Below are 107,849 nucleotides of genomic sequence, written 5' to 3' on the forward strand. Positions count from 1 at the left end.
AGTATATATAGATAAACAAATTTTGTAAAAAATTGTGGGCCCCCAAAAATGGTGGGTCTGGCTCTGTAGCACCATGTGAGCCACCTTATGGCCGGCCCTAAGTTTGCTGTATAGTTGAGTGAATATGAGTGGATTTGAATTATGTTGATAATCATTTGAAAGTAAAATGAGAGCAAATGTTGAAATTCTACAAATGTTGAATGTTTTGCATGTAAGCTTGTGGGCATGCATATATATAGAGGAAAAGAATGCATAAATAAGAAAAGGGGTATTTCATAGGTATGCAATAAAAAACTACAAATATAGTTAGTCCAAAATTCATGAGTAAACTTTCAACATTTCACTTCATCACATGCAAGTGTGGCATACATTCAATAAATTACAGGACACATATTAAAACTGGTTACTAAGACACTGACTTTGGTAGAATTGAAAGAAGACCAGTGTCCTGAACACTGGCTTTGCCTGGAAAAAAAGGAAGACCTGTGTCTTAGACATCGACTTTACCTTCCTACTGTGCCATGTCGATGAAAATCGGTGTTGTAGTGGCCGACTTTGCGGACTTCCTATGTTTACAAAAAAAAAAAAATCCTAAAGTTCCTAGAAACACCAAAGGACCCTAAAATAGTTCTATCCGTACAAATTTTTCTAGTTTGTTGGTATAATTTTCAAGTTGTAATTGGATAGAGGTCTGGTGTAATTTCTTTTAATTCTTGGTCCTGTACTATAGTTGCCAATCGTACTTGTACGTTTTCTTTAAATGATAGTGACAGTCTAATTATAAACTGAGGTTGAAAAACATTTATTGGTTCTAAAATCAAACAATTATTTTTCATTAATAATACCTAAACTATTTTCTATATTGTAATGTTTTTAAGATAATTTTGCTACTCTTTCACACCGCTTACAATTGGTTATAAAAAGCTTTCATTTACGCTCTTGGTTACAAACTATCTTAATTTCCATCATTTAAAATCTTTCAAAAGATCACAAGTACTTTATTAGACAACGTGACAACTCGATCACAACCCTCCCAATTTTACAGTTTGTTTTTAGATTAATTTAATATTGTTATTAACTACTAAAACTTGTTCAAGTGAACAATCGTAGACTTACTAGTAGCATACTATACGGGACAGGATACACTGTTTGTGTGTAATATAATTATTAGTATATCCTTGATTTATAAATTAAAAGCTTAGGTGATTTTAACAAGCAAAACAATCAAACAACGTCCATACATTTTTCTATGCACTGAATTACACATCACATATATATTACATACCATATTACATAATGTTGTTATTGTATTATTGTTTTCTACACACAATGTATATAATACGGGGGTTGTTAGAGACACCCCTCATTCATTCAAATTACACTAACTAATGGTTTACTGTCACCATTTAACTTCACTTTTCATTTTATTGGAAGTGTGTCATTTTTCCTTTTTGAGATCTGATTTGTCATATAAAAGTGACTACTTTTGTCATTATTCTTTTTATTAGACATTCTCCTATCACATACATAAGGGTCAATTTTCTTAATTTTACTTCTGTAAAGCCTTAACCTCTAGAATTTTCATTCACCGCCAACAACCTCAAACACTACCTCTAATCACATATCCAATCTTCAAAACAAATACTAAAATGACATGAGCACACATCCACATATCTATAAACACACATCTCCATAAGTCTGGGCTTATGGTATTTTTATTGATGTTGAAATCTTGATATATTTCATTAGATTGACAATGATTTCTTTTAAAGAAAATAAAAAGAACAAGTGGAAGACGAAGAATGGTGGTGAAAATGAATAAATGATGTGAATGGGGGGTGGTAAGTGTTTTTGATATTTATCTTTCGCTATTGTATAAAAACTATGTAACGTTGTACATTAAGAAACGAATGCTTTACATAAAAAAATAGGGATCTAATGGCAAAAGGTAAATTATTGTTGGGTTTTTTTAAAAACTTTTGAACTTGGTCAAAGTAAATGTGTGGAACCCACAAACATGGTGGCATAATACAGTTAACTCAAACAATTGAATGAGGACCATAGTTCTTATAACCAAGGGAGGGGTGTATAGAGCATAAGCCATATAATATCAATATAAAAGGTGTCACTGCTTGTCATGTAATAAACAGGATAAAAATAACGAAATGCGGAACATAACGTGACACTACTGTAACATAATGAGACGCCTTAAGTCACAACAATAATACAAGTTGTCTTTAACTCATAAGTCAAGACAAAAAAGTAAGAGTTCCGGCATAATTCGTTTATTTTCGGCCATAGTCAGGCCAATTCAAGTTACACACCATTTTTTTTATGGCTAACCCTAGTGATGTGACCAATTTATACCTATCGCCCACATCATTATTGGCCATTTTATTAAGTGTTTTAAGTCGCTTTAATTTGTGTGCATTTGGCGTGTTTATGGTGTTTGTTAGTGTTTTCAGGCTCTAAATAGGTTACGTATCCATTTGATTCAATTTCGGATTATTTTGAGGCCCAAAAGTTGATTCAAGAGATCGAGAGTTGTTCAAGTAGAAAAGATAGAAAAAATTCAGCAAGTTTTCAAGATTGAAGAAGTGTGCTGAACCAGAGGTTTTTGACTGCGCTGCAGTGGGGGTGACCAAGACCCACTGCGCCGCAGTCATACATGGTAGCAACGTGCCCAAGTCAGAGGATATCCACTACACCGCAGTGGGGAACATCACAGCCCACTGTGCCGCAGTGGGATGACGGGACTGAAGGGTTTTGGCAGCTTTTTGCATCAGTTTTCAAGAGGGTATAAATAGAAGGAAAAAAAAACCCTATTTTCCAGAATGATCAAGTTTTCTTTCTAGGAACTGCTATACAAGGAATTCATTCAAGGATCTAAGCAAGATTTCTTTGTTCGATTCATTGAAGATTCACGAACATCCATTTAGATCGTATCTAAGTTATTATCTTGCAATTTTACTTTTCAAGAACGATTGGTATATCTTGTTCTTCCTTTATTTTGATTGTTATTTTAAATTAATCATGTGTGGCTAAACATTCAATCATCCACCTTGATGAAACTAGACGAATGAAGAGTTATTTTCAATTATCGTTGTGCCAAGATCTTGGGGATTTAATTCCTTTTTTATATATTATTATGATATTGGTGGCATGTTTGTTTTTCGTTAGTGGTACTAGTTGGATGCATATGTGATTTTCAAATGGTTGTTTGTCTATGAGCAATTATCACTAGTTCATGGTTGTTTGATCAAATAATCGCACTATGACTCAACCGGAGGTGTGAGTTGGGTTATGAGTGTTGATCGGCGATAACCTTACGGTCAGAGGGTCGGAGGACCACTTTACGCCAGATGGTTTTAAGTCTAAGCTGATTTGTTCGACTTAGGGTTTATTTAGGGTTTTGTATGTTGTTCGTCTCATGAATGAGTATGCCGTGAGGCTCCTCTATTTATATAGAGGGTCAATTTCTTGGAGAGGAGGGTAAGAGAATTAGGGTAAATCTCTTCCATCTTTGTGAATATCTTGTTTCCTTCTTGAGGAGATTTGTGGTAATCTTGTTACCTAATTATGTCCGAGTATATTGGAGCTTTGATACACGTTTAATTATATCCGATCTTTAGTATATTCCCCCTCGGAGCTAGGTGATTGTTACCTTTAGAGCTCTGGGGTAAATTTGTTGAACAGATGTTAAGTTCTGTTATGGGTTTACCTGTACGAAGGTGGCTTCATATTCTGTTTCTGCTTCGGGTACGGAGCTAGAGCTCCGTATGGGTATATCATCAAGCCCCCCAGTCTAATGGGAGGTTTTATCTGTAAAATATTGCGTTAGACTCAAAAACCAAAAAATAAAATCATCATACTACCTTCGATTGGATTTATAACTCCAATCTGGCGCTTTGATGAACTCTTCTGAGTCTGCTGGCGATGCTGTTTATTCTTCCGGAGCCATCTTATAAGGGCAAATATGTCTTTTTACGCTGTCGCGAATCTGTCCCACGGATGACGCCAATTTGTTTGATCAAATAATCTCACTATGACTCAACCAGAGGTGTGAGTTGGGTTATGGGTGTTGATCGACGATTCCCTTACGGTCAGAGGGTCGGAGGACCGCTTTACGCCGGATGGTTTTAAGTCTAAGCCGATTTGTTCGACTTAGGGTTTATTTAGGGTTTTGTATGTTGTTCGTCTCATGGATGAGTATGCCGTGAGGCTCCTCCTCTACTTATATAGTGGGTCGATTTCTTGGAGAGGAGGGTAAGAGAATTAGGGTAAATCTCTTCCTCCTTTGTGAATATCTTGTTTCCTTCTTGAGGAGATTTGTGGTAATCTTGTTACCTAATTATGTCCGAGTATATCGGAGCTTTGATACACGTTTAATTATATCAGATCTTTAGTATATTCCCCATCGGAGCTAGGTGATTGTTGCCTTTAGAGCTCCGGGGTAATTTTGTTGAACAGAGGTTAAGTTCTGTTATGGGTTTACCTATACGAAGTTGGCTTCGTATTCTGCTTCTGCTTCGGGTACGGAGCTAGAGCTCCGTATGGGTATATCATCAATGGTATGATAGTGAATATCATTTTAATAAAAGGAGTCATTTTGTCAACGTGTTTTATAACGGTTGGTGGTAACATGTTAATTTCACATAGGTACAATTGTCAATTCGATAGTCAAACAAACTAATTGTTGGTAAGGTTGTCTAGGCATTGGTGGTACCGGCTTGGGTAATTTAACTAGCAACTTAGGTGATCGGGTAATTTGCTCACGGTTGGTGGTACCACGTGAGCACCTTAATCCTTTTACGATTATCTTTTCAACTCAAATGAATTTGGTCTTAATTGAATGCAATCATGTTTGAAGTCTAGTGAATTTAAGGTGGATGATCTTTATTAATATTGTCTGAAACTTTTCTTTACTTTTATATGTTCTGTCTTTTAAAATTACTTTAATTTAATTGTATAAGTGAGATTTTAAGCAACACCCTGTTTTCCAAACCATTTTACTAAACAACTAGTTCAAACCAATCCCCGAGAACGAACACAGACTTATCTCTTAACAATATTGCATACGAACGGGTCCACTGCCCGATAGTGTGTAGTAGTGATTTTTTGGATATTTCTAGTTTATAAATTTTGAACTCGATTTAGCACATCACCTAGTTACTGCTATTATTGACGATGTTTTAATTATTTATTGAGAGTGTTGTTATGGTCTAGTTGCTCTCACTCGAAGGAAACAATTTTTATCCGTTCATGGGTAGAGGTTGCTCATTTAGGGGATGTGGAAATGAACTAGTGTTAAGTAACGAGGGCAAAGAAATCTATTGTATTGTTAAAGGTGATTGATTTTTTACTATTCATGAAGGCAAAGATCCATTTTTGATTGATCAAGGTATGGTCCATAAATTAGGAGAAAATCTAACAACATACTTAAAAGTTGGAGGTTGTAGGGTTACGTATAAACAACGAAACCATTTAGGGCATTTGCCATGTCACGAGTAAGTTTATAGCTCAAATAAAGCTTAAGCTATTTGAACATTAGATGATTATATCATTTTGGGTCTTTCCTTTTCTTAACCGATCTAACTACCATACTACAAAATAACCTTGTAGTTTGAAAAAAGGGATGCATCTGAATCACTAACAAAATCCAGCAGACGAGCAAATTTGAAAAATGTTCAACATTTACGTCCCTCTACACAAATTGAACCAAGGATAACACATAGTTACCTCATTTGAGCTACGGTCAATGTCATTAGTTTCCATTCGAAACAATAAACACGGCTACATATATGGGGTGATAGCCACTAAGTATAGATTTAGGGTGTATGTCAAAAATGATCGAAGTCGGGAGCTGGCCACTGGGTATGGGGTTGGACTAGGCTAGAGGCTTAATTCTCTATCATAATATCATATTTAAATAAGATAATATTTTTATTATTATATAGAATTGTATATATATATATATATTAAAGATTTTGGTGGCAAAGACTTCATATATGGTGGCAAATGTTCGTCATGTTCACGTGTATTAGTATTTGAAATTTGAAATGACTTTAATGCCAAAGACTTTTCATTGAATTTAGTCTACATTTTTTTACTTCTTTTGCAGGTTTTGGAATCTTCAACATTATTCATAAGTTCCAAACAACTCATCTTATTTCTTTGTAATATTAAAAGATTTAAATATTTAAGATTTTATTAGAATAATCTATTTTTATATAGAAGTATTTTAAGTTAATAAAATAAAATTGATGTAAAACAAATTTCTAGTCTAATGCCCCCGCGAAGAAAATGTGTGTGACTCTGATACCAATTTTAGATAGACCAGCTAAAAAATATGTACGATTTAAAAATTATAAAAATCAAATAAGTGATTATCCATAAAATTTCAGATTATATCTATATCTAATAACTTATTTTTTATAAACCACATAATTTTACCAAATTTATCATACCAGTTTTATAATTCCTATGTCCCTGATAACGCTTAAATTATACATATTTAATTTAGCGTTATTGTGCAATTTAACGTATAATTATAACTCATTTGAATGTAAATTAATGTCTTTTAGTTACTTATTGTGTGTATGAGTGATTTAACAAGATGCAATGGATTTTGGTGAAAAAGTGCTTGAAAAGTTACAAATTGACGTTGATGCACTGTTTTGGTCATAACTTCTTCATCCGATATCCGTTTTTGACGAATAAGCTGGCCACGCGAAGATAAAGCCACGAAATGAAGAAATACACAGCATACATTTAATGGCAATTGACATTCAAAAGCAAAAGCAAAAAGTCAAATTTGCATCACACCATATTTTCAACACCTGACATTTGCTTGACTGTTTGGAGCAAATTCCTTCTATTCACAACTGTAGCATGGCTTGATCATGTCTCCTCAGTAATGAAGGAAGTTGGAGAATTTGACTATAAAAGGAAGCTTGCAGAGAACGTCCAAGTTGTGCCTGAGAAGTCTTCCATAGTCTCCAAACCATTTCCAGTCACAACCAAATTCTAAATCATTAGCTCAATTGTTTGCAATCTTAGTTTGTAATGGATTAGTCTAGTGTTCAAGTTACCCGAAGTTCTTACAAAACTTTTCGTTCAGTCATACGATCAGATTTCCAATCACCAAACATTTAAATCTAGTGTGTACTTGTGATATTGCCATAAATTATTATTTCTAAGTTTCAACAAGTTGTTATCTCGTGTATTTCACATTTCATTTAAAATCTTGTTCATAACATTTTCGAAAACTTCGATCTCAACTTGCGTAAAATTCATACGTTCAAATTTCGTTCAAAAAGTTGTTATAAGCTCGTTTAGCATCCATTAAGTAGTGTGTTAAGTTTCGTGCTAGTTTGCATGTTCGCGTAAAAATTAGTTACGAGTATTTTTCGTGATTTTCGATGTAGTTTACGGATTAATCGTAAAGGGTTCAAGTCCGTTCGAGTGACATTATAGTTAGACGAAGGTGTAGTCTAACCGTTTTAAGTAGTAGAATCGTTACCGGTTACCGCAGTAGTTAATTTGAGGGCGACGAAGTTTCTCCGTTGGTGCAAAATTTAGCTTTGGTTTTACTTGAGTTCAAGAAGTCGTAATTTTCAATTGAAGTGCATGTGGACTTCTTCCATGTAATTTTCAGCCACAAGTTGTAGTAAAAGCTAAGTCTAAGGACATGTCATTTTCAAGTATGAGTGTTACATCTTGATGTCTTTCGTTCTAATTTTTACTTTTGTTCTATAATGGCAAACTAATCGTTTAAATTACCGGTTAGTCATTTCACTTATTAGTTTACTAATCAGATAGTGACAGTCCGATTATAAATTGGGGGTTGAAAACATTTTCTAGTTCTAAAATCAAACAAACTCTTTTCGTTAAAAATAGTTAAAAAACTATTTTTAGGATGTAATGACCTTAAGATTTATCTTTCACTCCTCTTACGCCAAAATTTCCTTTTTAGTCATTTAAAAGCTTTCAAAAGACCACTCGTAGTTTGTTAAGCAACGTGACAACTCGGTCACAACCCCCCAACTTTACACTTTCTTTTTAGATTAAACTTAATAGTTTAATTTACTACTAATACTAATTCCCTTTGGACGATCCTGGACTTACTACTAGCTATACTATACGCGGCAGGGTACACTGCCCGTGTGTAATATAACTATAATATATCCTTGTTTTATAAATTTAAAACTTGGGTGATTTTTACGAGCAAACGATTCAACAAATTATACACTCAAATTACACATCATGTTTTTGGCGCCGTTGCCGGGAAAATAAGTTTATTTAGTAGTTTTTAATGTATTAAGTTTAATCGATCCTTTTTAGAAATTTATTTCTAAAAAGTTACTTGTTCTGTTGATTATTTATTCCTTATTGTTTGTTTTAAAAAAAAAAAAAGTTAAAAATCTGGAAAAAAAATCATTAAAAGTAGTTATATTAATCCATCTCAAGTAGTATATTTTCATTTGTTTTTATATATATATGTAAAATATAATAATTAATAATAGTATTCTTCCGTTGCACTTTTAATAAAGATTGCTTGGGTGATTGTGGTAAGGAAAACGAGACATGACCAGTGTGGTTACCTCGAATCCTGTTAACCTCGACTAGGATTGTGGTTAACCTCACTTGTGTTATTCCGATTCTTGACCTATGAGCCTCGAGTAGATATTTAACATTGGATTCCTGAACTGTTGAACTGTTGGACTGAGGACTGAGGACTGTTGGACTAATAATTATATATATAGTATAACACCAACTCAGACAATAATTCAAAACTCCACATAAATGATTTTATGTTTCGTTGTTTTACTTCTATTTATTTTATTTTTAGCTGTTTATTTTTATATGTTTTATTTTATAGAATAGGTGCTTTTCACAGTTTTCTTGTTTTTCTTTTGCAGCAATATAAGGAGTGGATGAACACAAGGACCAGCAACCAACCACTCGCTAGTCCGTTATCCAATCCCGAAAAATCATTTTCAAAAAGGAAAAAGAAATCTTTGAAAAATTCTAAAAGCATTTTAGAGAGTAGTAGTTTTGTTAACACAGGAGCGTCAAATCTTTTTGAAGAAGAAAAAATTGTTTTAGAAAAATCAAATCAACCACCATCGATTAACATGGTAGGCCCAATAGATAGACTTAATCAACCCATGTGGAGCAGGCAAAGAAATGTGGCAACGATCCTTGGATCCGCCATAGTGAAGCCTAAATTAGCAGATAATTTCATTGTTAAAGGAAACCACATGAAAATGATTCAAGAAAACCAATTTGATGGTAAATTTCTTTCTGATCCATATAAACATATCGCGGATTTCGAGGAAATTTGTGAAATGTTTAAATATAGTAGAGACATGGTAGAACCGGTTAAGCTACGGTTTTTCCCATTATCTTTGACAGGGAAAGCTAAACTTTGGTTCAATGGATTAGAAGAAGGTTCAATTGATTCTTGGGATGAAATGAAAAAAGTTTTTGCAAATAGATATTTTCCACCCGGTTTGCAACAAAAATTGTTTAATGACATAAAAACTTTTAAGCAATACGAAAAAGAAAACTATATCAATTCTTGGATAAGATTGAAAAAATTGCTTAAAAAATCTTATGGTCATGGTCTCGATAAAGAACAAATTGTAAACATATTTTACAATGGTCTAGACGAGAATTCCCAAATTCTACTTGATGCGGCTGGTGGAGGAATATTTTTATACAAAAGTGCAAATGATGCTTATCAAGTCATGGAGGAAAAAGTAATGATGAGAATGTCAAAGACCAAGGTTGAGGAAGGGAAATCAAAGGCAGTATCGTTCGTGGAAGCAAAGGAAGAAAGTTCAAGGATGGAGGCAAAGTTTGATACTATGATGAATTTGTTCACTAACAAATTCAACAGCCTAGAAAAAGAGATGAATAATCTGAAATATGGTTACTCACATGGTGGGGCAAGCCATAACTCTGAAGATTACGATGCAATTAGGGTTCATGAAGAGGCGAATTATTTGCAAAACAATTACCAAGGAAATAACCAACATGGTTGGGGTCAAAACCGCAACCAAGGGAATTTTACCAATGGTTTTAATTCTCACTCAAACATTTTCCCTACAAGATACCCTAGAAACAACCAAGATATCCAAAACTAAACCAACCAGAATTTCCCAAATCACCAACAAAAACCACATAATGAAGTACCCATACAACCAACCCAAAAGTCAAACGAGGAAACCACTTTAACATCACTTGAAGCAACAATAAAAAACTTCACGAATTTTCAAAAAACAACCAACCAGGAACTTTTCAGGAGACTTGATATCCTCAGAGCCAATCACGAACAAGGCCTTCATAATCACCAAGCGTCTATAACTGATTTGGAAAAGAAGTTGGATCGCATAAGTGAAACATCAACAGACAGACCAACTGGCTCACTACCCAGCAATACACAACCAAATCTGAGACCCTCAAGCTCAAATTCAAACTCAAACCAAACATATAAGCCCCCTCCCACTAGAACCGAGCATGTAAATGCTATTTCTACAAGGGCTGGTAACATTTACCAAACTAACATTGAAAGTGAAGCTCCTACCGATTCACTGAAACTTGTATCCGAACCTGTAGAAGATGACTTCACCGACGATGAAAGTGTGGCAGAAGAGATTGAAATGGAGCCAAAACCAACAGAAAAGAGGCCAACTCTTTCCACTAAACCAGTTAAACCACTGCTAGAGGCGTACAAACCAAAGATTCCATACCCACAACGATTGAGAAAGGAGAATATGGTGGCAAGATATGGCAAATTTCTTGAGATGATCAAAGCAATTCGCATCAATGTGCCATTAGTTGATGTACTTGCAGGGATGCTAAACTATGCTAAGTTCATCAAAGAATTGTTGAACAACAAGGACAAGTTGGAGGAAGTGTCTGCAACATTTTTTAATGAAGAATGCACAACCATTTTGCAGAATCAGATTCCACCAAAGCTTGATGATCCAGGGAGTTTCATAATTACTTGTTCTTTTGGAAACATATTAACTTGTGATGCGTTAGCGGATTTAGGGGCTAGCATAAACTTGATGCCTTATTCTTTATATGCTAAATTGTCCTTAGGAGCATTAAAACCCACGAGAATCAGCATTAGATTAGCTGACCGCTCATTTCAATATCCCGTTAGGCATAGCTGAAAATGTGTTGATAGAAGTTGGACGTTTCATATTTCAAGTTGATTTTGTTATACTTGAAATGGACGAGGATAGTAAAGTACCATTAATCTTAGGGAGACCTTTTCTATACACCGCTGATGCAATAATTCGTGTAAAAGATAAGGAATTAACCTTAGGTGTTGGAGATGATAGAATGGCCTTTACTAATTGATAAAGCAATGAAACACTCATATTCTACTGATGATACATGCTTTCGCGTTGATGTAATTGACGAACATGTGAATGACTACACGCAGGAATTACTAGAGTTCGTTGATAGCATCTGGGGAGAATTTGAAGATGAAGAAGATGGAGATGTGAAACCTGAGGAAGCTAAAAAAATAATGAAGCTGAGCACAGACGAAAGTTCACTAGAGGACGAGGAATTTGAGGAAATAAGGAAGGAAGAACGATTGAGGATCAAAACATCTCTAGAAGAGCCACCCACAGACTTAGAACTCAAACCACTTCCAAGTAACTTGGAATATGCGTTTCTTTAAGGGGAGTCTCTTTTACCTGTTGTTATTTCATCTTTATTATCTAAAAATGAGAAAACCAAACTTTTAGATGTCTTGAAAGCCCATAAAGGTGCTTTTGCTTGGCGTATATCTGACATACCTGGAATTATCCCGTCATTTTGCAAACACAAAATTAATTTGGTTGAAGATGTAAAACCTGTTGTTCAAAGACAAAGACGGCTAAATCCGAATATGAAAGATGTAGTCAAAAAGGAGATAATTAAGTTAGTTGATGCTGGAATTATTTACCCTCTCTCCGATAGCCCTTGGGTAAGCCCTGTCCATTGTGTACCAAAAAAGGGTGGGATGACTGTGATTACGAATGAACGCAATGAACTAGTGCCCACACGAACTATCACTGGTTGGCAAGTTTGTATTGACTATAAGAAATTGAATGACGCCACAAGAAAAGACCATTTCCCGCTACCCTTTTATTGACCAAATGCTTGAAATACTAGCAGGAAATTAGTACTTTTGTTTCATCGATGGATTTTCGGGATACTTTCAGATCCCTATAGATCCAAACAACCAAGAAAAGACCACTTTTACCTGTCCCTTTGGAACTTATGCTTATAGAAGGATGCCTTTTGGATTCTGTAATGCACCTGGTACCTTCCAGAGATGCATGATTTCCATTTTCCAAGACATGATAAAAACTTCAATGGAGGTTTTTATGGATGACTTTTCTGTCTTCGGAGATTCATTCGATTCATGTCTGGCTAACCTGGATAACATGCTTGATAAATGTGAAAAAGCTCATTTAGTTTTGAATTGGGAGAAGTGTCATTTCATGGTACGTGAAGGAATTGTATTAGGACATAAAGTGTCTAGTGTAGGACTTGAGGTTGATAGAGCAAAAATTGACGTTATTGCTAAATTACCATCGCCTACCAATGTCAAAGCTGTTAGAAGTTTTATAGGACATGCAGGATTTTATCGTTTATTCCAAAAAAGATTTTTCAAAAATTGCACGTCCTATGACTAAACTTCTAGAAAAAGACCGACCATTTGAATTTGATTTGGATTGTCTCAAAGCCTTTGAGAGTTTGAAAGATAGACTCACAAATGCACCAATCATGGTAGCACCTAACTGGTCATTACCATTTGAGTTAATGTGCGACGCGAGTGATTTTGCTTTAGGAGCCGTTTTAGGACAACGAGAGGATAAACGCTTTCGACCAATCTATTACGCAAGTAGAACACTCAATGGAGCTCAACAAAATTATACCACGACTGAAAAAGAACTCCTGGCTATTGTTTTTGCTTTCGATAAATTTTGACCATACCTCATTTTGTCTAAAACAGTACTCTTTACCGATCATTCAGCCCTAAAGTACTTGTTTGCCAAACAAGATGCTAAACCTCGTCTCATTCGTTGGATCCTACTTCTTCAAGAATTCGACATTGAAATCAAGGATAAAAAAGGAGCTAAAAACCTCGTTGTTGATCACTTAAGTCGTCTTGAAAACCCATACCGGGAGGAACTGAAGGATGAGGAAATTAACGATGCATTCCCTGACGAATACCTCATGAAAGTGAGCGATGAAAAAGATGATGAAGCACCGTGGTATGCAGATTTCGCCAACTACTTGGTTGGTGGAATTATCCCAAAGAGTTTAACACATCAGCAAAAGAAGAAATTCTTTTCTAATTTGAAGAACTACTTTTGGGAATACCCTTACTTGTTTAAAGTATGTGCAGACGGAATCAAAAGAAGATGCACGTACGGAGCTGAAACTCGTGAGATTCTCGATGGTTGTCACTATGGACCAGCTAGAGGACATTACGGACCTACAACCACGACGAAGAAGGTGTTTGATGTTGGCTTTTACTGGCCAACAATTTTCAAATAAGCATTCACACTTGTGAGAACATGTAATGCATGCCAACGAACGGGAAACATCTCTAGGAGAGATGAGATGCCACAACAAGGAATTCAAGTCTGTGAAATATTTGATATTTGGGGGATAGATTTCATGGGGCCGTTCCCATCATCCCATAAATTCAAATATATTCTCGTAGCAATAGACTATGTTTCAAAGTGGGTTGAAGCTAAGGCTTTACCAACAAACAACGCTAGAGAAGTCATAGATTTTCTTAAGCACTTATTTAGTCGTTTTGGGTTCCCTAAAGCACTAATAAGTGACCGTAGAAGCCATTTTGCTAATGCTCAACTCGAGAAAGTTCTAAAGAGATATGGAGTTAATCACCATTTCTCTACGTCTTACCACCCTCAAACTAGTGGTCAAGTCGAGAACACACATCGAGCTTTGAAAGGTATTCTGGAAAAGACAATGAATAGTAATCCAAAGGATTGGGCCAAGAAGTTAGATGATGCATTATGGGCATTTCGTACAGCTTATAAGACGCTAATTGGTACTACACCATATCGGCTATTATATGGCAAAACGTGTCATCTACCAATCGAAGTTGAGCATAAGGCATATTGGGCGCTGAAAAATTGCAACACTGATTTTTTATTCAAGTAGGAGAAAAGCGTTTTCTCCAATTACACGAGTTGGATGAAATGAGATGGTATGCATACAAGAATTCCCGATTGTACAAGGAAAGAACAAAGGCATGGCATGATCGAAAGCTTCGACTTAAGGAATTCAAAGAAGGTGACAAAGTACTTTTTTTCAATCAAAGTACAAGTTCAAGCAACCAAAGCTCAAATCACGATGGTCCGGTCCATACGTGGTTAAAAGCGCATATTTGTCTGGATATGTTGAGCTTGAAGGGAGAGAGGGAAATACCTTCATCGTTAACGGTCAACGGTTAAAGATTTATCATGAATAGGAAGTAGAAAATGCATGGGAAGTCACCTATGACTTCCACACCATCAGCGAATAAACCTTTGGTCCAAGAGTCTAGCTAACGACTCGCTCAATAAATTTAGCGCTTACGGGAGGCAACCCGATTTCTTTCTTTTCTTTTTTCAGTTTCTTTTCCTTTGTTGGTCTTTTCTACTAACAGACCCTAAAGAACTAGTTTTCTCACCTCCTTCTGAATCATTTAAGGTTTTTCTTCCCTACCTCTAGCGACTCATACAAATAATTGAGCACTCATGGACGACAATGAATTCTGGCGAAAACTGTTGACTACTGACAATAATCCAAGCAGTTCGACAAACATTCTAACTCAGATGGCAGTATAAGACTTCACACCTCAATACTCCAAACAAACACCGGTGGAACCAATTGGTAAAAAAAATACCGAAATTCAATCCATCATCCCTGAATCTGGGTGAAGCTTCAACTTCACAAACATGGCTTCCAACTGGAGAACAAACAGTGTTCGAAGCTGGATTTAAAGAACATGTAGAAGCCTCGTGGAAATGGATATGTGACCTCGATGAGAGAATTGAAAAGGGAAGAAGCAAACGTTAGAATCAGCCAATTTCAAATCAACAGACCCAGAAGACAAACCATTCAAAGTTCCGCACACTAAAAGGCAGAAAATTTATTTTGAGCGTAACAATTGTAGTACAACTGTAATGCTATGTGGGCGCGAATGGAACATATCTGAAATTCCAACACCAGTCTGTTCATGCACGAGAATACCCAGGAAATGTTATAGATGGCAAGAAATAGGATGGCAATCAACTTGCTGTACATCGAATATTTCACAATACTCGCTACCTCTATTGCCTGGGAGAGGCCAAGTACGATTGCAGGCTAGAAGAATGGGTAGTTCCACTTTCAGATGTCTCTTGGAAGAGTTGGTAACAAAAGAGTACGTATTTCGAAAGCCAATTGACTTGAAGGAACATTGGCTTTGTTCAAAAAGGAGGAATAAATAGATGAGATGCTTAGGAGACTTGGTCTTTTCTACTAGCAGACCATAAAGAGCTAGTCCTCTTCCCCCCATTCTTCGTTTTTCACTTTACTATTTTTCAAAATGCGAGAAAAGTTTGAGTATAATCATTTTCTAGTAATGTACGCGTTGATTTGTAAATACAATAAAAATCTTTTGCCAAGCGAATTAGTTTTAATAATTAAAAATAAATGTGATGAAGTAAGAAAGGAATGTCGGCAAGAAAGTAATAGAAGGCGTTTTGGCGTTGGTATTTCAAGATCAGCTGCTAAAAGAAGAGCACAAAAACTTGGACGATGTTACAAATGCGGGAAATTTGCCCATGAAGGGGCATGCTCGAACAACCAAACGTATTCTAATTATGAGTTCCAACGACTATGTAGAGACGGTCCCGTTAATCAACGGTTGAACAGACGAGGCTACGCTTTTGGAAGAATGTGCGAGGAACTCAACCGACTTATTCTAGAGGCGAGAAAACATGGGTTGTAAGTAAATTTCATCACTTTTGCAAAATATGTAGTTTTTAATATAAAAAAAAAATCAAAAAACCAACAAAAGCACAAAAAAAAAAATCAAAAAAAAAAAAAAAAAAAAAATTTTGCTCCTAAACTTTGTTTCATCTATCAAGAATACCCCTTCGGTTCATCCAACCCGTCCTTACAAATCACCTTAATCTACTTTCTTCCGAAACGTTGATGGTCCGATGTTATATATATGGAATTCGATTAAGTCGATTAACCTACAATATGCGAGTCAAAGATGATGATGTTCCATGTATATATATATATAAAAATAATAATAAAATAAAATAAAATAAATATATATATGTGTGTTTTTCAGTTCCGATTAGTTCTACAACTCCATTATCTAAAAGATCTAGGAACGGTATCTTTTATTCCAACTTTTGATTTTTATCAAACAGTCCTAAATAATCATTTTTGAATTTGTGTTCGGTATGATTAAGTCCCTGCGACTGAATTACTATTACCGGTGGAAAAGGGCACAAATTGAAATTGTTCATTTAAGGCTATTTGATAGGATTCAAAGTATTCATCTTGGGGATCTGACGATAAACGACCCAACATTTGTGTATGTTTTCTATGTGTGTGTATTAAAGGCTATATATATAAAAAAAATAAAAGAGATAATGTACGAGACTGGAATTAATGGAAAATGATTGATAAAACATGAAAAGTTTCGCTACATTATTCAAATGGAAATACAACAACAAAAATACATCAACACCCAAATATATCGACCCAGGTGGCCACGAGTAACAAAGGGGCGACGATGAGAATGAACCCAACGAACCACGGATAGGTCTCATCCAAAGGAAGTTGAACCGCAACAAAGAACCAAGGACTAATCATTAAATAAGCGAGAGTCAAGCCAAGGTTCACCATTTTTGTAAGAAGATAGCTCTGGATCGGCTGACGGTTAGTGGGGTAAGAATGTATTGTGTTGAAAGTTGTTGTGTGAAAATAATGAAGTGTGCGTTGAAGAGGTAAGTATTTATAGGAGTATAAACATAAAAAAAAAAGAGAAGGAAAAAGTCGTTGAAGCCAACGGTTAAAAGGAAAAGAAAGAAAGAGAAAGTTCAAATTTTGTATTTTTGTAATTTTAAAATGGTAATTTGTGATTTGAGTGGGTAATATTAGGTATCTAGTACTAATGTACCTTCACCCGGACGAACACGTGTTAAATTATACATTTTAAGATTATTTAAAAATATAAAAACATCGTCTCGGAATCTGACGTTAAAAGACCGAATTTTATCTTTTCTATTGTGTGTTTAAGCTATTGCAGGGAAGTGTGCAACAGAAGCAGATCACAAGTGTACTTCATAAGCAACATGATGAATAACAATTAATCTCGCTAAGTTTCTCTATCCTTTTTTTACACTCATTTCGTCATGACTAATACATTGGGGACAATGTATATCTTAAGTGTGGGGGGATAATTAATTGTTACTTTGTAATATATTGTAAATAAGTGTGTGTTTAAATTTTTCAAAATTTTAGGTAGGTTTTAAACAATTTTAATAAATATGCATTAATTTTAAAGTTTGTCCTCATAGGAAACTAGTCACTTTTGGCACCTAAATGATCAAATATTAAAAAGTGACAAATTTTCCTTTAACTAAAATGTTTTAATTGGGAGATGTATCATGATCAAAAAGATAGAATTGCATGACTCACTTTTAATGCTTCGATATTGTCTTTGCTTTGAGTGTGTCAGTGTTGCAATAAATGTTAGAACTTGTTCTAGTTGATACATTTCGAGACCGCAATGAGATCACTTTTGTGATTGCATGATTGGTTAAAGAGGTAATATTAGGATAAAACCTGATTTCAAAAATTTAGCCCGAATTTCAAAAATTGTTTATATTAGCTAACTACAATGGTTAGTTAATCACCCTGTGAAAACCCTTGTAGCACCCATCTTTAGTGCTAAATGCTTAGAAACCATGTTAAGCCTAGCCTTTGTTTATTTGTTTAAACCACTATAAATATATACACCTATCTTGGCCATACCGATAGTCAAAATCCATGGTGGGTTGTTAGTTGCCTTGGTTTGATTGAAAGATTTGGGATTTTTGCCAGTGTTATGTAATTTTAAAAATTCTCACTCTTGAAAATTATTCACTTGTCATAATGTTTGTTCTTCTCTAAACTGTTTAATCAAATCAACGTTGAAGAATAGAAGTGATTATGTCATTGTTTTGTCAAGACGAATACCGATTTGTTGCAGGGTAAAAGTAAGTTAAAAAAAATTAAAAAATAAAATAAAAAAAAAGAATTAAAAGAATTATAAATTTGTGTTTTATAAGTTCCTTTCATTATTAAAAAAAAAATAATGCATATGTAGAAATACTTGTATGCACAGGGTAAAAGTAAGTTAAAAAAAAATTAAAAAATAAAATAAAAAAAAAGAATTAAAAGAATTATAAATTTGTGTTTTATAAGTTCCTTTCATTATTAAAAAAAAAATAATGCATATGTAGAAATACTTGTATGCACATATGTACGTGGTTTGGTGATCAATCAGAAAGTTTCCATCAAAGGTCACTAACTTTGTAAGAATGTTGGCAATCCATTTTTCAACCAATATCCTATAACTCACACAAAACCAACATCTTCACCCCTCATCATCTTTACCATTTTCATAACTCACTCTATTATTATGTGGTTACCCGATTTCTCAACCATATTTACTCCACTATACACCTTATAAATAAATCACCAAAAAGTAGAAAAAAGAAAAAAAGAACTAGGACTGTCTATCGGTATTCTCTTAGGACAAATGTAACACCCCACCGTTGGCGGAAACATAAGGTGTCATGAAAAGTACAGCACGACATGGAATTACATAGGTACTGCTAAATGAAATAGAATATAATAAATATATTCCCAAAAACATAAGTTCAAAGTGATAACAGTGCTAAACATGCTTATTACAACCAAGTCCATAAGGAAATAAACCAAGGCATGTAGCCTTAAAGTCTGACAATAATTACGGGGTACTAATCTCCGATAAAATGTGTCAACACAAAGGTTGGTGAGTTCGTAGGTTTTATGTCAAAAGTCTAGTAAAAGTAATAAGTCTTTTGTAGATTCTTTTAAGTCTAAACAGTAATAGTTCAATATATAACGAGCAGAGTTACGCCATAATAAGTCCAAATGCCTCAATGTCTCAAAGTCCGGCCTTACGGTACCTGCCTTAGTCCAAAGTCTCAAGTCTCAAGTCTCAACTCATATAATCAGTACGTCCAAAGCACAACAAACAAACACATAATCACACACATACAAACAAGGTCAAGCACGTCAAATGGCACAAGTAACTCTATACGCACAGGCTCAATATTGAACACAAAACAAAAATCGACAAAACTGTTTAAAAATAAATAAGTATACTTTCCACCCCAAAACTTGTAAAAAGAGGGGCTACGAAACTCACCTGAAAGCAGCACAAGCACAATTATCCTAGATGAACGAACAAGGATACGAGTAGTCAAATACACCTCAAGCACGTACACTAACTGTCCGAAAGTCCTACATTGTCCACAAGTCACCCAGTAAGAACATGGATTTAATTGTACTCGTGTATGACCTATCCTAGTGTCTTAGGAAATGCCATTATGTCTCGTCAATGTCTTAATATATATAATAGTCTTGTTGTCCTTATAAATTGTCCAATAATAACGTCACGTCTTATGTTTATATCTCGTCAAGTATTCGTATGGAATGTCATCATAAAATATGTTAAGTCCGATGAGTCATTGATTTATTATTATACAAATGTATAATTTATATAGTCCTTACAAAATCTTTTTAATATATATATATATTTAATCATATGTCCATATTAGATTTTTAATCCTTATATATATATATATATATACACATATGTCCATGTCAATATAATTCTTAATTTAGTCTTTTAATACATTTATATATATATATATATATTTATATATATATATATATCCATATTAATTTCATTATTATAAAGATGTGAGATTTAATCTTAATTATAGATCAATTAATTGAAATACAATTTGACTTGTTCAAACACTTTAAATTTTGACTAAATGCCCAAAACAATGCCAAACCCTAATCTTTATCATTAAGCCGTCGTTGACTAAGTTTGACCAACAGTTTGACCGATGGTTGACCGGTAGTTGACCGCCCGTTTGACTGAACGGAAATCAATTCCAAGAACAAAAATATCACTAATACCATTCGGATCAAACCGAAAACAACCAAAACAACACATATTTTCGGATTATAACAATATTTCGGATATATATCTTTTCGGATCTAAGGAGATTTCGGATCAAGAACCCGGATTCAAAGAATTTCGGGTATATACAACAGAAAGATATATAGTTTTAGTCAAAAATTCGAGTCTATATCTATATGTATAGCCACCATCGATTATATATGTACACAAATAAAAATTTCGGACCTATATATATATATATACATAACGATCTTTGAAAGAAGGAAGAAGAAGAAAGCCGATTTATATATAGATATATGTGATATTTTCGGATCTAAATGTTTATATAAAACATAGCCGGAATTATATATATATATATATATGTGTGTAAAGAAGTTCGAGATTTGAAGACAAATAAACAAGATCCAACATAACTTACTCATATCTAAAAGAAAAGAAGGAAGGGATGAAGATTTGATGATGGTTGATGGTGGTTCGTGGTGTGGTTCGTGTGGTGGTTCGTGGGTCGTGGCTGCAAAAGAGAGAGGGAGAAGAGGGGAAGACGGCTAGGGAGAGAAAAGAGAAAGGGAGAGGAGTGTGGGAAAATGAAATTAGGTTTAGGAGGAACTAGGTTTTTGTTAGTTCTTCCCTAGCTTTGACCGAAAATTAACCCACCTTTGACTCTACCGACAACTCGTTTGACTCGACCAATTAAGAAAAATCAAGATCCGTTAAATCATTTCGTCGACATAATTAAATGTAACTTTTCAATAGCTTTTAAACGAATATAAACATGCCTATATTTGTTTATTTAATCTTTAGTTGATTAAATTTAAGGTATTTTATCTAATTTGGCATTTCCACAAGACAACTAGTATTCTATCTATTCCCGAGTCCACGTACAATTTTTCTAAAGTCTAAAGGCTCATAAAGCACAAATAAAACAAAAACCCACTTATTCCATGATATGTCTTGAAGTCTAACGACGAACATAAACGAATCAACTAAAAATGACCGGAAAGGTAATTCAGGGAAAACGCTCAGATGACAGTTGTCACAACAAATCACTTCTTGTGCACAAAACTTACATTTTAACAGCAAAGGATTGAAAGGTTTTATGTCAGTTCGAATATTGTACACCACAATGGTCAATCCGTATTGATCTATTGTATATATATTTTTTATTTGGGCAGTCATTTTAAGAGGTTTGCGGTTTGTGGCAACTAATAACACGGGTTGTGTTTGATTAGACTATAATTTTTATTTAAAACCATTTCAAAATACACCACATACCATTCCATACCCATTAAACCCTAAGCCTTCAGAAACATTACAACCGATTGAATTGCCTCTTTGGACGATCATGCTAGGTGCTTACGCCATGTCGGTGGAGAAATGATTCTATTACAAGCTTAAGCTATTTCAACATTAGATGACTATATCAATTTGGGCCTTTCCTTTTCTTAACCGATCTAACTACCATACTACAAAATAGCCTTGTAGTTTGAAAAAAGGGATGCATCTGAATAACTATCAAAATCCAGCAGAGGAGCAAATTTAAAAATGTTCACCATTTACGTCCCTCTACACAAATTGAACCAAGGATATCACATAGTTACCTCATTTGAGCTACGGTCAATGTCATTAGTTTCCATTCGAAACAATAAACACGGCTACATATATGGGGTGTTGGCCGCTAAGTATAGATTTAGGGTGTATGTCAAAAATGATCGAAGTCGGGTGCTGGCCACTGGGTATGGGGTTGGACTAGGCTAGAGGCTTAATTCTCTATCATAATATCATATTTAAATAAGATAATATTTTTATTATTATATAGAATTGTATATATACATATTAAAGATTTTGGTGGCAAAGACTTCATATATGGTGGCAAATGTTCGTCATGTTCACGTGTATTAGTATTTGAAATTTGAAATGACTTTAATGCCAAAGACTTTTCATTGAATTTAGTCTACATTTTTTTACTTCTTTTGCAGGTTTTGGAATCTTCAACATTATTCATAAGTTCCAAACAACTCATCTTATTTCTTTGTAATATTAAAAGATTTAGATTTTAAGATTTTGTTAGAATAATCTATTTTTATATAGAAGTATTTTAAGTTAATAAAATAAAATTGATGTAAAACAAATTTCTAGTCTAATGCCCCCGCGAAGAAAATGTGTGTGACTCTGATACCAATTTTAGATAGACCAACTAAAAAATATGTACGATTTAAAAATTATCAATTCAAATAAGTGATTATCTACAAAATTTCAAGAATTATATCTATATCTAATAACTTATTTTTTATAAACCACATAACTTTACCAAATTTATCATACCAGTTTTATAATTCCTATGTCCCTGGTAACGCTTAAATTATACATATTTAATTTAGCGTTATTGTGCAATTTAACGTATAATTATAACTCATTAGAATGTAAATTAATGTATTTTAGTTACTTATTGTGTGTATGAGTGATTTTACAGGATGCAATAAATTTTGGTGAAAAAGTGCTTGAAAAGTTACAAATTGATATTGATGCATTGTTTTGGTCATAACTTCTTTATCCGATATCCGTTTTTGACGAATAAGCTGGCCACGCGAAGTTGAAAGAAAAATCTACAACTTCTCATTTTTACTTTTATCAACGGAAGATGTTATCAAACCAGTAAAGCCACGAAATGAAGAAATACACAGCATACATTTAATGGCAATTGACATTCAAAAGCAAAAGCAAAAAGTCAAATTTGCATCACACCATATTTTCAACACCTGACATTTGCTTCACTGTTTGGAGCAAATTCCTTCTATTCACAACTGTAGCATGGCTTGATCATGTCTCATCAATAATGAAGGAAGTTGGAGAATTTGACTATAAAAGGAAGCTTGCAGAGAACGTCCAAGGTGTGCCTGGGAAGTCTTCCATGGTCTCCAAACCATTGCAGTCACAACCAAATTCTAAACCATTAGCTCAATTGTTTGCAATCTTAGTTTGTAATAGATTAGTCTAGTGTTCAAGTTACCCGAAGTTCTTACGAAACTTTTCGTTCAGTCATACGATCAGATTTCCAATCACCAAACATTTAAATCTAGTGTGTACTTGTGATATTGCCATAAATTATTATTTCTAAGTTTCAACAAGTTGTTATCTCGTGTAGTTCACATTTCATTTAAAATCTTGTTCATAACGTTTTCGAAAACTTCGATCTCAACTTGCGTAAAATCCGTACGTTCAAAAAGTTGTTATAAGCTCGTTTAGCATCCATTAAGTAGTGTGTTAAGTTTGGTGAAGTTTCGTGGTAGTTTGCATGTTCGCGTAAAAATTAGTTACGAGTATTTTTCGTGATTTTCGATGTAGTTTATGGATTAATCGTAAAGGGTTCAAGTCCGTTCGAGTGACATTATAGTTAGACTAAGGTGTAGTCTAACCATGTTAAGTAGTAGAATCGTTACCGGTTACCGCAGTAGTTAATTTGAGGGCGACGAAGTTGCTCCGTTGGTGCAAAATTTAGCTTTGGTTTTACTTGAGTTCAAGAAGTTGTAATTTTCAATTGAAGTGCATGTGGACTTCTTCCACGTAATTTTCAGCCACAAGTTGTAGTAAAAGCTAAGTCTAAGGACATGTCATTTTCAAGTATCAGTGTTACATCTTGATGCCTTTCGTTCTAATTCTTACTTTTGTTCTATAATCGCAAATTAATCGTTTAAATTACCGGTTAGTCATTTCAGTTATTAGTTTACTAATCAGATAGTGACAGTCCGATTAAAAACTGGGGGTTGAAAACATTTTCTAGTTCTAAAATCAAACAAACTCTTTTCGTTAAAAATAAACCTTAAGATTTATCATTCGCTCCTCTTACGCCAAAATTTCCTTTTTAGTCATTTAAAAGCTTTCAAAAGATCACTTGTAGTTTGTTAAGCAATGTGACAACTCGGTCACAACCCCCCAATTTTACACTTTCTTTTTAGATTAAATTTAATAGTTTAATTTACTACTAATACTAATTCCCTTTGGACGATCCTGGACATACTACTAGCTATACTATACGCGGCAGGGTACACTGCCCGTGTGTAATATAACGATAGTATATCCTTGTTTTATAAATTTGAAACTTGGGTGATTTTTACGAGCAAACGATTCAACAAATTATACACTCAAATTACACATGAGTCCCGTGTAATATGTCTTGGTTTATAAAACACAAAGTTTAAGTAAGATGTAATAATTACTTTCTTTCGTTATGAAATGACTAGATTACCCTTGACATATCTAAAATATCAAATATGTTAAAAATGTAAACAAATTTATGTTGATCGCACTTTACATGTACATGCAACATTTATTTCAAGGGATAATGATTGAGTTCACTTTTGTAGCCGCTAATTCTTCATTTCAAGTCCTTCATGGATATGTGGTCGACGTATCTTCAAGTAACACAAACTTTAGGTCATTAATGCTTAAACAATGAATCTAACCAAAATTTGTTTAAAGAGTAGTGTGAGTCTAGGGACAACACTAGTTACTTTGGTAAGGTAAATCTAATGAGAATCTGAGCCGTGATTAAGTTTTCTAACAGTCTAGCAAATCGTTAGGATAATGTTTGGTCGTACCATGAGGTCGGAGATGCCAAACAAGTTTTTTAATTTTCTTATTGTCTTGCATTAATTTACTTTCATAATCTTTTTGTTGTTTCTTCTGAAACAGTCTGCCCCGGTAATACCGGATTCTTGTCTTTTATTTTTATTAGTTTAAATCGTGACAAACCCCCAAAATCTTAGAATTATACCTGACTACTGTCTTAGACATAGTCCCTGCGAACGATCCTGGTTTTACCTATTTAATATACTACAAAGGAATGGGTCCCCTCCCCATGAGTCAGTGTAATAGAGAATTTAACCTTGAAATTATAAATTTAAAACTTGTTAGGAAATTAAGTTAACATTCTCGCTCATTAAGGGGTCAATTTTCTCAATTTTAATTCTGTAAAGCCTTAACCTCTAGAATTCTCATTCACCACCGATAACCTCAAACACTACCTCTATTCACATATCAAATCTTCAAAACAAATACTAAAATGACATTAGCACACATCCACATATCTATAAACACACATCCCCATAAGTCTGGGCTTATTGTATTTTTCTTGATGTTGAAATCTTGATATATTTCATTAGATTGACAATGATTTCTTTTAAAGAAATTAAAAACAAGAGGAAGATGAAGAATGGTGGTGAAAATGAATAAATAATGGGAATGGAAGGTGGTAAGTGTTTTTGATATTCATCTTTCGCTATTGTATAAAAACTTCGTAACGTTGTACATTAAGAAACGAATGTTGTACATAAAAAAAATAGGGATCTAATGGCAAAAGGTAAATTATTGCTGGGCTCTTTTGAAAATTATTGAACCTAGTCAAAGCAAATATGTGGGACCCACAAACATGGTGACACAATACAGTTAACTGAAACAATTGAATGAGGACCATAATATTTTTCAACCAAGGGAGGGGTGTATAGAGCATAAGCCATATAATATCATATAAAAGGTGTCACTATACAGGATAAAAATAACAAAATGCGGAAGATAATGTGACACTACTATAACATCAGGAGACGTCTCAAGTCACAACAACAATACGAGTTTTCTTTAACTCATAAGTCAAGACAAAAAAAAAGAGTTCCAGCATAATTCATTTATTTTCGGCCATAGTGAGGCCAATTCAAGTTACACACCATTTTTTTATGGCTAACCCTAGCTACTACTATTATTGAGGATGTTTTGATTATTTATTGAGAGTGTTGTTGTAACAACCATCTTAGAAATGTTCTAAATAAGTTCTTTGAATCGTACTTTCGCCATTAGAACGGCTAGACAGTTCAATTTATTTAAGTTCTTGAAGTGCTTTAGACCAAATTATGTGCTTATATGAAGGTCAATTTGATCTTAAATATTGGTTTATATGATGAGTTTATGATTAAGTACGATGAAATATTAAAGTTCGGTTCGTAAACGTTAGTGTTCATAAAAGTTCTAGTTCAAAATGTTCGCAAATAGTCCTTGCACTTATTAAGTTCATTTAATATTGGAAAACTATAAATAGAGAGTTAGAGAGAGAAACCCCATTCTCTTCATCTTCTCCATCTCACCACTCTCTCACTAAACACACACTCAACCACCATAAAACACACACAAGAGCATCTCTTGATTTTGAATTGTTAAATCGAAATCGTTTGTACTTTTAGCATCCTTGTGATAATCAAAACATACTTCTTGAATCATTTCTCAGGTAACGACAACATTTGATGGGTTTTTGATCAAATTAAAAATGTACTTTTTCAAGTTCATGTTCTTGATGATTTGGTCCAATTTTTGAATGAAAATCGTGTTAATAGTTAATGGGTTTGTGTCTAAATGTATTTAACAACATTTGTGTGAACAAATTTGGGTCATAACATGCTTTAATCTACAAAACCCATTTTTGAATATGAAGGTACAACTTGTTCTTGAAGTCACAACTTGTTCATGATATGTTTTGATCTTAAAACCAGTAAAAGTGTTAGTAGATAATGTTACTAGTGCTTTGTCCAAACAAGTCCTGAAATCGATCTAGACCTTCATTTTAGTACTCGTACTTGTTCAACTCGTCTTGTGCCCAGAACGGTCCTGCTAGGACGATCTTGAAGCCTAGATCGTCCTAGGGCAGCCCATCTTGTACCTTGTGCATGCTCGTTTGATCGTGTGTTGTGTTTGTGATGTTGTTTCGTTGTTGTGGTTGGGAACCATGTACTTATTGGGTAACTAATCTTCTAGATTGGTTTCGCTCAAACAATCGTTCTTGAACTAGAAATGACCACATATACTTGTTCTTGATCTTGAACCTTGAAATGATCTTGTCTTCAATGTGCCTAGGACGATCTTGTCTTCTTATACCCTAGAACAATCCTGATCAAATTTGTACTCTTAAACGATCTTGAACCAAGTCCATTGGGACGATCTTGAACCAAGTCTATAGAACGATCCTGAACCAATGTTCATAAGGCGATCTTGGTTCTAGAAACCCTAGGACGACCTTGACACTCATGAAACACTAAGACGACTTTGAAACTAAGAAGATCTTGAACTCTAAAACGACCTTGTTCCATAACTTGTCATACTTTAACATAAATCGACCAGATCTTGTACATAACTACTAAACCAGTTCCTAGCTTCAATACATTACGATCATATACACAAAAGGTTGTACAAACACGTCAAGACTAGTCCAAACTCGAATCCTAGCTGAGTCCACCACTTAATCATTGATCAAGTACATTAAAGTCGTGATTCATCGTAATCATTAACGTGCAAGTTCTATGAACAATCAGAATAAGTTCTTAAGACTAAAGTCCATTATTAAAGACACGTTCAACTAATTAACATTATAATTAGATGTGTGTGAGTTCAAAGACGTTCAGAACAAGTCCAGTTCAAGTACTTAAGTCATTCAAACTCTTTTGAGGCAAAACATTCAAAGATCATCAAAGGTCAAATCATCAGTTCATCAAGGACATTTCAGTGAATAATTAATCACATGAACTAATATACGTACTTATTTATGATCAATGACATGTACTTAGGCTTCCATCAAGATGTGCTTGAATTTTGATAGATATAACCTATCTATCTCTGTGCTTGTTCTCTGTGCTTATAAACTGTGCTTGTACCAGATCACTGTGAGTTCACTAATCCCCTTTTCGTACATTTTGTTCAAAGTTCTTTTATCGGGGACTGAAAAGCATGAAAACTATTTTGTACTTGAACATATGTACTTGAACTATTTTACGTACTAATATATGAACTTATGAGATACTTATGATATGATTCTTAATTATTTAAAAAGGGTATTTAAGTCTTGAATGGGCAAGATCCTTAAATACATTCATACTACTGTACTTGCTCTTTATCATGTGCTAGTTCGTACTTATTCTTGTTCAGTTCTTATTTACTTCTTATTCACTGCTATCAATTCATATCCCACAGTTTAGGGAATGAACCGTAGGTAATCATGGACAGCATTGTTTAGGATAGGCCCACCCTCATTCTCCGCAGTTCTGGAGGATGCATATTACTTATTCTTGTTCTGATCTAGATCTTACTTGACGTACTTGAATAATATGAGCATATCTTTACACTAGAGTTCAGTTCTGGCCAATCGGGTTAGCAGTGACAATACACTCATAGTTCATTATTTGTTCTTGTACTATTCTTACTATTACAAAGTACTTTTGCTAAACGTACAGATCTTATGACCTTGTCTTACTCTACATATCATTAATATGTATATTAAATTGTACTTTGAGTGAATCTCACCAACTACTTTCGTAGTTGACCTTTTTGAACTTACATGCTTTTCAGGCTAGACTAAGTAGATCTTTAGCATAGGAGTCTTCCTCTTTTAAGCTCATTCATTTGGCGATTGTTCGAGCGTTCAAGATCAGAAGCTGTGGAGACTTTTCCTTTGCTTGTTGAGTTCAGACTTGGTACTTAAAGACAATTGTTTTGTCTTCTGATTATTGACTATTTTGGGTATATCCCATGTTCTGTAATAACTATCGTACTGTTTCTTTCTTTTAATGTTATTGGCTGTGTTGGAACTTGTACTATGTGCAATTGTGTTAATCTGTGCATCCCGTATATTCCGCTTTAGCGGGGTGTTACAGTTGTTATGGTGCTCTCAACTCGAAGAAAACAATTTTTATTAGTTCATGGGTAGAGGTTGCTCATTTAGGGTATATGGAAATGAACTGGTGTTAAGTAATGAGGGCAAAGAAATCTAATGTATTGTTAAAGGTGATTGATTTCTTACTATTCATGAAGGCAAAGATCCATTTTTGGATAATCAAGGTATGTTTCAATAAAATAGAAGAAAATCAAACAATATACTTAGAAGTTGCAGGTTGTAGGGTTACATATAAACAATGAAACCATTTAGGGCATTTTCCATGTCACGAGTAAGCTTGTAGCTCAAGTAAAGCGGAAGCTATTTCAACATTAGATGCTTATATCATTTCGGGCCTTTCCTTTTCTTAACCGATCTAACTACCATACTACAAAATAACCTTGTAGTTTGAGAAAAGGGATGCATCTGAATAATTATCAAAATCCAGCAAACGAGAAAATTTGAAAAATGTTAAACATTCACGTCCCTCTACACAAATTGAATCAAGGAGAACACATAGGTATCTCATTTGAGCTACGGTTAATGTCATTAGTTTCCATCCGAAACAATACACACGACTACATATATGGGGTGTTGGCCAGTAAGTATAGATTTAAGGTGTATGTCAAAAATTATCGAAGTCGGGTGCTGTCGGGGTTGGACTAGGCTAGAGGCTTAATTTTCTATATATGACACTTTTGTCTTAAAAACTTTTAATATTTTGAAAAAGTTTTTAAGGGTAGAATTTTTTTTTCCTCAATATCATAATATCATATTTAAATAAGATTAATTTTTGCTATTATATAGAATTGGATATATATATATATATATATATAGGGGTTAGATATTGTAAAACAAGTATTAAAATAAAACAAATAGGACAAGATCTTGACCCTCAGATCATGATTAAATTGATGCACGAATATTCACGAAACAATTGATACACGTTGATTTTCATTATGCACAGTGATCTTCGGTGAAGAGAAACATATTGTTTTATTTGTTTACATTAATACTTGTTTTATTTTACCTAAAACATATATATATATATATATATATATATATATATATATATATATATATATATATATTAAAGACTTTGGTGGCAAAGACTTTATATATGGTGGTAAAGGTTCTTCATGTTCACATGTATTAGTCTTGAAATTTGAAATGACTTTAATGCCAAAAACTTTTCATTGAACTTAGTCTACATTTTTTACTTCTTTTGCAGCTTTTGGAATCTTCAACATTATTCATAAGTTCCATACAACTCATCTTATTTCTTTGTAATATTAAAAAATTTAAATATTTAAGATTTTATTAGAATAATCTATTGTTATATAGAAGTATTTTAAGTTAATAAAATAAAATTAATGTAAAACAAATTCCTAGACTAATGCCCCCATGAAGAAAATGTGTATGACTCTGATACCAATTTCAAATAGATCAGTTGAAAAATATGCACGATTTAAAATTATCAATTGAAATAAGTGATTATCCATAAAATTTAAGATTATATCTATATCTAAATACTTTCACTGAAACTCACCGAGTAGAGTCGAGTACTCTCCAAGTAATCGGCCGACTCGGTGATATGTTTAACGTTGTTCACATTTATGAAAACTAATTTTACATGTCAAAACCATCAAATACATTAGTATCTTGTACCCAGTGAAGACGAGCCATTACGAACATGCAAATCCAAATTTTTTATCACAAAGGTCATGTTTTATAGCCGATGTTGCACGACCAAAATTTGATACATCGGGTAATGAAAATTTTTTCAGGAAAGATTGGTATATCTTTCTTTTCACAAAATTAGAACCCGCAAAACGTTCAAACAAGAATCGTGTCGAGGGAACCTTGGAGATGGACTAAGCCTATATTATCGGTGAGTAAAGAAGTAACGAGGTCATGGTTAATTGATAAAGTACTACCAGCATTGATGAAGTTGTTTCGTGTTTAAATCAGTAAGAAGTGAAAGTACGAAATTGTTGAAACAACAAATTTTTGTTATGAGTGCATGCATGTTAATTAAATATTTAAGAAACATGATCTTTTGTCTGTTTATGTCTAAGTACTCAGATTATAAACTTCCCAAGTAAAAAAACGTGTGTATTATTAGATTAGCTTAAAAATCATCCTAAAAATATTAGATGTGACACATATTAAAGTAAAAAGAAGTATTAAAGTAAAAACAAATAAAATAAGTTTTTTTTCCACTTAAAATCATCGTGCATCATGAAAATCCTCGTGAATCAATATATATACCTATGTCGTGAATCTTTGTGTCTCAATTTTATCATTATCTAAGGATCAAGATCTTGTGTTATTTGTATTACTTTAATATCTGTTTTCTATGAACTAACTTTTATATACAACTAGCTCATCAACCCGGGTTTAACCCGGACTTTTTAATTAAAACTTTGAAACCAAAAGATAAAATCTTTTAGAATTGACAAAATGATAGATCATGAAAGATATATTACGCGTTATAGTATATATATGATGAACTAACTGATAGATCATCAAAAATATATTAAATTAAATATACCATATCTTAAGCTAGTAAACATGCCAAATCTTGACTAATCCAATGGTTAAAATTGATCCAACTTCATACTACATAACTCAAGTGGATAAAAAAAAGAGTACATGTAAAGGACCTATAAACTAAAAGGGAAACTATAGACTATTGGCATAAAACACTTATAAATTGAAATTTACACAAAAACAGATAATGGAAAACTCATATTTGAATAATGGTATAGTCATAACCAAAATACTTACAGCAGGATCCAAAGATGAAATTTCATCATAATCAAAAATAGATAACAACAGAGTAATTACCTTTAATTATTTTTTGAATATTAAATTTGGATTGTTACTTACATTGGCTACATGATAGCTTTAAAACAATCCTAGTTAACTGAACATAACGTAAACTATCTGAGGACACGACAAACTATCTGAGGTAATAAGTGAAACAAAGAGTTCGTTACCCAAAATTCAGCACTTGCTCATTTGTTTGCCTCGACTATACATTCAATATACTCCTTGTCATTATCAAGTAGTCCAAGAGTATAGGATGCTTCCTTACACCCAAAACAGAAATCAACAAAAGTTAGCTATAATGGCTTTTGTAGGATCTAAAAATTCAATGGTTCCACTATCTTGAAAGCAGTCACCTTACTTACATTTTATTCTAATGGGGTTAGAAATAAATATAATTCTTGTTGCAACTGCTTGCGTGATAACAATCCCAAAAGGCTCGGGTTCTATTTTTGAAGCAATGATTTAATTAGTCTACTAAAATGGGTGTTTTACCTACAAATCTTTGTCAGCCTTCCCATCCAAGAGATTGTAGTTTTTGGTTGTAAAATTTTAATTAAAAGGCCCAAAACCTTGTTGGGAGTGCTCTTGTGATGACTGTCCCAAAACCATTATATAAACCTAAAACGCCTTCTAATTTAACAATCCACGGATAACAGCATATGCACGACACTTTTTAAGGTAGAGTCTTTTATAGTAACCTATCCGGGTCTTTATGACGATTATTGGGTAGAGTCCATAAGACCATAAGTAAGGCCAATGTATATGCATATGCTATATTTATATGAGCCAAATATAAATCATGATATAACTTGTTTGGATTGAAGCTAATATACTCATATAGTATCATAAAAAAATGAAAAAAATTGAACCTAATAATAAAAGGCCCTGATGAAAATATAAGAATATATGTAAAAAAAAACAAAAACCTTAAAATACACTGCAATTAAAAACTAAAAAAATCTTAAATATGCATATCAATATGAAGCTTCGAACTTCTCGACAAGGAATTAGGATGTCGATACTTACTTGATACATCTATTGGTTTTGGAATAAAGATGTTTGGGAGATTGAATATTTGAGATATAGTTTGGGAAATCGAATAAAAGATCTCAAGGTAAATATTATTTTATTTTGATTTTGATTCATTTTAACTCTTAAAAAACGTGTGTATTATTAGATTAGCTTAAAAATCATCCTAAAAATATTAGATGTGACACGTATTAAAGTAAAAACAAATAAAATAAGTTTTTTTTCCACTTAAAATCATCGTGCATCATGAAAATCCTCGTGAATCAATATATATACTTGTGTCGTGAATCTTCGTGTCTCAATTTTATCATTATCTAAGGATCAAGATCTTGTATTATTTGTATTACTTTAATATCTATTTCCATGAACTAACTTTTATATACAATAGCCAACAGCTATTTTTTGCTCAAACACACACAAACCGACATAACTTTGCATGTGTTCTCCTTCATTTTCAATTTTGTGAGCTGCGGATTCCGAAACCTTCAACCACACCGCCGAACCATAAAATCAATACCGGCGGCGGTAGGTATGAGACATAAAATCGTCGAGCGGGGTGTTATGCCATGAGGATTTACCATTTCGATTACTAAAAAGTAAAAACATACATAGAATCAGCCCTAAAAATTGAAACATTGGGTTGTTGACTTAAATGATTGAACCTCCCGGGTCATCGAAACCCGCTTTCTTTTTTAGTCTAAACCAAACCAATTTTATTAATTCCTTCAAATACAACAAACTGAAAAAAAAAATATCGAAATCCACTCAAATCAAATAAATCAAGATGACCCTGAAAACCTGCTGCTTTTTTTACTTGGTCTTCATCATCTTAATATCATCAACTATCGCCCAAGATTCTTCATCATCAGTAATTTCAAGATTTCAAGAATATCTTAAAATAAACACAGCCCATCCATCACCAGACTACCAAAAAGCTGCAGACTTCATTCTTTCAATTGCTAAATCACTTTCTCTTGAATCCCAGACCATTTTCTTTGTAAAAAACAAACCTTTAGTCCTTTTAAAATGGCCCGGAAAAAACCCGAAACTCCCTTCTATTCTACTGAATTCCCATACTGATGTCGTCCCAGTCGAACCCCAGAAATGGTCTCATTCTCCATTTGAAGCTAAACTTGATGATCAAAATGGTAATATATATGCTAGAGGGTCACAAGACATGAAATGTGTAGGTCTGCAGTACTTAGAAGCTATTAGAAACTTAAAAAAAGATTCGGGTTTTGTACCACTTAGGACGATATACATTTCGTTTGTTCCTGATGAGGAAATAGGTGGACATGACGGGGCGGAAAAGTTTGCGAATTCTGAAATTTTCGATGAGATGAATGTAGGCATTGTTTTAGACGAAGGGTTGGCGTCTCCTGAGGATTATTATAGGTTGTTTTATTCTGAGAGGTGTCCTATGTGGTTAGTGATTAAGGCGACTGGGGCTCCTGGACATGGGGCGAAACTTTATGATAATACGGCGATGGAGAATTTGTTGAAGAGTATTGAGAGTGTTAGGAGGTTTAGGGCGTCGCAGTTTGACTTGGTTAAGGCTGGGCTTAAAGCTGAAGGCGAGGTTGTTTCGGTTAATATGGTGTTTCTCAAAGCTGGAACACCTTCTCCCACTGTATGTATCCATCGGATTCGTTACATACATATTTCATAATTTATATGTATATGTTATATGCTTTATGTATAAGTCTGTGTATGAGGTGTTAACAATCTGGAACAAGCTTACCCCCCTATATTATTGAAATTTAGTGACATAGCGAACAGTGATACTGTACATAATCCCGTGCTGTAGTAATCCGTGGGAAGAGGGGGGGGGGGGGGGGGGGTAGGGGTGTGTGTTTGTAAGAAAATGAATGAGTGAAAATATAGAGTACATGTCAAAAAAGAACATAAGGATATAAGTTTATAAGATCATTCAAGTATATATGAAGTTATGAACATATAATCAAGTAATAATTATAGACCAAAAAGAGGGAATCAAGAGATAGGTATATGAATTATAGTATGTGCGCAACTGAAAACATCATAAAACCCAAGCCCCTGTGTTGTGTTAGTAGGACTAGTGTTATATAAAGGATTACATGTTGACTGTAAGATATTGATCAACGCAAGAATGTTTACAAAAGAGGGAGCAATTGAACACTCTTTAGCCTTGAAGCTGACTAAGAATATACAACAATGCCTTTAGATAACTAATGTGTTTGATATTCCACAAAATCTGAATTCTTCAAAACTCGCAGGGGCATGAACAGATCTTTTCCCTGCCGTTCACATCACATTCACGGTTTAAAAAATCTAATCGAATGCCATACGACCAATTGTTGCTATAATCTATAATCTTATCTTGCATTTTGATGGTTTCCACCAAAGGCTTTCACCCACTTCTGCCACCCAGATTTTCCTTCTTCAAGTGTACCCAAAAGCTCACCAGTATCATATGCAGCTAACAGGCTTTCTGCAACCACAGGAAGACCGTCTGCTGAGATTTCTCTACCTCCAGTCCTTCAGAACTGCCAAAGCCACACTCTCTTAGTTATAAATATGTCGCACGATAATCTAGCCTGATCCTACTTCAAGTTAGACTTTTTTCCAAATATTGAATATTGGTAACATGAAAAAACTATTTAGCAAATCACATATTTCTTACATATGATAGTTGTCGTCAGCAAATAGTGATAACTCAGAAAAATGTATTGCACTTGGAGAAATAGGTGGCCGGAATATCATATCAGTGATCAAATATAGACAGAATAGTAATATGAGTCCTAGTAATATGACCCCAGTTACTAATAATGAGATTGTTTGTTCCAATTAATGTTCTATGTCGGAATCCGGTACTTTATACTGAATAAAGATTGCATGTATAGCTTCCAAGTATTTATTATGATTATCAATATTTTTTAGTTTGTTACAAATAGTGATATTGACGATGTCAGTAACAGGTTGGTGGAAATTCTAGATAGAGTTGCACACTATGAAGCTCAAAAAATGATATTTTTTCAGTATGCTATAAGAACAACCTCCTGCTTCTTTTTATCCATTTTTATTGAACCTAATTACCATTAAGGAATGATTCTGATCCAGAAGAAACTCAGTGAAAATTAAAGAATGTTTTTAAGGATGTCTATAACAATTGCAGAGGTATGATTCTATGTAAATGTAAGAAATATAATGAAGTTGCTTTGTTGTCCATTAGGGTTTTGTGATGAATCTGCAGCCGTCTGAAGCACAGGCTGGTTTCGATATTCGAGTCCCACCAATTGCAGATCAAGCTTCCCTGGAGAGGCGTATTGCTGAAGAATGGGCTCCAGCTTCGCGTAACATGACATTTGAGGTAAACTAGTTTAGATGAATTAGGGAGACAGTTGCTTAATTGACAGTTGGATATGTTTTTTATGTATAATGAGTAACTTTATATTGGGATTTTGTTTTAACTGTAATTAGCATGGGCAGTTTAAGCAGAAGATGTCTGTGCTTGATGAGAATGGAAAGCCGATTTTGACAGCCCATGACAGCTCAAATCCTTGGTGGTCACTTTTAGAGGGAGCCATACATCAAGCTGATGGAAAATTTGGGAAACCAGAGATCTTTCCTGCTTCAACTGATGCTCGCTACTTCCGATTGAAGGGTGTACCAGCAATTGGCTTCTCTCCAATGGCAAACACTCCTATTCTTCTTCATGACCATAATGAGGTACCTTCCTTCTACTATATTGAACGAAACTAAGTACTAATTTTGGTTCTTGTCATGTCGTATACTACTTTTAGCTGTTTAACCCCGTTAATCTGGTTGGCTACTGGTTCAATCCCCAATCCTTGCTCGCACAAAAACTTGAAACCTTAGAAAGCGATAAAATTGAACTTTGGCTATAAATATGCTTCATCACGGTTATATAGTTTAGGCTAGTGGTAGCTATGTCATACCATTATCTGTACAGTTTACATGGCCACATCGGTAGATATGGGTTATGTAATTATCTCTAATTAACCTAAAAGTAAATGGGTCAAATGGATCTAACAGGTAGTCACCCTGGGTGTATGAAATCTTGAAAGTAAGCTTATACTAAAATGTAATTGTTAAAATCATAGAGTAAATAATTATTTGATGATATTTTGGGACATTAATTAATTAGATAACCTTTACTTTAGATAATTAAGTTTTTCAAATGAACCACTTTTGACTCATAATATATAACTAATTGCATTTTTGGTCCCTGTGGTATCATACTTTTCGCAAGAATGATCCAAACTTTTGAAAAGTCGCATTTTTGGTGCCAAAAGTGTGATTTTTTCGCATCCATGGTCCAAAAGCGAATTTCCATCCATTTTTGGCCGTTAATGTGGTCATGTGAGGGGTAAATATGTCAATTACTTCGTGTTCTTCACCGTCCTTTGTATCTTCTTGGTTACATCCCATTTCACCCAATTCCTAATTCCAGAATAACGTTTTTAAAACCTTCAAATCCAAACAAATTTAAAATACAAATAAATGCATCTGAAATCAAACATAGATCTAGTAATTCACTCTTATTCACCTTCATTTTTCTTTACAACCTAGATCTTTAAACACATATCAAAATCTTCAAATGCATAACACATAGATAAATACATACCTTACAAAGATAAATAAGAAAAAGAAAACAAATATATTATGTTGTTGTTGTTCCTTTATCTCCACACTACAATAAATGAAATTAAAGAACATGGCTCACGAGGAGATTTAAAGCATATCGATGCTGACAAAGAAAGTGAAGAGAATAACTGGGGTTTGGAGCCGAAATTTTTGTCTTTTTTTTTTTTTTTTATACCAAATTCAATAATTTAAAAAACCCATTCACCATTTCACCAAATTCAATAACCATAGATCGCATATTCTACAATTGATGATTGAAGGCATATTCTACATCTGCTTCGAATACATTTTCTTCTGAGAGGTGCACGTTGAGGTAAGAGTTATGTTTTGTGGAGGTGTTCAATTTTCAAAGTATTTTCAGATCCGAAATGGATTTTGGTGGGACTTATGTTTTGCGGGGGTGTTTGGTTTTGTGGTGATGGTGGTTTCCGGCGGGTTCGAGTGGGCTGTAGCGGCGGTAGTAATGGTGGTGTGGGGTTTCAGATGGATTGTATTTACCGTATTCGGGTTAGGGTTTGTAGATTTTGGGACTAATATTAATATGTTATAAGTATTTGTATTAATTAATTAAGTAAGTAATTAATAATATATTAGGTGGACGATATTGCCCATCATGTGAGAAGCACATGATGCACTTAACGGTGTAATTTTAATGGAATCGTCAGTTTGGACCGTTCTTGCGAAAATATCACACTTTTGGCACCAAAAATGCGACTTTATAAAAGTTTGGACCATTCTTGCGAAAAGTATGATACCACAGGGACCAAAAATGCAATTAATTCTAATATATAACATGTTTCTGAACCAAACCAGATTTGACCCATTACCCATCCCAATCCAACCCACCCCATTTGTCACCCCTAGTTTAGGCGTAGGAACCATGTTTTATTATATGGCAGTTCTAAAGTAACATACTAATCGCCCTTTCTTAGTTAGTGCATGATTTATAGCATCATTCATCATATTTGGTTGCAAACAATGCTGATAGAAATGTGCTTGGTTGTAGTTTTTGAACGCGGAAGAGTACCTGAAAGGGATTAAGGTGTATGAGTCAATTCTCAAAGCTTTTGCATCTTTTGATGAGCCAAAAAAAGAGGAAATTGCCAAAGATGAGTTGTAAAAAGATCTGAGACTTGTATTTGTTGGACATTCATAATTCAGGCATAGGACATAAATGTGTTTCATGCTTAAAGAGCCTGAAAATAATTGTACTTATCAGCAAGTATGAGCATTTGGAAGCTGTAAGTGTAAGAAACCTGGATATCATGAACACTCGTGTAACCTTTCCACCTTTTATAGGCATATTTGAAACCAAATCATACAGGATATTTCTCAGATAAAGAGGTGCTTTCGGGGGGACAACCGGAGTAGGATATGGTATAGATTAGATCTAGGGATGTGCAAATGATCCTTAAATCCGTGAACCGCCCTAAAACGACCCGCCCGAAGCCCTAACGGGCCAGGTCTTGGGTCAAGTTTTGTTGCATTCCGGGTCACGGGTTGGTCGGGCCGGGCGATGCCAAAAACCGAGAAATTGTGAAGAAAACCCGTGACTTGAACCGAACCACGGGCCGGGTCACGGTTCCGTTTTTCATGCACTCGTGGGTTACGGCCCGGTTCGGTCTGGTTTTCAACCTGGGTCATGGGTCAACCCGGTTCGGGCCGGGTTGAGCTCAAGTTTCTAACGGCTTGGCTCGACTAGTTATCAAACATTTCAGGGTATGCTATTGAGTTTTTCGATATTTTAAAGCGTATGGTGTTGCTAAGCATTTGAGATATTTGAACTCTAGTTATCATTGTCTACGATTTGAGGTTAACAAAATACCGTTTTATCTATTTAATATTTATATTTAATTTCCATACATTTTTATTTATAAACTAGGTCTTTTACTCGCACGATGTGCAGATTTTTTTTAAAGCAGTATAATGATAAACTATATTATGAAACATGAAAAATATAGTGACCGCTAATCCTTAGATGATAGATTATGTAATGTGAACTCCTTGCATAATGTTTTAACATACAAATAGACCTAAATTCAGGTTGAAATTTGGCATTGAGGACTTTGGCTATACTTTAAAGAATTGTTATAGTTGGTCGAATACCCGCAACATACAATTAGGTCAACAAAACAAAACAATGCCTACATGTAAAGTTGAAACACGCGAATTCAATTTATTGGAGTGCCCAGAGTATATGATTAAGAATTAGGTGAAGATGTCTGGACTCTGAACCAACCTATATTAATACATCTATTATCGTCTATTAGTTCATATAGAGTATATTATTCCACATCATGATGATTGAATCTTTTGACTACATAGAGCTTGATGAATGTTTAACTATTTGTTAAATAGCAATTATGTACATACACAAAATAAAGCTTAAAAAAAACCCTTTTTATAGAATTACTAATGTGATTAGATTATATTACCATTCATCCTAAATACATACAAATGGAATCAATAACAAATGAATTTGTAATCATACATACAATTCTAACAAATATAAGGATTTAGTAATCTAGAATTTGTAATCGTATGTACAAAGTGACGATTTTATTAAAAAATAAAAATAAATAAATAAATAATAATAATAATAAAGGGTATGTAAGAATTTGTGGATTTGTAATATTCTTGCCAAATTAATGTTGATCAATCCCATAAATATATTGTTTTTCATATACGATATATCCAATTTTATAGTTTCTATATTCCAATTTATACTATATTTTCAATAAAGAAGATTGATAATTTAAAAAAAAAACATGGAGATGCCACATAGGATAAATCTTATGGGGCAACATTTAAGTATAGCTTTGATTTAGGAAGTGAAACGACACAACTCGATTTAATAGAAAAATAAGGATTTTTTTTTTTTTTTGATATACCCACTGCGCCGCAGTGGGTGGATGCAATCCCCACTGCGCCGCAGTGGGCACCAGTTCAGCAACACCAAAAATCGTTAGATGCTTAATCAAACTTACAGACTACCAAAATCAAAACCAAACTTCATAATACAACATTTCTAAGTTCAAATAAGTTTTCGACTCAGAAATAAGCAAGGTAAAAGTATCCGTTGACCGAACATTCATTTTACCACCAAATGGGTCAATTACCCGAGTTGACATCTTACAAATGACGACGTACAAAATTAGAAATTTCGGCATGACCCATTCGTAAAATCATCATCCAAACCTGTTACGGATTATGAGTTTCTCCAAAACACATTTAAACAAAATCAATACATTACAACTACAAAACGACCCATTTAAAATACCCAAAAACTCGAGTCCAACACTAGACATCATAATAATTCTCCAAAAAGACATAACAAGTGTACAAAGAGCCGATAGTTCAAAGGGATCACTATGGGTCCTATTACCAATACCATTATCCGCATTTAACCAAAGCAACCCATATCCATTAAGCATCTTTAACTTCAATCTTTACAATACTTACTTTCTTCCGCATCCGGGACAACCTATAAAAGGGTAAACAACTAAAAAGTAAGCAAAGCTTAGTGAATAATCTTGCATACGTTTATACCTACGAAGGAAGGCAAAGTGCAAGGACTTTCACATGTAACCTATGACACCGTCATGCCACATTTACATGCTCACTTTGCATACTATCAACACATATATGGATCCATATAAGCTAAACAATCATATCTATCGGGATTCTTAGGCCCCGGAGGTTCTTAGGCCTCATATCACATCAACTATCGGGATTCTTAGGCCCCGGAGGTTCTTAGGCCTCATAAACAATGCCCCACATGGGCTTCACGCCAAATCAATTACCATGCTTGGAACATTCACATCTCATGGTAATTGACCCAACGTAAACATAAAGGTATGCAAGAGTACTCACCTCCTCCGCGACAACCAAAAACGTAAATCAAGAAGACCGCATGAACACAAAACATGTATGCTTCAACCTAGCAACAAATCATAACGCATAAAGGATCATCAATCACATACTAGGTCATCTAGCCATAATCACTAGCATTTCAACACCCAACCCATCATTTACAATCTTATATTAATCTTGGGTTGGTTCACATAACATGTATCTCTTATATCATTTTCAATTGGCCAGGAGTTACTTTCATATCAAAATCGTCATCAAGATATTTGACCTAGCAGACTTCAAACAAGCATAACTCAAGTTCTACTTACTCTTTTAACATGATTCCAGTGGCCAAATTTTCATGACACATACACCTACCTTTTATCTTTAGTGACCAATATGTGAATTGTCCTTCAAAGGTGACTTCTGGTCGTTTTAAAAATCAAAACTGCTGCTGTTAAACAGCTTTGACCCTACTGCCTTCAAATGACCATAACTTGAGTTCTACACCATATATTGACCTCATTCCAGTGGCCACTTTTTCTTAACACATTTAGGTACATTTTATATTCAGTGACCAAGATATGAATTAACTTGCAAGAATGTGTTTTACCCGTTTTAACAACATACATCAGAATCATTTTTGCTGAAAGATCAGCATTGCGCCACTGGATTCAAAAATTCATATCTAGAGTTCTACTTCGTATTTTTAACTCATTCAAGTGGGAAAATTTACTTAACACAATAACCTACATTTTCTTTTTAGGACTCAACAAGTGAAAATGCTGTCATGAAGGTGTTTAACTCGTTTCAAACTCAGGGACAGAATCTATCTAACTTTGTTCTTACTAACATTCAACAAAATCTATCATGCAACCCAACTAAAAACTCCTAAATTGGTTAAATTAAAGAACCCTAATTTGTATTATATAAATTAACTCAATATAAAGAAAACCCCCAATTTCCCCAATTCAATTTAATAATAAGAACCCTAATTTCTACAATAATTAAAACTATGATTAATAAGAAAATTACCTAAATGTTTCAAGAACAAAAATCATGAATTCAAGCCCTAATTTCTCCTCCTTCTTCCTCAAAATTTCAGCCACCACCACTAGGCATAAACCCCAATCCTTTAAATTTCTTAGATGTTATAAAATTATTGTTATTATTAATCTTTGATGGAAACTTGAATTGTTTGGAAGATTAGCTTGGAATTAGATTGAAGAATAAGAAAATTGAGGAGAATCAAGATAGTGGAGAGATGATTCAACAAGAATGAAATGGCTGGACATCCTTTCTACATGCCACGTCCCATAATATTTTTGGTGGGTAAAATACCCGCTATCCGCTAAAGTTCCAACTAAAACAATCCCATATTCAAAAATAAAATATTAGGAAACTATTTTAATGTCAATATATAATAGAGGTTAATTTTCATTGGCTTAATAATTTAGGATGTTACAGGAAGGATGGCTTAAAATGCTAGGATTCATACTGTTTTAATATTTATATAGATATCCTAACAATAATAACAAACTTACCATTTTTCATGTAAATGTATTTTAAATAATTTAAAAAGCAATAGATGAAATCGACTATACACTTTTGACACACGGATTATGTGAAATTTATGAGTTTTAAATACAATACAATTTTTATTTTTTTCAAAAAAAAAAAAAAAGAAAAAAAAAGAATACAATACAATTTAAATTTTTAAAAATCTGAACAACAACAACAAGACCTTGATTCGAAATATGAGGAATATGTAACGTATACAGTTTTACTTAGAGAAGTGATATTCGTACCATTATATTTGATGGATCTAGCGCATCGTATATGTTGTACAGCTAGCTAACTGTATAAGTCAGTATTGTACGATTGTGGTAGATGTTACAAAATAAGTGGTACGAATATCACTTCTCTTTTACTTATATTAGAGATAAAGAAACCTCGTGCCAAATGTTTTTAAAAATACGGTAGAACCTTTATAAAATAATATTTGATAAATTAATAACCTCGATAAAATTAATAATTTGTCCGGTCCCAACTTAAGTACAGTACAAAATTGGACCTCAATCAATAAAATAATAAAATAATGACTTTTTTGAAATCCTGATGTAAATATATTGGTCCCAGCAAAATTATAAACTAATAATTTCTAAAATATTTTAAAATTATCTAGTAAAAATAAATCTATAGTCATTTGTTTTTTTTTTAACTTTAAATCTATAACGAGTTTTTTTTAATCTCCCTAGTCCTGCACTTAATAGTTGAGGCAATATGTTTTCGTATTACAACAAAAAGTTGTAAAGTGTTGTTACCACTTGCAATGCTTGTTTTCAAGTGAGTGGTTCAAAGCTACCGAATTACCTGCAAGCTCCTTATGCATGAAACTCTCTAAATTAATAATTTATTAATTTATCGATATAATAATATTTCAGTTAAAATTGATAAAATATCCTAAAGCGTCAAGCATTATTGGGACATTTCTAATATCTAGCTGTTGACCTTGTGGCAAATCTATCATCTCCACAAACAGACAGACCGGCTGTATCGAGTGATTCTCAACTGAGCGGTTGATAAATCTTTGTTTTGTTTCTGATGGGCCATGGAGGTCTATCCATATCTCTTCTTCTTTCTTCTTAGCAGCATCAAGCTTGCCTCATAAATAGGTTTATTCGATCTTTGCTTTCTTTCTTAGATAATAAACACTGATTATTAATTGATGGCTTTATATTTAGTTATTCATTGGTGTTAATTATTATCATTAGAAAATTACCTTTATCCACAAACAAAACTTTACCACATGGGATTGGGATTAACTAGCGAAAGATTATCATTATTACTATTATGGAGCAACTGCTGGAAGAATCCATTAATAATAGGTACTCGTGTTGGGTTAGAGAAGCTCTTGATGAACTGCCTCAGAGTTTCGCTATAACCGATCCCGAAATTCCAGGTCACCCCATTGTTTTCGCTTCAACTCAGTTGTTGAAAATGTTTGGTTATTCAAGACATGAAGTTATTGGTAGGAACATTAGTTTGTTTCAAGGGGTTGCTACTAACAGGACATCACTTTTGGATATCAGACACGCCGTTAGAGACGAGACCAATATTCTAATTCCTAGTTTGTTAAACTATCATAAGAATGGGACACCCTTTTGGATTTTATTTCGTATGTTTCCTGTTTTCGGTGTGCAAGACGGAAAACTCGTCCACTTTGTTGCTCTTCAAGTCCCAATTTTCCCTCCTCGCTCAACTACCCTTCTTGGTTTTTGTAGGAGGGAGGTAATTTGTTCTGATACCGTCCCAACCCGCATTTCCAATTTATCACCCGACGACGGCAATAATACAGGTGCTGCAATACTCTATTTCAACTAAAAACTTTATTCCTAATCATCGTTTTAAAGAAGGATTAGTATATTAGAATGTAAACAACTTTACACGAATTGTCATAGTGTGTATCGAATTTCATTCTTGTGCATTGTATGTAATGAGCTTTCAAATCTTGTGCATTGTATGTATTCGAGTATATGTGACAACCATATATCTGTGACTTGTAAGTTTTTGATTGGTCAAATGCATACAATGCACATGATTTGAAAGTACTTTACATACAATTAACAAGATTGAAATTCGATACACACTATGACAATTCATGTAAAGTTGTTTACCTTCGGAGTTACTAATCCCTTCTAAAAGAGGGGCCTTAGTCATTAGTTATTATTGAGAGAGATCAAAATCATATATATATATAAATTTATATATATATATATGTCTAAGTTACTGTCAGAATAATTAGTTGCTATTTTTCTTTTCGTGATGCTCTGATACTTGCTTTTTGTTAATATGGTTATTTTTTTTGTTTATATAAATATCCAGAATTGACTGACACTACATGCAAGGCAAGTGAGTTGGAAAAATGTGGAGCCGACAGTGCTATGACCAGTATCCTTTCTCTGTTGACACACTACAGCCAATTAACGGGTAGATTGGTTTCTGGTCAAAGATGCTGCTCAAGTTACATGAACCGTGTTGGTGTATCTTTGAATATATCTCTTGGTAGAATTAAACAAAGCTTTGTCTTGTGAGTGGTTTCCATTTCCTTTAATTTTGTAATTTTGCATATCTCACACATACAAATGTTTCTGATGATTGTGTATGCATTCCACTCATGTTTTCTTGTAGGGTGGATCCACATAAAACTGATAACCCGATTGTGTATGCCAGTGACGCGTTCCTAGATTTGACAGGTACTTAATATCAACCAGGCTACTATCCACCCTTGTAAAATTTCTTTAACTATTGTCCTGATCGTATTTAATGTGCAATGACATTGATCATTGATTGCAATTTGAGGTTACAATAATTTATTTTGTCTGTTTTGGTAAAAATGCTCATGATTTGTTTTTTTTTTATTGTTTTTTATTAATTAAGGATGGAATAGTCAGAATAAGATTAACAGTTACTGTAGTAAATTGATTCAAGTGATACATGTCATGTTTGATTATCCACATTTGCCTAGTTTTTGTCAGATAACCATTTGATTCTTCAAGTTGCAATACTCACTTTCCAAATACATTAAGCACCGCCTTATTTGTTTTGCAAACTGTTAGTAGTTTCGTAAGACTGTCAAACCATTTGAAGTGACAAAAACACTGGTAACTTCACTTGACTAAGGTCTACATGTTCATCTTTCTTGATATTCTTGATCTGTTTAAAAGTTTGAAATGATCTTTGTGTGATCCTAGTAGGATGTTTTTGCTTATTCGGTGTTTCTATTCTGCCACTCTCTGTAGATTTTTCTTTCTGACATACAATTGGTACTAGGATACACTAGACATGAAGTATTGGGGAGAAATTGTAGATTTTTAAGCGGGCAGGAAACTGATGTCTCAATTCAATCACAGGTTTGAATTTCAAAACTACCTTGTAAAGTTTGCAGTGAAATCCATGAAAATAAATTAAACAAATTTTGTTCATAATTAATAAGATGATTAATTTATATTAAATTGTAGATCACAAATAGTATTCAAACTGGAAAAAGCTGCACCGCGTGCATCCTAAGTTACAGGTTGATATCTATCACACGCATTGTTCTGTTTATAAATTGCAGGGTTAGTTAATATATTTTGATCTCCTGCCTTTTCAGAAAAGATGGGAGTTCATTTTGGAATGCTTTGCACATGTCACCTGTCCGGAATGCTTCTGGCAATGTAAGAGTTCTTGTTGATCATCTATATTGATTTCACAAAAAAGTTTGAGTGGATAGTCACTTGTGTTATAGAGTTCATATTTTACATGGTGTACATAGCCAAATAATTTTAAGCATAACATCAAGCGAGGGTTTATAGTTGGATATGTAATAATTAGTTAAATACATCGTAATTATATGGGCTAGAGCTGGCAAAATGGATGGGTTGGGTAACAAGACAAAATTGTTGGATTTGGTGACCAACCAACAACTCCTTGTCCATATTTGTCAAAGTTCTGCTGTTTGTGACAGATAGCATACATTGTTGAGGTTCATATGGAAGTGACGCATGACATTCAGAATCTAAGTGTGGAGATCATGCAACTCAGTGTGGTGGGTGCTGTAAAAATTGCAGTAAGGAGTTCGGGTATGATTGCCAGCACTTCTGATTAATGTGTCCGGTTTATGTCCTTCGTGCATTAACTAGGTATGCTGCTAAATTTGTGATGATCGTGTGCTTGACCATGAGTTGGTATGCTTGGTAGAGGTGGGTCTAGGCTGTGGTGGCAAGGGAAGTTAGTGGGAGGTAGATGCAACGAATGAGTGAACGATTTCTGATAATATTTTATTTGTGGGCAAAAGTATCATTTAGATTGTCTACTCTTTATACAACGAAAGTATAGTAAAGTTTTTTAGCCTTGGCTTGATTGTGTATTTTAAATTATTAAGGACAATTGTGTAGATCATGTATATTTTGGTTGTTTTCATCTTAAAGTTCAGCAAAATTAGGGAAGCCTCCCCCACAGTCCTCGAACTTTGCCAGTGATGTGTGCCTCATTGGCTGCAAAATAACTTATATTTCATTTATATAGTCGCTTAAACATTAATGAGGCAATTAAAGTGATGTTTCCAATAAGATGAACTATCGAGATTTGAGTGTTTGTACGACACGCATATAATACTCCGTATTAAGTTACAACAATCATATATGTTTTAGATTTTACAGATATCACAGTATAAAACACGCGTTTGAATGAATCAAGACGAGTTACAATCCGGACACAAATCACAAGTGTATTATAACAAGGTTAGAAAATGAGATGGCCCTTCCACAAGAAGGTTACACATTATTAATTTAATAATGAAAAAGAAAGATCCATGACTTTAAAAAGTGCTCCACTCTCTGTTTTCTTATATCTGCACATCACCTTCTTGAGTTTAACCGCAAAGAATAGCGAGTCTACCAATTTGGAAGTTGATCTCTTCTAATTCTTGAAAAGGCGAGGTTTTTGTTTTTTTCTTTTTTTACTAAATGTAATAGACTGAAACAGCTAGTATTAAGTTCGTTATCACATTTTGCACATAATTCTTTCTTTGCGAATGGAATGATCTTACACATACTCTCATCCCAAATACATGATTGATTTAGTGAACCAGACTTAAAACTCATATGTAACCAAACATGCGTGGTAAAAAAACACTCGAAAAATAGATAGTTGTGAGTGCCCGATCGTAACCCGCATAAAAAAAAAAAAAAAAAAAAAACATTTGTGATGTTGTTGCAATGTTGCCTGCGCATGCGCATAGACAATTTGACATCCCAGTGTACTAGATTATCTTGAGTCTTCAACTTTTTCATCATCCTTTGAACGTGTCTTAATTTTAAAAAAATTTTTTTTTGATGTATATCATTTTTTTTTATCTTACTAGCAAATTTACCAAGGTTCAACCCAGACGTTTTAATTAAAATTATAAAACAAAAAAATATACACGTAAATAATCTTTTTTACGTTTTAATTAAAATTATAAAACTAAAAAATATGCACGTAAATAATTTTTTTTTTGAATGACATTTTATTATAATCCTACTCTTAAATTACACGTATGTCTGGAAACCAGGACACTAATCCACCCTCACAAATGTGAGAAATAAGACTCGAACCCAGGTGAATTCTCACAAGGTCAAAGACCTTACCAATTGGCCACCAACCCCATTGGAGGATAACACAATAATTTAATTTATAAATTAAAGTATCTATTGCATTAACAAAACATAAAATGATATTATACTATATAAAAAAATTTTCTTTGTTTGTAATAATAGATTAAGAACTTAAAATAAGCATTTAAAAAAGGATAATTGGATGGGACCCCCCTGATTCCATGTACCATTTGGTACCCACTAATCTTCCAGTCAGGCTAGTGTCTAGGTGATTCTCAACCACTTAATAATCCCCTTATTATTTCAAGTTTGTCTTTGACAAGACTCGAAACTAGGACCTCTCCTGTAAAGTGGCGGCTGGTGCCACTGGGCTATTACCCAGTGGTTCTTTAAATAAGCATTGAGTTACTTCTAATTAAAAATATTGTAAACTATTTATAACATCATAATTAAAATAAAGACCTTTTTAAAAAAAAATATAGACTTGCCACATCACATTTTTTTTTAAAATACTTTTGGAAGACTTGTCTTTTATTTATTATATTATAGAGGTTATTTAATATTTTATATAAATCAATATAAGTTTATTTATTTTAAATTATTTTAGCAATAATATCTAACATATTTTTAGCCACATGTGATAATCATATACATTCCTTTTATATATATATATATATATATATATATATATATATATATATATATATATATATATATATATATTAGCATAGTTGGATCAGTGGTAAACACCCCTGCCTCTGGAGAAAGAGATCATGGGTTCGATCCTTATCCCATGCAAAGGTTAGAGGGTCTTTTCTACTAGGTAGAAACTAGAAGCAGCTTCTCTACTTAGGTAGAGGTAAGGTCTGCCTATATCTTAACCTCCCTCATACACCGTCGAGGTATTGGGGCTCAAAACCCGCGGAAGGCGCCATTGAGCAGTTACTTACTTTTATATATATATATAAAAAAAAATAAAATGAAAACTAAAAAAATGTCAAGAACTATGAGAACTTTTATATAAAAGGGTATATTTGTATTTTAATAAATTATCATTTAATTAATAAACATGTGAAACTAAATAATCCTTGAAAGTCTCACACGGTTACACAACAAAAAGATCGGACCTATGAAAATTTTAGTTACCTGTTTTTTTTTTTTTTTTTTTAATCCTTATCACCATGATCATTTATTTATTAAACATTTTATCTAATCTATTTATCAAGCATTCTATCACCATGAAAGTCTCATCATTTATTTATTATAAGCATTTTAGCTATATAAAACTACAACCATTAATATACAACATCATGATAATTAAGCTTTGTCATACGAACTATTTTATCTAATTTATTCTTTTATTTTCTGAATTAGTATATATAATATGATAAAAGAAGAAAAAGAAATTTAATACCAGAGATAGTACTAGTATTTGTTAATTGTCTCTATAAAAACTGGGTAAAGCTTAAGATACGTACATATATGTTTGTGTATAAACTTTGTTATAGGAAAAATACATATAAAAATGTGAATATAAGGTCATTCACATACATGTGTATCACTTAAAAAAGTTTATAGCTTTTAAAACTTTTATTTTTTTTACTGTTTATATATTTACAAGTTAAATGTAATCACATAACCTTATATTTATTGAATATAAGTGTTCTCACCAGAGTGTTACCCTATATATATATATATATATAATATATATATGTCGTGCCTTATTTTCCATGCTACCATTTTTTTGCAAACAAAGTCCCTACTATTAATACTATTGAAATAATGGTCCAAATTCTAACAACCGTTAAGTAATCTTTGGGTTTTTAATGAAAGTTACAAAAATGGCTCATCATGTCATTTTTTCTAACAAGGAGTCAGGTCATTTTTTAACTCATTTTTTCTAACTTGTGTTAACAATCATTATATGTTATTTGAGTGTCTAACCAGAGTTACAAAAGTTGTTGCAAATCAGGTCTATTTTTTTCTAACAAACGTGTAATGATAGCGGCGGTGGTAGAGGCGGTGGCGGCGATTAGTGGTGTTAGTGGTAGCAGCGGTGGTAGTGGTGGTTTATTTATTTAATGTGGTTTAAATATATTGTACATCATGCATTAACATGTGTACTTTTTTTGCTTCACATATAATAGTCTAATATTAGTGCTTTAAATTCTTTTTTTCATTTGCTTTTTGTTTTTTTTAATTAATCATATATAGTTGCTACATAATTAACATTCACTTTTTTTTTTATTAATTCAACTATTCATACAATTGATCATGTAAATCATTGTTATCTTATGTTTGTACATAATAATACATTTTCAGACGCACAATAAAATAAGAACCAAATAAATATATCTCTGAGTTGTATAAGGTTTTTGAAAATGACGTTATGTCTCCCGGGATAATGCCCAGGTAATATAACTATTTATTATAATAAACATAATTTTATTATTATAATAGATATAATATGAGAAAAATTAATATAAATTTGTCTCATATTTAAGTTTGGTTATGGAACTCTTCACATACAAATTTTTTTAATTATTGTATAATAAATAAATAACATGATGCTCATTAATTTAATGTCTTTTGAAATTGGTATGTGGGGAGTTGAATACCTAAACTAAGGTATAAGACAATCTTATATTCACTTCCTTATATAAAATTATAAGATAATATATAAAAATAATATGTCATCTTGCAAATTAGTTTGACTGATCATTTTAAATATAAAGATACTCGCGCAATGCGATGACAGTGGTGGCGATAGGCGGTGGTGGTGGCGGTGGTAACGGTAACGATATGATTATTAATGTAAAATTAGCTGATATAAAAATGGTAGTGTATATATTTTAAGGGATAACTAGGTATGAGATATAAGTTGTAAATAATTTTATTAAAAATATTAAAGGTATATTAAGTAAAAATATTTATATTAGTATAGAAAACTAGTTTGGATAGATAGGACTAGAAAATACATGAAGATATTTTGTATAAATGTAGTATGTCGGTTGCGTTAAAGTTAAGGGCATTTTGACTTTTTTTAAAAACAAAAATTCTTTATAAAAAGAAATATTTTGTTTTATGAAGAAATAAAGATAATTATTAGGGTTATTTACTGAAATGGTACCTGGACTATCCACTATATTACTGATTTCATACCTATAACTTTAAAATTACTCTCATCATACCCCAACTTATCAATTCTCAACTCTGACGATACCTGACCTGATGGGCGTCAGTTTGGCCGTTAAGTTGGGGTATAACTACCGTAAATTTTAAAGTTTTAGGTATGAAACCAGTAATATAGTCAATAGTCCAGGTATCATTTATGTCATTAACCATTATTGTTATTGTTGTTGTTATTATTATTATTATTATTATAAACATCATTTTATTAGAAATTCATAGAAATTATAAGAAATTAGTGGGAAGCCGAAATACTATATGGGCCCCCACTCCTCTAATTATAGCAAAACAACCCTACTAAATATATGAGCAGTTGCACGTGCTCGGAGAACTTTCGGATCCGCTTTAGTATGGTCACGACACCCTTTTCAAGTTCCCCAAAAGAAGAGAATGAGAAGGGGAGAAATCCATATCCAATATCCGCACACTTAGTCTTATATTTGACGCGTTTACGTTGTGCAGCATCAATCACCGCGCTATAATTTGATATATTAATAATTTTTAATAAAAAATTAAATATTTACAATAAAGTTTTTATAAAAATAAAGTATTCTTATATAAAATAAAAGTAAATATTTACAAAAAATTATCAATGTACTTTTTAAAATTGTTTATTCCTAAATAATACTTTGTGTAATTAAAAAAAAAACAACAACCATAATAATAATAATAATAATAATAATAATAATATATTATTATTATTATTATTATTATTATTATTATTATTATAGTAAAAACATCACTTTCATTAGAAATTAATAAGATTTACAAAAAAAAATAAAAATAAAAATAATAATAATAATAATAATAATAATAATAATAATAATAATAATAATAATAATAATAATAATAATGGCTAATTACATAAATGATACCTGGACTATCCACTATATTACTGGTTTCATACTTAAAACTTTAAAATTTATGGTAGTTATACCCCAACTTAACGGCCAAACTGACGCCCGTCAGGTCAGGTATCGCCCGAATGGAGAATTGATAAGTTGGGGTATGATGAGAGTAATTTTAAAGTTATAGGTATGAAATCAGTAATATGGTGGATAGTCCAGGTACCATTTCAATAAATAATCCTAATTATTAATACCATTGTATAAATTTTATAACATGTTAATAGCTAATGCCTAACTAGGGTAAATTTATAGAGTATATTGTGGGAAAATAAAAGGACACACTCAATAAACCTAAACTTAGTTAATTTTACTTACTTAAAAACTGGACCGTGTTGTATAGGGTTTGTCTGTTCTAGGCATGTGCACGGGTCAAAACCTGGTCCGAACCGACATGCCCCGTGACCCAAGATTGCATGAAAAACGAAACCGAGACCCGTCTCGTCAACCTCCCAGACAGGTCGATTCGGGCCCGGTTTCAACTGGTCGGGTTCGGTTTAACCGGGTTTATCCGAAATGTTTTTATTTTTTCAAACGTTGGGTTGAAATTGTGCTTCTAGGGGCCTTTATTTTCAAATGTTAGACAACATATTGATAGATATATGTGTTTAGATAAAAGTTTCAACTTTCATTTTGTGTTTTGGAGTGTAAAAATGGATGAGTGTTTTACAGTACATAGAGTTTGCTAGAATCTTCATTTTCATTATGAAAAAAGTTATCGGAAATCTTTATTCTCTTTTTGAATGGAATCAAAAGAAACAAAAATATTCTTGAATTTTTGTTTTATGTAATTGATGTTAAATTGTACATTATATAATGTTTGTTTGCTTTCAGAAACTTAAGAAATAGAGTGTGTAAAAATACTTAAAAGGATATCTGTTTTTAAAATAATTAGTTTATCACAAGGGTTGCTTTTGGTATTTTAATTGAAAGATAAAAATGAGATGTGTGATGAGAGTGACAACTCATACCCATCTTCCCATATTTTTATGTTTAGAAATACAATAAAATATTAATAAGTTAGGTTCTTTTTTAACCACTCATTCACACTTTTCTTTATTGTCACATTTTTCGTTATCTCCGAACTATCTCTTTCACACACAAACTCAAAAAATTCATCAATATAAAAGCAAAAATTAATACGAGAGTAACGAAGATGATGTTGTGCATTTAGATGGTGAAAGACTTTTTATGTATTTTGTGGTTATCTTTCATTTACACTCTACAAACATCTCTTTAGTATCTTCTATCTTTTTCTTTTTAAATTATCTTCTTTTTCTATTATATATATATATATATGTATGTATATGGGCCGGGTATGGTAAAACAAGTATTAAAGTAAAACAAATAAAAGAAAATCTTGACCTTTAGATCATGGTTAAACTGATGCACGAAAATTAATGAAGCAATTGATGTACGATGATTTTCATGATGCACGGTGATTATCACCGAAAAAATACCTATTGTTTTATTTGTATTACTTTAATGCTTGTTTTATTTTATAAGTGTTTTATTTTACCTAAAACATATATAATATAAATATATTATATATATATAAATGAAAAACCAAAAAATCCTTTTACTTTCGGGTTTATTCGGGTTTGCTCGGTTTTGAACCGACCCGACCCAAGATCCGAAAATCCAATAAAAGTTGAACCGAGGCCCGACTCGTTAAGTTTTTGGGTGGGTCGGATTCGAGCGGTTCAGACTCAGATTGCGGGTTTTTAGGTCATATGTTCATCCCTAGTCTGCTGTATGTATTTCTCTCTCAACATTACATCTCCCACCACATAACCAATTACCCATTTTTAATCTTTCATCTTTTTTGCCTCTCACAGTCACACTCACTATAAAAATGATGTTGAATGTGTATGTCCTTTTTTCCGATCTCCGATATTTTAGTTTTTTTGAAACGCTATTCTATTATTTTATTTTTTTTATTTTTAATTTTACTATTTTATTTTACTGGCTGATTGGTTGTACACAGATTAGGCGACCTATCTATATTTATATACTCCTTTATAATAATTATTTGACCTCCTTGTTTTAAAAAAAATGTTAGATACAAAAATCCTAAATTACCTTTAATAAGTACCTTTAATAAAAATTATTAAATTTGTCCTTAATGAATAAATTTACACTTTATAATCTTAACTATCTTGCTAATTTACTTTTATACCAGTAGTTTCTTATTTTTAAAATATTTTCACTATAAGCGTTATGTCATCACCACCCGCACCACTAAACTGCCGTCATCTTTCAAAATGACATTTATAAATTCCATTTCATTTTCATTTTTTATATTTTCACTCACTTCACTTACTCTCCCGCCAAAATCCAAAATCCACCATGAAGCTCACAGGATTTCTGATTTTTATGTTCTTCATTGTCACCGCCATTACTAGTATTTTGCTGACAGTACTGGTAATCCTCAACAACTTTTTTTGCTATTTAATTCATTTTGTACATGTTATTTTTTTAGGATTTTAGTCCGAGTTTTCGGCATAAATTAGGCGTTTTTGTTGTAGTGCTGAATTATTAATGAAATTCAGTGTAAATATATAGCTTATTTGATTATGATTATGTGTAGGTTGTAGGCTGAAATAGTTCGGTTTGTGATATGTGAATGTTTAAGATCAAAATTACACAAAGTTAGTTCGTTTCTTTGTTTGTTTTTTTCATTAAAATCGTTCGCCATTATTTTGGTGTTTATGTTATAGTTTTGAATTAAAAATGAAATTTAGTTTTAATTGACCGGAATATGAGGTACTAGTTTATTTGATATCGATAGGTATCATATTACGCTTCAGTTTGTTAATTTGTGTTAGGTTTTAGGTTAATGTAGCTCGTAGCGGTTCGGTGATGTGCAAACTGATTTGGAAAGCTCAGGACTAAATTTCACAAAATATGTTTGTTTCGTTGTATGGTTGATCAACTGAATTTGAGTTTTTGATATGTGTTAGTGTTGTTATACTTATGTTTGTGCATGTATGTTAGGTTTCAGGTTGAAGTAGTTATTAGTGGTTTTGTAATATGAGAAATGATTAGGAAAAGTCACATCATGCTAGAAAATATTTAGGTTTTGACACCTGCTTTGTGCTGACAGCCTGACAAGTATATAAATAGCTAAAACAAACATAAGCCACTTGTGCTTGGCTTCACGTCCTTGTGTCTGAAATGTGCCCGGCTCGATCATGTGCCATATGCCAAGACACTTTTGGCACTGTCATACGTTTGGTGTTGACATTGCTGATATGTGTTTGTTGCTGATATCGTAAACATATATGTAAACACAAGTAGTGAACACATGCTAATGTGAAGCATATAGAGGCCACCCCTGTGTGACTCCAACCTTGACACGTGTGTGGTGCTGACTCGTGTCTGGCTTCCAAAATCCTTTTTAGTGTAAAATAAGTTTATTCTCAAACTAAACTTCTTGTTTATTTTGCATCCTAAGTTGATATATGTTCTATTCTTTATAAATGCTTATTTTAAGACTTGCCTTTGCAACTTTTTATATGGTAAATGCTCCACATTTTTATATAATAATGTGTATCCATTGTTAAGGAAAAAATATCTAGCTTATTTGATTAATGTTGTTATTAGTTTTGATATTAAAGGTATATGTAGATATAATTTAGGCATTTCCTATGTAGTTATAGACTCTAGTACTTCAGATGATCTGTTGGTTTCTATTTGTGCACTCTAGGTGTCATATTTCGTTTGTTAATAGAATAGTAGTTTAGTTGCCTGTCTTGATCATACGTTTACACCTTTGCTTTAATTGGTGTCAGTTGTATATCTATGTTTATTGATTTTGTGTATGTTTATCTTGGCTAATTCAATTTTGCATCTTACCAGGCAAGATGCTGCTATATATTCGTTCTATATGTTCAGTCCCTTCCATGTTCTGTCCAGAGGTCGATTTTGATGGCATCGACACAATTAATGATTGGTGAGAATCCTAATCAGAGTTTTCTTTGTTATACATACATACATACTCCCTCCACGGTGACTGTTATATGTATTTGTATATTCACTTGCACAACATCGACATTATTTGCTTATATAGGTTTTTGCTTAGGAGTTATTATTACTCCAGATGATAGGTCCATTATGCACTATAAGGGGTCATGCATTTTGTTTGTCAATCGTGTAGTTGCTACTCTTCTATATATTGTATTAGGTCATGGTTTTGTTTTAAATGAAGTGTATATGCATGTATTCTGCGATTCCACAAATAGGGCAGATGTACACTATCTTAGTGGTGTCCTTGGACGCCCTTTAGAATCTAGTTTTTTTTTTTTTTTAATTTACTTATAGAGGGCAATAGAGCATATGTAACTTTTTATGTGGACACCCGCAAATATTGTATCTGGGCACACTTAAGAATGTATGAAGATATGCACTCAAATGTGCAGAACGTTGGTTTTTAGATATAGGAGTAAATGCTACTTTGTATGTCAGTCAATGGCAGAAGGCAGGTAAAGGTTACGAAGCACATGATCTTTCCAAGTTATGTGGAATGATGGTCTATTAGTGTTCGGGTTTTGGCTTTATGGTGGGCATCCTTTTTGCTGAACGCCAGGCAAAAGCATTTCCTGTTTATAGCTTAATGTTAATCGAGTTATTTGTGGGGCCTTCATATCTTTATTCTTTCAACCATGGTTTTAGTATTATACTATTTGGGAAAGCTAATCATTACCCTTTTTTTCTTTTTCTGATTATTTTAGTGATAGATTTGCATATAAATTATATATGTGAAACATGTTTTATGGTGTCGTAAATTTGACAACCCAGGTTTTAGTATTATAGTATCCGGAAAAACTAATCACTAAAGTGAAGTCAAATAAGTAGAATTGAGGGTATTTTTTTTACTTTTTGTGTATCTTTTTCTCTTGCTCTTTAGTTTTGAAGTATAGATTATCTTTCCCTTATTTTTAGGGATACTATTGAGCTATTTTTGCAACTTTTTATATGTTTAGTGCTTCACTTTTTTTTAAAAGAAATGTGTATGATCAGTGTATCCATTGACAAGGAAAAAATATCTAGCTTATTTGATCGATATTGTTATTAGTCTTGATTTCAAAGGTACATCCATATGTAGATATAATTTAGGCATTTTCTATGTAGTTGCAGACTCGAGTACTTTAAATGATCTATTGGTTTCTATCCGTGCACTTTAGGTGTCATATTTTGTTTGTTTTTAGTTTAGTTGCCAGTCTTGATCATATATTTATGATTTGCCTTTGCTAAAATTGGAGTCAACTATATATCTATGTTTGAATTAATTGATTTTGTGTATGGTATGTTTTGTTAATTTGTTTATTTTGGCTGTATCTATTTTGCATTTTATCGGGCAAGATGATGGTATTGGTCCTGAATATTCAGTCCCTGCTATGTCTCATGTAGAGGTCGATTTTTTTTTTAAATCGGCACAGCTGATAATTGGTGAGAATCCTACATAGTTTTTTCATTATACATACAAGCTACCCCCTTGAAGACTGGTTGTTATTTGTATTTGTAAATTCACTTGCACAATATTAACAATATTTGCTTAATAGGTTTTGTATAGTAGTTACTATTACTCCAGATGGTATGTCCATTATGCATTATAAGGGATTATATATTTTGTTTGTTAATTTTCTAGTTGCTACTCTTCCTAAATTGTATGTTTAGGTCTTCCTTTTTTTCACATTATGTGCTTAAATTTTCTGTTGATTTTGATTTTATTATTTTATTTATATGTAGAATCAAGTATAAGTTTTTTTCTTAGTAGCTACGGTTACTCTAGATGATGTTCATTAAGGAGTTATATTCTTTTTGTTAATCGTATAGTTCCTGCTCTGTGAATTGTATGCTTATGTTTGATTGCTGCTCTAAATGAAGTCTACAGATATGCACCCCTTAGAATCCAACTTTTTATAAATTGCATCTATAACTTTTTACTTGCTAAAATTGCTAACTAAGCATACACTTGTATGTGAAGTTCATATTATTGATTCCGTGTTTATCTGTGTTTCGTATCAGGCCAAAAAAGAAAACCACTATTGCAGAGTTATCATTGGCTGGATTTGATCATGATATTGAAAGAAACGGAAAAGTTGTGGAATGGTGAGAATACCTGTTGGATTTGTTAATCTTAAATTGTTGAATATCTTTTTCGTATAATTTTTTACTTCGCTTATCAATTTTGAAGTATTGAACATTTTTCCATTTTTTTATTGGTCTCTATACTTGTTGCTAGATTTCTCTTGGTGGGCGTTCAATTCTTAGGCCACTTTAGACATTTTAGAAGAATTAATGAGCAATGCCCATTGCTCTTCCTCATTGCTTCTCCCTACGCGTATTGTTTAATTGGCTCTCTTATGATCACTTCTACTCATGACGATATTGCTGCTATGATAACTCTCCTTGAAGGTTTCAAGGCCGTCCTTCCTGCTGTTATGATCACGTTCTATTATCTTATCCATGGGTATTATGATAATCTCAACGAAGGCAGAAACATAACTGATTTACTGTCTCACCAGAGAGGACATGTTTCTTGTTGGGTTAGATACATTCTGGTAAGTAGCTACTCTTGCTTGTTGAATATATATAACTTAATTTTACTAATCATTAACTGTTATAAATAATGTTTATTTGCAGTGTGGACGAGGGTACCTCTGGTAAGTAGCTACTCTGCATGATGAATATATATAACTTAATTTTAGTAATCATTAACCGTTAGAAATAATGTTTATTTGCAACGTGGATGAGGGTACCTTATACCCATAAACATATGTCGGATGAGAACGTATTTATGAGTATGACCCTTGTTAACCTTGGTAGCGGTATATCCAAGGTTAATATATCCTTAGACTTTTGCGATGGAGGTTACCAATTTCATTGTTATACTTAATCTAAGGACCCTGGCACATAATCTTCTAGAGGCTTTTATGGGATCCGTCTTCGACAATTTGGCAGCTTATGGGTTTATTACTATATCTCAATAGTCATCTATCTATTTTATTTTTTTATGATGTTGAAAGTTATTTTATTCCATTTCTTATTATTCTAGCTCATATGTATTTTAATTTTGTAGGGGGCTTCCTCGCCATGTGCAGGCTATTTGAATTGATTGACAAGCAAGTATTGGTGAATGTTGAGTACTCTATGATGATTGTGACATCGATGGTAATGGTCATTCGTCAACTTTTTCTTTTCAAAGTGACTCCTTATTAGATTACACCCCACATTAGTGAGGAAGATATTGAGCTATATGAGATCGAGTCCAGGACTCAAAAGGATGGTGTAGTTTCCCATACCCATGACAAGAAAGCTACATGATTGATTTGGATCCGGCTTTAGGATGCATGGCTTGAATCATTCCTTCTAAACTTTGATTCATGGTTAAATATGAACCTTGAGTCATCAAAGCCTTTCTGACTCGGCCTAGCCCAGTTGCCCTGGGGTTCGGATGAAAACGGATCTCGCTAATCCAGTCTATTCTATTTTTCATAGACTGATGTTGTTGTTGCATCCTAAAGCCTGATCCAAATCAACCCTGTAGCTTTCTTGTTATGAGTATGGGAAACTGCACCATCCTTTTGAGTCACGGACTGGAGCTCATATAGCTCAGTATCTTTATCACTAATGTGGGCTGTAATCTGATAAGGAATCACTTTGAACAGAAAAAGTTGACGAATGGCCATTACCATCGATGCCACAATCATCATAGAGTACTCAACATTCACCAATACTTGCTTGTCAACCAATTCAAATAGCCTAAAGATGGTGAGGAAGTCCCCTTACAAAATTAAAAAACATATGAGCTAGAATAATAACGAATGAAATAAAATAACTTCCAACATAAAATAAAATAGATTGAATGCCAGATAGTAAAACACATAGATGACTACTAAGATATAGTAATAAAGGGGAGCGTTAGCTGCCAAATTGTCAAACACAGCTCCTATAAAAGCCTTATGTAGGATTATGAGCCAGGGTCTTTAGATAAAGCATAACAAAGGAATTGGTAACCTCCATCGCAAAACTGTAAGGATGTATCAACGTTGGATGTATCACTACCAAGGTTAACAAGGGATATACCCATAGATACGTTCTAATCCCACATACGTTTGTCGGTACAAGGTACCGTCGTCCGTCCACGTTGCAGATAAACATTATTTATAATGGTTAATGATTACTAAAATTAAGTTATAGATATTCAACGAGAAGAGTAGCTCCTTACCAAAATGTATCTAACCCAGCAAGAAACATGCCCTCTCTAGTGAAACAGTAAATCAATCTAACACGATCATACAAAGAAATAATATCTATATATTCTAAAGGTATAATTTTTTTTGAAAAGAATAATATATATCCAAAGGAATAAAATCCTTTTAAATGAATAAAATCATTACAAACGATTACCTATTTATCTAAAAAGAATAATATATTTTTATTAGAATATAATCTTCTATCAAAATTTTTCCAAAATTTTTTGAACATTCATTATGAATAGTGGCAGATGAAATGGAAAGGGAGAACATTCCTAGAGAAAATGTAAGGATTATCATCCCTCAGCCATTATAAAAACAATCACTATCATCATTGAATTGGATGATGTAAAATCGTAGAAGTAGGAAATCACCATCCAAAAAATCCTAATTTTCCTTGCACCTTCGCATGTTAAGTAGCATGAGATCCATATAAACCTTTCTAACTGTATAATGATGTTAGAGTACATACTCTGTAACCGTATATGTTAATTGACATATCAATAAGCCAATAAGTAACCATTGTGAAGCTCTACAACCAGCTCACCAGATAAAATAAAGAGATCAGAGAAAATGAGAATGAGTCATTACAAATGTCATTCAGTTGTAGCTTATAAAAAGATTTATCGTTTTCCTTTAATGTAGACTAGTAAATACAAACATATAAAATCAGTTTTATCAATTACATGGGCTTTAGAATTCCATTTTGCTGATCTAGCCAACATTTTGTTTGTGGTGTAAGTCGACTAGTCAATATTATTGCTGTTAGAAGATGAGATCAAATCATTTCCTTAATAGAAGATCACGACTTGGGCAACACATCAAAAATAAGCCGATTTATAACTATGATTTTATTTCCATATTTAGCTCTTTGATTTCTTGTATAAATAGATGCTACGATAGGTTGTAATAATCATCATAACAATAAATAACAATGTAGTCTTCTGATAATGTACGTGATTACATACATGTTATTAAGGACTAGAGACATAACAAGAACCGCTTTGACTCATCATATATATTGGTTTGAAGAAATGGGTAATAACTATTGTGGGATGGACACCCATTTATTTATATTGTGTACATATCATAATAACCAAGTGATATACATTTTAAAAAGGGTTATGCACTCTATTCATTTTCACATAGTCATAAGGATCCTCTCACTTCACATGACAACAACAATAGAGAATTACTTTCAATATATTTCTTTCTAATATTATACATATAAAGGTGAATTCCTATCACCTACCAACACAACGAAGTGTGTTTTATTACTAAAAGAATCTCATCAGAAACATGAATGAAACATGAATGTAACCTACATTCACTTTCACTTCATATACAAGTAAATGATATACATTACATTTCAAGCATACATACACAACAAGTGAGCAAGGATCACTCAATCTTCATCCTTCTAGAGCTCGTGAGAAACCTATCTATCTCACTTTAGGACAACCATTGTCACCTTAGGCTCGTTAAGAGCTTGTTAGGTTTGCACTTAAGAGCTTGTTAGGTTTGCACTGTATATTCAGGAGATGCGATGGTTGTCGCGGTCAAATCCGTATCGTCACTGAGCCTATCGATTTAGGTTCAAACATTGGCGCCATCCGTGGGACCCGTAAATTGAACGGATTCCATTGTCAAAATCAAAATTATCATTTTTTCTTGGTTTCGCTGTTGGGTGGAGAAACATCGGAAGAAAAAACCACCAGTCTTCTGTCGTGGAGGCTACTGTGTGAACATCGAGAAGTACTTTGCTCCCTACATGTTCACTTGACATCAAGGTAAGTCAACAGTTCTATTATGTCTTCACTTTCCAGCCTTCTAATCATGCTTGCGTATATATAAAAATACATGGTGTCTTGCTCGAGACAGCTTTATAAGCACGTACTGTTCTATGCATGTAAATCAGATGAATACAAGAAAGATTTATATAATCTAATACGGATTAGTAATTAGTGTGTCAAGATGGTCACTTTCTTGGATTGTATATATCCGGCTTGGTTTTAAAGGCCATGAAGATGGGGATATTATGCGAATACGTATTTTCGTCTTTTGTCAAATATTTGCCTTAGTGCAACGTGTCAAAAAGGTATAGGCCCGCATTTAATCGCAACATTTTATTGTTGAAAGTAATTGTGTATCCCTAATATTTATCATGTACAACTGATATTAGTGGTGTATAAGTTTACATGGGACACACCTTTTTTATGTATATACCGGTACATAGATACAAATGCTTGTCCCATATGTGTTTCGCCAACTTTGGTAACACTTAGGCCATAAGATGACTATTTTGCAATTTGCATACTATGTAGTATGTTGTATATACATATACATGTCATGCCCATTATATTTTGTGTTGTATGCATAGTTTGTGTGACTATTAACATGATATTTACTTCAATGAGGCTGTGTGCTATCTCAATATTGTCATGAACATTATTGGATTTGAATTAGGCTTGAAATATTTAAAGCAGAAATTGCAAACATTACTTTCTAGCAAGAGCTAGCAAGATAAGTAGGTGACTACGCCATACTCTGAAGTGACAAGACTACACAGTCACTTTCTCTCAATCCACTAAATACAAAACTCATGGGTATATGCGTTGATGGTTTCCATATGTTGGCTTCTACCTTTATCCATGTATGCATGGATCGATATGGCTAAATACAACTATTATATTTGTATGGTTATATGAAAGCAAAATATATACTTGATCTTAGCCAAAAGGCCGCGGAGAATGGTATAAAGCAAAATATATACGATGAGCTTAAAAGAGAATATTTAGAAATAAAAATGCAAATCTTGAATTCCTTTTGGCCAAGTCTTTTGAGTCTCCAAACTATACACAGTGATGCTTTTTCCTTTAGATACATGCATAGTAGAAACTTTATTCATGCTAGGATTCTTGCCTAATATTGTAAAAGGATGAATAGTAGGCCTAATAATCAAAGTTCCAAAGAGGTAGGCTGAATTATTATATGAGCCTATTAAAAATTTTTCGAACAAAGAAAAGAAGCTATAAAAGCTTTTGGATCGAGGTTGTAAAAAGGAAAAGCTTGAGACATGAGAAAATGAAATGACAGAACAAGTCATGCATTTTATACGTATTTTTCAGTGATATAGGCCTTAGCCGGCCAAGTGTAAGGAACACGTGATATATGTAGGCATATACTCCGTATATATTAATAATATAGCTCACCCCTTTTTCCATGCATAATGAAGAAATGTGGGTTAAAAAAAAAAAGAGTTAGCCACAACCCAATACATACGAATACTCATCAACAGCAAAAAGATGCACATATTACTTACATTGGGAGGCAGTAAAAATTTACACTCTTGTCAAATTTCATCATTCACGTGCTTATCATGCTTGCTCACTAACTAGTCATATCACTATATTTCCTACTTTATGTGTTCACATACCAAATTTGGAGAAAACGTGCGCGTACAAAAGTACGTATATTTGGGTGGAAGTATTTTACATACATAAACCATGCACCATGGTCTATATGTAATAATAGTTATGATTTGGGAGTCCCAATCGGCGGGAACATGAAACGACCAGAGTCTTGGCTTCCGGTTATTGAAAAATTCAAAAAGAAACTCTCTAAGTGGAAGGCTAATATGCTTTCTGTTGGTGGACGATCCATTTTGTTATCCTCGGTCCTTGGTACTGTGGGATCCTATTACATGTCTTTGTTTCGGCTTCCAACAAATGTCAAGAAAACTCTTGAATCTTTGCGTGTGAAATTTTTCTGGGGATGTAATGAAGATCGTAAGAAGATGCATTGGGTTAAGTGGGTAAATGTAATTACTAGTAAGGCGCATGGTGGGCTCGGTTTTGGTTCTTTAGACGCCCTTAACAGAGGGTTACTTATGAAATGGCGATGGAGGTACGTTTCTCATCCTAATACTATTTGGGTCTCAAGTTGTAAACAATATTTATCGACCCGACTCATTTTCTGATTGGGTTAAGCCGGGCTTCACCAAGGCTGGTGTTTGGCACAACATCAATAAGGTGGCTCGCGATCTTGATTCGGCTAGTATCATTCCCATTCAGTCTATCTCTAAAAAAATTGGAAACGGAAACAGTACCCTTTTTTGGCTCGATGTTTGGAATGGAAACGCCACTTTAGCTTCGAAATTCCCGAGATTATTCAGCCTAGAGCTCTCTAAATATGCTCTCATTTCCGATCGATGAAAGGATAATGCTTTAGTTCCTAACTGGAGAAGACAAGTTCGAGGCGGGGTAGAAGCTAGCGAGTTGGTTCAGCTTATATATTTGGTATCTACTACTGTTCTTAATGATGATGTAGATAAATGGGTATTTTCTAACGAAAGCATGAAAGAGTTTACTGTGAAAGGCATTCGTGATGCGATTGATGAGACTTTAGTGACTAATATTCACGGAGTGACGAGATGGAGTAAGTTGGTACGTCGCAAGGTCAATGTTCTTGTATGGAAAATCCTCATAAATAGAATTCCCACCCGTATTAATTTGGTTAATAAAGGGGTGGATATTCCATCTTCTCTTTGTCCATTATGTGGAAACTCTATAGAAACTTGCAATCATATTTTTGGACAATGTGCAGTTGCTTCAAGATTATGGAGTTTAGTTACTAAATGGCTCCAAATTGCGCCTATTCCTTTGCAAGGGCCTACTGATATCATCATTTATATCGATAACATGCATGTATCCAAGGATAAGAAAGATATTATTGAGGCTATAATATATTGTGTATGGTGGTCGATATAGAAATATAGAAACGAAGAGGTTTTCAACAACGGGAAGAATCGCAAGGAGTTCCTGTTTGGTCTCATTGTTACCCAGTCTTATATGTGGTATTCGTGTAGATGCAAAAAGAAACGAATTTCTTGGGTTGAATGGGTTAATTGCCCTCTTCTTGTTCCGTAGTTTTGTCGTGTTCTTTGAGGCTTATATTTGTAATTTATTTGTACTCTTGTATTTTTGGGCTCTCTAGTATTTGCTGGTGACCTTTTATTTTAATATATTGCCGTTCTAAAAAAAATAAATAATAATAATAGTTATGATTTACTTCATATGATAAGAAGTGCATACAATATGTACTCGTTTCTCTAACACATAAATGTGTACTAGTTTTGCCCTAGTATATCATTATATCATTATTGCAAGCATGTGGATAAACCTATATACAAATGTATACATGTATATATACACGTAGACCTTGATACATGATTTCGAGGTTGGATATTCCCGGACAAATTTTCAGGACGAATAAAGGCTATAAATATTCCTGGATGTATTCTTCGGATGAGTGAAGATCATCAAAATTCCCAGACGTATTTTCCGGATGAGGAAAATGTAAAAACACACTTGGACGCTTTGGCACGAGCAGCTACATTATATAAGCGTGGAAGTTCAAGCAACTTCTTGAAAATAAATCAAATTGAAAGGATAATCTGAATGATATTACGGAAGTCAAATGCTAAAGTAAGAAGAAAAAACTCTTCATTTTAAGCAACTCCAATCTAGATTATAAAAACCCAAGTATCTAAAGGACAAGACATGTCATGCATGTGTAAAACTTCTCGATAAATTTAAGCCAATATAAGTAAATAAGCTTGGCTAACACTTAAAGAACATCTTACTCATCAATTGAATGAGAATACATACACTTCTCATTAGAAAGAAAGATAGAAAATTCCATCAAAGTTAAGTCCCAAGGTGGAGCAAGCCAAAGTAAGAATATAAACTTGGCTAAATGCTTAGAAACTTTTCATCCTTCTCATCTATTCGATGGGATGATGAGCACTTCTCATGGGGAAATGATATCGTATTTAAAAAATAATAAATAAATAAATAATTCATCCTTACATCCATTAGATGGGAGGATATGCACTTCTCATTGGGGAGTAATATTGTCGAAAATGATAAAAAGGTAATTACCTCAATACTCAAATTTTCATTCATCCTTCGCATTCATTGGATGGAAGGGTAAGCGCTTCTCATCGGGAAGCGGCGCGCAAAAAGTAAAATATAAAATGTTTATCCATCTTTTTATTCATCGGATAAAAAGGTAAGCATTTCTCATCGGGAAGTGACAATCCTCGCGAGTTATAAAATTTGTAAGACCCAGACGTGGGCAATAAATAAATAAATTCAAATGCAAAGATACTAACAATAAGTCCTTCACAATTGAATTTGGGGGACTTGATATTGACAAAGTTATTACTTGATAGCTAAAACATTGACAAGAAATAATGCGGGAATGGATTATGTTCCTCTGTAATGAAGGCGGGCAAGGATATGTTCCTCTATAATAATGAAGGCGAGTATGGATTGTGTTCCTTCGTTAGAAAGCGGGCATCGATTACGTTCATCCATGATGATAAAAGCGAACATGGATTATGTTCCACTATGATAAAAATGAAGAAAAATATTATGCTTCTCCATGGTCTATGTACCAATATATAAATTTCAACAGTCATATGAGCCGATTAAAAAGGCTCCCGCTAACAAAGTGTCAACAAGAAAAAAGTTCTATCAGCGGGCAAAGTATATCAAGTCCACATGTTGTACAAGTGTAAAATACGAAAACATTTGTAGCCGTAGACAAGGAAAAGAAAGACGGTTATAAGTTTAGACACAAACCTACTTGAGAAATTTATTTATGTCTAAACTTGGGGGACTTGATCACGTATGTGATTACGTACATGTTATTAAGGACTAGAGACATAACAAGAACCGCTTTGACCCATCATATATATTTGTTTGAAGAAATGGGTAATAACTATTGTAGGATGGACACCCATTTATTTATATTGTATATAAATAATCCCACTACATATCATAATAACCAAGTGATACATACTTCACTTAAAAGAGATCCCTGACTCTCATACATTTTAAAAAGGGTCATGCACTCTATTCATTTTCACATAGTCATAAGGATCCTCTCACTTCAAATGACAACAACAATAGAGAATTACTCTCAATATATTTCTCTCTAATATTATACATATAAAGGTGAATTCCTATCACCTACCAACACAAAAAAGTGTGTTTTATTACTAAAAGAATCTCATCAGAAACATGAAACATGAATGTAACCTACATTCACTTTCACTTCATATAAAAGTAAATGATATACATTACATTTCAAGCATACGTACACAACAAGTGAGCCAGGATCACTCAATCTTCATCCTTCTAGAGCTCGTGAGAAACCTATCTATCTCACTTTAGGACAACCATTGCCACCTTAGGCTCCTTAAGAGCTTGTTAGGGTTGCACTGTATATTCAGGAGATGCGATGGTTGTCGCGGTCAAATCCGTATCGTCACTGAGCCTATCGATTTAGGTTCAAACATCTTCAAATATCAATTGTTCTTTGTTCTTGATAATAAATCTTTTAGTTATCTTTTATTTTTCAATCTCAATTGTTATCATGGTATCAGAGCAGTTTTCCTGATTCTTGGAACTGCTTACCTATCTCAAAATCCCCAGAAAAAAAAGGAAAAAATTCGAGAAAAAAAAAAAACAACAAACCCAAAACAAATTTGTTTGATCCTTCTATTCTCTTTTCACCCTTTACTTTTGTTAAAGAGAAAAGTAACCAAAAAAATTGATTTAGATGTGAATAGATTTGTCAGCCATACCACAAAATCCCAACCAAACTCAAAACAAAATCAAACAAACCTGGGTAGGTGTTCGTTGTTTGATCGAACCACCACAAACCACCAACCAATCTCCCTCTCCACCGAAAACACAACTTGTCCGATCATTGCAACCACCGCAAACCACCACCCGATAGCAGCTTTAGTGGTGGCGGGTACCCAGAAAAACAAAAACAAAGATCTTGACGGCGGCAGTCAATCAATCCAACCAGGATAATCTGGTTCCAATTCCAAGAAGAAGAAGAAAACGCGAAGAAGGAAGGCTCGCCGGAAGTTTGGCCGGAGAAAATCATCTCCGTGTCGAAAAGCTCCAGAAGAAGAAGAAGCCGCCGGAGATAAAGAAGAAGACCGGAATCAATCAAGCCGTTACCAGATCATGTTGGGAGCAACAACCACTGAATCAAAATGTATCGCCGCCGAGTTAATCGCCAGAAAAACCGATGGCGGCGGTGGTCAACAAAACAAGTCCGTGAAGATCTAGTGGTTGTGGTTCATATTGAGATATGGTGTTTAAACTACCAAGGATAAAGTGTTGAAGCCGCTAGAGACATATATAATTTCAAAAGCTTTCACAAACTTTTGAAGCAGCAGGTGCGGCTTCAGACAAATATTATTCAACACCAAGAAAAAGTAGAAAGCTTTCTTACAACCTTTTGCCAAGATGAGTACAATGAAGTTTGGTTGAGAATGCAATAACATTTTGTATCCAAAAGAAGACAAAAGCTTTGTTTTTGAGTGGTTGTTCACGTGACCAGGCAGAAAGCAAGAGGTATCCCATACTTTGTGTTTAGAATATTGATAATGGATCAATATTATTAAAAAAAGGGGGTCGGATCATTTGTTTTGTTCGAGGAGTGGATCAACACATAAAAAAGAGGAGGGTTGTACCCGCAAGAAGAAAAAGCCGGGTTCTAATATGAATCTGCAAGAGAAACAAACACTCCAACTTGAAGGGGAGTGTTAGAAAAGTAAGAAATATACCTGTATTTTTTTAGGGGGAGATATAGGTATATAAATAGGAGAAGGCGATAACTCAATAAGAGAAGGCAATAGCTCAAAAATCAAACCAAAGTCTACCATGTCTTAAGACGGCAACTCAAACCAAAAGATACCATGTCTATTAAAGACGGTATCTCAAACCAAATCTACCATGTCCGAAGGCGGTATCTCACTAAATAAACTGTGAGAGTACCATGTCCGAAGGCGGTAGCAAAAATCAAAAACTACCATGTCCGAAGGCGGTATCTCACTAAATAAACTGTGAGACTACCATGTTTGAAGGCGGTATCACAAATCAAGGCTGCCATGTCTGAAGGCGGTAGCACAAATCAAGGCTGCCATGTCTGAAGGCGATAACTCGAGTCAAAATCAAAACCAAAAATCAAAAGCAATTCAAGTTGAATATTGGTGATCCCCACTATTCAACTTGAGGGGGAGTGTTAGAAGATAAGATCAAATCATTTCCCTAAATAGAAGATCACGACTTGGGCAACACATCAAAAATCAAGCCGATTCATAACTATGATTTTATTTCCATATTTAGCTCTTTGATTTCTTGTATAAATAGATGCTACGATAGGTTGTAATAATCATCATAACAATAAATAACAATGTAGTCTTCAAATATCAATTGTTCTTTGTTCTTGATAATAAATCTTTTAGTTTTCTTTTATTTTTCAATCTCAATTGTTATCAATTGCATTAGTTTTGGACACTTTATATTGCAACAAAATTCCTCCAAGACATCATTCCTATATGGTATCAACCCGCGTAAGTAAACCATAAATTCACCGTGGATAATATATGTGTTACATATGAAATGTTAATTGTCAATAAAAATGAATAAAATGAAACTATAGGATAATAACCGTTAACTAATTAAGAGTTCAGGGGGTAAAATGTAAGATTAAAAGTCAGTTAGGCGGGATCATAGTTGTTTAGAGCGGTTACAAGCTCTTATGTGTATAAACTAGTGTCTAGATCCGCACGATGCGCGTACAACCGTAAATAATTTTTGTCACTTTAATTCAAAAATGAAGTGATTCATTTGGACAAAGGAAGTGCATTTCTATTAGTAGGTCATTCGATGAATTAAGATAATGAGCTAGAAACTTTACTACCAACATATATATAAGGGAAACTTCATATATATAAGGGAAACTTCTTGCTAGATGTTTTTTATTTTCAAGAACCAAAAAAAATTTAAATTTATGTATTAGATCACATCTGAATAACTTCGTTCATATGTAAAATAATATATAATAAAAGTTCATATGAGAAAAAGGTTACGTAAAATTACGTATAACTTGATCGGGTCATATGTGAATGAATTTGTTCAAATATATCTTTTACATATGAATATAAACATAGATCTATATCCCGCATAATTCGCAGGGTTAGTAATAGAAAATCCATTTTGTTATTTCCAATTTCCAAAAACAATAGAAAGTTAAGAAATACATATCATATAGATGTGAGGTGCATTCGAATTTCAGTGTTTGCAGTTCCTATTGAGGTGATCTCCAATACAGAATACATGAGGAGCTTGCGGGTCACTTGCCACAATTATATGAAATTGCTTTATTAATATCCAAGCTAAGTACCTTTAAATTTAGATAGCGCCATACCAAGCATTAAAACTATCAAATACCCGTACTAACTTCACAAGCATTTAAAACTATCAAAACATCATAAAAAATCAAACAACTAATCATCTGTCTCTTACTACTGCAAGCAGTATAAGCACATCCAAGTCAATCTCTTACAATTTGTTTTACTATAATGATCACCTAATTCCTTTTTCTTTTAAAATTATCACAAACCAGTTCTCAAATGCACATAAAAAGATCCGCTTATATCACAAGAAATTCATGTAAAAAATCAAATAGATGTAATTTGATCACAACCAAGACTTTAATGATGGTATTGGTTTAATTGAGGCCAATATATACTTGGATTTATGTCGACACTCGACAAATTGTTGCGTTCTTTTACCCATGAGTAACTCTGATGAAGAGTCCATCTTCTGCCCTTCATCGTATATGCCATCACAACAGTTGGTGACCTGTAAACAATGATGGAGACATTCTCCTTAGATGTGGAAAGATAGGCAGTCAAGCAATCGGTAATAGGTCTTAAAAGGTTCATGTTGAAGCAGGTCATTTGAGTGCGTATCGAAATGGCCGGTTGGGATTGGGTTGACTCTCCAATTGTCAATCATTTGATTATCTTATAATTCATCAATCTACTAATATTGACTACAAAAATGGTCATCCTAACGGTAATCATATCTTCGTCTTTAATTTAAATGATTTAGGAGACTGCATAAACAATAGACTTTGTGCGACTTTTAGTCTTTTAGGTCTGGCCATAATAGAATATAACGTGATATAAACCTTCATAAGTTCAGAATTTGGAATTTTATTGACATAGTTTCATATTTTTTAACCATCATTAACTCAAAGCTATTTTTATTTTTTCTAAAAGCCATAAAATTGGGTGTGGGTCAACCATTCAACCAGACCCATCCAGCCTGTTTAAACCTTACTAAACGTGACCGCTTACTTCCAAAGTTCATTTTGACCCACTTCCGAACAACCCATCTTACCTGGCTTCAACCACAAAATTGGAAAGACATAAATAATCTAAGAACTCCTAATAGAACTTTCTGCTTACCTTATGACATATAATGAACTCAATAATTAGACCTTTGCCACCCCATTAGAAGCATGATCTCATGAGCCAAGAATTAGTTTAACCAATTAAATGAAGCATGTGATCAGAGTTGAATCAAAATATTCCATGATGCCATCTGATATAATAACATATAATAAAGAGATTATTCGACCTTGGCCATAATGTAGTGGGTAACAGAGATTTCACAGATGACCATATAGAGCTGTGACCACATGTAACTGACTATGCATTTAACAAACAACAAACAAAAACACACACATGATTGCAACTTCGAATATGCATTTATAGGATTTTGTATCAAGTATTAGTATTCATGTTAAACTAAAGTGAAATAGGACTAATAAAAGCACTTCAAGTCAATATAAGATGAAGCTCTAATATCGGCAGGTGTCTAAACACCCATAAGAGAATACATTTTACAAACAATTATTACACATCCCATAAAACAAAAACATAGAGCTCTAAAATTATAAGTCTCCACTCACTAAAATTGATTACGAAAGATATTTTATAACTTTAAAACCACTTAAAAAAATCCGCACAAGAACAAATCCTCCGTTGGGTCATCCACTAATGTGAGCTCTTTTATAACCATAGATTCACAACCCAAAATTAGTTCATCTTGAATGGTAGTCATGATATATATATAAATATATATATATATATGATGGAAGAACCATGCCATATTTAACCTTGCTAATCACATATTAAATTGCATTAAACACCATACACTACAGTCAACCCTATCTATTTGACAAACTATCATTGATAAAGTCTTATTGAAGCAGTGAAAATATATCCCAATAGAGTCTAAAAGTTTACCTAAGATGCTTACCCAACCAATTGAATAATTGTAATCACATATTAAAAATAAACACTATCATAATATATGTACCTAAATGCAGCCCATCGCAATAGCAACAGTTGATATCATGATGCTTATCATATATTCATATATTGATAAGAAATTAAAAACAAAACCAATTTAGAATTTTTCTGATTGTTTCATTTCTATTATAGTGTACATGACAAAACACAAGTATATTAAAGTATTGTAAAACTCCCAACAAAATAATCTAGATTACATTTCTCAATTAGCCAGTCTCATTTTGTTTGTCCAACATCTTCAACCATGCATATCGAGTTGATTCCAAATGAGGCAAATGTGTGTGTGTATATTCTGGAAACAAAAAACTCAAAAGTTGTGGGTTCTACACCGACTCAAGAGTTGGGACAAATGTTTTGAAAACAACACAAAAAAAAACCCTACACTTGGGTTAAAACAGCCCAAATAATTCTTACTATGAGAGGTCACCTTAAAAGTTAAAAGTAGTTGGATTGTGTAACATACCTATACATAACACGTGCCATCAACCGATACTTCTTAAGTCATTCTAGACAGCTTTCTTAAGAGTCAAGCTGCTTGTTGACCATTAAAAGTTCTTGCCTTCCTCTCGATCCCTCACGAGAAATTAAAGTAATAGATTCCATACCACTACATGACCCAAAAATGTTAGCGTTTGCAGACAAAATAAAGTCAAGCAAACCACCTAGTTTGACTCAAAGAGCTAGACAAATATAAAGTATAAGGAACTAAGGAAAGGTGCAGCTTCTGGAAGTCCCTCTTCCTGGATGGGAAAGGTTCATTTCTTTTCATGATCCATAATTGCAATTTTGGTTGGTGTGCTAAGATAAATCTAGTCAACCTGCTAGAACATAACACCAGTTAACCTTTAACCATGACTAAGTTATGAAAATTGACGTTAAGGAAATGATGACCAAGATTACTTTCAATTCAAATGTTAATGAATTCCTTTGACTGTAAAAATTTTCCCTATTTGGCAATCTCAAGATAATCCAGTATTTCCAATCCTTCCACCAGAACTTCACCGCATGTATATTAAAGGAGTTTAAGTGTATAACTTATCCCGCTAAATCATGAATAGGCCTTTACTTGATATGATTAATCAATGGTACTATGAAAAAACTAAGCATAACCATAAAGTACATTAGCAATGACCACATCAAGGCATCAAGCAAGCAAGAATGGTATTACCACTTGTCCAGAAGAATCAAGCCTTTTGCTCAAAACTATAAAAAAACTAAAACATACCGTCGTGTATGTAAAGCACAATAGATACTGACATACTCCATTAATCTATTATTCCGTTTTTCTAGAAAAAATGGAACTTTTGTCGGTACATATCTAGTTTTCTTTGCTTTGACGGGCTTCATCAAAACTTTTTGTAATATGTTGAATTTTAACTACCTTTGAGTATCATTCATATTATTTGGTTTACAATCATTTTGTGTTAGTGTGTTACTGAATAGATTACTACCAGTAACTTCTGTGATCAGGTATTACTTCTGTGATCAGGTATTACTGATTCAAGAAGCCAACATCAAGTCTCCTCCACGCCTCAAAGTAATCCACAACCGATATTCAAAGCTAAACAAATAACAAAAGCTAATTTAGTATTTGGATTAAACCAACCCAAATATGATTGTGAATTGGATAAATTTATGAGATGTACCTATGACGCCAATTTTCATATCCTTGTCAGTAGGCCGAAGAATTAAATTGATGAAAACTTTATTGGCAGCATCAGGTGGGAACGAAGAGGGGTCATCATCAAATGTCCATAACCTGTTTCTAGCCAGCCTATGTGTTTCCAAGAGGTCATAGATCTGAAAACTGCATTACAAGAAGCATGTTAACGAATAATTAAATAACCAAAAATCAATAGAACAAAGAAAAGGTTCAAATACCTAGGGGAAACATACAAAAATACCCCACGAATCAGCTTTTGAGGCTTGAAAATTGACTGCAAAAAGATTATAACCATAGTAATATACATGTAGAAACCAAATTATGAATATAATGAACCATAACCCCTTGTTGATGGGCAACACCTAATACCGCTAGGCCAAATTCTTGTGGAAGATATTCATCAAAGTTTGAACTACTTATATGCTTATAAATCAGTATCCATCAGCCCTGTGCCAGTCACTTTCTGGTGCTCAGATAAAAAAAAACCCATTTTAGCCTTAATCATGTCAGAAATTTTCTATCCAGTGTTTATATGTAATTCCCCACAAATGGATTAGTTTTCTATCCTGTTTTTTCTCATATGATTTTTGAATTGCCACCTGTAGGATAGAGTATAGTAAGATAGAGTAATTGACCTACTATTATAACCTTCTAAAATCAGAATTTGTTCACACTTCAAAGGTAGTTGAGTCACAGTTCATGAGCCACGTTTTATTGCTAGGAATTGATAAATCTATGATAAATCTAAAAATAAAAAACAAAAAATTCTTATAATCCAATAGAAATCAATCTATAATAACAATATCAGGCCTAAATATATGTCAAAGCAATAATCGAACAAAAAAAATTATAAAATCTACCAAGTTGCCCCGTTAATGTCATAAAAACATCCGTTTTTGCAAGTGTAGTAAGTCTGCAAAAGTTTTCGGGCAAAAAATCTACCAAGTTGCCCCGTTAATGTTGTAAAAACATCCGTTCTTGCGAGTGTAGTAAGTCTGCAAAAGTTTTCGGGCAAAAAATCTACCAAGTTGCCTTGTTAATGTCATAAAAACATCCGTTCTTGCGAGTGTAGTAAGTCTGCAAAAGTTTTCGGGCAAAATTAGGCAGTTGGGGTAAAAATTTGTTCCTTTGTCTCAAAATTTGAATGCTGATGATATAATTTTGAAAGAAAACAAATTTAAAAAATATATATTTATCAACATCAAATCAATTTGTTTTCGATAATCATAAAAAATAATTATAGGAAAAGAAAGGTACCTTGGAATCATCATTCTGCAAAAACTCATTCGATTTTCATACCTTCGATAAATTCACAATTGAATCCATAGTTATGAGAAGACATCGTTTTTAAGAAGAAAACAGGGGACACACGAGAGACTAAGAAAGAGAGAGAGGGGAGAGAGAAGAGTTGTGAAGTTCTTGTATCATCATGATCGGAATTTGATTTGTTGTGTGTGCTATATATGTAAGTGATGGGTTGGTTTTCATAGACACCAAAGTAAATAGTTACAACTGCCCCATACGGTTATGGTTATAGAGAGGGGAAAAGCATGCCGAGTTATAACCGTCATTATACCTTAACTGTTTGAGCAAATTTGATATACACATGACACATAGGATTTTAGTTGTAATAATTCTTCCTAAAGCATGCCACATAGGATAGTTTTAGAATAACCCAAGTAGGGATTTATATAGTGTATATAGATACCCGAATTGTAATGGGAGTAATACAGATTTTGATTGTGAATTGTGAATTCATTTCTCTCTAAAATTACAAATTATTTCTATCAACATGCTATTTCCGTAATATCAATACACTTTATTCTCTCCACACAAAACGTTGATACACAACCATATTCCACCATCCCATGAAAAAGAACGTATATAAACCGGCAAAAACATCATGTCTTAGTCCCAGTTCTTTATGGTATCATAGTAATACAGTGACTAATGATCCAAATGGACCATGAAAAATTAAGAGTTACAACACTTGCACAACCAAATAAAAGATGACAAAACAATGTGGAACACCTGGTAACTACTTGGCTGGCTGGCATGACTGAAGACAACATTTCGGTGTCTGCAAATTGACCACTACCACATGAAACTAATGGCTGGCTGGCATGACTTGAAGAAGACAACTATTCTATGTACACAGATTACCAATCGCACCCAAGCATCTTGAGAAAAAAGACCCTTATCAGCACCCAATGTCCCAAATCCCAATGCCATCCAACTCCTGTAAGATCTTACACATCTGAATACTGCATCAGCAAGAGCACCCATGCTCTAGCATAATGTGGAGGGACAAGAAGTGCAGTGTCCTGAGTAGTGTTTTCCATATGCATATACAGACCATACATGATATGGGTCTTGTCACTTGATTAAGCTTGACATGACAGAAATCTATTCTACTGCTTAAACAACTCCCTGGATCTAGCTAAAACAACGACATCACTAATGATTAGATCAACCATCCTGGTCAATATAAGGTCAATCATAGATATTAATTCAGATGCTCCAAACTTATTATCTATTCTACTGCTTAAACTTGAAATGATGTTTCTTCTTTCTTAATATGCTATTTGAACAAAAATATGAGCACTAAGGTATAGTAGTTGTATGCTTTAACTGGAAATGCAGTGATAGAATGGAATAACGATGAAAAGAATGGACGAGGTAATGGAATGAACATGCTAACTGAATGAGTTATTACCATTCCATAATCATGTTTGGTAGCCATATTGGAATTAAATGTTAATGCATAATTTTTGGTATATATGAATATAGATGGATGAATGGAATGAAATACATACAAATGACAATTGACCCTGCGTTTGTTGAAGTTTAATTTAATGGGATTACAAGGGAATAATGGGAATTCTAGTTTCAAGTAGGATTGGAATGAAAAACAAAAGGGGGGAGTGATGGGATGAAAGAAATTGAGTTTTCAAAGGAATGAGATTCCCAATGGAATTAATCATTCCATTCCAAAACTAAAAACGAATAGTTTTATTTTTATTCCATTAGAACAAACCATTTCATTCCAACTACGATTCCAATCAACCAAACAGGGTCCAAAAATGAGCCTGGGAATACAAATTTCTGGTCCCTAAACTTATCTATGGACTGTGGGAAAAAAACTTCTTGTAGCATATGCTATAAATGAATTAGCTACCAGGAGATATATATACCTTATCGAATGATTGAGAATGATGAGAATTGTAATTAGCAAATATTTATGTAAAAATCTCCCTGCAGAAAAGAGAATGACTTTTCATTAGAAGTGGAGATGGTGCAGATGTAGGAAAAACAAAATGTTGACATGTTGTGGGATCTGAAATATCACACAAGAGAGAGCCTTCTAAATCTAGATAGAAGCTCTTGTATCATAATTATATTTATGCACAAAAAAAAAAAACCCTAAGAAAGAATAAACATTTGGATTATGGATTTTGAAGGTACATTTAAACTAGAGAAATAAGGAAATTGATTACTATATGAGTAAAAAACAAGACACCTAGTTCTTTAGTGAAATTTTTGACCATCCAAACTCCAAAGTAGCTGACTTTACCTCACATCGCAATCACTAGAAATAATCAGATTTAAATTTTGCTCAAGGACTAAGGCTTAAAGCTTTATCTTCCTCAACTATGCTTTTTCACTCCAAATAGGAACAATTTGAAAGAAATAACCAAACTATTTACCTTGGTTTCCCCGAGAAAAAGCAATTAAAACTGCCAATCTGCAGATGAATGATTGCGTACACTTCGGAAACTCCCTAGTTGAACAACCAATATCAAGCAATAAGCTGGAAAAGCCAAGGAAAGGAGCCTGAAGAACATGATGAGATCTGTTACCAAAAAGAAACATGGTGTGAAAACATGAAACATACATCTAAAACATGATTAAAACACAAATAAAAGAACTTTGTGGTCAACCCAGCTTTTTCGCACTAGAATCTTTCAAAAACAAACGTTCTTACCATATATGAACAGTGAGATAAGAGAGTTAAATACCATGGATTAGCTATGAATTAGAGTGAGGCAAAACATATAACAGCCAATGGGTTGGTAGCCCATTGGTAAGGTCTTAGACCTTAGAGGATTCCACCAGGATTTGAATCTCACATCCTACATTTGTAGGAGTGAAATATTTAGAGAGAAGGGGGGGGGGTTCGAGAGTCTTGGGTTTCATCCTCCACATATTGTCCAATTGGATGTCACTGTGGTGCCTCGAATGCTAACTACTAACTCCCTGTTCATAATTAAAAAAAAACACATATAACAAAGGTATATGATATTTGGGTTCCGGCTGACAATCAGGAAAAAAAGGTTGTACTCCCGTCTTACGACAACCAAAAAAGAGACAAGGTGATGCAACTATGGTAGCACTGAGGGAGTTTAGCTTTTTAAGGGGAGCAAACGGATGTTATTGATACACCCTTACTGTTGAGATTTGTCTATAAAGTTTAAAGTTTAAACAACACAATTGCACAAGAAATAAGAGATACAAGTCAGTAACATGTGAAGTTGTAACCTGGGGATAGTCAGCTTATGAAGGATTACTATCTACTGAAGTGCAGCCATACAATTTTAAACGCAAAACTAGCCCACTGGATTTCACTAAACCTGGAAAAGTTATCAAGATGCAATTATGCAACATTATCCTTCTAAAAAGCAACCTGATAGAAACAGGATGGGTGCAATATTGTCATGGGTACTTACACTCCAACTCCAAGCCAAAAAATTGGTTTCTGTTTCCTAAATTGATGGTAATATGTATGTCATTAAGCTGTAATGGCTTTCAAAAGATAAGGAAAAGTACCTGTATGCTTCTGTTGCTACCAGTAATCTCCACAGGAGCAAACCCCTCCTTGAAAGTGATGGTAACGTATTGGATCTCTGATAACTATGTAGCGATTCTCCATATTTGCCAAAAGTTTAGCAAACTGATGGCAGTCTTCACATATTCTAAGGTTTTTCTTGATCCTGATGGTCTTTCCTTTTGTTAAAGCCATTAGGCCATACACAATTGCCAGCTTTTCACTGTGGTGCAAGAGTGGATCTTCCATTTGTTCCCCTTCAACATCGTGCAAGACACAATCTGTATTTGGAACATAACCCGCTTCCTTTAATCTCTGAGCATAATGGTTCAGTTGCCGTATGATCTCATCGATCTCTGGATGTGAATTATCTCTTAACATGAAGGCATGAATCTGTTTATTTACTTCGATCCAGCTACACCCTGGTTCTTTTTTGATATTAGTTCTCTTCATGGTCTTCCTCACTTGATCAGCGTCTTCCCACCTGCGAGTCTTTGCATAAACATTTGATAGTAAGACATACGTTCCTGCATCGTCAGGTTCAAGGTCTAGCACCCTCTTAGCAGCATATGCAGCTAGATCTCTGTTATCGTGAATTTTGCATGCCCCAAGCAAAGTTCTCCATGTCACCACATCTGGATCAGATCCCATGCTGTGTATCAAATCAACTGCCTCGTCTAGATTCCCGGCCCTTCCAAGTAGGTCAACCATGCAACCATAGTGCTCTCTTCCGGGTTTAATACCATAAAACTTTTCCATTGATTGAAAATACAATCTCCCCTTGTCTACCAATCCTGCATGGCTACAGGCAAACAACACCCCGAGTAGTGTAATGTAGTTGGGTTTGGTGCCCGAACGTTTCATAATCTGAAACGTCTCTAAAGCATCATGACTGAAACCGTTTTGCGCAAGACCTATAATCATGGTGCTCCAAGAGATCACATCCTTGTCCACCATCCTAGAAAACTCAAACCTAGCATCCTCCATGCTACCACACTTGCAGTACATATCAAGAAGAGCATTGCTGAGAATCAAATCCCGGTCATATTTCAACACGTGAACATGTACTTGTCTTCCCAGTTCTAACAAGGACAGCCCAGTGCAAGCTCTCAAGACACTAGTCAACGTCGCCTGATCTGCCATAAGCCCACATCTCTTCATCCGTTTAAAAAGGCTCAATGCTTCATCTCCATCGCTATTCTGAGCAAAGGCACCAATTACCGAGTTCCAAACAATCAAATCCCTCGTATCCTTCTCATCAAAAACCACCAATGCATTCTGCAGTTCACCCCACTTAGAATAATTATCAATAAGCGCACTCCTAACAAAAACATGCGAATCCAAACCCGCTTTACTGATCCCACAATGAATCTGCCTAAGACTAAATAACCCACTACAAGCTTTCAAAACCGAAGAATAAGTAAACGTATTCGGACTAACACCATCTCTAACCATAAGAACCAAAAACCTCATGGCCTCATCTTCCAAAACAGCATTAGCAAAACCCGCAATCATGGTTGTCCAAGAAACCACATTTCTCTCAGGCATTTCATCAAACAGTTTCCGGGCATCATCCAACATATTAAACTTAACATACATATTAATAAAAATATTAACCAAGAAAGTTTTCGGCTCATACCCATTTGAAAAAACATGTTTCTGAACCAATTTAGCTTCCCGAATCGCCCCACGAGCCAAACAGCACTTAACGAGCTCAGAATACGTTACAGAATCAGCCCAAATGTGATTCTCTTGCATAAAGTTTAAAGCTTTAATGGCCGATGACAGATCTTTTCGATAGCAGGAGGCCGTAAATTCATCAAGTACTGTATTGGGAGAGTGTGATTGAGAGAAAGTTGGATGGGTTTTATGATGAATTTGGAAAAAAGATTGTAATGTAACAGCAAGTGATTTGTGTTTATAAATGGAGATTGATTTCATTTATGGATACACAATTATGTAAAAAGAATTATAATGTATTTTAATATGAATTGGCGTAGTGTGTATATATATGATTGCAAAAGATGGGTTAATTAACAGAAATTTGAATGCAGTTCTTATTTATAAGGGAGCCAAACAAGTGGCTCGGGTCGGGTCACATACTCGTTAACGGTCTCGATATTTTTTTGGTATATTGACATTTGGTGTAATTTGGGATTTAACTCTCCACTATGAAGTGGATTGAGACAAGGTATTCAATAACTTTGATAACTAAAATGATTGATTTTCTTAATATGTTGGTCTAATAATATTTTTAAGACCATAAACAATTTTGACATGTGATATACCTAATACTTTTCATTATCACCCTTTTTGTTTTTTCATGTGTTTGATCTTGTGATTAAGAATATAAATAAAAGGATCAATTAGTAGACTATATCATTATTCTTTTGTTAACGAAGGGACTTCAGTTTAAATCTTACATATGATTGAAAAATTTTAAAAATTTCATATTGGGTCAGAAGGTTTTTTCTTAATGGGTTTTTTTTTTATATGAGTGGTCTTCGCGTCTTGTACTCAAATTTTCAATCCTCGATAGGGTTCTTTTTACCCTTTCCTCACGATACGAAGTCTCTCTTTATTTAACACATAAATGAGGGAAGAGATTAACATGAAAGGCTCAAGTTGACATGTGAGATTAGATGGGTTAGTGACTTGTAACTTCCTGTTTAAAAAAATGTTTTTAACTCCAAATAGATATAAATGTTTGGTAAAGCATGATAAATGCTTTTCAAATTATGCATGAGAAATGATAAATACTATAGTTTACGAAGTTATAACTAATTTGATTAAATATCTATAATATTAGTGTAGTCATATCATTATGCATATAATTACAGAAAGGAAAATGACTCTAATAAAGAATAGGATGTAAATAGTGGTTTTTTTGTCTTTATCTGTACATTGAAGATAAATAAAAGAATTAGCAATTATTAACCATAAAATGGATTTGGTTCAGTGGTTGTTCTCCATGCCTTGAGGGGTGGAGGTCACGCACCTTTTTTTTTTTTTTTAAAGTTTCTATTTAATAGTAAAGTTTTTACATTTTGGTCCTCCCTTTGTTTTTTTTTTGCTTTTTTGTCCTTTCTGTTTCTATTTTATTATTTGAACCTCTAGACTTATATAATTTGTTTTTTTTTAAAATTTTTTGTAACTATCTTTTTTTTTATATTATTTTTAAAATTAATAGCCTATTGATTTAATCATGACACTTGCTAATTCACCTTTTTCTCAAAGACAAGATTCGTTTTTTTATGTAATGGTCGTTTAATATATCTCGTGTAATACACGTACGGGGTTTCATTGTAGTATTTCTAGTGAACATGCAACCTTAAATGTTCATTAACTATAGGTTTTTAATCTAATTTAATCTAATCTAATCTAATCAAGATATGGCCAATGGGTTTAAACCCCAGCGGCATTCCGAAGTTCTGCAATGATACTTGGATCCTAGGAGATCAGGGGTCGAGTCTGAGCAGGCGAGGTTTTACCTCCAATGTAACGTCGTGCCTTCTGTAGCGGTTAAATTGGTGGATTTTCCCTCCTCTGTAGTCCCTGACTTCGTGGATCGGTCGCTAGTGACTGTCTGCCCGAATAAATGTAACGGCTAGCCATCCCATGACACAAACGTTAAAAAAAAAAAAAAAAAAAAAAAAAGGAAGATATGCCTAACCATAACCACGTAGCAAAATGTTCATAAAATATTCGTTAATGTATGTTTTACTTATATGTTGTAAAAAATATCATGCTTTTTGTACTTTGTAGTACATGGCTAAAATTGTTGTGTACATATTAACTATAAAAGAATCAAACATTATGTAAAACCTACGCCTATAATGATTTTTAACAATAAACCAAACGAACCTTTGGTCATCTTTGTCACATTAAAAAATTGTGTTAAAAACTTAAAATCGAACCAAACCAAAAAATAAAATAGAAATAACCACCTTAGCATGGGTTGTGGAGAGTGGGGTTAGGAAGTTACTATACAGTTTCTTCAAAAAGACCGCCCTCTTAATCAAATTGAAATATTGTGACAAGTTTTGTGATCTCAAAGACTGACTTATAAGATATACAAAGAAAATGGTGATTTTGGTTAAACTTGAACTCATGTTGTTACTCTCTATGACTCTGATTTTAGTAGCAGGAGCAACATTGAAATCGGGAGCTCATCACATTTTCGACGTAAAGAGCTTTGGTGCGTCTGCTGATGGTGTTACTGATGACACTTATGTATGTTGCATGTTTGTTTATGTGTGTATCTTGTTTCATTTTGTTTACTCTTGTATTTTTGTACTCAGACATTGATCTATTTAAATATGTTGACTGTTTCTTTTTCTTCTAAAAACTGATTAGGCTTTTAAGGCAGCATGGCAAAAGGCATGTAACTACACAGGTAAACCCATGATTGTTGTACCATAAGGGGTATATCTAATCGGTCCTATCCGATTCTCTGGTCCCTGCCGGTATTCGTCTTCCTTAGTTCTTAACATCAAGGCAAGTCACTAACCTTTGTCAGTTTTTTTTTTTTTTTTCTATTTTTTACAAATGGTGGCCAGATGGGCGGGTTGGGTAATTAGTCAAATGGGTTGGCAGGTCGTTTCTTATTTAAGCTATTTGATTATTTCATTGGACCTGTTTGAATAGTGGGTCAATATTCCGACGTCTAAGGCTGAGATTTGTGATATGGAAATGGGCAGGGTTACTTGAAGGCTACCACTGATCTTTCCAGATACAAACACAATGGTGGCGGTTGGCTGGAATTTAGATGGATGAAGGGGCTCATTTTGAGAGGAGGGGGAACTTTAGATGGTCAAGGTCTCGCCGCCTGGCCCTTCAACAACTGCTCTGTTAACCCAAATTGCCATCTACTTCCAATGGTCGATTTACTATAACTTACTACATCTATATATTTGTCAAATTTCGTTAGATAATGGTTTGATGATATAGTAAGTAATAATTAATGGGTTTGATTTTTCAGAACTTGAAGTTTGTGGGTATGAATAAAACTACGATACGAGGCATCACATCCTTGAATAGCAAGTTCTTTCATATAGCTCTTGTAGGCTGCAGAAACTTTAAAGGCAGTCATCTTAACATCTCGGCCCCAGAAACCAGTCCAAATACAGATGGTATCCATATTGAGCGCAGCTCTTCTGTCTACTTCTCAAGCTCATTCATTGGTACCGGTGACGATTGCATTTCTGTTGGACAAGGGAATTCTCATGTAGCTATCACAAGCATCACTTGTGGCCCTGGTCATGGCATCAGGTACCCTGTTATATTCATGTTTACTTGGGTGTCAAAAGTTGTACAAAATCTTTTTAAAACTCGCACAATTCATAAATTCTTTTATTCTAGAGTTTTTTGTAAATATGATTAACGAGTTTTAATTCTATAAAGAAAGTTTTACAAATGTAAAATGCATTAGTGTATCCACCAGGCGTCTTAACCTGTTATCCAACCTGCCCAACCCACCCGTTTTGCCACCCATTAGTATATCCAACCTGCATTGTTTATAGCCATTTTTTACCAGATTGTTTCGGGCATTTTGAGCTGATAAGGAAATGGTTTTATGGTAAACAGTGTTGGAAGCTTGGGAAAATATCCAAATGAAGAAGATGTAAGCGGGCTTGTGGTGAGAGATTGTATCATGAAAGGAACCATGAATGGGATAAGGATCAAAACATGGCCAAACTCTACAGGCCGAAGCGCAGCTAAAAACATGACATTTGAAAACATTTTAATGGACAACGTTACAAATCCCATCATAATTGATCAGACCTATTGTCCCTCACATTCTTGTACTTCCTTGGTAATTATATAATCACCCATTACATAACTTACAGAACTTGTGTGACAAAATATTGACATTTTTCGATAATATATGAATGTTGATATATGCAGGCACCATCTAGAGTAAAGCTAAGCGACATATATTTCAAGAACATAAGAGGGACATCATCTTCAGCCGTAGCAGTGACACTAGAGTGCAGCAAAGGGATGCCATGCCAGAATGTATACATGCAGGATGTGCATTTGGAAACGGCCAGACATCTACATAAACGTGCCACGTCGTTATGTAAACATGTTCAAGTCAAATACATTGGCACTCAGCTCCCTCCACCATGTCAACTTAACTGACATACATCTCTGCTAATTACCTGTTGAGTAATAGCTTGTTTCCATTTCATTTGAGTATTGATGTACATTTTTCAAAAAAACATATGCTGTTTGAGTCGAACATTTTCTTCAATAATTTGAGTATCCATTCACGGAAAATTGTGAGGATAGAAAATGGAGTACCGCACCAAACATGTAGATTGCACTGAGGACAATAAAGCAAAAGATTGATAACAAAATGAATTATGCTAAGATAGTAGGGCAAGATTATGCTAAAACTGATAATAAACTGGAATTTATGCCTACTTTATTAAATGAAGAAGGAAGAGAGGTTGTGATGTATATCAGACCAATAACAAAGAAGAAAACAAAGCTATATGATAGATAAGTTGCTGGATGAGCTCCAGTAGCTCCACAATGTCTCATACGACAATGATAATATTCTCTACACTTAACCCTAATGGCTGGCAGCCTTATTTGTAGACACTTCACCTAATCTTAGAGAACAAGCAACTTCCAAGAATAACAAGACAGTAATTATAAATCGACACTTAACACCCTTGGACTTCTGGTCCATATCATTACTCCCGTCCCCAAAAACACCTTGTCCTCAAGGTGTTAATGGGAAGACCTGTCAATAGTAATTCCGGGATCCCATATTTTGATGTGTAATGCTGCCCGTTGTGGATCAGAGGAATGGCGCAAACTATGAACCGCGACAAGTTTCAATGGACATCTAAAATAGCATCACTTCTTGTGTCGAATTTTAACTCATACGTGACGGTAGTCTGTTGATGTGAAACGAATCCCACCCGAGCAACAACATAGTCAGATTGAACCCGCATGAAAGGCTCATCTACCATCTTCTCTGGCTGCTTGCTGAAGTCTTCCAACTTTGTATGATCAGGCTCCTTGCTTCTTTTAGAAACAACTTTCTTATGCTCTTTAGAGTCTGCTTCCTTTGATTCCGGTAGCCCAGAGTTGAACCCTCCATCTAATTCTTGAAACCGAGCATCTTTATCAGCTTGAAATTGGTGAAAATCAGTTTCTAGACCTGCATCCCCACAGCCATCATTGCTAGCGTCCACCTCACAAAACACAGGAATCACCTTTAAAGAAACTGAAACACGTGGCTCAGGCTCAACAACTAGAGACAGAGCTGGCAAGGTAGCAGTAATTGAAAAAACATGCGGCTGAGTTGCTGGAATCAAAGACGGGTGTAATGACGCCCAGACCTCAGCTTCTTCTTGTTGTAACCCACCCAAAGTCAATTCCAGGTTATCCAGCCTTGTATGAATCCTCGATTGAAATTGTTGACTGGCCAACTGTAATCTCGCAGTGGCTGCTCGAGAATGATTTATCCGAGCGTACGTTATATCCAACCAAGTCTAGGTAGATGCATAGTATTGCTGAGCGTCAACATCAACAATCGTCCTTGATCCCATTGTTTAACAAAACCACAGGTCGATGCTCTCGTACCAATTGATGTGTATGTTGGGATTTTATTAACTATACAACTCTTTGTATCGGAAATGGATGTTTATAATTTGAAAGGACTTCAAATAATTCAAATTCATTTTAATTAATCCTAGTCGAACTCAACTTCCGTTAAAAAGGTTGCTAAATTTGAAAACCTAATTATTCATGTAGGTTGGATTCGACTTCCTTTGTGAAAAAGAGGTCGAATTCCAATCCCGAATTTAAAAAAAAAACATTTAATTAAAAATCTTTTAATAAAACATGAACATCCTTAATTAGTTACAATTAATTAATTAAGTAAGTAAATTAATTTAGTTTAATTCACTTATGCAATAATTAATTAACCTAACTAATTATATGCGGAATAAGTTAATAAAACAATTAACTAAGTAATTTCTTAAAACCATCTATCATGCATGCAATGTAACCCGCTAATTAATAAATAAATAAACAAAGAAAGAAACCTAACCTCTTTGTAAAAACCCGAAGACGAGAACTTCGTCACGTACTAGAGCCCAAGTGTAGGAACTCCTCTAAAGACTCTTACACACGAACGGATCTTTGACACTTAGCTAAGTGCTAGCTATAACTTTTATGTTATAACAAAATACCCACCAAATATAAAAATAACTAGAAAAGCTAGCTCAAGATTCTTCTCCAAAGGGAGAGGAATTTCGATCCATACTTCAAGAGAAAGAACAGAGGATTGAATGGAAAAAGGGTTTCGATCCATGCCTCAATAGAAAACCCTTAAGTTTCCTTCTCCCAATCAATGTGGGACAAGGAAACATCCCTTTTTCTTTTTCTCCTTGTTTCGTGGCCGACATATGTGGGACCTCATGGGTTCACCGATGGTGCTTGATGTCCGATCCCGCTTTCGACCCAACTCGCGTTTCCGACCGGCTCGACATTTCCAAAGCTATTTTTGGAAACTTTCCAAAGATTATTTTTAGAAACTTCTAGTTATTATCATTTCTAATGGTTCTTTTGTTATAAATATGAAGTTCAACTAAGCCCTCCCCATTCTCCGCGTGCGACCCTAAAGGTTCATAGATATGAGGCCGTATAAATATATTGGAATATTCTCATAATTTCAACATACCAATAACAAAGAAGAAAACAGAGTTATATGATAGATAAGTTGCTGGATTTGATCTCCAGTAGCTCGACAATGTGTCATACGACAATAATAATATTCTCCACACTTAAATCAATGGAATTTATTGACGATGAAAATGCTACTTTATTCTTAGAAGTGTCGATGAAAATGCTGACGATTGTTACTTCCTATGACACATTATAGATTATTACTCTCTGACTGATATAGCTTACCATTGATTAAATCAATGGAAATTGTATATGACCTGCTTAAAAGGTTTTCGGTCTCTTTAGTTCGTGTTGAGAAACAGGAACGTGTTGCCTATCGATTGTAGTCTTGATGAAACAGAAAGAGTAATGTAAAAATATACTTATTTCTTGGTTTCCTTGAACTGCAGATAAAAAAAAAAGAAATGCATAATTGTCTATTTGGTCCAAGAAAAGGGTAGGAAAAGAGAACCGGTCATTTACTTCTTTCATTAAGATGGACAGAATTATACATGATATAATATATAACACATAAAACAAAGAGTAAAATTAAAAAAATCAATAACAAGAAAGAAGTAAAGAAATGGTCAATAAAGACCAAACACATCTAAAAAATTGCAGACTATGTTCCCACCTAATACACAAAATAACTTCATCTTCATTCCCTCTCTCTAGACATTTGTATTACCCGTAGTAAACATCTTATATAACTCCTACCTAACACACACACATACACAATAACTTGCCTCATATTTCATCTTCCATCTCACTCTCTATATATTATATCTATACATTTCTTTTACGAGAGTGTCAAAGTAAACATCTTTATACCAAAAAAAAATGTATGTCTACAAATATTCGAAAACGGGTATATAGATATATATTTTAAGTTTTTATTGTAAAAATGTTAATTCATGAACACAAACTAATATGTGAATGTATTTTAGGTGATATATTTCTCTCTAATGCTTTTTCCAATTAGGTGATATATTTCTTTCTAATGCTTTTTCCAAAACAAAAATCTTCGACAATGTGTTATGGAAAGTTGAGGAGAATGTATGAAAAACTTGAAATTGTATAAAAAGTTCTACTTATAACTTATAAGTATGCTAATAATGGAATTTTTTTTCTTGTAGTTGGTGAAACTAGAAGAAGTTAACGTTGATATAAGTAGTGGGTTGGGTTCACTCGAGATGCGACAAGAAAAGTTGAAAAAACTCAACATTTGCACAGCTAGATTTTCAAACGGGTGTCAACTTTATTGACACCTTCAAATTAAATAATAACATGTTTGAAAATCTTGCTGTGTAGATGTTGTTGCCTTTTTCGCCCTTTCTTGTTACATCTCGAGCGAACCCAGCCCAATACTTATATTTACATTAACTTCTTCTGGTTTCATTAACTACAAGAAAAAAAATTCATTATTAGCATACTTATGAGTTATAAGTAGAATTTTCCATATAGTTTCAAGTTTTTCATACATTCCCCTTAACTTCCCATAGCACATCGTGGAAGATTTTTGTATTGGAAAAAGCATCATGGAGAAATGTATCACCTAGAATACATTCACATATTAGTTTGTGTTCATGAATAATCATTTTTACAATAAAAACTTAAAAAATATATATACATGTATACCCGTTTCCGAATCTTTGTAAAGATACATTTGTTTTTGGTATGAAGATGTTTACTTTGACATTCTAGTATAAAATATGTATAGACATAATATACAGATATTGAGATGGAAGATGAAATATGATGCAAGTTATTTTGTGTGTGTGTGTGTGTGTGTTAGGTAGGAAAGCCACAAATTTATTCTATCCATCATTACTCTAGGTTCTATATCAAAACCATATCTATATAATTATTAAAACAATAGTTAACCTAGCCTTTTAAAGGTCTCTTCAAATTATACCTATGTTAAAATTTTGTCACCTAAGATTTATCATAGGTGGCATTATAATATGTTTTTGACAATATTTAACAATATATTTAATTATTTATTTAGATTGTACACGGATCCTAAATAACCCGAATGGGTTTCACTAGGTTATAACTTAACCTAACCTCTTTTTTTTTTCTCTCAACACACGCAAATACACATCGAAAGGTTGAATATGAATTTAGAAGATGAATTGATTTGTTACATGCTTGCATCTTCAAGTTGTCTTTGTTTATTAATCCTTGAAGGAAAAAGTTAAGCCCAAATTGTTTATTCTTAAACATTTGAAAATCAGGATTTTTTTTGTTAAAGTTAAGCCCAAATTGCTTATTCTTAAACATTTGAAAATCAGGATTCCTTTTTGTTACACCCCTTCGTCTTTTGTTCATATTCAAGAATGAGACTTTTGATTTTTTTATATTTATTTAGTATTATATATATATATATTTGTTTTCTTGATTCCTTTAGCGGATTCCAATATTGTTTCATCTTCTAGGTTTTTGTGATTCTATTTGCCCCTTGAATCAAATGTTTGTTATATGCAGATGTATGGAAATTTGGTTGGATTGATGTCGATACCTATTATTTGAGGTATTATTTGTTTTAGGTTTTGTTATTTCTTGAAATTTGATTTGTTGATCCATCTTACATTTATTTTTTAGGTCTACTAATAATTTAAATTATTTTTTTTCCTTTCCATTTGGTCATGTCAAGCTTCAACTCAATTTTTTCCCATGAAAGAAGGAATATGTCCAATGATTCATGGCTACTACAATTGCCACAAACGCATTGTGCTTCACGATGATATTGTTAGACAAGATTTTGTGGCAAATACTCATGTACTTTTTATTTTATTATTTGAGATAGTAGGATTTAAGAATAACTTAGATTATCTTTTATGAATGGTAATGTGGAATGAAGGAGTTTCTTTATACACAAATATGTTGGCTTTGGTATAACATCCTTACTATATGTTTCTTTTGTAAGCATCAGTAAATATGTAATAGTTTGACAAATTTTGATTATTTAAGGAACTAATATAATTATATAAAGAGAGACTTGTGAAAGATGGTAAGAGACATTCTATTTAGAATCGGTAAATTGGTTATTTTTTTCAATATCTGTATTCAGTTTTGGTGCAACATATATGCAACTGGTTATTTGACCCATAACTCTTAAGCTGAATTTTTTTGTCCACACATCTAAAACTTATCACAAGTTGTGATAATTAGATAATCAGTTTCATTAAGCTAACCCAATGATCCCCGATACAACTTTGAGGCTTATTTTTGTTTAAATTACATTTGATTTTTCAAGGTGATGAAACCATATGTAAATATTGTTGCGAGAGGTTTTTCTACTTCGCGAATATATATTGAAATTGGTTGGTATGTGTTGACCCATAAACATATCCTATTAATTTGCATTTATGTAAATATAAATAGTAAAAGGTTTAATGTTTACAAAAGCTACGGTTTTAGTTTCTCATTCTGGTTGTTATGGCTCTAATTTATATGAACTTTTATATGTAGAGTTTAAAAGACGTAATAACAGAACCATTTTTGGGCTTTTGTTTTTATGGTCATTAGAGATTTAGAGCTTCCAGGTTGAGTCGTGTTAGTTTTCACTAGGAACAAGAACATAGCTCTATGTGACGTGTTTTTAACGACTTCTCTTCAATTTGTAGGACATTTCCACGCTACCTGGGTAGTCTCTTTGGTTCTTCTAGCTTGGTTTGTAAAAGCCTCTCACCCAACAAAAGTATCAACATCTAGCTTAGACCTGTTTTCACATAAGTGTTGTGACATATGTGATGTATATGAATGAAGGGTCATAGCATGAGTAGCCATTTGTGTTCGTAACTGTTGTAACATCTATATAATACTACTTTGGATTGTAAAGAAATTCTAATTAGTTATGTTAGTTCACATGTATTTTTTTGCGAGTATAGTTTTAATGGTAGATTCTTCTGCCCAATATTCTTTGTAACACCCCACCGTTGGCGGAAACATGAGGTGTCATGAAAAGTACAGCACGACATGGAATTACATAGATACTGCTAAATGAAATAGAATATAATAAATATATTCCCAAAAACATGAGTTCAAAGTCTTAACAGTGCTAAAATAGCTTATTACAAACAAGACCATAAAGAAATAATCCAAGGCATGTAGCCTTAAAGTCTGACAATAAATAAAGAGCACTAATCTCCGAAGTCCAGCCTAGCATAGCAGTCTTTATCCCTGATTAACCTGTGCACCTAAAAAGTATACTAAAACGTGTCAACACAAAGGTTGGTGAGTTCGTAGGTTTTATGTAAAAGTCTAGTCAAAGAATATAAGTCTTTTGTCGATTCTTTAAAGTCTAAACAAGTAATAATTCAATATATAACGAGCAGAGTTACGCCATAATAAATCCAAATGTCTCGATGTCTCAAAGTCCGGCCTTACGGTACCTGCCTTAGTCCAAAGTCTCAAGTTTCAACTCATACAATAAGTACGTCCAAGCACAACAAACAAATACATAATCACACACATACAACAAGATCAAAGCACATCAAATGGCACAAGTAACTCTATACGCACAGGCTCAATATTGAACATAAAACAGAAATCGACAAAATTGTTTGAAAATAAGTATACTTTCCACCCTAAAACTTGTAAAAAGAGGGGCTGCGAAACTCACCTGAAAGCAGCACAAGCACAATTATCCTAGATGAACGAACAAGAATACGAGTAGTCAAATACACCTAAAGCACGTACACTAATTATCCGAAAGTCCTACATTGTCCACAAGTCACCCAGTAAAAACTTGGATTTAATTGTACTTGTGTATGTCCTATACTAGTGTCTTAGGAAATGCCATTATGACTCGTCAATGTCTTAATATATATAATAGTCTTATTGTCCTTATAAATTGTCCAATAATAACGTCACGTCTTATGTTTATATCTCGTCAAGTATTCGTATGAAATGTCATCATAAAATATGTTAAGTCTGATGAGTCATTGATTTATTATTATACAAATGTATAATTTACATAGTCTTTATAAAATCTTTTTAATATATATATTTAATCATATGCCCATATTAGAATTTTAATCCTTATATATATATACATATGTCCATGTCGATATAACTATTATATATATATATATCTACTTAAATTAGTCTTTTAACACATTTATATATATATATATATCCATATTAATTTCATTATTATAAAATGTGAAGATTTAATTTTTAATTATAGATCAATTAATTGAAATACAATTTGATTTGTTCAAACACTTTAAATTTTTGATTAAATAACCAAAACAATGCCAAACCCTAATCTTCATCATTAAGCCGTCGTTGACTAAGTTTGACCAACAATTTGACCGACGGTTGACCGAACCAAAAAAATCAAGATCTAAACGCCAAAAGCAATTCAAATCGACTTCTAAACTCAAAATATACATTCCAACCAGTTTGACTCAGTTGACCAACCCAAACACATTTCCCGGCCGGTTTGACCGGCGTTGACCGGCAGTTGACCGGCCGTTTGACTGAACGAAAATCAATCCCAAGAACAAAATCACTAATACAATTTGGATCTAACCGAAAACAACCAAAACAACACATATTTTCGGATTATAACAATATTTCGGATATATATCTTTATGTATAATCACCACCGATTTATATATGTACATAAATAAAAATTTTCGGACCTATATATATACATATATATATACAAAACGATTTTTGAAAGAAGGAAGAAGAAGAAAACCGATTTATATATAGATATATGTGACATTTTCGGATCTAAATGTTTATATAAAAAACATAGCCGGAAATATATATATATGTAAAGAAATTCGAGATTTGAAGATGAATAAACAAAGATCCAACATAACTTACTCAAATCTAAAAGAAAAAGAAGGAAGGGATGAAGATTTGATGATGGTTGATGGTGGTTCGTGGTGTGGTTCGCATGGTTCGTGGTGTTGGTTCGTGGTTCGTGTGGCTTGTGGTTCGTATGGCTCGTGGCTGCCAAAAAGAGAGAGGGAAAAGAGGGAAAGGGGGACGGCTATGAGGGAAGAGAGAAGAGAGGAAATGTGTGAAGGTTTTTAAGAGAAATGAGGGGGGGAGGGGAGTTAGGGTTAGGGTTTTGTTCACCCTTCCACCCCTTGACCGATTTTGACTTCCCTTTTGACCTCACTAAAACTCGTTTGACTCGACCAATCCACAAAACCCGAGACTCGTTAATTCATTTTGTCGTCATATTTAAACGTAACTTTTTAATAGCTTTCTAACGTATGTAAACATGTCTGTATTTATTCATTAAACCTTTTATTGATTTAATTTTAAGTATTTTACTTAATTTGGCACTTCCACAAGACAACTAGTATTCTTCCTGTTCTCGAGTCCACGTACAATTTTTCTAAAGTCTAGGGGCTCATAAAGCCCGAATCAAAAATAAATTCACTTATTCCATGATAAAGTCTTAAAGGCTAATGACGTACATAAACCAAACGAACTAAAGTGACTGGAAAGTGTTTCGGGAAGTACGCCCAGATGACGATTGTCACAGCATTACCCCATTAAAAGAATTTCGTCTCGAAATTCAACTCGAACTAGTCCTATTAAACAATTGGGGGTATTTTGTCTTAAAATGATCTTCCCGTTCCCAAGTATACTCAGGCCCTCGCTTTGAATTCCATCGAACTTTGATAAGTGTATACTTGGTTTTCTTTAGTTTCCGCAACTTGCGGTCCACAATCTCTAAGGGCTCTTCAACGAAATTCAACTTATCGTCAATTCGGATCTCGTCCATAGGCACATGACGATCTTCTTCAGCTAGACATTTTCTAAGATGCAACATATGGAATACGTCATGAACTCCCTTAAGCTCTTTTGAAAGTCTCAATCGATAAGCTACCTTGCCAACTCTTTCTAGTATCTCAAAAGGTCCAATGAATCTAGGTCCAAGCTTTCCACTCTTGACAAATCTAACCACTCCCTTCCAAGGGGAAACCTTAAGAAGTACACGGTCCCCAACATTGAATTCTAATGGTCTACGTCTGACGTTCGCATACTTCTTTTGTCGTTCACGTGCTAATCTAAGTCGCTCTTTAATCTGAACTATTTTGTCGGCAGTCTCTTCAATAAGCTTAGGCCCAACCAATTGACTATCGCCAAAGTCAGACCATGCGACAGGTGATCTACACTTCCGTCCATACAATGCCTTGAAAGGAGCCATATCAATACTCGCATGATAACTATTGTTGTAAGAGAATTCTATCAAATGTAGATAATCATCCCAGTTACCACCAAAATCTAAGACACAGGCTCTCAACATGTCTTCTAAGGTCTGAATAGTACGTTCACTCTGACCATCGGTTTGTGGATGGTACGCCGTACTCATGTCTATCCTAGTCCCAAAAGCCTTCTGAAACCCTCGCCAAAACTGAGAATTAAAGCGAGTATCTCTGTCTAAAATAATCAAAACTGGTATGCCATGTTTCGATAAGACTTCCTTTACATACTTCCTCACTAATTTCTCTGTGGGGTCTTTTTCACGAATGGCTAGGAAATGAGCAGACTTTGTCAATCTATCGACGATCACCCATATCATATCATGACCCTCCTTCGTCCTAGGTAGTTTGGTAATGAAATCCATAGTTATGCTCTCCCACTTCCATTCAGGAATTTCTGGTTGTCTGAGTAATCCCGCATGCTTTTGATGTTCCGCTTTCACCTGTAGGCATGTCAAGCATCGACTTACAAACTCAGCAACATCTTTCTTCATGCCAGGCCACCAATATAACTCACGCAGATCATAGTACATCTTGTCGGTGCCCGGATGTACCGAATACCTTGTATTATGAGCTTCATTCAATATCAATGTTCGTAAATCACCAGTTGAAGGAACCCATAGTCTGTCCACGAAATACAAGCCATCATCGTCTCTTCTATCCAAATGTTGTTCCTTTCCTCGTAGTTCCTTCTTAAGAAGATCTTTATCGCCAACAATCACCAATTGTGCTTCCATGATCTGATATCTAACACTCCTTTGCACTGTAATACTCATAACACGTACTCGTCTAGGCTTAACCCTTTCCTTACAACTTAAGGCATCGGCCACTACATTGGCTTTCCCCGGGTGATAACGAATGTCACAGTCATAATCACTGAGTAACTCAAGCTATCTTCGTTGTCTTATATTCAAATCTTGTTGATTGAAGATATGTTGTAAACTGTTGTGATCTGTGTAGATTACACACTTGGTTCCATACAAATAATGCCTCCAACACTTTAATGCAAAAACCACTGCTCCTAATTCCAAGTCATGGGTTGTGTAATTCTTCTCATGGACCTTCGATTGTCGTGAGGCGTAAGCAATCACTTTGCCTTTTTGCATGAGCACACAACCTAATCCTTGACCCGATGCATCGCAATACACTACAAAGTCATCAGATCCTTCAGGCAGACTCAGAATCGGCGCATTACATAGCTTATCTTTCAAGATTTGAAACGTTGCCTCTTGTTTTTCACCCCAGACATACGGCCTATCCTTCTGAGTTAATTGCGTAAGCGGCAACGCAATCTTAGAGAAATTCTAGATGAACTTTCTATAATAGCCAGCTAGTCCAAGAAATTGTCTGACTTCAGTCGGTGTCTCTGGTGTTCTCCAGTTCTTGACTGAGTCAATCTTGCTAGGATCCACGTGTATTCCATCCTTGCTCATGACATGTCCCATAAAGTGTATCTCATCAAGCCAAAACTCACATTTGGAAAATTTTCCATAGTTTTTCCCTTCTCAGTAATTCCAATACTTTCCTCAGATGTTCAACATGTTCTTCCTTTGTCTTTGAGTAAATTAGGATGTCGTCGATGAACACAATTACAAATTTATCCAAATACGGTCGACACACCCTATTCATCAAATCCATGAATACTGCCGGTGCGTTAGTCAATCCAAAAGGCATCACTGTGAACTCAAAATGTCCATATCTCGTTCTAAAAGCAGTCTTTGGTATGTCGTCCTCGTGTACACGCAGTTGATGATACCCTAAACGTAAATCGATTTTTGAGAAACACTTCGCACCTTGAAGTTGATCGAACAGAGCATCAATTCTAGGAAGAGGATAACGATTCTCTACTGTTAACTTATTCAACTCACGATAGTCGATACACATGCAAAAAGAGCCATCCTTCTTTTTAACGAATAAGACGGGTGCTCCCCACGGTGACTGGCTAGGTCTAATGAATCTTTTGTCCTGAAGTTCTTTTAATTGCGTGGCCAATTCCTGTAATTCAGTTGTTGCTAATCTATAGGGAGATTTTGCTACAGGAGCTGCATTAGGAACGAGAAAAATGCGAAAATCAAGTTGTCGAGACGGAGGTAAGCCAGGTAATTCATCAGGGAAGACATCCTGATAGTCCCGAACGACGGGAACATCAATCAAGTTCACCTCTTTAGCAGACGCACTCATGAGGCGACCCTCACAAGAATCAGACACCTCGCCCTGAACTTCTAGTATCTCACCGTTTGGTAAGGGAATTCTAACAATTTTTGCGCTACAAAGGATCGTTGCATCGACCAAAGACATCCAGTCCATACCAACAATAACGTCAAAACTTCCCATTTCAAAAGGTACTATGTCAATAAAGAAAGCATAATTATTAAGAACTAATGTGCACGAACGGATGACCTGGTCTAATCTGACTAACCCACCGTTAGCCATTTCTATGTCAAAACATAAATACATAGGGCTCAGCTTAGCACTCAAATAAGGAATGAAACTAGTTGCGACAAAACTATAGTCAGCTCTAGAATCAAAGAAAACAGTAGCATAATGACCATTTAGAAGAAACGTACCTGCAACCACGTTCGGGTCGTTGCGAGCCTCAGCAGAATTCAGAACGAAAGCATGACCTCTAGCAGCTGGAGCCTGATTGCCCATATTCTGATTGGGTCCAGTAATCTGCAGCTGGTTAGGATGAACTGCTACTTGAACCTGTTGCCCAACCCACTGAGGACATGTGTTCCGATAGTGATCAGTGGCCCCGCATTCATAACATCCTCCACGAACTCCGATTGGTCTCCTTTGATTCAATGGTGCAACATTCAATGGTGCCACTTGAGTCCTTGGTTCCCGGCAGTAATTTGCCAAATGCCCAGTCTTATTGCAGTTGTAGCATGTTAAGCAATTTTGATTTGCTGCATGGTGCATATTGCACTTGGTACACTTAGGATGAGGACCCACATATTCCTTTTGTCAGCATCAGTCACTGCAAATACCTTGCCTCTGTTTTGTCTCTTCCCATCAGATCGCCAAACTTTCTTATTATTACTCGTCCCACTGCTTTCCTTCCTTTTTGTCCCAACAGCAGTAATAGTTCCACACTGAACCAACTCCTCTGTCATAGCTTCAGACCTCAATATAGCCTCCTCTAGAGTAAGTGGGTGAACAGCAGCCATAGTCGATTCAACCTGAGGAATTAACCCACGAAGATACTTCTCTATACCTTTGTTCTCAGGTTCAACCAAGTATGGAATGAGCCTTGAAAGTTCATTAAAGCGGGTAGTATATCCAGCATGATCCGCACCGACCATCTTATGTTACAAAAACTCTCGTTCTAGCTTCACCAGTTCAGTTGCAGTGCAGAACTTTTTCATCATCAACTCTCTGAAGTTATACCAAGACATCGCCTCTGCCGCTAATCTGCCTCTGATTCGGCACTTAGTATTCCACCAACACAAAACATCTTTAGTGAAAGAGTTCGCCATATACTTGACCCTTTGTTCAGGAGTACATTCACTAAAACCAATCACAACTTCCATCTTCTCTAACCATTGAATAAACTTGACTGCTCCACCTCTACCATCATACTCTTGCACGCCACAATCCTTAAAGTTTTTGTAAGTACAAGTCCTGACGCCACTTCTAGGTCCCCTTGGCACATTCCCAAGTCGAATTCCTTGATCAACGTCTTCATAATATTCACCATCCTGATCATCCCCTACGTCCTTATACTGAGCATCTTCATTCTCTGCATTTTGTGCATTTTGCGCGTGTATAGTATTAACCACTTGGATGATCATGGCAATCATGGTTGGGTCTGGTTGCATTCCAGCTTGCTCATTAGTAGTTTCATTTTCAGCTTCCCCACGACCACTACCTCGGCCGCCACCGCAGCCTGCACCACGTCCAACTCCACGACCAGTACCTCGACCTCCAGCTTGTTCATTTCCACGACCTGCACCGCGGCCAACACCTTGAACTACTTCAGACCCATTGCCACGACCTATACCACGGCTTCCACTCCGTCCAGTTCCTCGGCCAATACCACGACCTTGTCCAGAGTCTTCGTTTTCACCGCGGCCTCTTCCACGACCGCCGCTAGTTCCAGCACTAGATCTTGTTCTTGCCATTATCCTATAACCACGTATCATTAGCCGGGGGAGGATACACTCGACGATGTTAAGATCACAAAATACTCTCAGTAGGCTCTCTCGTCTTATGGTCTAAGGAATGCTATCTAGAACCTAAACTATTCATGTAATTCATGTCAATGTAATACATATATATATACTAGTAATATATGTCCCTAAATCGCAGTTAAAATGTGGTCCGAATCTAACACCTACATCCGTTGCACTAGTGGTGTATGTATACAGGGTGTACTAGCAGCTAAACCTCCACACCCCTAGTACATCAATGCATGGTCGGATCACGGTACTGGTATGCTCTCTAGGTATTGGTCGGTATGTATACAGGGTGTACCAGCGGCTAACCCTCCACCTAACCAACACCCATTAAGCATCCCAAGGTAGCTACCACATTCTCACTACAAGTACAATCACTGATGTCAATAACTGTCGCAAGGCATGGCGGTAATCATAGAACAGTTGGTCAGGCTTTTCTATGATTATCGTTATGCGATACTAGTTAGTGCCATCACTTCATCATGCTCTAATACACATAAGTAATCACAATAACACCGAACGCACACAGCCACCAAATGATAGCCATAGTCAAAATAAACACAGGGATTATAAGTCTAAACAGAATGTGAACTCAAAATATAATCAACGTTAGCACGTCTAGAATGCATCTATGATTCCTATCGTAAATGCTATACGGGGTTCTTAGGTTATAGTCTAGGCTTTTCTACCCAATTCTCTACAACCACGGCTCTGATACCATTCTATAACACCCCACCGTTGGCGGAAACATGAGGTGTCATGAAAAGTACAGCACGACACGGAATTACATAGATACTGCTAAATGAAATAGAATATAATAAATATATTCCCAAAAACATGAGTTCAAAGTCTTAACAGTGCTAAAATAGCTTATTACAAACAAGACCATAAAGAAATAATCCAAGGCATGTAGCCTTAAAGTCTGACAATAAATAAGGAGCACTAATCTCCGAAGTCCAGCCTAGCATAGCAGTCTTTATCCTTGATTAACCTGTGCACCTAAAAAGTATACTAAAACGTGTCAACACAAAGGTTGGTGAGTTCGTAGGTTTTATGTAAAAGTCTAGTAAAAGAATATAAGTCTTTTGTCGATTCTTTAAAGTCTAAACAAGTAATAGTTCAATATATAACGAGCAGAGTTACGCCATAATAAATCCAAATGTCTCGATGTCTCAAAGTCCGGCCTTACGGTACCTGCCTTAGTCCAAAGTCTCAAGTCTCAACTCATACAATAAGTACGTCCAAAGCACAACAAACAAATACATAATCACACACATACAACAAGATCAAAGCACATCAAATGGCACAAGAAACTCTATACGCACAGGCTCAATATTGAACATAAAACAGAAATCGACAAAACTGTTTGAAAATAAGTATACTTTCCACCCTAAAACTTGTAAAAAGAGGGGCTACGAAACTCACCTGAAAGCAGCACAAGCACAATTATCCTAGATGAATGAACAAGAATACGAGTAGTCAAATACACCTGAAGCACGTACACTAATTGTCCGAAAGTCCTACATTGTCCACAAGTCACCCACGACGAACTTGGATTTAATTGTACTCATGTATGTCCTATACTAATGTCTTAGGAAATGCCATTATGACTCGTCAATGTCTTAATATATATAATAGTCTTGTTGTCCTTATAAATTGTCCAATAATAACGTCACGTCTTATGTTTATATCTCGTCAAGTATTCGTATGAAATGTCATCATAAAATATGTTAAGTCTGATGAGTCATTGATTTATTATTATACAAATGTATAATTTACATAGTCTTTATAAAATCTTTTTAATATATATATATATATTTAATCATATGCCCATATTAGATTTTTAATCCTTATATATATATACATATGTCCATGTCGATATAACTCTTATATATATATATATATATCTACTTAAATTATTCTTTTAACACATTTATATATATATATATATATATCCATATTAATTTCATTATTATAAAATGTGAAGATTTAATTTTTAATTATAGATCAATTAATTGAAATACAATTTGACTTGTTCAATCACTTTAAATTTTTGACTAAATAACCAAAACAATGGCAAACCCTAATCTTCATCATTAAGCCGTCGTTGACTAAGTTTGACCAACAATTTGACCGACGGTTGACCGAACCAAAAAAATCAAAATCTAAACGCCAAAAGCAATTCAAATCGACTTCTAGACTCAAAATATACATTCCAACCAGTTTGACTCATTTGACCAACCCAAACACATTTCCCGGCCGGTTTGACCGGCGTTGACCGGCAGTTGACCGGCCGTTTGACTGAACGAAAATCAATCCCAAGAACAAAATCACTAATACAATTTGGATCTAACCGAAAACAACCAAAAAAACACATATTTTCAGATTATAACAATATTTCGGATATATATCTTTATGTGTAATCACCACCGATTTATATGTGTACATAAATAAAAATTTTCGGACCTATATATATACATATACATATATATATACAAAACGATTTTTGAAAGAAGGAAGAAGAAGAAAACCGATTTATATATAGATATATGTGACATTTTCGGATCTAAATGTTTATATAAAAAACATAGCCGGAAATATATATATATATGTAAAGAAATTTGAGATTTGAAGATGAATAAACAAAGATCCAACATAACTTACTCAAATCTAAAAGAAAAAGAAGGAAGGGATGAAGATTTGATGATGGTTGATGGTGGTTCGTGGTGTGGTTCGCGTGGTTCGTGGTTCGTGTGGCTTGTGGTTCGTGTGGCTCGTGGCTGCCAAAAAGAGAGAGGGAGAAGAGGGAAAGGGGGACGGCTATGAGGGAAGAGAGAAGAGAGGAAATGTGTGAAGGTTTTTGAGAGAAATGAGGGGGGAGGGGAGTTAGGGTTAGGGTTTTGTTCACCCTTCCACCCCTTGACCGATTTTGACTTCCCTTTTGACCTCACTAAAACTCGTTTGACTCGACCAATCCACAAAACCCGAGACTCGTTAATTCATTTTGTCGTCATATTTACACGTAACTTTTTAATAGCTTTCTAACGTATGTAAACATGTCTATATTTATTCACAAAACCCGAAATGATGGGTGTTGTAAATTTTTTCATTAAGGGTATTATAGGTATTTTAAGTGAAGATGTTTTAATTAGTGGATAAAAGAAAAAGCATATCATTAGGCGTAGAATAGTCATTTTGCATGGGGACATTTTTATGAGAGAATGTTGAAAAGTTTTAGGAGAAGGAGTGTGATAAATTTTATAAAGTAGTAGAGATGATTCATTAAATGCTTCATATTTAAGTTTATCAATAAGAATTATTATTTCTAACAATCGATGAAACAATCCAAATATCTAAATTGGTTCTCACAGGTCTCGACATTTATTAATTTCTCACAATAACTAAACTATATATATAAGTTAATTTAGGGACACTTTTAAATTATGGACATTATGGAAACTTCTCAATTATTCATTTTTTACAATCTCTAACCACCACCACCACCACCATCTCTAACCATCATGATCCTCCGGCGCCGGTGACTACTGCCACCACGATTTACGCGTGTAAGTTACAACTTACACTTGTGTAACTTATACAACCACCATCACCACCATGATCCTCCGGCGACGGCGACCACCGCCACCACAACTTACACATGTGTAAGTTACAATGTACACATGTATAAGTTACATGTTCTTAATGGATATATATATATATTCATATTTTAGTTCTGCAAAATTTACATCTAAAAGGGACACTTCATTTTTTTTTTAAATCCTAGCTACACACCTCATGGGTGCCATGACACCACAAGAATAAATCTCTTATTTTTCCTTGTATATCCTATTCGACATTTTGAGGAAGTCACATGCTATCACCAATCTATTCATTTAGCAATCCTATGAAATACAATAACCTATTATAAACATACTAGCCTAGTACCCGCGTATTACGCGGGCAGATAAAAAAAATTTTACTTTAATTTACCAAAAATGTTTGTAAAAAAATGTATATATATAAAACTTAAAAGAAAGCATATAACCCATTCACATGTAGCAAATTAAAATATTTAAAAGTGAAAATATTTAATGAAGGAATAGAAAATCAAAATTTAATTAGATATGATGTCATAAATTAATTAAATAAAAACAAATAATTAGTAAGAAAATATCTCACAATGACAAGTAGGTTTTCCTTTAATAAAGATGACATCATCACAATTTTTTTTATTTATATAAGAGATACCTCTATATATATATATTTTCGGTTTTATAGTTAATGAAAAAGGAACTACAAAAAGACAAGCCAAATGGATGTTGTCCTATTAACGTTAACATGAGTAGAGTATTTATTAAAATAAATGTATAATGGATTGAACTTTAATTAGGCCATAAAAGATTGAAGTGGGCTTTATATGTTAACGGGACTATCGGAATTGTTGTGGGATTTCGGAAATTTTGTGGTATCGATCCTAAAAACCGTAACATCCGTCGTTTAAAAACCTTGATTTTTCAAAACTTTGTATAACGATGTTTAAACTTTGTAAAAACAAACATTTAAAAAACTGCCCCATCCGTAACGGATGGTACCTTGCATGAAAATGGAGTTACTAATTGCATTGCCGCAATGATAAAGTAAAATTCAAGTTATGGTATCAACATAAATGCCAACAATATTAAATGCAACATGAGTTACAATAAGTGTAGCCAAACATCATAAGTGGGTAATCATAAATAACTAAACATGGGGAAAACTAAATGTCTTCCTTAAAGCATCTACCCGTCTCACCAAGCCAAGTCTTGCACTAGCCTGATCCTGCCTAACTTGAAGGTACAACGTTTTTAAAACAACAAGTGTTAGCTTTAACAAGCATTTGAAAACATTTGTTGATTCATTATATATTACAAAATCATTTCATAACTGTTAATATCGTTGTATCACCTTGTTTGATCAAATAATCGCACTATGGCTCAACCAGAGGTGTGAGTTGGGTTGTTGGTGTTTATCGGCGATTCCCTTACGGTCAGAGGGTCGGGAGACCGCTTTACGCCTATGATCGATTGATCCTAAGTTGTTCGAGTTCGACTTAGGGTTTCTTCGGAGGTCGGATAGGTTGTGTCGGTTTACAAGTCGACTTAGGTTCGACTTAAAGATTTAAGGATTCGATGTATTATCCGTAAATATGATGGATGTGTCGTAAGGCTTCCTCTTCTATTTATATAGAGGGTCGATTTCTTGGAGAGGAGGGTAAGAGAATTAGAGTAAATCTCTCCCTCCTTTGTGAATATATTCCTTCTTGAGGAGATTTGTGGTAATCTTGTTACCTAATTATGTCCGAGTATATCGGAGTTTAGATGGGTTTAGGGTTTAGGGTTTTAGGGTTTAGGGTTTGTTTAATAGATTAATCATGGAAAAGATCTTTCGTCCGATCTTTGTTGCGTATCTTCTCGGAGCTGGGTATTTGTTACCTTTGAAACTCCGGGGTAATTATGTTGAGCGGAGGCCGAGCTCTGTTATGGCTTTACCTCTACGAAGATGACTTCGTTCTCTGCTTCTGCTTCGGGTATGGAGCTAGAGCTCCGTATGGGTATATCATCAAGCCCCCAGTCTGATGGGAGGTTTTATCTGTAAAATATCGCATTAGACTTAACAGATCGAATAACAAAATAAATATCATACCTTCGAAGTCAAAAGGAACGTGCTTCGCTGCTCCGCTGCTTCGTTTATCCATGAATCATATTTAGTTTAAGCCATAATGACTTTCTGTCTCTCAGTGGCAACTTGTTGGCACATCTCTCGGGGTAATTAATCACTGGGTAGTTATCCGTGATTATGACCCATATAAATACCAACTTATTACCATGAAATAAGGGTTTCCCTTTATTGCGTTTTTGTCTGTTGACCCTGCTCTCCGTCTTTTCTTTGTCTATCCATCCACCAGACGCTATCCAGGTATATTATCATCTTCCTTCTTCCTTTTATTCCATATAACCATAATGTCGAAGAGAGGAATAGAAGGTATTACCAATGTGTTCAACCGCTCTGCCTATCAGAGTTTTGTGGGTACATACTTTTCCTAAAACCCTAACTTGGTTTGGTACCCAAAAAGAGGGCAATCCATTTGCAATCCTCCAGAGGGTTTTGTGGGTGTGTATGTTAAAGCTTTTACTCTTGGTAATCTTAGGATCCCGTTTTCGTCTTTCTTCCTTGTTGTTATCGATTATTACCAATGCCATATATCTACTGTTCATCCGACCGGTATCGCAAAAATCATTGCTTTCCAAGTCATTTGTCATGCGAACCATATATTACCGTCTGTTGCTTTTTTTAATTTCTTTTATAAATTAAAAGAATCTGGCGATTGGGTCACCGTGTCAAAAAATGGTAATTATGAGCTTTTTCTTGCCGGTGGTATTGAGGTCAGGGATTGGAAAAATTTGTTTGTTTTTGTTGATCAGTCGTTGATTCCTCCTGCTCGTAGTGGCTTGTTGGATAGGGGTAGGTTGAAGTATAAGCCAATAGGTGTTCCCAGTGTGTCTGGTGTGAGGCAAGCGGATGTAGATCATCTGTCTTCTGTGTGTGTATCCGGAGGCTGTGTTGTTTAAGTCTCGGGTTGCAAATTGTTGGGAGTATGGTACTTTGGATGTTGCTATTGAGTTTGATGGTCAGGGTAGGTTGATTCTATTCCTCTTTCTTCTTGTTTCTACTATAAAATAAGATAGATACTGATCCGAATTACTTTTGCAGAGATGTCTTTCAAGCAACTCATTGATAAGCAGCCTGCGTTGACTGGTGTTGTCTTCAGACCAGTGGCTCTAGCTCCTCCACCAATTGAGCCAATTGCACCAGTGGTCTCTGGACCTGTTGATCCCACCACGGTTCGTGAGGAGCCTATTCCCGGTGAATTTCCTGAAGCATCTACCCACATAACCCTGAGGTGGGTTTGCAACAGTTTGGCCAGATGACGGTAACTGAACCGCCTTATCATAATTCGCCAAAAAGTGGTACAGAACCACCACAACCCCTCAGGGGTAATAACAGAAGACAGATCACTACGTCCTACCTTTGCCATTTCAACGACGAGTTAAAAGAAAAGATACAGAAGATTATGAGAGGTACCTGGAGATGGCGAAAAATTAGGGCAAGGCGACTGAAGCGATAGGGGAAATGATCGGATCAAGAATTCGCAGGTAAATACAAGGTACTTCCCCTTAATATTTTAATTTTTCATTTTTGACTGATGAGCGGTAATTATATAGACTTTTACCGCACTTATTTTGGTCATTTTATAGTCATTTGAGTGAACTTATGATACTTAATGGCATGTATGTTTGATTTCAGGTTCATTGCTCGTGGCATGAAGGAAAACGTTAAGAAATGGTGATAAAGGCCTTAAAGGAAGATAAATGATGGTTCCATGAAGATTCAGGTCAAGTTTAAGATGAAGAAACTTGTGTTGACATGAAGCCTATGACCATGTGTTAGTACTTTGGGCATAACTTCTTCATACGGACTTCGTTTCTGACGAGTAAGCTATCCACGGAATAGCGAGAGAAAGATCTACAACTTTCGTGTTGAGCCTGAAGCCTCCAGCGCCGCTCATTTCTCTCTAGCGCCGCTGGAAGTCATCGTGAAGCTAACCAGCGCCGCTGGTGGCCCTACCAGCGCCGCTGGTGGCCCTACCAGCGCTGCTCCTCACCCAGAAAGCATTCCCAGCGCTGCTGGGACCTCACGAGCACCGCTGCCACCTCATGAGCGCCGCTGGGGCTTCCCCATCGCTGCTAGGAAAGTCGGTTCAGCTAGGGTTTGGCCTAAAAACCTATAAATACCTCTCTAAACCCTAAGTTACGAACAATACTTCTTCCAGACGACTTGTGGGTCGTTTCTAGGGTATTTTCACCAGATCTAAACCCTCCTAACACCCTCATATCATCCATTAATCAAAAATCAATCCTTAACAACATAATCGTCAATCTAGAAGGAGGTGGTGTACGTCGTGAGCGAGGGTCACAACCGCAACCGTGACGAGCAGTAATTCGACATCAATCAATTCTTTATTTTTCTGTTGGTACACTATGGATTTATACATTATTGATTGTGATTGTTCTTTTATTATTAGTAGCTAGGTGTTTAATCATCTACTAAGATGAAGTGACATGATTATGTGATGGTTG

The 107,849-nt window shown here is 34.3% G+C and overlaps 5 protein-coding genes and 2 long non-coding RNA genes across 13 annotated transcripts; 5 read left to right on the top strand and 2 right to left on the bottom strand.

Moving 5' to 3' along the window:
* Positions 1-9,137: 9,137 nt before the first annotated feature.
* LOC122600230 lies at positions 9,138-11,186 on the top strand. The gene is made up of 2 exons (XM_043772955.1): positions 9,138-10,083; positions 10,198-11,186. The coding sequence occupies exons 1-2, from the start codon at positions 9,138-9,140 to the stop codon at positions 11,184-11,186; spliced, it is 1,935 nt and encodes a 644-aa protein (XP_043628890.1).
* A 22,394-nt stretch (positions 11,187-33,580) lies between these two features.
* On the top strand, positions 33,581-38,816 carry LOC122601374 (aminoacylase-1). 2 transcript variants are annotated; one of them, XM_043774139.1, is made up of 4 exons: positions 33,581-34,458; positions 36,040-36,177; positions 36,288-36,536; positions 38,482-38,816. In XM_043774139.1, the coding sequence occupies exons 1-4, from the start codon at positions 33,613-33,615 to the stop codon at positions 38,593-38,595; spliced, it is 1,347 nt and encodes a 448-aa protein (XP_043630074.1). In that variant the 5' UTR covers positions 33,581-33,612; the 3' UTR covers positions 38,596-38,816. The 2 variants fall into 2 exon arrangements, with proteins under 2 accessions (XP_043630074.1, XP_043630080.1); XM_043774145.1 differs by having other exon boundaries at positions 33,583-34,458; positions 36,297-36,536.
* A 1,918-nt stretch (positions 38,817-40,734) lies between these two features.
* On the bottom strand, positions 40,735-42,661 carry LOC122601409. The gene is made up of 3 exons (XR_006324122.1): positions 42,363-42,661; positions 41,349-41,415; positions 40,735-40,959 (listed from the first exon to the last, which is right to left on the bottom strand). It is a non-coding gene; the product is annotated as an uncharacterized LOC122601409 (long non-coding RNA).
* Positions 42,662-43,832: 1,171 nt separating this feature from the next.
* Positions 43,833-47,265, top strand: LOC122601387 (protein TWIN LOV 1). Of its 4 annotated transcripts, none has more exons than XM_043774162.1 (7): positions 43,833-44,685; positions 45,213-45,417; positions 45,519-45,583; positions 46,161-46,240; positions 46,349-46,404; positions 46,483-46,546; positions 46,841-46,960. In XM_043774162.1, the coding sequence occupies exons 1-7, from the start codon at positions 44,181-44,183 to the stop codon at positions 46,868-46,870; spliced, it is 1,005 nt and encodes a 334-aa protein (XP_043630097.1). In that variant the 5' UTR covers positions 43,833-44,180; the 3' UTR covers positions 46,871-46,960. The 4 variants fall into 4 exon arrangements, with proteins under 4 accessions (XP_043630097.1, XP_043630100.1, XP_043630091.1 ...); XM_043774153.1 differs by having other exon boundaries at positions 43,841-44,685; positions 46,837-47,265; XM_043774165.1 differs by lacking the exon at positions 46,349-46,404 and having other exon boundaries at positions 46,837-46,940.
* Positions 47,266-56,431: 9,166 nt separating this feature from the next.
* LOC122585465 lies at positions 56,432-60,190 on the top strand. Its single transcript, XR_006321710.1, has 4 exons — positions 56,432-56,515; positions 58,591-58,674; positions 58,808-59,126; positions 59,209-60,190. It is a non-coding gene; the product is annotated as an uncharacterized LOC122585465 (long non-coding RNA).
* Positions 60,191-76,625: 16,435 nt separating this feature from the next.
* LOC122598299 (pentatricopeptide repeat-containing protein At2g03880, mitochondrial) lies at positions 76,626-81,515 on the bottom strand. Of its 3 annotated transcripts, none has more exons than XM_043770900.1 (5): positions 79,568-81,515; positions 79,280-79,371; positions 78,448-78,593; positions 77,935-77,995; positions 76,626-77,176 (listed from the first exon to the last, which is right to left on the bottom strand). In XM_043770900.1, exon 1 carries the CDS (start codon positions 81,504-81,506, stop codon positions 79,584-79,586), a length of 1,923 nt encoding a protein of 640 aa, XP_043626835.1. In that variant the 5' UTR covers positions 81,507-81,515; the 3' UTR covers positions 76,626-77,176; positions 77,935-77,995; positions 78,448-78,593; positions 79,280-79,371; positions 79,568-79,583. The 3 variants fall into 3 exon arrangements, with proteins under 3 accessions (XP_043626835.1, XP_043626828.1, XP_043626843.1); XM_043770893.1 differs by having other exon boundaries at positions 76,626-77,180; XM_043770908.1 differs by lacking the exon at positions 79,280-79,371 and having other exon boundaries at positions 76,626-77,180.
* A 2,133-nt stretch (positions 81,516-83,648) lies between these two features.
* LOC122600420 (exopolygalacturonase) lies at positions 83,649-85,791 on the top strand. Its single transcript, XM_043773165.1, is given in 6 exon segments — positions 83,649-83,798; positions 83,922-84,062; positions 84,266-84,445; positions 84,547-84,836; positions 85,152-85,380; positions 85,473-85,791. Coding segments are annotated over 6 exon segments (1,227 nt in total). The 3' UTR covers positions 85,710-85,791.
* The last annotated feature ends 22,058 nt before the right edge of the window (positions 85,792-107,849 follow it).

The sequence above is a fragment of the Erigeron canadensis genome, chromosome 1 (genome assembly GCF_010389155.1).
Source record: "Erigeron canadensis isolate Cc75 chromosome 1, C_canadensis_v1, whole genome shotgun sequence".
Lineage (NCBI taxonomy): Eukaryota > Viridiplantae > Streptophyta > Magnoliopsida > Asterales > Asteraceae > Erigeron > Erigeron canadensis.

What these genes read in the sequence shown, in the direction of transcription:
- LOC122600230 (XM_043772955.1), top strand. Translation starts at nt 9,138, where the DNA reads ATGGTAGGCCCAATAGATAGACTTAATCAACCCATGTGGAGCAGGCAA. An exon ending in CCAAGGGAATTTTACCAATG is followed by an intron (nt 10,084 to 10,197) that starts GTTTTAATTCTC and finishes CACATAATGAAG; the next exon opens with TACCCATACAACCAACCCAA.
- LOC122601374 (XM_043774139.1), top strand. Translation starts at nt 33,613, where the DNA reads ATGACCCTGAAAACCTGCTGCTTTTTTTACTTGGTCTTCATCATCTTA. An exon ending in CGCGTAACATGACATTTGAG is followed by an intron (nt 36,178 to 36,287) that starts GTAAACTAGTTT and finishes AACTGTAATTAG; the next exon opens with CATGGGCAGTTTAAGCAGAA. An exon ending in TTCTTCATGACCATAATGAG is followed by an intron (nt 36,537 to 38,481) that starts GTACCTTCCTTC and finishes GCTTGGTTGTAG; the next exon opens with TTTTTGAACGCGGAAGAGTA.
- LOC122601387 (XM_043774153.1), top strand. Translation starts at nt 44,181, where the DNA reads ATGGAGCAACTGCTGGAAGAATCCATTAATAATAGGTACTCGTGTTGG. An exon ending in CGACGACGGCAATAATACAG is followed by an intron (nt 44,686 to 45,212) that starts GTGCTGCAATAC and finishes ATAAATATCCAG; the next exon opens with AATTGACTGACACTACATGC. An exon ending in ATGTCTCAATTCAATCACAG is followed by an intron (nt 46,241 to 46,348) that starts GTTTGAATTTCA and finishes ATTAAATTGTAG; the next exon opens with ATCACAAATAGTATTCAAAC.
- LOC122598299 (XM_043770908.1), bottom strand. Translation starts at nt 81,506, where the DNA reads ATGAAATCAATCTCCATTTATAAACACAAATCACTTGCTGTTACATTA.